Below are 131,089 nucleotides of genomic sequence, written 5' to 3'. Positions count from 1 at the left end.
GTTTCAAGTAAATTTGATCATAAAAATATTATTTTCCCTACTATCTTTGTCACTCTCTTATATCCCTCTGGGTGTTAAATTTCTAAAAACAGCTTATCTTAAACGATGTATAATGTATATAATATAAAATCGACATCCTCATTCCTCTCTACTCTTTAAATTTCAAAAGTCTATCAACAGTATTAACTTTATTTAGTTTCACCTTTTTAGATATTGATTTTGTTTTTATTTTAAGTAGCCATTGACGCCCATTGTTCTTTTTCAGGGTTCAAGCTATCTTCATACTAAATTTTTATAATAATTTGTTAATAATACTTTTGCGTTCATAAAATTATATAGTATGAATTAATTATACGTTTTAACTATTTAGCTTTAAGACTTTAAATAATTTAATTTAATCTTCAAAGAAATATAAATAAAAAGGTCTTTTCAACATAATAATATAATTCACTTTCGGGTCGATAGATTCAGATGAATTTTGTATGGCTCAATAGATAACTGATAAATTTAACCGAAATGTTATTTTTATACTATTAATTTGTAGTATTCACGATGATAGTATTAAGTAGAATGCCGCGATAATATCTTATGTAAGCAATTATTATGTTATTATCCATTTTTTTTTTTTTTTTTTTAGTTTTTTTTGATATTTATCAAGCACTATTACAGTATTACCACTAGTAAAGTAGTACCTAAATTTTATTAATCAAGAGTTAGATGTATAATCTAGATTTTTGTGAGTATGATTATGTATATTTGACGAATAACCAAGAAATCCCTTTAAATATTAAACATACTTATGTATACAGTTATACGTTGTAAAATTTATATTGTTATAAGTTTTTGAAAATAATACGATCATTTAAAATGTTTTTGTTGACTCAAAAATCTATAATGTTTTAAAGGTAGAAATTAATCAATTTTTATCTTACTCAATGATCAATCTCATAAAATACTATGGTTAAGCATATTAATAATATATTATTAGCAATATTACTAAAAAAATATGTTTAATAAAAAATGAAAAATTGTTAAGTATACTACATATGTCAGATATACAACTTCTTCATATTTTTCTATTAAAATATGTTTAACCGATTAAAAATAAATATATAAAATATTCTTAAGAGTTTTATATATTTAATTATATTTGAAATCGGATAGGGCAATTTGTTTTATGGATAAATTATATCTTGAGATTTAACTATTTTACATTCTATAGCTTAATTTCTACGATTTGGTATTTGGCAACACCGCACAAAAATAAAATTAATACAACGTACAGAATCATGTTATGAAAAAGGTACCGTCGATAAGCACCGTATGCAATCTTGTTCTACCCATGTCATGTCGAATTATGTAATTATTTTTGATACACCAATTATTAATTCGTGTTGCATTTCAAAAATATATCCATAATCCATTAAATCGTAAAGTGTGGAAATTAATATATTATCTTTCTTTCATAATAATCTATTATTTATTGTAAATTGTAATTCAAATTCTAGTCATCAACTATACAGTATGTGTATGTATATCTATATTGTATAACCTACTGACTACATTAATTATTATTTATGATTTATGAAGTGAAAAAAAAGACTGTTAAATTTGATATCATATTGTGATAATTACTATATTATATTTTAGTATACATCGTATTGAAAATCCAATTAAAAATATATCATAACGCCTAATATTTAATTTATTAAATATCAACGTTTACCAATATATATATTATATTAATTGTACAATAACACATTGTCTAATGTCTACAATAATGAATGAAATAAAGAGTAATTAAAACTCGTAACATTCAATATTTTACGATAAATCATTTATGTTTAACTATTTAAATCTATAACCGAGAGCGTAATGTACCTTAATATATATTGTATTAAATATGTGAGATTATGATTATGATTCTGCTGTTGGAATTTCATTTAATTGTATATTATTCTGCTGCAGTTAGGATTAATTTCCGTGGGAATGACAGAATGGCGGCATAGATCACTTTGGGGTGTTGCCTTTTGAAGTAATAGAATTATAAATTTAGTATATATTTTTAGTAAATCTTCACGTTGTGCTCGTATGCTTAATTTTTTATTCTGTTCAAATCCAATATCTAATCATCTAATCATTGGATAATTATAGTGACGTTGTTAATAACTTAACTACTTTTGGTTTCATAATATTATATTCTGATGGTCTGAGTAGAGCGATTAATTTATTGATTTAACAATGATGTGTGTTTTTTATTTATTATTTTATATTTTTTAATTTTTGCATACGTCATCACCTTTCAGCGAAGAAACTTTCACGGTCCAGTAAATGTATCAATATGTTGTACAGTTAAGTACCTGAGCTTAAAAAGTTTTATTCTTCAAAACCATTTTCTGCTACATGAGTTTTGAAGAGGAATCTAAAATTGTATATAATGGTTTTTTTTTTTAATTATGGTTTTGTGGTAATTTTTATACTAAAATCTATTACTCATAATTATCATAAAGTATAAAATAATAGTAGGTATAAATTTATAAAATTAAAAACACCATGTTTAAAAATAATTATGTATTTACCGGGTCCTTTTTAATGTTTTAAAAATAATATAAGTAATATTATTTATTAGTAATATTAATACGAGTATTGAACTTATTGAAGTATATTATCGTTGTAAAATCTGTAGTTTTTATAATTTACCTATATCAATACAATTTTATTTTTGCTAAAACACAATAAATTCGCTCTATTATTTATTATAGCCTCTATTCATTAAATGCGAGTTTAAAATTTTAATATTTTTACAAATTTAACTTATTAGATGTATTGTGTGTGTCTTTTTAATTGAAAATTTTCAATTGAAAGTATGAAAGTATGAAAGTATGAAAAACATTCCATGTGCCATGATATTACCAAAATTTTAAATTTATTTTTATAAATAAAAATAATGGGTTTACAATTTAAATTTATTTCTACTATAGTAACCTATAGTGGTTACCGTTTAACATTAGCACATAGTTATATATACCTACTATTGATATTATTTTGTGTTATGTAGCCAATAATTGACTTGTTGATTTTGAATAATTGCAATAACTGATAAGGTTTATACAGAAGAGCAAAAAACAAAAGTATAAGCATCATAATTCTTAGGAATACGAATACGTTTTAGGTCAACTATTAAAAAATGTCGGTATCAAAAAGGTATAGTAAAATTATATAAAATGATAAATATACAGGGTGATTCACCATTCATGTCTATTGTCCAACCCTATTCTATCATTTTATAATATATTTATTTAGATTCTGATGTTTAGAAATTTTAATTTTACTCAAGGATCGTATTGAAGTAATATAGTAAGTAAGTATTTTCAAAAAAAAATTTATATCTTTAAGAAGTGTTGTTAAATTATACTAATTTATTTTTTCAAATGATAATCACTTTTTTTTTTATTATTAATTATCAAGCAGATTAATTTTTTTTAAATGTTTATGTATCAATGTCTAAATTTGGACGAGTTCTTGAGTTATTCAATTTTGTATAATAACTAAGGATACTAGATCCTTGATGTTGATGATATGTTTGGATATGGATGATAATTGATAATATATGGGTTATTGTGATTTTTAAATCATATTAATATTGATATGATATTAATCTATATTAACATTTTGTAATTTTTAAAAATTACCAGAATATGATAAATACTAGATCCAACTATACATTTATTTTATACTTTTGTAAAACTATTTTAAGGATTATTATAATGTATGTTTTTAAATACCTCAGAAGCTACTCGTTAAAATTTGATTAGGATTCAACAATATTTTTAAAAAATATATCCACTAATTTACAGTTATGCTGAATCGTTATTCAATTTAATTATTTGCTTTAGGTGAAGAAATATGCTTGGCGAATCTCTCTGTATATAAGTTATGTGCATATATTTGATAATTGCTATAGAGATTTATTTTCTTTTAATTGTACGGTATGTTGAATTATGTTTTGTTAAAAACATCATCTATTTTACATTAGTAATAATTAGAGCTAACTGACTAAAATAGTAAAATTTATAAGTATTGGCATGTTTTTTTTTAGTGTCCTTTTATAAATGTGACCAATTATTATAACCACGAATTGGTTCATAGTAATACATATGACCTATTTTTACTTTGCATATTTTTGAATATGCTTGTTTGATGATATTTTTTAAGTTTAAATTTTCACGGAATTTAATATTACCTAATATGTGAAATAACGATTTCTGCTCTATCGATTTACATTATCTTGCTGTAATTCGAAAAATATTAATCTTGAGGACTTATAACTTTTATTACTACGTATATAATTATTTAATGTACACAACGCAATTTAATTTAAGAATAACTAGTAAGGTGGTAATAAATGTGATTTTTGTTACTTGGCAAAAATTAATTCTACCATCCCCAAACACCAAATACTGCCTATTAATAGTATAAAAAATAAATTTGCAATAGTTACATCTTAAATATAATAAAATATCTTTAGATATAGACGAGTAAACCGCCTCCACTTAGTATCGTCATAGTATACAATGATTTATCATTGCATTCATATTTAACACATCCATTACAATGACCCATTCAATTACGAGCTACATTTGTCATTTTTTCTGATGACTGGTGAGTATAAATTGTGGGTTGTAAGCTAATAATTAAATGCTTAAATGATCTATACCAATTATGTTTATTGTTAAAATAAAAAATGTTTAATAGTGGAGAAACTCGACAATAAAACATTTACCTATTACAATGTCTGCGCTCGCCGTGTGATTCAAAAATCAAGTCATTGGGTTACGAACACTACCGATATTGCAACATAGTATTTTTGAGATATTTTGATCATTTTAAATATATTATGATAAATAACCAGAGTCTATTTTAAATGAAAAAAATGCAACAAAGGGGAGCTAATTGAACCTTTAGATACAGTGATCGGAAACTGGCAAGGCCGCGTCAGTAACTTTGCTCTGTATATAAATGTTGATTACCTACCTAATATTATTTATTAATTTAGAATATGTATAGGTACAATATAGGTTCAGTGTAAATTATAATATGTATATAATGAATGGGCGCATGTAAGCTCTGTCACAAGTACCTTTTTTTAGTGTAAACTCCGCCAGAAAAGGAAATCAGGTATAACAGCAGTATCAAATTAATAACTGTAATATATTATTATTTATTATTAAATATATAATATATTATATTTAATTATTAGTTAGGTATACGTAATATGCCAAAAAATATACAAAAATTAATAATCAAAATAAGTAATCGTAATAATTATAAAATATGTAGGCGTAAGTGGTATGACTTATGTTACATAATTTAAACTTTAAACTAATATCAATTTTAGCAATTTTGACGTGTATGTCATTGCAACGGATGTCAACGAATAATATGTAGGAAGGTCTTAACACTGACGGAATTTCCATGTACCCATTAAAGGCAAGAAAATAAAATTGGTAGAGTTTTCATTATACATCTTTTCATAGCCTTTTTATTTAACTGGTATATTCTGGCGGGGACATCGACAATTTGCGCAAAAAAAATGTATTCGTTTTGCGTACAATCGTCCATTTACGTAAAAATAAAAAAGGTATGTTTTTCCCGACAATCTATTTGAGCTAAATTTGCCTGATATTATTATAATAAAGCAATAAATTTTTTTCTGAAATAATAATCATCAATACAATTCTATTTAAATCATAGAATCATGGTCAGTTGTACGAATTTTTTTTAAATAATAACCATTAATATTATAATACACATTTTTTGAAACAATAATCAGAATTGTTATAAATTGTTTTTAAAAACTATATAGACTATATAGGTAATAATAGTTAATAATACACAAAGCTTTAAAATTTATAGACTTATAAAAATAGCTTTATTATATGTTATAGACATGGCGTTTTCTAAATACATGAATTAACCAAGCCATAATGTGCAAATGGGCTGTCAGAAAAACTAGTGGAGTACGATTTCGCGTAGTGCCAAAATAAGAAAAGACATAATATTTTATTATATTTTAAAATATTTTATTCTATTTTATTTTTTTTTTTGTCAAAAACGTACGATTGCGCGTGAAATTGAGTGCGACGTTACCAAATTATGATATAACAAATATTATAAGCTATATCATCATTATTTTTAATATTTTAATACAGATACAAATACATCCATTCAAAAAATATCGTTAAATTTACGTAAATAACACAAAATAAATAGTAAATAATAATTCAAGAAAGTAGACAAATTACACATTTAATGTATATAATATTTAAATTAAATTTTAAAGCCCCGATATCTATTTCCAATTATTTTCAAATACTTAAGTATATTATCTGGTGTTTTATTTTTTACATTGGTACATTTTGTGTTGCTCACAGATAAATTCAATTTTCTTTAATTTTTCCTTCGATTTTGGCTTGATTATTCTTTTGGAATAATCTTTTAATAATGGGAAGTTTGTCTGGTATCAGTAATAATAAATAATAAATAATCTATTATAGTATCATACGGATTTATCATGAACCTATATATTTGGCAACGTTGCTTAGAAGTAAAAATAATATAGTACGCACAATCGTATGCCTAAAAAGGTACCTCCGATAAGGACCGCGTGCAATCGTATCGTGCCCGAAAAAACATACCGTTTTTATTTTGGCGCAAATGGGTAACTCCCTCTGGCGGAGTTTACAATCGCCTATAAATGAACATAAAATATATAATGTATTTCACTAAATAATTAATTCTTAAACAATTTAAATTTCATTAACATACTTAGGTGCATACGTATAATTTCATTAATTGCAAGTACACGTTAAATGCGATACTGTATAATAAAAATAGATTCGTTTATTTAAAAAAAAAAAAAAATAAATTATTGAAATCCACAAGGTAATTACAAACAAATTAAAATCGAGTTTAAAGTTAAATATTTTATTAGACATAATTAAGAATAAATTAAAGAATTATATATAATGTATCTAACAGAAATAAAAGTAGCAGCATGAGAACATTTTGCAGTTGTATAATTATATCATTATCACAAATCACAATATTAATGTAAACGTGAGAAAATATTTTATATTGAAATAACTAATTAAATTTAACAAAAATGTATTAATAGGTATGTTTAAGGATACTAATATAATAATGGAATAATTTCTAACAAAAAAGTATAAGAAGCTGAAAACTATTTACCACATCACTTCCTATATACGAAGTCATACCAGTATACCATATGTCTAAGTAAAAGGATCATAAAACAAAATTACTCACTTAAATCACAAACACGTCACGCTGTATTATAACTATTTCATCCAATATTTATCTCAGTGTCCATCCTTCTTGGGTCCGAAATTATTATGCGTGCTTTTTATTTAAACTATATAGTCGCATCCTTAAATCTATCGATATAATAATTTATAACAAACAGAATAATATTATTCATAGTTTATAGATTTTTTATTGCTGTAATTTCATAACAAGCACTTAAAAATAATCATAATAACTATAATTAAATAAATTGTCAGAAAAAAATATTTTTCATGCGAGACGTCCTCCTAACGCGCATACATAATACAGTTACAGAACACATGTACCATATATATGACGTGTGTGTATGTATACTCTCGCTATATGCGACAGTTGGACGCAAGTTGATTATTATACATTTACTATACATGCTTAGTTTAATTTTTTGGGGGACGCGAGTAATATGCAGCAGTCATTTATTTATTATATTTACACGCATCGTGTTTATAATATTTATAAATTAATTTTTTTTCAAAGTTTTCCGTGGCCCACGGGTCACGACTACACTTTTACCGACGCGACGTGAGTACCTACCTATATATTGATATCCGCAGAGTTCCGTTCATTATGATTTATGATATTCTTGGTCTTATGTAATAATTGTACAGTTGCAGTACGATAGTAGAATCCAGCGTGTATATTTGTTACGATCGTTAAACTATTAGTAATTTCGTTTCTTGTTATAGAATCTCACGAACGAGACACCTCCACGTGTTTTGTGTAAATTATTAGATCAATTATCAGCCCAACATGTGTGTATATTATAAACCATAAAGTAATATTATAGTATTGTTCGTACAAAACGGTAATTAGTTATACGGTAGGTACACCGATGTACACACTGCACGTTATTATTTTAAACTAATGACTATACCTAACCTATCTGCCTCCATAATATACAATAATAATAATAATAAAAGCTATATGCCTATATTATACTCGACGTAATACAGTCTCGTCGGCCGATGGCACGACGTTTTACGTTATCGTAAATGTTAACAACGGCAATTAAACTTACTACTGTTGTACGCCTGTATCCACAATATTCCATGCAGAATAATAAAGTGCATTCAGTTAATACCAATATATATATATATACCGTACAACAACTATACGTCTAAACGCGTAGAACGGTACCGATGAGTGTATTGTACTTTTTATTTTGCTTATCATCAATTTATCGATAATAGGTTTTTTCGCATCGGAAATGTCGGTTAATGCGGGTTAAAAAATAAATACGTGTTTTCGAATGATAAGACTATATATATATATATATATTATAAGTATGGTAATAATGATTAAACAACTAATGTTATTCAACATAAGACATCATGCAATTTATAAACAGTTTTTTTCTTTATGTACTCGATCTCCAATATACTTCACGCCTCACGTTTGTACAAATCATTTTGGTTAATTAAAAGCCGCCAATAGCTAGAATAAAAATATCTGTTTCCATAAGATCAAAGCGGAACATAAAAAAAAATTAAGAACACCAACACTCGTGTTATGTGTGTATAAAGAGAGTTTAAAGAGGTTAATTTGTTTGGGCCAAAACAATAATATTAAATTTAAATACATAATATAATCGTTCGAAAAGCGTTTGGTAATTCTTTATTATGTATAAATATGTGATATATATGAATTAATTTTTACATCATTTGTTTTTCAAGATAATAACAAGATTCGTTTGCCAGCAACAAACTGGCGTTGATAAGTGAATTACATAAGTACATAAGGCACGTTATCATGTCATATTACTTAATATTACTTCACCATGTTACAGTTACATTAATAGTAATTTTAATCTCAAATTCATAACAATTGAGTACCCATAAATCAGCGTACATGTGGTTACAGAAACTGAACTTTTATGTTTCTATGAATTGAATAATTTGTAATAAATAATTCCAATTTTTAATATTTTTAATAATTATAACTATCGACAATTTTATTTTTCACAATATCAGTAATTCCGAAAATTACAGTTGAGTACAAAATGATTTTAACATTTTTAATAAATCCTAAAATTTTTGTTTTTTGTTAGTACTTATAACGGATAGAATAATATTTATAATAATTCGATATTTTGCTTATATGAAAGATATTAATAAATCTGGACAGGATACAAACACCACAGCTGTCGACCGTTTAAGTACAATTTTTTGGAAAGATCATAGCATGACGTTAGTACATATACATTAAAAATATTGAACAAAGCACTTCTGAACTTTTATAAAAAACGTTAACCTATGTAAACTTTCAGCATTCACAATTATCGGCATATAATTTTGACAATGATGCTAAAGAAATTTCTAAAAATGACTTACACGAATTTATCCTAGTAGTATTTTCATAATAAAAATAATGTATTTACTTGACATTTAACTATTTAAGTATCCTAAATTTTAACTTTTATATGAACACAATGCAAAAAATATAAAGATTCTGTTAAACATAATAACGTAATTATGTTTAAACATTTAAGACTTTATTAAAATTAGATGTTTGTTGGAGAAACTATGAAATATTAATCAACAAATATATTATTATTTATTATTATTGAAGTCTCTTATTATTTTAAATTATGAAAAAGACATTGTAAATTAAATCATCAGTATTAATTAAAATAAAAATATTAAATATACACGGTTTTAAAAAAAAACATAGGAGGATCATTATTTAAAACAATTTAAAAACCTTTATCAGTATTTCAAGAAGAAAAAATATATTAATTAATAAAAGTGTTCATAAATGTTATAAGTAATAGTATTGTTTTCTGTTAGTGTTATTTATTGGTTAACTGGTTGTTATAAAAGTATAATAATATGTTATTTATAAAAATAAAATTTAACGATTAACAAACTAGTAAGTAGTAAGGTAATAGTTGTCTATGATAATCTGCATCTAAATATATTAATATTTAATAAACCTAATTAATATTATTTTAAAATATGCTCGCGGTACTTATCACGCTAGTTTTAATTAACAATAATTGTTAAGTTAACATCGAAATTTCTCCAGTAGGGGGGATTCTTCATTCTGGGAATCATATATATATATTTTTTTTTTCATTATATATAGCAGGGGTGGCCAACATGACTATGTACGCGAGCCACATGTATTAATAAAATTATATCAAGAGCCAAATTATCATCACAAATAAAGCGGATCTCGAAATAGAACTCTTGGAGTTATTAGAAGATGAAGGTCTTAAGCAGTTTATAAACAATTGTCCCTCTATATTGGAATTTTGGAAGCATATTTCTATATTAAAATATCCAAATATTAAAAACTGTGCGGTAAAATTGATATCAATTTTTGGAACGACGTATTCATGTGAATCACTTTATTCAACAATGAAAATAATTAAGTCAAAATATCGTTCAAATTTGACTGATGATCATCTTACAGAATTACTAAGAACTGCTTTTACATCAATTTAACCAGATCTTAAGAAGCTTACTAAAAAAGTAGACACAAAAAAAATACCACGCAAACAAAATTAGCTTAATGTTTAATTTTTTAATTTATTATTCATATTAATTAATTTTTTTTTTGTTTGATTTAATCTATATTCTATCCACTATAATACTAAAGCCTTAAATAAATACAATAAAAACATTTTTTTATAAATGTATACAAAAAAAATTAAAATATTTTGGTTTTTATAAATAAGACCGCGAGCCGCATACGACTGTGACGAGAGCCGCATGCGGCTCGCGAGCCGTGATTTGGCCACCCCTGATATATAGTTACATTCACATATTGTTTTGATTTACAGTATATTATATTTGTATTATATGTATAGGTATAAATTGTGTAAAATAAACATTTAAAATTTAAAAAAATAAATTATACACTTATAACACTTATATTCATATATCATATAATATATTAATTGTATAATGAATATAGGTAAATTCTAGGTACACTACCTTTTTTATATTAACAGTCTATACTTTTAAATTATATACATTTTATATATAGAGCAGAAAATTAAAATTTAAAAAGTAATTAGTAATTAGGTATATTTATTATTTATACACAGTTTTTATTATAAAGAAAAGTTTCCATAACTTCTGTGAACAATTACAATTTGTAGAAATTACAATATTTCCGTTTGTTGGAGATTGTATTTATGTTCTTGCATCGAACAGGTTTCAATAATTTTAATATTGATATAATTTTTAAAGTACTATTTCAAGGACGCATAACTAAACATCTAAGTGGAAAAAATATAAATATAGGTGGTGAATAAACTTAAAAAAGAAGTCAGGATTCAAAAATAATTGAACCTGTGCCATTGTCCATATTTCCATAAAGGAGCAAATACCATCTATCATTTGCCATTGCCCCTTCCAAAAAACTAGTCGTTTTTTTCACAACATAATATAATAATATTACAAATACAATTTAAAATCACTGTTGGTCTACTGTAAAAGTATAAAACTCTTAAAAACATCATAATAAAATCAATAACAATTAAAACAATTTATTTTAACTACTAAAATATGCAAAACGAGTATTAGCGCGTATTTAAATCCAATTTCGAGGGGGGGAGGTTAAAATGTTTATAATACATGAATTAAAAATAAATTATAAAGTTAATAGTTTGTTTACTTCTACTTTAGAAATTTCTGGGAGGATTTGAATCCCTAACCCCTCCCCCCGCGTATACGGACTTAATATTTAGTTATATACTCTAAATAGTTTATTGTTATTATTATATCAAAATATTATCATACATTTTACTCTTTTATGGTTGTAATTTTGTAAAACTACTTGTTCATTATTCGTAGTAGTGATATGGGGAATGAGGATGTTATGTTCATTAAAAAAATACTTTATAAATTACATTTTTTATCACAACAATTAAAACTATAAAATATGATTTTGTTTAATGTATTTTATTTTTAATCTATTTGTTTTAACTGTTTTAAGACAAGTGTACATAACTGATAATGATTGACGAGTTCACATTTATCTTTTTTATCTTTGTAGTTATTATTTGTGGTTCGGGAAGTGTTTTTAAAATGAGAGTCATTCAAATCCGTTTATATTTTTAAAAATATATAACTATTAACTTTACTGCACAATTATTTCTAAGTACATAATTGTATAGATGATGTTTTTGCGGTATCTAAAATCTATATCAATCTATTGCCTATACATGGAGTATTTTCCACAGTCAATATTTATTACACTCTCAAATAATATATTACCACGAATTAATAAATATTTTATAACATATGAAGTTTCGATATTATTAGAACATTAACTTTCAAAGTAAATATTATAAGTTCTGTTATAAATTATAATTATAATAACAAGAAACATAATATAAAGACTAGGCTATAGCCTATAACAACGCAGAACACACATAACCTTTTTTTAAAAGAATTAACAAAATACATTAACATTGCAATCGAACTTTTTTTTAAATTTCGTATAGTTCTATAGTAATAACTGAATAACAATTTTTTTAAATATCATATTAAGTAAAATAAATAGTTATTATAATATTTATAATTTAAGAGTTTAAAAACAATTAGGCTAGTCTGAGAAATATTATGTTAGAATTTAAATAATAACTTTAGGTCAGCTAATCCGAGTGTATGCGAACATATACATTATTTTAGAATTTTAGATAAAAGGAACATTCGATATTAAGAATTAATAAAATATTAATATTTTATTCTTATTTTTATTAATAAAATATTTTATTATTATTATTTATTATACGGTAAGTAAAGTATATGTCATAACTCAATCATTAAACAACTATCCGTTTCAAACATTGGCGATGAAAAATCTGTTGTCACTCATCAGTTTATAGGGTTTGTGTTTTTTATTAACTAGTAGTTTCAATACTATCAGATATACTGCATAGGTTATGTAATTATGTACTTATCATTTAAACCTGCTGTTTTTATACAGATTTCTACGTGTTTAATCATGTCGATAATTTTTTATATCAAATTAATATTTTTGAATTTTTTACTAAATTGGAACTGTTATTGTATAAAAGTGCTACAATGGTTATAGTTAAAACTTTAAAATCTCTAGTTTATTTTTAATTTTTTTTTTTTCTAATATGGCGTGAAATTAATAGTGAATTACAATGACTTGCGAAATATACATATATTTGAAATGTATACCTTATATTTTCAAGTATCGAGTAGTTAGTAAGTTAAACGTTTGTAAGCGTTTAAAACTGTTCAATATAGGTACGTCAACTGGCGTGTGTATAAATAAGTTTTCATTTATTATGAAAAATAAATAAAATTAAAATTCAGTCATGATACGATAGGTAGGTGACCAGCCAGTGAAGGACGAAGAAACGGGGGAGTGAAGAGCAAGAAGGAAAACTCATTGAGTTGGAGAGTCTTTTCCAGAAACAAAACATAGTGAACATAATCCGGAACACAAAATTACAGTAGGAAATTCATGTATGGTGAAACTAGGATTAACTACACGCACGATTATGGTCTATGGATAATAATTGCAGACTATTGATAATCCAGTAAGTAAAAGACGGCCATTTGAGAGGCCGTTTTTGAGACAAAAAACGTAGAAACACTACTGACTAGAGGACCCGGAGACTGGAAAACACGAATGGCTAATAGGAAATGTTAGACTTGTTAGAGGATTGGGTATCCGACAAGATGGTCTGAATGACCGATAGACTCTAAGAAAAATAAAAAGTAATAAAAATGTTTTTGTTATGTTCAAAATGGTTGAGGGGGGCAGTAATGATGTTCTATATCAGTCTCTATCGCCTGAAAAGTACAAGATTATAAACGTAGTAATTGTTATATTATACTTATAGACATAATTATACATACACGTTTTTGCTGTTTATTTATATAAAAACAGTAAAATATTATTTAGATACTTGATTATCGTTATTAGTTATTTGAAATTTGAATTCACTTTTAAATTAACAATTTTTCGTTGATATGTATTTTATATTTTTATACTAATTACTAATTAGAATATAAATTTAAATAAAAACATTGTTATAAAATAATTTATTTATATAATATTATACCTATAGATTCATGTTCTTGTATAGTATAATACTTACAAACAACATGTAAATATATTATATATTTTGTAATATAATTAGTAGAATGTTACAAACTACCTATTTAATCATAGTATATGTACGTAAATGTACAGATAACTATTGCCAAACTTAACATATTTTTTTGGCTATTAGTTCTTACTAACAACTAATATTAGGTACATTAAATTATACGAATTATTTTAAGTTGTTAATGGGTGTACTTTCGTAGAAAACGTAACGTCAGAGCATCAATAATTGTTATTTGCATTTTATCGACAGCTAAATTTACATACATTTAAAATTTAATTTTAACCAAATATTAAATATACCTATTATAGTTACGTCCTGTAATATAAAATATATATATGTAATTACTATTTATATTTATATACCTATACTATACACATACAAAAGTCAAATATGTTTAAAACCAACGAATCTGTTTAAAGAAAATTTTGATAAATGTTTACATATGAAACGATTTAGATGACATTTTTTCTATCACTAAAGTCAGATTTATAACTACGTTGTCATTCGTGTCGTGTTCAAAAGTTGAGTTCAACCCAACTCACGGTATAGTTCATGGTGTTTAGTGGATTATACTATACTATGATTATAATTTATAACGATCAATCGGAGTACGATACAAGAAACACGACATGGCAGATGACATAGCTGTAAATTGCTTAATGCATTATTCAAATATAAATAGTATTAAAAAATAATATCGTTGTATAACAAGTATTTTAGTTGTCATTACTGTTAAACCGAAAACATCGAGTAAATTTTTAACCGTAATAACATTGTTGGATCTTCTTTAAAATTAAACAAATTTCGTGTATTTTAAAACGAAACGAATATTTGAAAAACATAATATTGCTGCATGTAATATCTAATATACGGGCATTATTTCCCGAAGAGATAGGGACTTCGTTTTTTTGAATTGTATTCTTGAAAACCGGTTTTATAAACAAGCTATTGTTTAGAAGAATGTCACATGTAGATTAATTTCATATATTAAAGTAATGTATGAAAGTATATAAACAATTATATTTTACATTTCCTGGAGAAATATATTCTTTATTCAATATAGGCAATATTATAAAATATGCAGATAACGTAGGTATTGAACATTTTATATAAACGTTTATACTTTTATAGTTGTAATTATGTAATTGTAATTTACCACTTTACCAGTGTCTATTATATACAATAATATGCTAAATAAAAATTAGCTACATTCTTCAATTTTTATCAATGTTTTATCAACACTTTAAAAAAAAAACAAAACAAAGAGTAATTTAAATTTTCAAATGCCTATAAATAACTTAAAATTAGTCCAAATATTTTGAAACTTTCATTTTAAATAATTTATTAATATTGACTATAGAAGAATGTTTTAAATTTCTTCGATTAATAATTTTTGAAAAATAACACAATTTTTTATTATATATACATATATTAATATCTTATCAAAATTTAAACTTCGATCACTCATTTTACTTTTGACTAAAGTTACAACTAGATGCAATTTTTTACTAGTGATCTCCTTCATAATTTAAAATAAAAGTATTTCTATTGCTCCAAAAAAGAACAAAACAAAAATGAATACAAAAAAAATAAACAATATATTATTTTTATTCCAAATCGTTTTATTATATAAAACAAATAAAATTTTGTTTTCAATCTAACAAGTTAGAAAATAAGATTTAAAAAAAACAAATAAGTATAAATATTAAACATAGTTTTCGTAACTAATCAATAATAAAAGTAAATAAGCTATAAGTCAATATTTATATTTTTGTAACTGAACAATTCAATTTATAATATACAGTTAAATGAATAATACCGAATTGCTTGCGTTTATGAGCAAAGGAGTCTTGAAATGGAACTCTGTTAAGGATATCACTGACGTCGTAGAACAAGTAATACATATACTCGTATATAATCCTTAAAGCAGGGTTCATACATTCATAATTTTTGAAACCCAATTTTGCTTTCTTGAAATTAAAAATAATATTAAATTTATGACCAAACACACAGAGAATAATGTCATTTAATTAATGAAAAACGCATGTTAAATCAATGAAAAACGAGTATGATTTTGATTCAATGAAGTCAACTCAGTATATTCAGGTTATTGATTTAATTAAATTAATAAAACTGACAATTCTTGAAAAATAGTAAATTTTTGTATGTAGTACATCGTATAATACATTCAATAACTTAAATACGCGTTTATATTGTAATAATTTGTACAATTTTGTACTTACATACATAAAATATTACATGTGAGGAATAGAAAATAAAATATTTTACAACTGTGAACATGGCATATTACTTTTAGAAAATTAAACAAATTTTATATTTTCCACAAATTATAAATAAATAAATATACAAAATATATAGTATATATATATAAATTACATTTATTATATTATTTTCGGTGCCAACAAAAAATGACCTTATCTGTTGTAAGATACAAATTTGAACTTAAAATAGAAACCAAAACAATTTACAAATTGCGTATAATAATGTATTTCAAAATAACGGTATTTCCATTTGTTGTTAACTTGTAGTAAATATGTAATAATATCGATATAAATATGAAAAAAAAACTTTCCAAATACTAAAAAAAAAAAAATTAAATATGATATAATAATACAGGTACTAATTTATATTATACATATAAAATTTGTGGTTGAACTTTTTCAAACATTTCTTTACAACGAAATTATTCAAATAAAACAAAAATGTGTGGTTAAATAAATTTTTAACGAATTGAAACATTTATAGAACAATGACACAAAAAAAGATAAGGTTAAAAATTCTATATTAGAAGAAGTATTTCCTCCCAGAGTATGGACTCACATTGATAATGATAACAAAGTGATAACTTTGAGACAGACAATTTCTAGAGAACCTTCAAATAGAGACGAGGTGACAAAAATGATTATCGTATTGAACCAACTAGAACAGTTTTATGGATTTAAGAAAACAGGGATATGCGAGAAAAGAAACTATATATACAATTTATTTTTCGGTAATATAAAGTTTTTATCCCTAGGGATATATATACGTATATATATATACATGTATTATGTTTTTATGTGTGGTTTTACTAAACGTTATTATATATTACGAAAAAGATGAAGTTTTAAGACAAATCATAATTTTGGATGAAGATCTTGGAGCAATTTTATTTAGGATTCACAACGAGTACAAAAATACGATTTTCATCTTAAAATGTATGTTCGATAAAGCAGTGTTCTCTCAAGATATGTATCCGGATTCATTGGTATAATTGGTTTAAAATATATTATCTATTTATCTATATATTTATTTAAGTACTTAATAATTTATCATAATAAATATAGTTATTATAATATTATTATATTATTTACCCTATCGGCCTAATCGTCTGACGACTGTCGATAGCAGTCACTTTAATTAAGGTAGATTTTTTTTTAATTATTATTTCTATATACACCTTAACTACCTCAATTGCTGAGGTTATTGGCATTAAAAAAAATGACAGTGTTACAGGATGCTTTAAATATGTACACTAATGGAGCAATACAAGACTTAGAATATTTACAAATTATATCGCATCATTTTAGTTTACATACATGACATAACTATTAACTATATATTTTTGGATTATTAGATACAGAGCCCCCACATACAATATCGGGCCCCTGTACTAAATGTTTGCCCGGGCCCTTAAAATAGCCGGGCTCCTGTACTCAAGGTCCATCAGCTCCTCCCTTTTGAGGGCCCTGATTAGGTATAACGATTATTTAGTATGATTTAAATATTTAATATGAACGATATGATAATAGGTACATTAAATTATAATTTTTTTTTAATAATATATTTTATTCATTTTATACTACTACTTGATTTTCTTCACTGGCAGAGTTTACATGAACCCAATTTTACCTGTTTTTTTTCTGGCGGTGTTTATATGCGACCTTTCTAAAATATATTACATTTTAAAAATGTATTCAAAATATTTTAAGTATGAAACATGAAAAGCTTATGTTATATTTAAATTACATGTAATATAATCTGTATGTGTATATGTCATAATTTTCTAGATTAGGTTCGTCTCTTTGAGAAATTGAAATAGAGTCGATATCGTCTTTGGGTTGGGTCTTAGTATTTCACATAGGTTGTAGAGGAGCATCATCAGTCTATCCTTGGAGTCCTTCATCAATATTAGATGGATTTTATTTTTGGTTTTACGATACATTGTGCTTTATTAAAATAGTTGACAATCAATTTTTAGCAAATTTCCATTAGTTGTCAGGAATTAACCTGTCAATAATTTTACTACGAACATAACATGTACAATTTGTACATCATAGGATGTACTAACGACATAAATATATGCGTGCCATATCGAATGCAAGATAATTAGATGTTGAAAAGTTTATTTCCAGCAGCGGTCCTCATGTATCCTGCAATTAACTACAATAATAGTTAATGTCAACCGGGAAATGAAATATATTAATTTATCAGTTATTGTGTCTACTACAGTTTGTAGGTAGCGGACGCTAAATAAAAATTCAATGATTATTATAATCATAATGACTGTTAATCTTAGTGTACGAATACTGAATAGTACCATTAACCCTCGCTATTGAGTTTTTATTCATGAATAATGAATAAACATTTAAAAATATAATAGCCAATAGCCCTAGCTATTAACTGCAAATTCCAAATGTGTTTAGTTACAATGACACGGAGTAGGTATTTTAAGTAAGCAGTATAGAATGATTCATTAAAATAAGTAGTATATAATTACAGCTCAACTACACAAGTATAACTGCCAATAAGTATGAACCATACATTTCAAAAGGCCATTTATGTATATATACTCATGTACAGAAATATTTACCTATATTAGGACGTATTATAAAACAGTCAGTTTGAAAACATGTCTCATCTAGAATTATATTTATATTATCATATTATTATAAGGTCGATTTATTCTAGACTTCACACATAATAATATTATACTTAATAGATTTTACGAGAATATAAATACTATTATCGGCAGTGTCGTCCACCAGCAAGTTGCGATAATTTATTTTTAAACTAAATTAACAGCATACGTATTTGAGGAAAACATTGAGCAAGTCTATTCCTATTTACCATGGGTCAAAATAAAACATGTATATGAAGTATAAAATGTTAATACAATCATATATTATAATATACACATGCATTATGCATAGATTCTTTAATATATACTTGTTTTATAACTTATAATTGTAAATTATTTAAATAAGAATAAAATACTTATAATATAAATTTTATAATTTTAACTATAATCATTATTATTAGTCCAAAACTAATGAGAATATTCATAAAATATTAATGGAATAGTAAACAATTCCAAGTTTCTAATTAAATAGCCAAATTTTTTTTTTATGGGTATTACTCTCATTTCACTATTTTCTTTTTCACTTGTTTCATCAATATTTTTTTAAATTTATATACATATCTTAACTAAGTCTGATATGAATTATATGGCCTGTGTTCTAATTTCTATCTATAAATTCGAATATGTATATAATACAATTTAAAGAATTGTATTTCAGCTTAGAAATATGTACTCCAATTAATAATAAATTCAAAACTATACAATCAATTTATTTATTCTAATTTATAATATTAAGCTCTGTATTTTCACCCCATTCAGAGTTAAAAATAAAAACTTTGTTTTTAAAATATTTTGTTCTCAATTCATAGCTAGTTTTAATTTTAAAATAAATATATTAAAATTAAAATAATAAACCGAAGAGAATTTTAAATTTTAATAAATTATATTTCATTATCGGAATTTACGATATTTATTAAATTATTACATTTTTAGTGTATTTTATGTATATTATGTTAAATTATTTTTTTTTGTCTATGTACCTACTATATTACTGTGTTTTTAAGCCTCAGCTGACTGCTGATATTGAAGAAAGCTTCGTTAGAATTATTTCCAGGCTTATCAGTAGGCCTAGGTCTAATATAGCTAAAATATAAAATAAAATAATTGAACTCATTATCATTTTACATTTTAGAACGTCAATGCAGAATATGACAAGGAAGTCGAAGACTTGAAAACAATAAATGATGATTTAAAAATAAAATGTAGACAGTCAAAACAGAAATATTTAGATAAGTTGAGGAAAAAAGAGTCGGGTGAGAATTATAAATTAATAATTGCGTTGAAATTTAAATACAAAATGCTGATGACCTACGTTAAACGATCAACAGAACAACTCAAAGTAAGATTCAATGAATTTTTTGACTAAAGAGAGTGGAAATTATTAGATTATAAAATGTTTACTTTAGTAACAAATTTTTTCTTATTTGTTGGTTTTATTCCAACAGCTATCTTACTATCTTAGTCAGAAATTATATTAATTTCTAATATTATAATTAAAATAAATTGATGATCGTAATATTGAATGTAACAACGAAAAATACAAAAACAAATTAAAATCACATAAATTAAATCGATCTGGTGCATATATATATATATATTAAGTGGCAAATAATATGAAAATCAATAATTTAGCAAATAACTATGATTTATAATATAATGATAATAATAGTAAACATAAATTAAGCGTTAGAAAAAAATTAAAACAACAAAAGTATACTTTTGTATGATTGTTTAAATATCTAAAATATTAATATTTATTGTTTATATATAGTATATAGTAAAAGTATAATGAATATAGCTTAGGCATTTATTAAAATGCTTGATTTGAGTATGTGTCTACGAAATATACATTATACCTTGTATACTTATTATAGTCATCAGATGAATTAATACAACTGCGATGGCTTTTTTTAAGTGATTGTATCCCAGACTTGTGTATCTGTTTTAAATTTTTTTGTTACAATCATAAATAAATATTAATATAAATTACGGAGAACCACTGATTTTGCATGTTTGCGTCGACACCGTTGTGCCAGTTTGATCTAACAACGACTTTACGAGACTATGAGTAAGGTACCAATATTATTTTATTGATAAATATTTGCTTGTTACAGGAACAGATGAACATGATAACGCCATCAACAAAGACTTCTTATCTGATCCAAAGTAAAGTCAATCCCACCTAGTTGTGATGGGCGGTGGCTAATTATAAGGTTTCTATTTTCTAACCTTTTATTGTTGAATTTAATTAAAATGTTACAAATTTGAACTGTTCAGTTCGATTATTCGATATTCAAAACAAAGTTATAATAAATAATTTTTTTTTTTAAGTATTTTTTCTTTGTACATAACGACAAATCGGTGTAACGATGTTTCAAACGTAAATACATTTGGTATAATGTATAATCGTTGAACATATTATAACTATATAATATTGTATATAATATATTATTGATATTCGATTAATAACACCTGTAAGTACTTATGAATATTGAGTTTAAGGCTTGCACGGTTGTTATGCTCTTGTTGTTTCCAAAGGGAATAACAAAAAAAATGGCCGTCAAAATTTTTAGTATTATTTGAATAGCGAGTCTATAAAGAATATCGATATTAATTTAATAAACATTATGTAGGTATACCAAATTTACAATTATTGTTAACTGTGACTTTTTTTGTATTTGTTTTATTTTTTTGTAATTTCCAAATTCCAAACTATTTTCTCTTTAAAAATATACTACAGGCGTGCGTATATATATATATATATGAAAAAATACGAGGCATGTCTTGTTCTATATTATATTTAATAAGTGAAATCGACGTGAAAGAATAGTTTAGTGTATGGGGACCGCGTTTCCCAATAAAAAAATAATAAGTCATTGTCGACGTATATATTATTACGTACAGCACAGGTGTCTACACTATACTCGACATGATTATTAAATATGAAACTACATAATATTATTGTGTTAACAGCGCTAATTTAAAAGAATAACAATCATAATACATTATTATATTATTATATATTCTGTACGACATAAAACAGCACGCGTACAAAAATATTAAAATAGTAAATACCACCAACCAAACACTATGTATACCGAAGGAATTATAATGGGTTGCTGAGGTGTTAAATCGTACGGCGCGTTGTTTTTTCAACAATACAAACACGCCGTGTTTGTTGATATTTCAAAAGCAAGTGGGAAGAAAGGTATATTCATAATATTATTTTACTTCATTGCTGTAAACAGTATAACCTCTTTAGTAACTACATAAAAGATTTATGGATTTAATTTGGTTACAATATTATATGTTAAAATAATAAAATGTATAAATAGTAATTATAAAACCTATACATTTTCGTGTGCATATATAAAAACTAAATATTTTACAGATTTCATAATACCTGGCTTTCAAAGTTTCAAACGATTGTTATAATTTTCAATTTATTTTTATGTTTTGTTGTAGTACAGTTACCCACAGCTTTTTATAGCTTTCAGTTACCTAGTCTTAGTCTTCCGTTGTCGACAACCATTTCCACCACCGTGTACACTATTTTTTGTTAGTCATTTCGTTATTTAAAGTTTATAAGTTTTCATTTTACTACTGCTTCCAAGGTTGAAATGTGTAAAATTCGGATCGTTGTCTGACAGTTATTGGGTATTCTAAGAACGTAGTTAACTGCAGTGTTCACATCACGCATATTTCATTTCCATTTACTGCAGTGCTTAGTGTACATTATTTAAGTGTCTTTTAAAATACTTATTCGTTTTACTCTAAATGATATTGAATAAAATAAATGTCTATGATTATTTTCAAATTACTTATTAGTTTGGGTAATGGGTATATAATAATAATGTATAATAATTATAATCTATTTACTAGTAAGTATTTATACTTTATAATAGGTACTGAATCATTACTTCTATTAGTTCTATTCTCTATTGCTTTTCATTTAGAGTCAAATTATTTTACTGCAAAACTTCAAATTGGTTTTTTTTTTGAAATTTGAGTGTTTAAATGGGTCTATTGTACAAAAGTTAATTATTTAAATAACTTTTGTTAAGTTGATATTTTAAAATATAAGTCAGGCTGATACATTTCCGTTGTATTTATACATACTAATTTATTCTTAAAAACATATAGGTACGATTATACAAAATAACAAATATATAATTTTAATAACCATAAGTATTCCAACGGTTTCTAATATATTACTACATATACAAACGCCTGTGAATGTTTCATAATATAGATACATGGAAACAATATAATATGTTAAACGAATTTGTATGAATCGGACACCCATATATAGTCAGACGTCACGAATGGTCAGCGTTAAATATATAATATAAAATATATCATAAATCTTTATCAAAACAAATTATTCCGTTGACATAACGATATTAGGTATACGTATACACATTGTGTAAGAATTGTTAGATGATCTATTTAGTGTCAACGAAATCATTATTTTGAAAATATATTTTTACAAAATTTGATGTTATGGATCTCAAAAGAGTATTTTAGGAATTTTTAAAATTTTTATCGTAATTTTTTAAGTTTTATTACGGTTTTGAATAGCAAAATACATTTTTAATTTCACATTCTTAGACAGAATATTTTTTAGGAATATTTTTATTTATATACAATGTTCGAATTTTAAACGATTATCTATTTATTTAGTTATAACTTATAAGTACTTAACGTTTAGAAGAGCGAATTAAACTGGCACAGCTAGAGGTACGCCGAAAAATGTGGGCCTACTACCTAATTTATCTAAACTTAAATAATTGTAAGTTATAACTAACTAACTAACTAATAACCTATAGTCGTTTAAAATACAAATTTGTAAGTACATCAATGAATTAAGAAAATTATTTTGAGTATGAAATCAAAAATGTATTTTATCATTAAATAAGTAAAAAAACTTAAAAAAGACGATAACTATAAAAAATATAATGTTACTTTGCAGTTATATTGAATTATGTAAAAAAAAATTGTTTTTACAAAAAGTAATAGAACTTTAAAATAATAAATGTACACTTAAATGGATCGCCTTGTATAGCAATACATATCGTGTTTATATAAAACAATAAAAGTAGTACGTACATAGGTAGGTATACAGCCAATACGATATGTCTTTGATTTCACTTGTGTAATTACAACTTACTTTTTTTTAGTAAATCTATAGTAGGTACCCGAGGAATAATTTCAATTGAATGTGCTCGAGTGTCGAATTATCGTAGTTTTTTTTGTGGTTTTTTATAGTATTCGTATAGCCTTCGGACGCGAACGCAATGACGGTTGAATAATAATTAAGTGGTTTACTGCATAGGAATGTCTCTTTTTCTATATACACATATAGGATATTATATATACATATTATGTACCCGGTATATAATAATACATCTATATATACCTAGACATGCATGTTCTAGACTTCTATTATAAAATAGCATATCATACATTACATGATACATCATATACATATTTTAATATATACATTATACATATATTTGTTAGACACACGTCACGTGGAATCACGGGAATTGAAAGAATTGTCCATCGGCACGTTCAGTTAGTACGTATAGTCTGTATAGCAGTATAATCAGTATATGTATACCGTATACACATAAAGGTTTACGAAAGTAAGTACACGTAACGACCATACAAGTCCAGTGAGGGGCAATGGCTGCATTACAAAGATCCGCATCAGAATTAATCGAATTTTCGCTGTCAATAAAAAAAAAACGTTATTGGCATTCTTCTTCTAAAAAAAAAAACCAAATGACACGCAGTGACGCCATTGAAGACAACATTCAATTTGTTTTCCTATGTCTTGTAAGCCGAAAAGTTCAACTTACCTAAGCTATACTTGAGGTTACTTAACTAACCTATACCTAAGGAGTAAGGACTAAGTAATATAATAATATTATGCATATTAGGCACTACCCTCATTTTTGCAGTTGTAATAATTAACTTATTCAAATTCTGAATTTTAGAATATTTAAATATACTTTAAGACAATATTTTTAAATTCTTGAAATTTAGTGAAGATTTTTTTAGGAAGTAAATTGTGACAATGTAAGTTTCTGTTTTTCAAATGAGAATACTATCCTTTTTACTGTAAGTTATTAAGTGGATAAATTTTTTTGAAAATGTTGATATTCCTAAATTAAAATTTGAACGAGTATTTGCTTTGTTATTATACTAAAGATAATAGTCTTTAAAAACGATTTTAAAAATGTATAAAATAGACGAAATTATATTTACTATATCAGAAAATTTTTACAAATTATAAATATTAATAAATTAATATAAATTGCTAACTAAATTGTTCAAATCTCTATAGCTCTAATATCTTCCAAACCCATAATATTATGGAGATATATAATACAGTAGATTCTTATTATATCAAACGTCGCTATCTCTGTCATTATCTTGAACTACATTGAAATCCCCTTGAAACTACCATTACACTTAATAGCATATTGCTCTCGATAATTCGAAATAAAATTAATCGTTTTTTTTTATCTCGATTACACAAAATATACTTTTTTTTTTATTAAAATTAAAATGTTCCGGCATATTATGCTATTACAAGTATGATTACCTAAAATATTTAAATAAGAAAAAAAATAAGCTGTACATTCAGTAGTAATTGTGATTTCACGAATTTGGTAGTCAATATTTGTAGTCATTCGTATGCATACAATATAGTGAAATGGAAAATAAGCGTAAATTAAATGCCTTAAAATTAATTTTTACATGCTTACAAAAACAAAAGTAATATTAAACCACCTTTAACGACAGATTTAAAAAAAAAATGTATTTATTCATTATTTTAGTTTATTGATATGTATATATTATAGGTATATAGTACCTATTAGTACTTAGTATTCAAATTATCCATTTTAAGCATTAGAATTATTTACCAATATTTCAATTTTTTTAAGAATTTTAATGAAATTCGACATCTCGAAGTTTTTGATATCTCTAACTTTGTATTGTTCCCCTTGATATTCGACATAACGAAAATCGTATTATCGCGTATTATCCTTAATACACAAAGTTAAATAACTCAAAAATTACTAGTTAGAATTTTAATTTTTATACAACAACATTTTCAGGAATATTATCCGCTAAATAATTTACAGTAAAGAGTGGGGTTCTAATTTAGAAAACAGAATTTTGTATCTCCACAGAATATTTTTTTAAGTAATAAAAAAATCTCAAAAAATTGAAAATGTGATCTTTAAGTAATTTAAAATTTCCAAAAATCTGAATTTGAATAACTGCATTATCGAAGAAAAAGGGGAGATGAGCATGTTATGGTGATTGGTGAATCATTCCGTATCATAAATAGTTGTGGCTCTTATACTATAATAGTTGAGTAACGATATTATGGTTTTACGAAGTTTACACGTTTCACAGTTCTTTTTTTCCGTCCAACGATAATCCTATCGGAAATTCACCTGGTCCGTTTATAACTTACAAAATGTACTATTCAAATAATTAGCTAATTATAATATTTAGTACCTATAAAAATGATTGATGCGTAGGTAGGTATTTACAGAACTACCACACGCCTGTTTATAGTGTTTATCATCATTCATCATTTACACGACGATTTGCAGATTATAGCCGTGCCGTATACCTACTTATTATAGGGGAAGTACGCAATAAATTACTTCGCGGTTAGTATTTATATATTTATTTATTTATTTTGTAAACTGTTATCATTATCATTGGTGTGAGATTTTATACACAGAAATCTGACCGGGAGTCTTCCAAATTACGGTGCTCGGTCGTGACTAGGCGTTTTCGTCATGCATTCACGATAATAGTTAGAATAATTCAATTTTAACTTTCTAACAACCTATTACATGTATCATATGCCATCATTACATTAAATAGGTACTCACTACTCAATTATATTGTAATGAATGAAGAAATTGAAACATTGCAGTTTACGTAATTACTTACAGCGTGTACTATGTATTTATAATATGCACAGATGCACTGTTATATTTTTGTTATATACTAATTATTAATAATTATGACACAGATATACTATAAAACCAATCAAATATGCACTAAATATATGCATATATATATATATATATATAAATAAATATAAATAATATGTACTAAACAGTTCAAGTTTTTATTCAAAAATTATTAAAAAAAAGCACATTTATTTATCAATAAATCAAAATCATAAACATTTAATATATAAATAATATCAACGGTCCTAATTCTAAATTGATATGTGACATATCCAGGACACCTATATTCACATTGAACTATTTATTTCAATCTTATTCAAAAAACATAAATCCAAAATTCAAATGATAATTTATTTTATGTTAATAATAATTTTATTTCTTCAAAAACTGCTAGAGTACACCTAAATTTGCATTAAATTATCAAATATACTCGTACAGTTAAAATCGTAAAATAAATCCTTAAAACATCAAAAGATTGAATTATATAAAAATATGCACCAAAAAAAATTTATACTTTCAATCTTTATGCCGGAAAATAAATATTGTGTTTAAGTAGGTACTTATAACTTATTAGCATACTATACGACCAATTAATATATATATGTTACGGGCAAAGTGGGGTAGTTGGGCATTGTGCACAGTGCCCGTCAGTTTCGGGTAAAGTAATCAGTTACTAATAATTGTTTACTATGACCGGTCATTCTATAACAATGTCTGGACAATTTGGATTGCCCGACATTATTTTGGCCAATGTAAAAATGTACTGTAGGATGTATGTACGAGGTACACTCGACACCTGTTATACAGCTATATGCTGTAGACTCCCTCTATATATTATCATTTATTATAGGTACAAAGTTTTTTTTTTTTGTGCAAAAATAGTGTTGTGTTCACATTACCTACTATGAAATTGATATGGAAGTAAGGAGTTTTAATATAATTCTCCTATAGTTATCTAATCTATCAATATTATCTTTATTACTTTGATATGATTTGGAAAGCTTTGGTTATGATGTGGATACTTATCTAAAATTATTATTTGAGCAATACTCCAGTACTGTAGATTTTAATACTGTGTAAGTGTGTTCTCTGTGTTCAGACTGTTTATTGATATTTGTAATATTTTATTAATTTTTTTTCGAAATTTTAACCACGAAAAACGAATTTAATAGACGTTTAAAGTTACTATACAGTGAAAAAAATTCTAAGTGCCACAGTAGCAATCCGTGCTCAAATAAATAAATATAGTTTTTTTTTAATGTTATATATAAATTACGATTACTATGTAACTATTCAAAATAATAATAAATAAATTAATGTAATATTTATTTTACAATAGGTATAGTTTTATACATGGTAGAATACATTACCCTTTACGCATTGGTCATTGTACACAATGTCCGAGCAATGTGTTTTATTTTCACTTTAACCACTAAAATTGGGCATTGTGCACAATGCCCAACTACCCCACTTTGCCCCTAACATATATATATATATGCCATTGCCCATTGCATACAAATTTACGTTTTAATTATTATAAAATATGTACAATAATACGGTGACCACAAACCTACGAATATTTTTCTATTAATGTTGAATAATTATAATATATTTATCATTTTATCATTTTTACAAAAAACAATATAAGATTTGATTTTTTGTGGAAGATAATAACTTAAATTTTTCAATTATTTATAAACGAGCAATATAATTTGTGATTCTCATTATATGATCATTGCTACATAGGTCTGTGGAGTTAATATTGCATTAAACATTTTTATATACATAATTGATAAAATACTCTGTTGGTAAAAATCGGTCAATTTTAGACAGTTCATACGTTATACCCATTGAACGTAATGTTTTGTTGTAGGTCAATTTAATAATTTTATTAAAATGTATTTAAGAATTATAATGTGTATAAAACTATAAAAATATTATTATATGCACGAATAGAAAATCATTTAATTTTCTTCAAAGTAAAATCCTTTTTGTTTGTTTGTTTTAAATCAACAGTCAACACATAAGCGTCTCACAAAGGTTTTTAGGTTTACTAATTTGAAACGATTATGTGTAGTAACTACTGATGCAACACATATAGATGCCATCACCATTCAAAGATAGTAAATACTTGTGGAGTACTCACACTCGCAGTACTCTCTACATTTGTGAATGTATAGCAACACTACTTACTGTCGTATATTCTGGCACTAGGTTTTTCTTCGTGGTTACCACTTACCCGCCTTCTACGGTGGTTCAATCCAACACCAGTCATACATTAATATTTATATTTCATGAACAAATATTAATCTAACGGAGTTGCTTGGAGAAGCCAAACCCAAATTTTAGAGTTCTTCTTCGGTTGTTTTTTTTACCTTTATAATGTGCGGCGGTAAGTCGTCTGAGAGTTTGCTGGTACCTACTAACTAAATAGAGTCATAAATATACGTATAACCAGAATTGGGGCTTGGCTTTTTAGAAATTTCAGAGTTTTTAAAAATGGGCGATAATTTTATCTGATAACTCGATATTTAAGACTGGTATTGAATATACGTACACAATATAGTCGGACATCGAAATCGAAGTATTTTTGTTCTTAATTTTGATATTTCATTATGGCTTAATAATGTTGTCATTGCATAAGTACTTAAACTTTTATTGCCTGAAATCATATATCTTAACTATCTTGATAAATAATCAAAAATCATTTTTGATACTTATAATTATACATTATTACTCATTAACGGAATAAGAGCTCTGAATAAATTCGGCTCGAGAAAACTATTTTACTGGCCCTCAAATTTGTTTCATTTGTTGTTTTTTAAAGATATTAATGCATGCTTATTTTTAGTTTTATAGAACATGTTTAATTAATTAATATTTTGCACTTAATAAAAATATAATATAATATTAAATTAGTACAAAATGTACATAGCTTTTGATCTGATGAATTACTTTTATTTTTAATAATGTAAATATTATGTCTTCGACGTCAATATCATTCAAACATTGAATATATTTTTCTCTAAAGCTATTAGAAAAAATGAGTTACCGGGGGCATGTCCGCCCACTATTTTAGTTAATATCAAATATTAATTATTTTATTACCTACTTGCATGGTTTAAGTATTTATACTTTTGAATTTGCCCCCCTCCCCCGATTTATATTGCTGCAGGTGCCCTTGAAGAGAATATTATGCTCAGCATAATATAATGTTAAAATAATACGTCATCAAGAAATTGATTCTCGGCACTGTTAAATGTCAAAATTTCTTTTAATAATTTAGTATAACAAAACAATTTAAAACGTTACATTTTTTGTTAGTACATTTTAATGACCAAACGTACAAAATGTTAAATTGTTCTTTTATTCATGCTGTACTGTTATAGTACTCTTGTTAAACAAAATTTGTTTACACTAACCTTTTCCTATTTTTTATTTCATGTAAATATTAAAAAGAATAGAAATATATACAGACGTGCGCTTATATGCTTTGAAATTGACTGCGTGTTTTGTATTTTTTTTCATATGAAATTTAAATGTTATCGTTTGCCATTTGAATATTATAATAACTATTTTGATAGTGATCATATATTTACCATTTTTTTCTAACAAAAACAATAAATATTATGATTTGAAAACAAAAATGTAATTTAAATATTTATACTCATTATTAAAACAAATACTACAAGAGACACATTTACTGCTATCAGTATCTGTTAGAATGTTAGATAATAAATATATAGAAAATAAAATTATAAATTGGAAAATTATACACAAGTATTGAAAATATATTGATCCGTATAATTTATAAGTGACATTTACGAAAAAAACATAAAAAAAAAACAAAGATTTCCAATATGTCGTAAAATCCTAGAATTTATTACAAGCTGAATATTTAATTTTAAATACCTATCTACCTATAAAATTGAATATTTGGAGAGAGGAATCGATCAGTTTGAAAAAAATTATATATTCGAAAAGGGTTATAGTCAGTAGTATTTAACGATATTATTTTCATCTTTATAATTTTCATTAGAAATAGTAATATAGTTTAAATAGAATTTAACAAACGTCAAACCCTCAAATTATTTAATGATAATTAATAATATAATAGTATATTACTATATTAGTAATTATTATTAATCAATAATAGCTCAATAATAGCTATAGATGTTTGCCGTATCATGAAACTTACCGAATGATTATTTTTTTTTCTCAACATTAAAAATGAAAAATAAATTTTGTCTTTTTCTTTCCTATTTTGTACAAATAACATTTTCTACATTAGGTAGTATTTTATTTAATATTATAACAAGCTATTTCATGTAACTACAGGTTTTCAGTAAGGCAGTATAATGTAAATAATCAGAAAATCTACTCATGAGAAGAAAGAAATAAAACCATAATATTTTTATGTTGTATATGTTGATACTTGACGAATAGTAGTACGTTATCAAATTTAAAATTCATTATTTACCATTAATCATCATTACTAGATAAGAATATACAGTTGACTATTACTATCACTGTTAGTCCGTAGATACTACATAATTTAATATAATATATATTATAAATATTATAATATATTATATTAAAAGTTAATTAATATCTATGGGTTACTATCATTGACTTTGTACAATAAAATAAATAAAGTATAAAGTCAATGGTTACTATATATATTTTGTACTCCATCTCAGTATTTAACATGAACACATTATAATCACAGAACATACGATAACATAACGATGTTTAATATATTATTATTTATCTGTGTAAATTTATTATTTACGTTTATTTAATTGTGGTTTACGCATATCGCATATGTAATAGGCCGTTATTCGCCAATACTTAGTCATAAAATACTAAATAGTTTAAACACAAAAACACAGCTCATTGTGGGTGGACTAAAGCCCTCTCAGCCCCCTTTCCTTGGCTACGCTACTGTTATACCTATATGTTATATTATAAGTACTAAGTAGGATGTTTTATGAGAAGACATCTGAGCATAAATGCGTGATTAATACAACGATTTTACGCATTTAAGTGTCATTTAATTATAAAAACCCACATCAAACGACTGATCGGTTGTGGCATACTTTACCTTTAACAATTATTTAACATGCTCACAGAGAATTAGAAATGTTTCGATAACTAAAAAAAAATCAGTCTATGATTACAAAAAATATATAGGTAATTTATAAAGTATTCCTATAATCTGAGCCGTGCCGTTAAGATTTGGCGCCCAGGATAAAATTAAAAATATTCGCCCCCCTATTTTATTTATCATTATGCATTTCATTCCTTTTTAATTGAATTTTTTTTAAGTATTTTGAACATTGATTTGATAAAAAAACTAAAGCTAATTGCAATAGTAATCATTAAACAAAATAGTTAAAAATTAATACAAATTATATTATACTATACATATTATATTTATAAACGTATCATAAGAGTGTATCATATACGTATATCATATAGGTACTTAGTTTAAAACTTAATTTTTCTGAACTTTTTTGAAGCAAAATCTTCAATGACGTCTTCAAAATCGATGTTTTTCGTTATTTCATTCTCTATTGACAATATTGCTGAATTGGTTAATATTTCTTGCGACATGGTTGATCGTAAATACGTCTTAGTTAATTTCAATTTACTAGAAGAGTGTTCCTCGGAAGCGATGGTAACTTGTTAGATTGGTAATTTGTTCATAAAAAATTTGTAATGGTCCAAAATAATTGTAAAACAATAATCTTTCTCATATATTTTATTTATGTATAGTTTAAAATATTATTTAAACAATTTAAATCATGCGCCCAGGGCGTGTGCCCCCTTGGCTCCTCACGACACGGCTCTAATTCCTAATTCCTATCATGTTTCTCTAGAATTATAAGAACTTCTAACATTTGCAATTTGCGAAGCCAAATCTATTGTTTTATATTGCATTATTGCATGTAATATTTACTTTTTGAGACATATTTTCCGTGTTTAGCTATTTTTATACATTTGCTTTGAAATAAAGTTTATGAAAATTAAATTAAGTTTTTGTACCATTTGATTATTTGAAACCACTTTTACGTTCTGTCGTATAGTGCAGGTGGCGGATCGATTGGGAATTTGAGTGTTCGCACGTAATGTCCGTGACTTATTTTAGCGTCGTTCCTATTTCAGATGCTTTTTTGTATTTATTAATTGAGCATTTGAGCCGCTATAAAACAATTTCTTTGTGCATATTTTAAGGTTTTAAACTGCACAACTGCACAAGTGCTTGCATATTTTTACGCCGTTATAGACCTATATTATATTATTATTACGTCCTCACCCCAAACTTATCACGTATTAAATTACCAGAGATAGAGAGAGTGAGAAACTCTCGGGTGATGGAGAATAATGATCGTGTTCCGTGAGTCGTCACACAAAAATTAATAATATTAGGTACGATGCGCTACGATAGTTGTACAAACGCATCGCAATAATAATAATAATACGGTGTTTCGTGTTTCGTCGTCGGGCAATTCTAGTGGTTTCGGTGTTCACCCCGGGCGACGACGACGAGTGAACGCCGCCGACGCGCACACCGGTTCGTGATCGCATACCAGCCTGGCCCCGCCACCCCCGACCGCCCGGTAACCAACTACCGCGCTACCATGTGACAATCACTTGCCCGACTCGCGCAGTACCAGCCAATCTCGACTCTCGATCACGGCGGTCGTACGGTAAACAAGAACACGTGGACCAACAACAACAACAACAACAATAAAAACTATAATAATTTACGGTGGCGGGGGCGGCGAGCAGCTGTTTCAGTGCCGGAGAAGAAGACTACAGCGCAGAGCCGGTTGGGTGTTATTATTATTATTATCATTATTTATTATTATTATTATTATTATTATTATTATTATTATTAACAATATTGCAGTGGTACGACATTGTACGATTGGCGGTCGACGGTGCGCGGACAAAAACGAAAACGTCGTCGTCGTCATTGCCGCCGTACGACGACGGACGAGACCCAAACCGAAAACGAAGACGGTGCGCGTTTTTAATCGTATTAAAAAATTAAACACATTACACATTAATACATTATCGTGCGGCGCACGCACCGCGCGCATGTGTAACCATGTACGCCGAAGATAAGCCGTCCTAACGTTATATATTCCATTGCCGACCGTTACGCCACCGCCGTATTAATATCGGTTAAACCGTCGTGGCTCGACTGCGATAACGAGCGCACAACGCCGCGTGTAACGAGCGTTTCGAACAGCCACGTTCCGGACAGTATTGCGCACGGTCGTGACGATGAGCGTACACGAGGTCGGCCGGCCGTCCGTCCGATGACGACGACGACCGAATCGAATGATATAATAATAATAATTGTTTCGTAAAAGCCGTCGCCGCCTCCGCCGCCGCCGAAAACTTTACCGACCGACCGACCGGCCAACCAGCCAGCCAGCCAGCAGCAACCATGGTCCTGTGTTTTGGTAAGCATGTATTTTATACCCATAGTTCGTTACAATAATAATAATAATAACTACAATATATGTAAATAATCTGTGACGCGTTATTATAATATAATAATATATTGTGCGGACGACGACGCGAGCGTGTCGTTATTGTGTTATGCAAGCCTCCGGCGGCAGCAGAGATTTCATGCGAAAGATGTACTGTTATTTTTATTTTTTTTACTATTTTTACTATATATAGTAATACGCACACGTCATTATCGATGACGATTAATTTGAATTTGTCGCTCGGAAGTCGATCTGCACTCGTCAGATCGGATCGAGTCCGTCGTCCGATATCGGTTTTTTTTCGACATCATATTATAGTTGGGTACCGATTTAATGGGTATTACGTAATGTTTGAATGATTTATGTGTTTCGTTTTCGTACAATCGTATCGTATAGATTACCAACATTAAAGCAGTACATTAAATGTTTTTAAATTATTTGTATGTAAATTATTTATCATAATATTATAGCTTCTAAAGTTTTTCTATAATATTATGTTTTGTATGGCTACTAATATAGTAATATATATATCTTTACGAAATACGAACAATATTCCTAACCGTTCAGTAATCCGACAGTTTAACGGAATAATTGTTCTCGATCTTTTCTATTCTGTAGGTCATTATACGTTTTATTTATTACATTATAAGCTCTCAATAGACCACCTCAACTGTTGAGTTATACATAGTCTATTAGTCTAAGTGTTGTACAGGCGCATGGGCGGGTATATTGTATTCGTATAATACGTAGTTATGACTTGTGAGTAGTTACGACTTGGTATTTAATTAACTTATCAATATTGTAACCTGCACCAATTACACATAATTTGATAAATGTGATAGTTATTTTTTTATTAGCTGTTTGCTGTTACCGTAGACACTGTTGACATTGTTGACAAAATAAAAACGAAATTTATAATGCGCAAAAGTAAACAAATCATAAATATTTTAATACATTTATGGAAAGTTGTCTTGGGTATAAACAAATGTTTAATAATGTACATAAATATACATTTTATTGACTTATAAAATGTTTTTAAGTCTTTTTATAGATTTATTGTTGTACATTAACTATAGGTACTATTAAGGTACTTATATACAAAAATGTAGTTGACATGAAAAAATTTCAAATCATAATAATAATGTTTATCATCTTAAAAATATTATATAATTGTGTCTAAAACACAACATAATAAACTTCTAAAACAAAATGTATACTATGTATTATGAAATATTAGATAGTTAACTTTAAAGTTTTAACTGTTTAATTGAATTATTTTTTTTCAATTTCGATATTATTATTATCATTAATAATTTTGTAATTTTTAAATGTACTAAAATGTATGCCAATACTATTTATTTAGGATCCTATGTTAGTTTATAATGAGTTACACGTTGGCTGCTTCTAAATACTAATATCATCAAGTGGTTAACACGTGTGATGAGGCTTAAATTACCTAAATTAATGATGTGGGATTACAAAGTATACAACATTAATATTTAATACTTAGTACTCATGTGCCTCCATAGTGATTAAGAATTATGATAATAATTTATTGGAATCGAGTTTAAACAAAAGTTTTGGAAAATTTAAGACGAAACGAAATGTAATCAGATAATAGCTATATAGATCATATAAACAGTAAAAAATATATAACTCATATAGTATAATGGATACAATATATGATTGCAATAATAAGTTAATTACTAAAAATGAATTAATTGTATTGATGCTCCCACATAAATTGTATTGTCTTAAGACTAAAAAAAACGGAAGTTATCAAATAATATTTTCGTGCACAATATTTATATTATAGAGTTAAACATATCTACCTAATTCGTTCACCATTGATTCGAAGTATAGTAGTTTTTAATATTTTAAGCAAATTATCTAATTTTTATATTACCTATACGCTATACCTATACGCCATACTACAATATATTTTGTAATGTTTAGACATTTGTTTTTCATACATATTATGTAAGGTCTTGCCCATTTTTGATAAAATTAATTTATATTAAGATGTACCTAATTTATGTATAATGTGTATAGAATAAAGATTATTGATATAACGATACTTGGTGATTTAAAATAAAATTTATTTTTCTTTGTTATATGCTTTTCTTTATATTATTCAAATCACTGATTATTTTCGGACTTCTTTCTAAATAATCAACGAGCGTTTGATTAAACAATATTATAATTTCAACTGTAATACATTTAAATACAACAAACAGATTTTTATGGCTCACCCATAGATCAAAGTCTGTTTACACATTTTATCATTACTACATAATAGTTTAAAGTAGAAGGCTAATTTGATTTATTGCTTTTATCTCAATTTTATATAATATATATAATATATTGGTATACTATAATAGCATGTTGACAGAATATACGAAATACGAATGCGTAGACTTTATATTTAATTAATCAATAACATTAGTAAATATTGGCCATAAAACTATTGTGAACGATTATGAATAATAAAAACCACGTGTTCGATGGGGCATTTATTATTCATTTTAATAGTTGTATTAATGTTATAATCGTGGCTTGTTAGAACAATTAAAAAATAAATCATCGTATTTTAGATTTTAAACTTATCGATACATATAATGATCTTACAATGATATGTGATTTTTTTTTTGTCTGACATAATCTCTAAGACTAGTAAAAATGGTTCAATCTTCAACTTTGATTGTAATTTCTATTAGCAAATTGTATAAATGAGTTTTCATTGAATTCAAATTTACGACATCTATTACACTTATTACAGTAACATACTCAATCGACGAGACACATTCTACAGCCTTAATATTAAGCATAGTGACTTTCCCGGGTTACTTTTAGTTAAATTTTAAGCGAATTAAATTTATATACTTAGATGAATGAATAAACATCAGGCATTACAGTTAATCGAATTAACAATACTATTAGTATATTCTATTGGACACGTCTCAATTGTCATAACTCATAAGTGAGTATGTGAAATATTAAATGAATACATAATAGTATGTTTGTCGGTAATTTGAATTATTCTCATTTATTGGTTAGCTGATGTTTTAAATATAAGTGTATAATATGACACCGAATCCGGCACCCCAAAAAGAGGAGATACTTTGAGTCACAACAATGAGTTGTGGTTGTATCTACCCAATGATAAACAAAGAACTCTGTGAATGTGCTTCGTTCAGTTACTATAAATTCCATCATTATATGCACAAAACATTATATTTCACCTCGAACCGGCACGGTCGTAACAAATACACAATGGGAATTTGCGAGCTTGTAAAATGAAACGTGTTTTGGAGGAGAACTACTTTTCGAATTTCAATTATTATTATATGTGTATATACTGTATATAATATCATAACATAACACTGTAACATATATAATACTATGTAGTATACTTGAATATGTATAAATATTGTTAAATACGTTGGTGGCACACTGAAATTGTATATAGGACATGGGTTAGTGAAACTTGGGTTTGTTAATAGGTGATGTTTTGAGAAAATGAAACAGTCTGGAGCAAGTGGTCTTGGAATTGACAAAAATAAATTTCGACACATCATTACACAAAAATATATTTTTTTTATTATTATCGAAACTTCATATAAACGATTCATAATTTATAGCTATAAAAAAGAAATCATTATTTTTTAGTAACTAATGAATCATGAAATTGTAATTTATATTTACCGGAAATAATAAAAATAATTACTATATACATTTATCAAGGTCGTATAAATGTATAATTTAAATTTCGAGAGTCCAAAATAAGTTTGTCGCTTAGGCGGCTATAGGAGATTTTTTTCAAAAATTATTAATATTTTAAATTTTATTCAAATTTTTTCTTTTATTTTTCCTAATTTAATTAAATTTACTTTGAAAAATAATTATAGAGTTTTCATTAAATTAAAGTACGAACGGGTTGAAGTGCCAATCCTACTCGAGACCCCGTAAACCATTCACTGGACATGACCTAATTATATTTATTTTTTTGTCTCATTTATAGATTTATCGTTAGAGACTTTTTATTTATAGTCATTGCGTGTCAATCGTTACACTATAATAATAATTAGTTATCATAGCCGTGTACACTTTAGACTCTTTGGAGTATCTACGTATTTATACTTAGCGTTAGCTCATTGTATTTGAAAAAATAATAACATAATAACGTATTGCACGGTTTATTACATTCACTTTCGTCAAGTATGTTTATTGTTTATATACATACTTATGTACAATTTATACATTATATATACTATATAGGTACGTATTCCGGTATTCGTGTGTATAACCATTAGAGGAAATCTGTATACCTATAAATAAATATGTTAGACTCTATTATGTTATAAAAAAAAAATCGAGTTTGTTAATATTGACTATTGGTCGTTTAATGTAAATTGCGTTTACGAGTATAATATACTTGTACTACTGTCTACTTATAGTCTACAGGTAATAGCATTTATTTTAAATCTCAATATTTATAATAAATGGTAGGTGGTAGGTAATATATATGATTGCATGAGTATCAAATATCGCAATTATAAAGACTAAAAACGAGACTAAGTAGTTTAAAAAGGTTATACTTGTCACTCGTGATTGTGTGGACGTGTGGTACAGCAAATATGATTGGGAAACATCTATAGTTATTATTTTATTAATTAGTAGTTACGAATCTGTGTCAACGTGTTAGTGTATATAGTTTATACTGTTTATAGGACCTATTTGATTGAATATTGTTGATGAAAACGTAAATGATTTTTATATATACCTAGTGCTGTGGAATAATAATACTATAATAATAAAAATTATTATATATAATTATGTGTAATAATTAAATGATTGGTACTACGAAGTACAAATGACTTCATAGTCATATAATGTTTAATTGAACTTGTTAAGATTTTTTAATAATTGAACAAATTAATAAATTCTACGAATCACTGAATTAATTTTAGCGTCAAGTTTATCTAATAGATAACCGAGACCAAAAGCCAATAAGCCGCTGCTCATGAAGATGGGGGCATTAATCAAGGAAGTGAAAATTTTCAAAAAATATTTATATAATATATTTATGACTTTATGAGTGATTTTTACTATTCGAAATTCTATTAATCGGCAGACATATCAAGTTTTAATAAATATTGTAACTATAAGGATCTCAACGCACTGTTTGTTTTTCTCTCTGACTAGGATAACATAGACAAAACTCATTCTTGCAAAGCTATAATTTTTTTATGGTTTAAATAATGTTAAAGTAAAATCACCTATTATAAAAATGATAAAGAATAATATTTTTGATTGTATGACATTGATTTGTTTAAATATTATCTCAAAACAATTTTATATTCATTTAAATATACATATTTTTAAAGTCAAATAATCAAAAATATTATAAATACCCTCAAAAACATTATCTTTTATTATTGTTGTATAGGTGATTTTACCGAAAACCAATTTTTAATGATTTTATGTGGATGCGTTTTATTTTTATCCATGTTATACATCAGTCTGAGAGAAAACAACTATTGCGCTAAATAATAAAATAAAATATTCTCTATATTATATTCGATTTAAGTTATATTATTGATATAGTTATATAGTTTAAATATTGTAATTTTTTCTAAATTTGTACTTAAAATGTCCATAAAAATTAAAAATTATGCTTACATATTTTTTAGATTTTTTGGTTGCAGTATGAACTACTTATCAGAAATTTTTTGTTAAGTTTTTAAGCCTTACCTATAAAAATTGCATATTTCATACATTTGAACTGCAATTTGCAAATTTTCGTGATATATAAATACGAATTCTGTCAAAATTTGAAGTTCAAATGCTTATAAAAAATTGTGTACTAAAGTATTTTAAATATTTTTACATATATCTTTTATATTCTATATTAACTACTTATGTGGGATCTTGTATTAAATTTCCATTATTTTAATCCGAGTGACAAACATCTAAAAATATTATCTACTATATTACTATAATATACTAATCCAATAAATTTAAAAATATATAATACATATTATATAAATATGGATCACAACTCACAACATAATATTAATCATATAACTTAGTCTATACTTTTCAAAGGATCTATGTAAAATTTTATTTACATATTTATGCTGAAATAATAGTTTGCAATATTAAAATGAATTTATTAAATTTTACTGCAAATACCAAACCATACCTAAAATTAATTAAATTAACTTAGGCACGTAGCAATTAAAATGTTATTATTTTTTTTTCTATAAATAATAGATAATTATAATATAATCTATATTTAACGAATATAATTCTAATTTTATGTAAACTATTTATTTTCATTTTGTAATAGAAATTGTAGATAGTTTAAGAGTTTAAAACGTGTTTTTAAACATGTTTTTACACCAAGTAAGAATAATTATTTATTCATCTGCAAATCATATATTTCATTAACTATAATTACATTTTGTTGTTTATTTCAGGTTGCTGTTCTCGTACAGACTATTCACCAATAGATGATGGATTGCCATCTCATCACATTAACAATTTAGATGTAGAATACATTGACATAAAATGTGGATATTCTTATAACCTAACGAAAAAAATAATATTTAATATAATTGCAATATGCATGGTCGGTGTGCCATACTTGGTCATTCATTGGTCAGTCAAATTAAAATTGTATCTACTTATGACTCCTAGTCCATTATCAACTTCTGATACTGTTCTCGTTACTGTAAGTATTTAAAAATAAAAAATAATTTATACTAACATACTTTAGAGTCAATTATCAATAATAATACAATAATATACATATTATAGTCTTTTATGTCTTCAGTATTCTATTATTTTATTTAATATATTATGACATTTTTTTATAGATCAATATTATGTATCATACTTTATAATTAAATTTACTTAAAAACAACGTTTAATTAATTAATTTTTACAATTAAAATGTAGTTTAGTTACTATTTCTAGAAACTATTTTTTTTTTATTAATATTGTAAAAATAAAAATAAAATATAATTAAATGGAAATTATTGGAAATTATCTTGTTAAAAAGATTTTCAATTATCAAAAATAGCATGTTTGCATATTATAAGACTCTTAAATTTTGTTACATTATTATCTAAATTATTATTAAAAATGTAAATATAAATAATATTATTAGCATACTTGTTTATTTTAATGAATTTATAGTTATAATTTAAAGGTTATACATTTAAACCGTATTTCAGTAAAAACACTAATCAATAGTCCTACGTCATTTAAATGAAAAAAAAGTTTCCATTTGAAATATATATGTAATAGTTATGATTAAATATATCGTACATTGGTATTTTTAAATTTAGAATAAAATCATAAAAATATGGTTAGATAAGTTAAAAGTTCTATTTATTTATTATTATAATGCTATGAAAAGAAAATTGGACTTAAAATACCTACCGAATATGCATATTATTATGTATTTAGAAACTATTAGAAATTCGGCCATGTGCAGGCTTTAGGGGAAAAACTTTAGTTAAATCTGTTGTTTACACATTATTATATAATGATTATTTTATTCTTCAATGAATAACCGGTCGGTTAGTTTAATATTATCCGGTTTTCCTCCACCGATCAACGCCCTTTTTATTCCTTTTACCCACTTGTCGGGGTTTCTTTAAAGACACCCGTGGAATGTCTAAATGAGCTACTTGAGTCTTCTCACCGAGTTTAATGGACGCCATGAAAGAGACGTGTTCTTTCAAAAAACCTGTACCTATATACATAGTAATGCATTGTATGTAGGTACCTACCTATAATACTAAACATAATATAATAGATAGATCATTATTTTTTAACATTACTGCCGTTATGGTTATACATATCGAATCTTATACCAATATCAGTTATTACTTGCATGGGCAATGTATTTTTAATTTTTAAATGAATTCAATTCAATTTCATTATCTATATTATATTAAATGCATATTAAGCTTGGTTTGTGTAAGGAGGTCCCGTTTTTTAATAATTAAAATTAAATAATTAGTTGATAACAATTAATTTTAAAGTTTACCACAAGTAGTCATTATTCATTTTTAATTTTTATAGTATATTTCATTTTAAGATAAACTAAAATAAATAAATATAGAGCTATTTTATATAATTGTGAAAATAGCATATTGTACCACCTATAACTAGTAATCATCATATCTTTACTGTGTCGTTATTCATCGTTACCACCGCTGCAGTGCTTTTGACTATTATCTACTTTTTAGAATATTTTTTTTTTACCCCGGAAGACGGAAGATGATGAACGATGAAGATACCATTAATAATAATTTTTATTATATCGAATATAATTTTTTGTTATTGGTTCGACCATTTGGTAAAATTTTGTTGAAGCAGATGTACTAGAATTTATTTTTTTTTGTCTTTTTCTGTATTTTAGTACATTACTTAAACATGTATGGTACTTTGCTCTTTTTATTTATATAACAATAACCATATACATGTGTTATAAGTTATATGTATATAAGATTGCTTAAATTTTAATTAATTTAAATATAATAATATAAACAATAGAATATGCTCGTTACCCGCATTTTCACGCCGATGAAAGCTTCAATCAATCGATTCCGCGACATTTCCGAAAAATTACTTAATGCAAATCTTTGAATTAATTATTCAACTGATTTTATTGCGTATTTTGGTATAATATGTAAAAATATTGAAGTGATAACGAGTTACCATAGGCCTATTATGCTAATTTCCAATTTTTTCAAATAAATTTCTATGCTTATTCGGTATATGGACATATGGTGTATCTTAAAATAGCATTCAGGGTTGAGTAAAATAATATAAAAAGTTTTATACGGTACCTATGTATAATACGTGTTATACTGTAAAAAACCAATTATTTATGTCTATTATTATAAGTTAATAATACAACAAAATAAAACAAGATATATTAATTTATAGTATACTCCATATCTCATAATATTTCATTTTTTAGTAATCTATTGTAATTTCTACCAATAATTACCACTTATAATCTGCAAAACTACTTTAATTACAGTGAAAAAAAAGCAAAACAAATTTCTCTGTGTTAGTTATTTATTTATATTATTATATTATTCATTAAATTTTAAAATTATTATCCTTTTACAGTTTTTATAATGTTAAGTATAATTAATAATTTTTATTTATTAACTATAATTAATATTTAGTAATTAGTATTCATCTGTAAGTTAACATATATGCATATATTTATATATAAGTTACTATGTGCTATAAAATCAGTTTTTGAATTTTATACAATATTTTAGTATAATACATCCCAACCCTTATGTCATTACGCGGTGGAGGTGCTACAAAAAAAGTTTCCTTTGTGTATAGTAAAGATTATAATTAACAATATACTTGAATTTTTCGGCTTTGTATAAAATTGTATTTTATAATTTAATTTATTTAAACGCTAAGCTAGTGAGGTTCGTAATAATTAATATTTATTTTGTACTTACCTATAATACTGTTTATACTATTCGTTTAATTAAATAATATAATTTAATGAATTATTTCGATACTATAAACTTGTGATTTTTATAATATAATATTGAGACAATATTAAGTGAGGTAAGATGAGATTAGTATATCTTAATTCTTAATCATTAATATTTGATGGATTTAAGTTCAGTAGTTCTCAAAAAATATCTAAAATAATATATATATTTTTTTTGGCAAAAACGGTTACACCCATTACAATTTTAAATGCTTATTAAAAATTATATCTATCGAAATATTTACTATGTTTTAATGATATAATATGAAAAATAAATATAACACATATAGCATAGTTACATAATTGTGTTCAAATTTCAAAACTGTTATGGGGCTACCAGTAGGTGAAAACAAGGAAAAGAATTAGTGTGAATAAATGCAATTTATCAAATAATAATTATTATCGTGCCAAAAATAGTATTGGTGCTATAAATACTATTAATACTTTGTTCCTACTATTAACTATTAAGCATCATCACTATTCTTTATTGAAAGCTGTGTATAGGTATATAATTATTAAATTATATGCGTTTTTACTTTTTGATACGTCAAAATTTAATTTATTTATTATACTTTAGTAGATACCTACCTCGTATATTGATATCGTGATATCGTGAAATAAATACATCATATTACACCCACTTCTTTTATTTTTTTTTTCAAATTTTAATTGAAATTATTATTTATTAATAATAATCTTATTTATTTTTCAAAAAAATCAAATATCGTTGTAAATATTAATAATTAATATGTAATATCAAATAACATAAAATCATATGATAATCTATTTTTTGAACTTTTAAGTTATTAAATCACTTAAATCTTGTTTATCGCTTTGTTTAGGATTCTGATTAAAAAATAAAAAAAAATAAATTAGAGACAGACTGTGTTACAACAAAGTTAACATAATTTAGTTTATGAAATTACACCAAAAAAAAAAATATATATATGCATAATTAGGTATATAAAAATACCCAGGATAAATTATATTTATTAATTATTAAATGTATTAAATGTATTAAATAAATAATAATAATGAATAGGACAATATGAATAACAATAAAATATAATTTTAAACATTTTCTTAATGTCTTGCTTTACAACATTCCATTTAAATTCAAAATCGTTCGTGTAAACTAAGTTAGATTATAATTTATAAATATTTAAATATAAATTATTTATGATTTAAAATAGGTAGATATATAAAATATTATATAGACTATGATATTACTTAATTGTTTAATCACGGGAATTTAATTTGTCACGGTCAACGCCGTGTAGGATCAGCTAGTATTTAAATAATATAATATCTATATTATTAAAAATTATGTAATTTATAAATAAAATAACTCACTATTTACCGAACTGCTTAACAATTTATTTATTTTCGTGAACCTATATTTATAAATTGTCTATATTATGTAAAAAATCAAAGAATATTTTAAATACATTTGTTCCCGAAAAGTTTATGTTAGTGTTAAAGTTAATATAAACAATTATTATTTAAAAAATAAAAATTGTTATTTATTACCAATTATTATTCAAAACCAATTATTAGTATTCTGACTTCTGAGTTAAAATGATGGTATTAGAATATGTCATTGTGTCAATATAGCATTCTAATATATAATGATTTCAGATTTTATATTATATATACCGCAGAATTCATTTCACAGCGAAACAGTGGTTTTTCTGAAAATATTATTACTACCTATATAAATGTAAACATTTTCAAAATTTTATTAATCTCAAAATTGAATAGGCTTTTGCTTCAATATCATTATATTATTTATGTTGATATATTTTTATTATTTATAGGATGCGAATAATAGCGATGCCATATACGATGTTAACATTTCAATAATAAAAGACTCAAACGGAGAAAGGAAAACTGTAAGATATTTTAAACATCAATTATTAAAATATATATGGGATGAAAATGAAAATGTATTCAAATTTCTACAAGGTCTTGATAATGGAACAACTACACTATCAAATTTGTTAGAAAAGTGTCATGGTCTCACATCTGATGAATATATAAGCCAGTACGTATAACACCGATTTTTCATAATAATAATTTAATATAAGAACATTAAGAACTATTCGGCTTCAACAATTTTTGACATAGTTCAAAATTTTAATTTAATAACATTTTTTTTTATGAATACATCGAACTATAAATAAATATACGCACAATATAAATTAGTTACGATTACACTACCACATCCAACTACATTTTACATAGATAAACGTAATTTTAATTCTAAAATCTTTTGATTTATCATTAATTGTCTTATGATTAATCATTATTCATTTGTAGAATAGTACTAATAGTAGAACACATTATACTCGCATTTACATTTGTCCTATCGGGACCAGGGGCGTATTTAAGGGAGGGGCACATCGCACATGGGGCCCGTGCCTCCCCCATTCATCTATTTTATACTTATTTTTATTATATGAAAAATTTTACAACTCTATACCCCATGTTCGCAAATTTGAACTTTTTGTTTGTGCCCCCCCCCTTAAGACATTTCTAAATACGCCCCTGATCGGGACTATAACATTTATTCTATTATATACGTGTTTTGTGTTTATTTTAAACGGAAATCTGACTATAGATTTTAAAAAATTGATTAATTAATCGATGTACATATTTGTTGGTGTATACAACGACAATTTGGCACATCAACCAAAATTATTAACGTCAAAATTATCGGCATTAATTACAATACTATTTGTAATAAAAAAAAAATAATACATAATTTGATAGTAAATAGTATATTATATTATGCATATTTATTATAAGAAAATTCAGTACTTATCATCGATAATACCTAAATAAACTTCGACGGAGGCCAAATAAATGCATATATAAATATAATCTTATAACAGGCATTAAAATTGTAAAATACCAAATATTAGGCCTAAGGATAATATATAAAATTGGATAACTACAATTGGATATCAACTTGAACCAAATTACTAATATTAACCAGGTTAATACATTATAATATATACATTCTAATTACAGTAAGGGAATGAAAAAAAATATTAATCACTTATACAAGTGACTCCTAAATCATTGAACAATTTTTTTTATTCAATTTTATTGAGTTAATCAATTTTGATTTATATGATTTTAAATACATGATTTAATATAATTTTTTTTATAACCATTTTAAAGTATAAATATAATATTTATATATTTAAAATTTAATTTTTATTTAGATTAGAACTTTTTGGTAAGAATGAAGTGATTGTGGAAGTATATTCTTACTGGAAATTATTTTTTGCTGAAGTGTTGAATCCATTCTACGTCTTTCAAATATTTAGCATATGTCTATGGTTTTTTGATGACTACGAATACTATGGTTTATGTGTATTAGTTAGTTCAGCATTTTCTATTGGGACTTCATTATATCAACTAAAAGCGGTTTGGATATTTTGTATTTCCTTGTAGAAAATTTGTTGAATTTTGTGTGATCCAAACTATAATAAAATAATGAGTAATTATATTGGAATAAAATGTATTCAGCATTTACACAACTGTTTGTCAAATGTAGGACAGCATAATATTGATAAACAGTCACTAAACTGAATATAATTAATGTAGATTTTATAAAATAATATTGTACTATGTATTTCTTTTACATTCAACATTTACCTGAAAACATACAATTTATATAGATAAAACTTACCACAAGTAAATAATATATAAATTTATTTTTTTTATACATTACATTTTTCAGATACTTTTTCTTGAGTATTATTTTTATTCAGATGCTATATAATATACATATAATACCTATATATTCAACTAAATTGCTATCATAATATCTCACATCGTTTCATACCAATGTAATACTACTAATACTATATTATATATCAGTGTATTTTAATTATCATTACAATTATAATTATTTTAAATGTTTAAACCGGTTTTACATTTCTTCTCAACTAAGACTTCTATGATTTAAACATACATAAATGCCAACTTATATAAAAAAATATGATTTTTTATACAAGCTATGATTTATTAACTACCTATTAATTAAATTTATTAAATATATTTAAAATCTAGTTTCTCCAAATTTGATTATTAAATATTAATTTTGCTTTCAGTTTTAAATTGATAATATAAATCTTATATCCTAATGTTTTAGTCTCTACCTGTCTTTAATATTTTATTCCAAATAATAAACTACTTTGAAATGTATAATATATCGGTTAATAGTTTGGATTCCACAAATTTACAATGATAAATTAAAATTAATACTAAATATCAAATGAATTTATTACAGCAAAGTCGATCACTTAAAGAAACTGTAGATACTTATAATAATGACATTTACACTGTCCTAAGAAGAAATGAGGGTGAGTTTGAATCTAATAATTAAGTATATATATATTAGTATATAGGTTATATTTTGTATGTATAAATTCTAATTCTAACTGTTACCAACCACTATAACATACAGTACAATATAATTTATGAAAGATATAACATAATTCGTTTATGCTGTATTGATAATGATCAATAAATAAAAAAAAAAATTAAAATAAATTTATAATATAGTAAATTCCAGAATTGTAGACTTTTACTGATTAATTTTAGTAAATTCTAAGATCTACAAATTAATTTATTCTAGTAGTAATAATCGCATATAAGATAAAATTAAAAACAAAGATAAGTACATGATTGAAAATGTAGTTAATTGTATGTTATACCACAATAATGTAATATTTGTCTTGAAATTTATGTATATACGTATATAAAATATAAAGAATCAGTTTAATTACATATACTAATTTAAATTTCCTTGTACTTTGATTTTGATATTTTTTTTTGCCAATTTTTTTTATACTTTGGAATTTTATTAATTAAGTTGTTTCTCATACAATTTACTATTATTGATATTTAAAAGCTTCAACTACAACTATCAATAATGAATTAGAGTTTAACCGAATTATTTTGTATACATTTGAGTTTACCAAGATAAATCAATAAAAGCCTGAAATTCCAATATTTATCAACATTAAATCAAAATATAAGTTTATATATTATATTTTTAGTAATATGTAGAGTAAAAAGTTTATATAGTCCTTACCGCTCTCAAAGGTGCAATCAATTTTGTTATAATCATATACAATTATAACTTTCAATAACCATTGTTATTCACCTAATTACCATCATATCATTAATATTTTCACAATAACTAATAAATAATAATTAATATATTTAACTATTTTCTGTTTGTACTTAGTAAATTTAATGATTAATATATTACAATATGTTTTTTATTTTGTTGTGTGAATATAGGAAATGTTCAAGTTAAAGCTCAATACTTAGTTCCTGGAGATGTAATTATAATACCACCAGGTGGTTGCAATATTGCTTGTGATGCTTTATTGTTATCTGGTAATTGTATTGTCGACGAAAGTCTTTTAACAGGTTTGTATTCCCATTAGAATAAAATTATAAATACTACTTAAATTTTGTATTAGGCTTAACAATTACCATAAATGCTTTTACCTAAATTTAATAACACATTATTGCATGGGATGAGTATCACTTAATAGGTTTTTATTTTTAATTTATACAAATTTTATTGAAATATATATTATTCTAATAGTCATAACATCTAAACTGATAAAATTGTTAATTCAGGAGAAAGTGAGCCAATAACAAAAAGTCCTCCTTCATCTATTGAAGAATTTTGCTATAGTAGTTCTTCACATAAACATCACACATTGTACTGCGGAACCAGGATTTTACAATCAAGATTTTATGCTGGAGCTCAAGTATAAGAATTAATATGAATTATTTAATATTTGTTTACTTAACATGTACAATGAAAATGTATTAAAATTAATTGAATTTATAGGTGTTGGCTCTAGTGGTTAGGACTGGAAGTTCTACAGCTAAAGGAAATTTAATACGTTCAATTATGTTTCCAAAAGATATGGATTTTGAATTCTATTTGGACTCCATAAAATTTGTTATAATCATGTTTATTGTTGCTACAGTTGGAATGCTTTACTGTGCCTACTTGTATGTTATAAGAGATGTACGTATTGATATTTCTAAGTAACTTTAATGAGATAAATCATTAAATTAAATTAATACAATTAATATTAAATTAGTTGTTAAATTTATTTTTGTTTCATTAATATAATTACAAATATAAATTTTTGTTACTTTTTAATAGATATGAGTACAGTACATAAAATATAATTATAATATCAGTATCTATTTTATTTTATTTATTTATTTATTTTTAATAGGCGTCTGTAGAGTACATTATCATAAGAAGTTTGGACATTTACACTGTGGTCGTTCCCCCTGCATTACCAGCTGCTATGACAATTGGTATTGTGCATTCTATGAAACGTCTAAAACGCCTTAAAATCTATTGCACATGTCAGAGCCGTATTAATGTTGCTGGTAAAATAAAGCTGGTTTGTTTTGATAAGGTATGTTTTCTATATAAACAATTACAATTTATCCAATTGTGGTTCATTAATTTTGGTCATACCTATAAATTAATTTTGTTGCTAAACTAATATATATTAGATTTAAACAAATTATACTTAAAAAAAAAATTAGGTTGAATTTCAATAAGATTTAATAAAAATTTGGTAAATACAAAAATATTAAAATATTATATTGTTTGTAAAAATCTATCATATACCTGAAAAACTTAATTTTTCTTTTACAATTAAATGAAAAATAAATACAATGTTTTTTACCAAATCTTATATCATAAGTAACTTTTTTAGTTAAAATAGGTATATTATGTTTATGCAATATAACTTGATACAACAAGGCCGTCTTGGAAAATGTATTAAAATTAAAGTAAATGCAATTGTTTTTGATAAATATTATCAATATATTATCATTGTTAAGTTTAAAAACATTTTTTTGAATACAATTATTAATTTTATGATTTGTTTTATTTAAATAAACAATTTTTATAAAACTTATTACTTTTGTATTATACAAATTGAATCATAGCTTTGATAACCAATAAATGTTTGATGTTTTAGACTGGCACATTAACTGAAGACGGATTGCACTTTTTTGGTCTATTACCTTATGATGGTCTACAATTTGTTACAAATATATATGAAAATTTAGTGAAAGACTTATCTCAAATAGACGTCATGTCACCAATAATTGCTACAATGGCATCTTGTCATTCATTAACTCACATAAACGGATCACTGGCCGGAGATCCATTAGATTTGAGCATGTTTAATGCAACTGATTGGGTAAAAACAATTTGCTTTTGTATAATTAAATAATATTGCTCAATAAAATACTAATTCATAATCTATACATAACAAATATTTTTATGTTTTAGGAATTAGAAGAGTCCGGAGCAGATAATTCAAGATTTGATAACTTATTACCTTCCATAGTAAGGCCGTCTAAAAAATTATACTCTGGTGAAGTAAGAAAATGTCAAAGTACTAATTTTTTATAACTATTTGTAATTATAACATAAATATTTTAATTTAATAGCCACCAATTGAAATTGGTATTGTACATCAATTTCCCTTTAATTCAAAAACACAAAGTATGTGTGTTATTGGTCAAGTATTTGGTACTCGGCGTTACACGGCATACTGTAAAGGTGCTCCAGAAAAAATTATTCAAAGCTGTTTAAAAGAAACAAGTAATTTAAAGAGAATTAATTTTTTTATTGTATTATAATATGTTTATATGTATTATTTTCTTTTTTTAGTTCCCACAAATATTTTGTCTGTCTTGGAAGAATTTGGTTCATCTGGGTATCGAGTATTAGCATTGGCATACAAAGATTTGCCAAAAAAAGTTAATTGGAAATCATTATATCATCTTAAATTAGAAAATGTAAATCATTGTTTATCTCTGCTGTATTTTTCATACAAAATATGTGTAATAATAATACATTTTAAAATATTTTTAAAGGTTCAAAGTAATTTAATTTTTTTGGGATTTCTTGTTATGCAAAATAAACTTAAACCACAATCTTCTAATGTAATTCAACAATTGAGAACAGCAAACATAAAATGTGTTATGGTTACCGGTAAGCATGAATTTATAGTTAGGTAGATATATTTTTTTTTATTAAAATTGTACTGAATTGGATTAATTTATTATTTTCTAGAGCATTAGTTTTAATACTTGAGAACAATGTAATATTATATAATCTAACCTACATTTGATAAATAGTGTTGAGTTACACAAAAATAGTCAAAATTTACTTAAGATTTTACATACAATTTCAATAACTTATCATTTTTTTATAGATACCAAAAATATGACAAACACTGTAAACACAAATGCTTTATATGAATATGATTTTTTTTAAATTTATTTATTCGTATAGGTTATTAATATTCAATTGATTATTTATAAGTTATTAAGAATATGATTTTCTAGGGGATAATTTATATACTGGATTAAGTGTAGCAAGAGAGTGTTCTATGATCCCAACTAATATCAATATTGCAGTACTAACAGCAATGCCTAGTACTGAACTGAATAAAGCAGAAATCAAACTTGAGCCTACTTTAGGACATTGCTTGGATGTAATTATTCAAAATACTGAAAACTTTATTTATTTATTGATTTTTTTTAAAAATATTTAATTTGTTCATTTATAGATACAAGACGAAAAGGTATATTATGCAATTGATGGGAGATCATGGTCTGTTTTGGAATCAGATTTTCCAAATTGGTTACCTTATATTGTCTCTAAAGGTCTTGTGTTTGGACGAATGTTGCCAGAGCAAAAAGTGAAACTGGTAGAGTACTTTCAAAGTATGGGCTACGTGACAGCTATGTGTGGGGATGGAGCAAATGATGCTGGGGTATGTTTTAATATTTTATTATTAAATAAATATGAAAAATATTAGTATCAAATATCAATCACTACTTATATTTTATAGGCATTAAAAGTTGCTCATGTTGGCATATCACTTTCACAAGCTGAAGCTTCTATAGCAGCACCATTTACTTCTCAAATAACAAATGTCTCATGCGTTACTAAAGTAATACGAGAAGGACGATGTGCTCTGGTGACTAGTTTTGGAATATTTAAATATATGACATGCTACAGTTTAATACAATTTATTACATTAGTTTTACTTTACAGCGTAGGTACCCATTATTTACAAAATATTAAGCTGACATTTAATTATACAAAGATAATTTTTTTTTTTTTCAGAAAGGTATTATGTTGGGAAATTTCCAATTTTTATACTTTGATTTTATTCTTACTACATCTTTGGCTATTGTAATGGGTGATATCGAACCTACTGACACGGTTCATCCTCACCGTCCTCTGTCTAAAATTCTGACTCCAAAAAACTTAATACCACTTTTTTTACAATTGTTGGTTTGTGCTTTGATACAAATAGGGTCATTATATTATCTAGAAATACAAGATTGGCAAGTATTTTTATATTGTATTTTATTTTATAAAATCATTTACATACTTAAACCGAATCATTTTAATGAAAATGTATTGAAAACTTAAAATAAAACATAATGTTAATCATTATACGATTGGTTTTAACCTTAAACATTTTTCCATGATACCTAAAGTCAGTGTCAACTTTTCACTAATTAGTATAGGTAATTAATTCAAATAATATAAATCAATAACAATAATATTTCTAGGACTTGGGTATTGTGTATAATATATATATAATGTATATATTTATTTATATTGAAAAATTTACTATTTATTTATTTTGTGTACAAGGAAATTAAATTGGTAGCTAAGAATATTAATGACTTATTAGTCACTATTAGGAATCAATATTAATACATCTTGTTTCATAAACTTCCATACTAAACAATGTAGATGATATGAAAGTAGTTAAATGGTTTAAAACAATTTTTTATTAAATATGATTTTGAAAAATAATTTTTATGTATGTTTGAAAATAATATTGAAATAAAAATATGTATGTCACGGGCAAAGTGGGGTAGTCGGGCATTGTGCACAGTGTCCGGGTATTGATGGGCACTGTGCACAATGCCCGACTACCCCATTTTGTCCGTAACATATATCTCATATACGTTAAAAATTATATGTAACTTATTTTATAACCTATGCCCAGTGGTTGATAGTATCTTCCAATTCTGTGACATAATATAATATATATAGAAGACAAAAATAAATTTTTAAAAAGGGTTGCCTTGTTCTGACTTACCAAAGTAAAATTTTCAATGTTGTATCCAAAGATACAACCATAATTATTATATTTAATGAAAAAAAAATTCTATTTTATGTAATATAATTTTGATCTTTTTTCATAGGTTTGTGCCTACAAGCCCTGCATGGTCTGACAATGACGTCATTTCATGTTGGGAAAATACTACATTGTTTTTAACCAGTTCATACCAGTACATTATTTTAGCATTTGTATTGAACAAGGGGTATCCTCATCGAAAACCGTTTTACAAAAATTGTAAGCATATACTAAACGTTTTATTCTTTTCTCATTCAAACTATTAAATTGTATAATACATTTTTATAGTATCTTTTACAATTGTCATTGTATTATTGACATTATTTACGCTGATGTTGCAAACCACTAGATACTCTACGTTCACAGACATTTTCGACATGGTCAGTCTAAAAAATTCCCGCTATGAAAAAGAACAGCGGCTTTTTCTAATTACTCTACTTGCTTTTCCTATTTTAAATCTTTACTTGGCAATCAATATTGAGGTAAATATTTATTGTTTATAATACTATTAACCCTATTCTAAAAATATAGTCATACGATAGTTTTAATTGTATTATTTTATTTTATTTTTCAAGGTGTTTGCTGAGTCAGCTTTAATGAAAAAAATATTAAGCACCATCAGAGGGAAAAAACAGCCTAAAAATCCATATAACCAGCTGATTGCTAGTCAGCCTAACATACTAATATGAATTTTATAATAATATTAGCAGTAAATGCATTATTTTTAGAATGTTATTCTGTTTGATTATAGGCAATCTCGAGTTAAATTGTCACCTATGTCCTACTTACATCCTACTGATTTATTTTTATTTTATTTTTATAAGAAATGTTTAATTATTAATTATTGGATTATAAGTATTTTGAGAGTAAGACAATAAAGTTTTTGTAATTTTAATTATTATTAATGATATAGGTACATCAAATACATTTGTACAGAATACATATTATATAGTTATATATTATAAGTTTGTAAAGTAAATTATAAATATCAATTTTATGTATGTATGACGTCATATATACATGATGTTGTATACAATATAGTTGAATATAATCTGTACACCACAGATAAAATTATGCTAGTCACAAAAATTGTATTTTTCAGGAGAAGCATATATTTTTTCATTTTTGTTTTAGAAGATAATTGTTAAAAATAATAATTATTACTAATTAAATAATATTTTATATTAAGACCATGGTTATTTATCATGTGAGAAGTGTTAGTAGTAATTACACCATTTATATTATATTTTGTATATACTATATTTCAAATAAAATAACAAAACTTTTTTGTAACAAATAATAATAAATAATATTGATGTTGTCTGTAGATTTTATCTACATCGTGCTTTTGACTAATACTTATATTTTAAAAAATACAATTAACTTTCATAAATAATCATACAAAGATGCAACATTATATACAGAATAAGACAAGTGTGTTTTTCGTACATACATACTTACGACTTAAAATATAAAATCATAACTTCAAAAAAGTATAAAAACGTAAAATAATAATCACTTTCGTAATACTGATGATGATGATGATAATAATAATAATAATACTATCACAATATTCAAAATATTATATATATATAAATGTATAAAAAGATGAATATTTTTCAAAGAAATTAAGATAAAACCTTTTTATAACAAATAATAATTATAATAATATTAATGATGTATATAAATACTAATATTTATATGTATCTGAAAAATAGTGATATACAAATTAATATTCTTTAAACAAGTTAACTAAACTAAAAACAAAACAAATAACTAAGGACTTTTATTTTTTAAAATAAAAAATCAATTTAAACTCAATATATACAAAAGCTGTCTATTATGACTACAATTATTTTGATATGTGGCTATTGTATAGTCTTCTAGACAATTTGCAATATTGTATATACATTTTAAGTATTTTTAGTAATCTTGGAACATAAATACTTACATTTATTCATTGGCTTAACTTCACATCTAGATTACTAGTGTAATGATTGTTGGTCAAATTGTTCTTTTGGTTGGTTATTCTGTTTAATGATACAGTTTAAAATCATCTTCAAAGTTAGTTCAATACATTATCCTTCTTTTCTTTTTCCACACAAATATGAACAATTTCAAATATTTTTACCTGGTTTCTTCTATATATTTATGGAAACCTTTTGAGTTGTATACCTACACTTAGTAGACTTTGAAAATCCAAACATAATGCATTCAATGGATGTTTTTTCAATTTCTTCTAAATTACTGCCAGTCCAAAGTGTTGTTACTAGTGGTGGCTATCCTATAGTAGAGGTACGTATTTTGAACATTTATTTGACAAAAAACTAAAAATGATTGCGATAGGTACTAATTATTAAACAAAATAGGTGTACCTATACAATATTTAAAAATTAATACAAATCACAAATTATATTATATTTACAAACATAATATCATAAGAGCATATTATATACATATCAATCCGCAATCGTATCATATATATGTACTTAGTTTAAGACTTAATTTTCCTGGACTTTTTTGAAGCAAAATCTTCAATAACGTACGACAATTTATTATAAAGCCAAATAATGAAAGAATAAAACGTTGCGGTTCACTAATTATTGTTATTACTCGACCATAGTCGGAAATTTGTTTTGAAAAAAATTGTAATGTTCCAAAATAATTATAAAACAATAATCTTTCTCATATATTTTACTTATGTATAGTTTAAAATATTATAAAAAAAATTTTTGGTGCTCTTTTTAAACCATGCGCCCAATTTAATATAAAGTTCATCATGAGTACTGAAATCAAAAAACCTAAATAATATTTAAACATACTTTTAATAGGCATTTTAAGTTCAAATCTGTACGAAATTACATATGTCATATTTAGAGACTATATGAATAACGATATTTGATCATTATTTTGTTAAAGTTTAAACGGATTTCTTATGAGGACATAAAACTTTTACGTAGGTATATGTTATATCATTATATTTTATTTTTTTATACACACCATTATAATATTTTTAAATGCAATGTTTTTGCCATTTTTGTAAACAATTTTTCAACCTACTGTATTACTAATAATAAAATTAGTTACTTTGCCTGATATAGCTATATCAAAAAATGTAATTTAAAATATATACTTAGTAAAACAAGCTTTGTTCAGGATCGTTTTTTGTATAAATACAAATTATACAATGTACATCAAAATTCAAATTTAATACAAATAATACAATACACGTCATCCATTATATTATATAATGGCTGTGACAATCGACATCTACCGACCTACCGTACAGCAGAGCTATCCCTTTGCTCGCCTTTTTAATTTTTATTTTCTCTTAAAAATTTTGTTTTTTTTTTGGTATGTCGAGTTTTGCTGTAAAAATTGACTTATAAAAAATATTAATTTAATTTTTAGTACATCTTAACACTTAACATCCATATACCTATGATAATTATACATATTATTATAATAATATTGGTCTAATTATACAATATACACGAATACACGCATTATAAACTAATTTAATTAATATACGTTTTAACCACTTTTGTTTTCCCTTTTTATTATTAATTTATAACTTTACGAGTACAACAATTTTTTCTTTAACTTTTAATCCGAGGAGTTAACTGTATTTAAAATTATATTCATCGATACAATATCATTAAGTATAGCTCAACTATTTGAAAACATCAAACATGGTATTATTTTCTTATAGGTATACTAGATAGTAGATAGGAATATTCATTTTATAGCTCTATTACATTTAAATCTTTCAGAGTTTGAGATATGTAATCATTATACAAGTGTATAACACAATTTTTGTTTTTGATTTTTTAAATATAGGTACCTATTCTAATGACATGAACCATGATGTATAGAGTTACTGAAACGCTATGATTGCAGTTTAGGTATACACACTGATATTTTAATGTTTATTAGTTAATTACACTAAAATATTATTTCAGGTGCCTATATGATGATACTCGAATAGTCGAATATAATTAAAATAATATAATAATATATAATCAATAATAATCATACTAACGACCCGGCGAAAACTAGACCGTTGATATCTTACTACCTACGATATTTTAACACCGCGTTTTGACGGGGATCCATTTTCTTAATTTATATAGCTAACAAATAAATTCGTAACATATTATATGATGATATGTATCTAAAATTAATATAAAACATGAAATATAACACGCAGATTCTGTATTATTATCATAAAATAATATTCTAAACAATTATTAAATTATTATAAACAAATTAAAGAAACTTTTGATACATATATTAAATTATAAAAAATCATATCCACAATATATAAGTACCACGCTGTAAAGGTAAGTGTTTTGTTGAATAAATAAACATTTCGAATATGGCGAATTATAATTCTGATATTATACAATCAATAAAAAATCGCTCGTGGTCGTTTTAACTCTTTAGCGTAATATAAAACATCGTAGAGGAGGAGGCGGGTGGTACGTATATATTATATTATTATTAGCCATGATGGTCACAATGGTCATATTTACATCGTCCTTTGCGGTCATCGGTGGTTCGAAACTCCTTGCGGAGTATACAAATCTGTCAATACTCGCCAATGTGCAACTCCGTGGCTCTCCTGAGTCTCCATTCCTTCGTCATCGTTACCGTTGTAAAGACCGTATTCGCATTTTCGGTATTTTCATAACGTTCGTTTTGTCTCTTCGTCGAATTCGGGATGGAAGAAAATTCGGAAGTTGAACTCTTTATGATATCTTACTGGGCCGATCATTTGGCGCATATAATTATATGTCTTTTAGCTTTACCCGGTAAGAATACAATATTATTACAGACCATATTGTTATTTTTATACACAATACCCATTATGGGTGACTGTAAGTTACGTTCTAATGTATACCTTTTTGATATAAACTGCGTCCCGGGTATTTCTTATATTAAAATTTTAAATGTATGTTAGTATGATAAAAATGTACTGACAATATTTTCTTTACCATTTCATTACTTTATCAGACTTAGAGGACTGTCAACATTACTGTTATAATATTGGTATGGTTAAAAATTATAATAACTTATAATCAAGGCTTGGAACTTTATGCATTTGCATGTTTCTTAGGAAGCTATATATTAAAAATTGGATCTCGAATCGACTTCGTTTAATAGTACCTACACACAATTTAATTACAAAAATTTATGTTGCATATTTTTGCATATTTAGCCAATTTTGCATATTTAAAAATTATAAGCATATTAATGTATATCATATTACTATATTAGTAAATCATTGATTTAAACAATTATAAAATAAAGAACCGCCACACATTGTCGCATTGTCTATATTTTGAATAATACGAGTATTATATCGATAATTGATTGCAATTTATCAAACAGGTAAAAAGGTTTATTCTTATATAATAAATATGGATTTGTCGTATATACCTACACAGTTTTTGGTAAATAAACCTTTTTACCGGTTCGATAAATTGCAATCAATTATCGGTATACCTAGTATAATCCAAAATATAGATGATGCGATAGATGATGTGGTGGCTCTTTATTTTAAAACTGCAGTGTACACGACAAACGGTTGTTTTGTTGTAGGACTGTGAATAATCGATAAATGTTTCAAGATCTACAAACCAAAAATAAAAAATTATACTTAAAATTATTTAATTAAAAAAAATAAATAAAAAGTCATTTTAGATTCTGAACGAAGTGATGAATGTATTGATTTTACAATGATGTATGGTTTTTTTTTATTTTTGTGTCATCACGTTTTGGAGTAGTGATAATGCTTTGATTTTTGACTTCAGCCCCTCTTTGTAAAAGAAAACTCATCTCGTTGGTACTTTTAGGGGGGGGGGTCAAAAGTAAAAATCCAGTAGTTTTCAAAAGCGTCAGGAAAAACCCTAAAAAAGTAACGGAAAACGGTATTTTTTATACGCATAACCAGTTTTTGATAAAATTGATTTTTTTATTTTGGTGTAACTCAAAAACGAATTATTTTAAATACTTGAAATTTTCACTAAATGTTTATATTAGAGTTATCTTATTAACGATTAGATTTTCAAAATATATTTTTTTTATTATTTTTTTATATTCAAATTTAACACATTTATTAAAGTGACTTACTCTCCACCTCTACTATACAGCAGAGCGATACCCACTTGCCCACCCTTTTTTAAAAGTATATTATCTCTATAAAATACATATTATTTTTCAAAAAAATGAACTGCATATTGCATATTTAAGCTTTTTTTGAATGCATTAAGTTTCGAGCCCTGATTGACTGCTTATAACTTATAAGAACTTTATTAAATCAGGTACAAATTTGAATGACAAATGCTTCATAAATTCAATTTGAATAAATCTTAGTTTCTGTTTTCAATTTTTTTTTTAATATATCCTTTTTTTTAATTGTTAATTTATTTTGTGAGCCCAGATTTTGTAACTTTTCTATAGAATGGTTCGCAATTGATTGTAGTGCGTTATGTCAATGATAAATACTCTGCCCATAGTTTTGGTAGAAAGATGTGGTGGAGTTTCAATATCCCAGCGACCCAGCATCTTGTGATTATAACTAGTTCTACACAGTTGTAGTAAAATTATAGTAAAAATAGTAACGGATTTTCGATTGGACGCAATAACAACATTTTGCTACATATACGATATAGTCGATGTACCTATGTATGTTACATTAAAGTTTAACTAATAACCTTCAGTTAAAGTAAAAAAAAATATTTCTAAGCAAAGTACATATAAAAATTAAGTATTGGATGCAATTTAGAGTTTATTAATGAGGGGAATTTCTAATAGGAACTTTTGCTTGAACTTGAAGTCGTTGTTGGGTTCAAGGTTGAGTATAGGTGATTAGATAGTTGAAATTGTCTTCTCTCCTTGTCATATATTTTGTATTCAGTAAGAATATGTTTGACTGTAGTCTGTAATGGGACCCCACAACATGCACAAATAGGGCATCTTCTTTCTCCATTAAATAGGAGTGAGTAAGACGGGGGTGTCTTATCCTGAGACGGTTAATGGAGGTCTCGTGTTTTCTTGTGGTGTTGGCGGGAAATAGAAAAGGTTAGACAGATTTTTTAACTTTGTTTAGTTTGGTGGAACTTTCATTCTGTTAAATTGTTCAATATCATTATAAATTTGTGTTTTATCAAAAGTGAGTAGGTACAATTATTACCCTCATGTTATATTATGAATAATATTACATTATAAACTAGCTATTTATTCTTGTTTTAGGATTATCAGTGATCAGTGTTATGAATGTTATGACGAATATGTGTATAAAATAATAAATATATATGCTTTCATATACCTAATTTAATTGTTGTGTAAAATTTTAAATACCATTAAGATATTATATTAATTTGTTATCGAACAGTAGGTATTAAATTTTATTGTAAAACTCTAAAACATCACACCATTGAGTAAAATGCCTGTATCAAAATTCTACATATTTTTGACAAGTTGTTTGGGGTATATTTTATTCTATTTTCAACTAAATATTGATCTTATTAATATTATCAAGTGATTGAAAAATGTAATTAAAATAATTAGAAAAAGTGTTTACATTAATTTATATTTATTCTATTATATTTTTCAGTATTGACAGTAATTTACTTTTCCATAAAACGTAGATATACGAGTACACAAACTTCGGTTATTGAACAAAATTCTACAGAAGAAAGTGAAATTTATACAAGTAGTGAAAATAATGTGTTTAATGAATCTTCATTCGAGAGCTTGAATTTAGAACTCGAAAAAAAAAATGTAAATATAACCAAGTATTATTATTTTGTATAATAATTTTACACAATTAAACTTAGGTACCTTTTCAAAATTATAAATGAAATACTTACTTATTTATAAATTGTTTTATATGTAAAAAGTATTCAAATTAAAAAAATAATACATTTATTCGTATTAAAGTTGTCCTATCAAATAGCTAATATAACAAATGTAGGTACCTTATACATTTTTATTGAATTATTTTTTCGTAAGAATTATTGTGTCAACTGGATAAAAGAAACGAATCATCGGAAGTATTACGCCCTGTAATGAAATAAGATCAATTGTCATTTATAAATATTGATATTATTGATAATAAACCGTGGTCACAAAAATGAAAAAAGAAATATTAAACGGAAAATAATATGATATATTCATTCCTAACTAATTATATTTTTTTTACGCTTTTGTGGTACTTACGGCCTAGTATCAATACAATATTAATATCAATATTTTTTTCATATTTCTCAGTTATCGAAATACATTGGCACAGAAGATAAACAGGATCATGTACTCCAAGACTCATTAAACTATAATGAACTTTTCAATACAACTTCTAAGTTTGATGTTGAGGTTATTTTCGATTTTTTTATTATATTAATATGTAATAATATATAGAACTTCCTAACTATTAAATCGGAATTTTAATTATGAGTTCATATAAGTAACTACCTATTTTATATATAGGTAGGTACTTATTAATAACAAATTAAAGTCTTAAACAGTCATTATTATTTTTATTTATGTATTTACAGTATTTACACATTATTCAAAATTTAGGTGTGGATATAAATTTTAAACTCGTGATAACAATATAGTACCTATATTATATTCTTTGATTTGTTAATAGAAAACTATGGATACAGTTTATAGTAATTATGGTTATAGTGAAGATGAAATGCAAGAAAGTAACAATTTTACAAAATTTCAAGATGTTTTGGACAGTAGTAAACTAAATTCTGATTCACATTCAACAATTAATTCATGGAAGTCTTGTAATAAAGATATCAGTCACTCTGAATCGGACTATTTAAATAGTTTGAGCTCAGAAAATCTAGAAATAAATCAACCGCTTAATCTATGTACGAAAGACAATAAAAATGAAGTATGTTCAAGTTTTTAATATACCTATTATATAATGTCTACTTATTTAAGTGTTTTGTTTTAGTTGACAATTTATGTTTAAATAATATGTGAATAAAACAAGTACCTAAACTTTTATTTATTATTTATTTTAGACAGAAATAATTGAAAAAAAAACATTTTTCACGGATAGAAGACATAAAAAATCAAAAGATATACTAATGGTATATCCTGAACATTTTTTTTGTTCTGACACGATTAAAGATGAACATGTAAGTTAAAAATATTGTATACTATATAGGTAATTCATAAAATGATAAAACACAACTGTATGAATAACTGATTAAGTTTTAAATGTATATAAACTATTAACTTGAATTTCTTAAATGCTTCAGAATATTTTAAAATTATGGAATAGACTGAAGAATGAGTATATTTTGAAGAACACTAAAATAGTACATACATATTAATATTTAATATGCTGTATTTTTAAGACAGTACTATAATTATTACTATTTTTTGTTTTTGTAGCACTTATCCTTACTTCATGACAAAATGAAAAATTCAAACTATTTTTATAATAAAGAAGTATACATACCTATTTACAAGCATCATTAAATTAAATTAATTAATTTTGTTAATTTTTGGTTTTTATAGTACTCCCTAAATACTGGCAAACAGGAACACAGCTTAGAAAACACGGAAGTATTTAATATTATTTATTTATAAATATCAATAAATTTAGTCATTAATTTTATTTTTATTATTATTATATAGAATGGGATGAAGCATGAAAACCATTTGGAGATTTCAAAAGTATACATATATATATACATTAATAAATAATTATATAATTAATTTTTTTTCATAACTATTGTAGGTCTCTACTATAAATCAAAAAATCGAAGAATCGAAGAATGAAGACAATTTGAATAACACAGAAGTATACATTTATAAATATTTTAATATTACACTAATAAATAAGTAAAAAATTAATTTTTTTTTATAACTATTTTAGCTTTTTTCTATAAATCACAATGAGTTGGGAGATGAATACAATTTGGAGAATATAGAAGTATGTAATATTATATAATTTTTAATAAATGAAATACATTACTTTTATTTATTTTCTGTTATTTTAGCACTCTTTAAATGAGGATGAACTGATGCTTGAAAACAATTTGGAGACAACTGAAGTATACTTATACAAATTAAATATAAATCTATTAAATGTGTAAAAATAAATTTTTATTTTTTTTTACAACAATTGTAGGTCTCTACTATAAATCAAAAAATCGAAAAATCGAAGAATGAAGACAATTTGAATAACACAGAAGTATACATTTATAAATATTTTAATATTAAACTAATAAATAAGTAAAAAATTAATTTTTTTTTATAACTATTTTAGCTTTTTTCTATAAATCACAATGAGTTGGGAGATGAATACAATTTGGAGAATATAGAAGTATGTGATATTATATAATTTTTAATAAATGAAATACATTACTTTTATTTATTTTCTGTTATTTTAGCACTCTTTAAATGAGGATGAACTGATGCTTGAAAACAATTTGGAGACAACTGAAGTATACTTATACAAATTAAATAAAAATATATTAAATGTGTAAAAATAAATTTTTATTTTTTTTTACAACAATTGTAGATCTCTGCTATAAATCGGGATGAATCACTGTATGAATACTATTTGAAGAGTCCAGAAGTAAATACCATATTTATATATAAATATTAATTCATTTAATTTAACAATCTTTATTGTTTTATTTTTATTATTGTAGCTTTCCTTAAATAATGATAAAAGCATTTCTGGTACCGATAGCCATGTAAGTATACTCTAAATTATAAAGTGTTATAATTGTTATAAGTATATAAAAGAAATGTTAATGATTTTTGTATTGTATAAAATATCTTCATATTTTTAAATTGAAATATTAAAGCTCTTCCAATTCTAAATTAAGCATTTATAAAAATAAAACTAATGTTACCACACATATTTTGTAGAATATCAATTGTATTCGTGATTATGAGACTCAAGGTATCACAGATTTGAACAGTTCTACGTCTGAATCTACAGAATCATTACCAAGTCCCATTTACCAAAACAATGATTCAATTGATGATATTCGTGTAAGCATAACTTAATTAAATTATAAATGTTTTATGTTGTTATTTAATAATAGTTATCCAACTACAAATATTGAAATGGATAGATTTTTTTTTTATTTTTACAACAGTATTTTTTTATTGTTTAGACCACTGCTTCTCAATGGGAGCGATATTGCTTTCCATTAGAGTACTGAGGGATGGTAAACTATTTTTGGTGGTAGGGCTGTATGATGGTAATAAGTGTGTATTTGTATTAAAACGTAAAAAACTGAATTTTTAAGAATGATGATCACCTCACAGAACTTTGACTCCAGTCTATCATCAGTCGAATCTAACCTGGACTGTGGACTGTCGTACAAAAATTATTAATTACCTTCTTTTCCTCTTACCTCAGTGTGGTGACGGATCTAATAACGAAAAAAGAAATCAACTCGACATTGTCGTCAAAAGAGGAGATTTATGTGTCCTCTTCACAAACTTTGAACCAAATATAAAAAAATTGACTTTGAATCACTAATCACAATCATTTCACTGATCAATACATTTCAGATTATCCACTTTAATTATATTTAACTATAATATTTACATTTTATATTTATTATTCAATTATAAAAATTTTATGTATACTATTTTCATTTTAATTTTAATTAAGGGGGGGGGGGGCGTTGAAAAATATTTTGCTTTTCAGGAGGGGGGGGTGATAGTTTTAAATAGGTTGAGAACCACTGGTTTAGACTTTTGTATGCTAGGGAAGTTAACTTTAAAATGGTTTCCAATTACCTTTTGACAGAAAAATAAAATTATGCAACTACAGTATTTTAATAAAAATAAAAACATCATCCATTCTCATAGATGTTAAGATTATAATTTATAAGTAATGAGTTATGAGTGTTATTTTTTTTTTTTTTTTTTTTTTTTCAATCCGAAGATTGGTTAAATGATTATTGATGTTTCTTTCCACTTGTCTCTGTCACTTATAATCCTCTTCATCTCCCAGTATGTTCCTATTCCGGTATCTTCCATCAATTGCTTCAGAAATGGGGTTCTGGGCCTTCCTCTTCCAGGTTTTCCTTCAATTTTTCCCTCTATTATTGTGGTTATCCAAGGACTATTCCTTATTACGTGTCCCATCCATGCTTTCCTCCTTAGTCTTAGCGTATTCCATATTGATTTTTGAGTTATGTTATGAGTGTTATGGCACATAGTAATATTGTGGAATAAGAAATTTAAATTTATCGAAGGTGGCTTTCATTTCCTCTATTCTACTAATTGTCTTAGTAGCGTAGTACTTGTTATATTCATAATTATTAACTAATTTATATTATAATTTTCAGTATGTAGAAGACTACAATGATGTAAGCTTTTTTGATCCGTCATTATCAGAAGATGCCATGAATCAAGCTTTTGTAGAAGATTAAAAAATATTGTATCAAAAAACTTAAACTATCTTAACTTTTATGTACAAGATGAATAATTTTATAAAATTAACTATCTTGTTAAACAAATGGCATTATTATAAAAATATACAAATTCTGAATATATTTTTATTAACTGTATTCTACAATACATGTTGAGTAATATATTATGTTCTAATTTTTCATCTTTAAATGTATTGAAATTAATTCAATTAATTTAACACACCATTAACAATGTAGTAAAAGATACTTCAAATATAATCAATTTATGAATAATAATAAAACAAAAATTAAAAAAAAAAAAAACAATAATTGAAGATTAAGTAATATCTGTTATTAGGGTTAAAAAAATAATGATTTTCAATCGTGAAAACAATTAGAATAATGTAATATATAAAGAAAGAATAATTGTTTTTACTAAAATTTTAATTCTTATTAAATCATATTTAACCAACAATTAGTTCTTTAATCCTCATCTTCACTGTTCGAAGTTTTTTTCATTTTTCTAATTTTATCTCGTTTACACTTAGGACATGCATTTTCCTTTTTGTAACAATTACGATGAAATAATGATTTGCAATGACGACACTAGAAAATAATTGTATTAATATTTTATGGGTATCGATATGTGTACAATATGTTTAATAAAACATTTAAAAGGTTGCCTCAGACAAAAATGTGTTATCCCAGTCTTGCAAAATATAAAACAAGCCAAACTTGTGTTCAGCAGTTCAAATTTTGTGCAATAACCTTTAATAATGAAGTGAATTTAGAAATTTACCAATTGTTAAATTCAAAAGTAAGAAAATAATAATTTGTTATTTCTCATGGTTGTTTATTTTGCTAGTTTTTTATAACATTTTAATTTTTAAACGGTAATTTTTTACATATTCATGACTTGCAAGGTTACTACAACACTGCACAAATTTGCTTTGTCATACAATTTGTTAGACGGAGAAAACAATTGCGAGTGTGGCATCTTCGTAACATTATTCTTACCCGATAATTATCTCCTAAGTCAAATGGATAGATAATTTTGGGATTACGGCAGAGTTCACAAATAAAACCTTTTTGACTGCACACTAAACAATTGAGAACGTGGTTTCGGCTAGTTTCAATTTTACGCTCAAGAAACTCTAATAGAGTACCAGAATATATCTCTAGAAGGTCCTGAAAGGTACCAAATATATTAAAATTATGAACTCTCCATCTAATTGATTTTAAAGAACTTACGGCAAATGAATACAGATGAATGTTATTAAAGAAATACACACGAGGCCATATATCTTTGGATAGTTCGTCGATGTTATAAAACTTGCACGTAGATAAATAATGGTACAGATAGTAAATTTGCCACCGTAATTTCTATAGTATAACATTTAAAAGAAAAAGTGAATACCGAGAAAAAATGTCATTTTGTTAGTTATCACTTATAATTGTACCCTTACTTTAGACTTGCTCATTTCCTTGTTGGCTTTATACAATTTATGATGGATACTCCTCATGTTAAATAATGGATGGTATTGTATTTCACTTAAAAATGTCGCGCTACTGTTAGACACTGGATACCGGTTGAAATCCCAATTGAACAATGTTTTTACAGGTATTGCCCATGTCTCTGATCCAAAACAGTGAACACAATAATAACATGCCGTGAAATTGCATTTACTAAAAGTTTAAATTAAAGCAAACATTATAAAACGCTTGTTACATAGTATATATGAGTGAAACATTAAGTTCTCAATTTTACTTACAAATATTCTCCAAAATCGATGCCAATTGTTTCATTGCAACTTTTACACATAAAATCCTGAGAGTTTAAGCCAAGTTCCTTTGGAGGTGTAAATAAATATTCCAAATATTGTTTTAAAAGCTAACAAATAAAATCATATTATAAAAAAGCCTAGTTAAAAAAAATACAAATAATAAGTAATAATAATTACATCTAAACTCAAACGTTCGGGATGCATTGACACATCAACAAAAGATTCGTCATCCTGTAAATAAGATTTAAATTATTAGTAAGTGTTAAGATAATTATTTCAATAATACGAGTATTTATAAAGCAGTTATTTACAATTTTTTTATATTTACATCATCTAAAATTTCAGGCTCGGTGAAATGCTTTTCTTCGATAATTCGTGGGACAGTCAATTGTTTGTATAAATCCTCCATTTTAGGGCTGTCAGACGAACTTTTCACTCTTAAGTTATAAGATTCTAATAATTCATTGAAACTTTGGACATCATATTTGGCTTCTTCATTTGGTAAGCTTTCAGCTTTTTGTTCAGTAGTTGGTATCTCTGATGAATTTTCCACTTCTTTCGTCGTTTCTATCTCCTTAGGTTTCGTTGCTGAAATTTCACTACTAGAACAGTTTTCTTTCAATACATCAACAGAATGTGTATCTTTAGTAAGACTTGACGTTACATAAGAAGTAGAAGGTTGCTTCATTATCAATTGCCATCCAATTTCTTCATCCATCATGATGGGAGGTTTACGCAAAAAATCTGAATCAACAAATGACGAAGACAAAGATGACGTATAACTTTCTTCTGATCTATTATGATCATTTATCAGTATTGCTTCATCAGTTTCATTAACATCTACTGCTTCAGCTATTTGAGGATTATTGTTGTGTAATGGGTTATTTTTGAGAGCTGGGGTCCAGTAACCTGCCAACATTAATGTACTATTGGGCCATGTATTGAGAAGACTCGAGTTCAAAGTGAGTTCAAAATGATACTGATCAATGCTTTCTAATAAAGCAATTATCTTTTCAAAACTTTCATGGTCCCGTATAATTGCTGTCTTGTTATAAAACTTAACAATATATCGACGATATTTAACAACAGACATTAAGTAGCTGCGAAAAACGCAGTCATTGAGGGTACAGCGAATCCAAGCTCTGCATTTTCCCACATCTGTTGTAACATGTTTTAACGAGTTAATCTGAAAATAATTGAATAACAGTTAAAATATTATATAATTAATAGTTAGTTATACACATTTACTTGATCGACAACACCACTTGGAGAGAGTACAAGAAGACAGTGCCAAAAATTGATATCCATAGTTTTGTCTACATCATTACCAATCACTGTTGATAATTGACTGATAAACGTTTCTTTAAGGCCATGTAAGAACAATGCTTCTAGGTTAGCCAATAATCTATCAGCAACAAAGTTGGAACTAGTAACTTTTACTTTACTATCTGAGAATTCTGAATGGAATTCATTTAACCTTTCTTCAAAATAATGTATAATAGATGCCTTGTTACACTCATCTTTAAGTTCTTTATTACTTATAATTTTTCTTAAAAATTTATTCATTATAATTCCTTTAAACCAAATTTATGCAGTTTCTGTAGTGTATTTAAAAGTGCAGATCCTGTTCTAATTACTCTAAAGTGGTTATTAATTGTCAAGTCAATTATAGTAGAACCTTGGCGTGATTCTAATGAGGAGCCAATAGTACCACCATCAAAAATGGCATCTAATTTAGGCCATAAAATTAAAAATTCTATTGGTCTTAACGTACTAGGTTTGTTACTCTCATTAGCGCTAGTTAGAGCAATTGGTTTCTTCAGATCACTTACAATATTACAAACAAATCCACTGTTTGGTACTCGTATTGCAATATTTGACTCTTCAGGATTTAATGCAATATTTAAGGATGGTGTTCTTTGTAATACGACTGTTACAGGCCCAGGTAATAGTGCATCTAAAAGACCAAAAGGTAAGTGACCAATTTCACCCCAATTCCCAATATCATTTACATGATGAGTGCATATAGCTATTGGTTTTTGAAGATTACGCCCTTTGATATTGTATAGTTTGCCTATAGCACTTGGATTTTGTGCATCAGTTGCTAGACCATAAACAGTGTCAGTTGGAAGTGCAACAACACTACCCTCATTAATTAATTTAACAGCCAAAGAGACAGCTTGTTGTTCATATTTTTTTATGTCAATTAATTTATTCATTAATATTTGTTTGGGATATTTAAATCTATTAAATAAGAACTCAATTTTATAAATCCAGAATTTAAAATGTTTCAGATTTAAATAAAGCATTGGATATAATTAAAATATTTTCGAAACAAACATTTTTGTTATTAGTATTGGCATTCATTAGAAAATCTGAAACAGAAAAAGTACATTAGATTAATATAGTAAATTATATCGTATTGATTTAAAATTTAGGTAATTCTGAACATATTTTAGTCAGTAAGAATTTAGTAACAACATATTTCATGGATAAATTATAATAGTCATTTAGATATTTAAATATAATAAATGTATGTTTTTAATATATTATATTAATTTATTAAGAGATTTTTGAATAGCTGTTTTGTATAATCAAGCTGTACTAACACCAACACTTAAAATAACTACTTAGAATTTTAAAATGTAAAATAAATTTTTTAATTTGATCATCCTTTATAAAAAGTCTATGAATCACAAAAATACGAGTTCATTTAATATTAAATAATAAGTATAATAATTTAGACAATTTCAAAAATTCTTTTAAAGTTTTCAGCATGGTTTTCATAAAATCAAAACCATTAAAACCCCATTATTCCTTGAAAAGTAAAGACTAGTAAAATTTATATTAAAACCAAGTTTAATATACCTAACATTTGTATTGACATGACATTCAATACACTCAACCTTTGACTGTAATCTTTGACAGCTATAGGTATGACAACACACTCTACTATATTGTTAGTCACTGTCAGCTATAGCAGTTGATAAAGTTAGCTAAATTACCTTTGACCTTATAATCCTAATACCTAATATTTTTTATTTTACATAATAACTTATTTTAATTAGATTAGAATTTCGATTATATTTTTATTATAATATATGCACAAAAGTTATATATCTTAAATGTTATATGTAAAACCATACACGCAATAAGCAACTTCTGTCAGAAGAACTATCATTAACCCTTCGTTAGTCGCACAATATTTTGTTACATTAGTGGCTGTGTGAAGTATAACGTTACTTTTGCACTTAAAAATAATTTATTGTAGTAAACTGTTCAAATTCTAGTTAATTTTTTTATAATTATTAATATATTTTTTGAAACACCATACATAATTTACTGTAACTATTTAGATATAATTAATCAAGGTAAGAAAAAAAAAGTTACTGTTTACTAAATTTCTTCATGAAAAAATGTTTCTGGTTGGTACAAAAAGTTACATAGTCTCCCAGGGTATATAAATATGTATAAATCAGTTGACTTTAGCACAAGTATATTAGGACATAAAAATATCTAAACCTATAGCTGGGTCTACAAAGAGACGACAAGATTAATAAAACAATGTTTATATCTTTAGAAACAATTTAAATAGTCTTGTCTATGATGGGAAAACACAGTTTTTGTAAACTATGTGCAGACTGCAGATAAAATGAAAACAAATAACGTTGAAAATACCTATCTATGAGGGTTACACAAAAGTCAAGCTACCATTAGTAGATATTAGTAACAAAAAAAAAAGGTTAAATAAACTTAATAAATGGTATATTTAAATGTTGAAACCAATTGTTTGCACTGGTTCCTCCGATATTAATATATCGATAAAATTTACATATTATCCACAACGACGAGAGATCAAACAAGAATCAAGATACCTATTTAGCAGTATTTACAACGATTTACTTTTTAGTAGGATTCAACGACATGGCTACGAGATTATCGGGAATATTTTTAATCCGTGTCAAAATCCAAATCGACAAATTCTTAATGATAACAGAAACCTCCTAAATTCGATTTGGAATAATTCGTGTGATTTACCTATTTCCATGACTTACCTTAGCAGTACACCACCAATACGGTTCGCTGTACACCAAGTCACCGCGACAACTACTAACAAGGATGTCGTTTAGACATTGACAAGTGCTTACGGTCGAGACAAGTGTCAAGTAGAGCGAAACACTCGAATGAGAGTTGTTTTTTACCTGCCAACCTCGGTTTGACGACTACAGTGTTATTAGATTGGAATTATTGATAACGGCGTATTGTTATTACGACTCGACGCTCATGCAGTCATGCGATGGTTTCGGCCACATTTTATTGCAAATAGTCACAATACCTATGACGGTATGACGACGTGTACGTACCGTTGTTAAAGGATTTCGAGTCGATTGTCCGCGTCAAAAATCAAATATTCTGGGCGGAAAATATATCGTTATTTTTACGGTGTTTCGTCGGGACTTACGCACAAGCATTGAGTAACAAGTACTGTGCAAGGTGATAAGAGAAAAAAAACACTGACACGAGAGACGGCAGCTGCAGCTGCGGCCATATATTATGATAATAACGCGGACGACTTCTTACGAAAAATATGTTTTCGTTTATCATCAGGAGCACGACGGCAGTCGGTTGTAGATAAGATGGTGGACAAACGCAAAACAGTTTTCCTACGTTTATCATTCGCCGGTAGATGGCAGTCGACGTATCGTAGAAATGATGAAATACTGTAGCGTCGGCGATAGTGGAATATTACATTTTTACGAACGAGACAGCGAGTACAGAGTCGCAAACGCGGACGTATAAGTTGATGAATTTACACGAGTCGTGTTAAGTGAACATAAGTCCGTTGAGTCAGAAGTAAGTAGTTAACAAACAACACATTTAGTTCTCTGAGTTTCAAGTCAAAATGGTAAAAAAATTAACTTGACTAGGTTTAAAAAAATTATCTACTTTTTTAATATTATCAGTACGAATAATACGTGAACCATGTAATGAGTATTTTTATACCTATCGACTATCTATTTGACTATGTAATATAAGTAATATAACAATAATATTTTATCAAGAAACTTAATAGAAATAGTAGTACTATTAGATCATTTTTTTTAATCTAAAACTGTGTAGGCATACAATAGTTAATGCATGTTGCATATTACGACGATTAAAAGCAAAAATTTCAATAAGTTATCAAGTTATTCAGTTAATTAAAAAATTATAACTAGTTAAGTTAAAAATTAAAAAAATAAATAAATTACTTTTTAACTATAGTTATTGCTTACATTTGCGAGTAGATAGGTACTCGGTATACAACATATTACATAACATAGGTCCATCTTCGAAAATCCAAGGGACACACTATATTTGTTCAATAATATTGACCTGTCTGTTAACCTGTTAACTACTGTGTGTACGTTTACATAGCATAATAATACATGACTGTATTCATACAATATTATTTATAAATCTATCATAACAACATAATTGTTTATAAAATATAGACGTAAGTAGGTAGTTCATAAACTTCTAATAAAATGTAAAATATATAACATAAATAATGCGTTTTATTATTGAATTAATACAATTTCTAGGTACTTAATTAAAAATGTAAAAAACATTTTATTAGGTGGGGTACTAAGAATAATTAAATGTTAAAACAAGAACTGTAATATACGTTTATTTTTGGAAAATTTGTCAAAACAATTTTGAACAAAATTTAAATCTTGATGTCTGCATATTATACTAAGCACACATAATCCAGATAGTCTTTGCTCCGTCGTTGTAGACCTTAACCACGTTTTTATACACGACGAAGTGTACTAAATGATCTTTCAATCTTACATGTTGTAGGACGTAATTTACATAATGATATATTTTTTATTTTATGGAAAATATTCGCAATCCTTAAAGAAAGTGTGAAATATTATATTCTTCATTAATTTTAGTCAAGTTTTCGGTAAGTATAATATAAGTTGGTAACCAACACTATGATCATCAAGTTTTTTTATTCAATGTATTATTTATAAATGTGTATTAGACACAGAAAATCCAGGGGGAAATGTCGTTGATTACGACATAACAGTTGTCTACGAGATAGCTTCATATGTTTCTTACAACCGTACTTGGTACCTATAGCCATTAAAATGTGTGATTAATATTTAGAATTTAGACGGGGAACTGGCGCTTTGAATTCGAAAAATTATGCAATGTGTACATATTAAATTATTATATTGTAGTGATTATATTACATTATGGTGTTAACAAAAAGCATACGCCATCTACGTATGGATACATTATAATATTATAATATTGAAATACCGAAATAAGTTAAGCATAATACAACAAAAAATAATCATATTTAAATTAAATTAAAAAAAAAAAACATTACATTACATTATTTGGTTATGAGTCATAACTTATGACTTAAAGTTAACAAAAAAAAAAATTAAGACTACAAAATAATTTTCCATAGGACACGCTTTTTATAAAAAAAAACTTTATCATATTTAAATTTATTACTACTGTTTATTGAATAGACGAATGACGACAGCAGAAATAATAATAAGAAGGTCTGGTTATAATTATTTAAAAATAATTGGTGGTTTTTTTTGCTAAATTTCAAACACATAATGTTAATAATAATCTTTGGAACTCTCTAGTAACTATTTTAGTCGTGACAGTAATGAAAAAGTTTATATAAGTAAAAAGAAAATATTATAGGCAAAAACAGTCAAATTAGGTAGTAAATACCTGTATATTATATTATATTATAAAATTATAGTGTACAGTCGATGTGGTTTGTTAAAAACAAATAGGTAACCACGATGAACATAATTAGTAGGCATTTCAAACTATTTTAAGGTGTAAGTGATAATTTATTGATTGAGTCGTTTTGTAATAAATTTATGTATGAGATCGTACAAGACTTCTGGTCTGTCGCAGGATACCAAATGGCCCGCGTTTCTCACCATCACTTCTGTGAGGTTTCCGACCGTTTTTATGTAACCGGCCAATTTTTTATCTACATACCATGGTTTTCTGATCGCTTTCTTGTAATCAGCGCCGTACGGGCTCTTCATGTTCGAATACAAATTGACGGACAGCGGATACGCCACGACCAGGTCCATCTGACCATTATACACCAGAATGGGATAACTGGTTACTAGCTGTTCCAGGTGTTCCTTAACCGAGGTCATAAAGTCGGGTATCATTTTGTAATAGATCACGCCCAAACTGGTATACTCAATATCGCCGATGTGTAGAGCTCTCCGGCTATCGACCGTCTGCAACAAGTCAATGTAGCTGACGTCCCCTATGGTGTTTGTGGAATTCCACGGAATCGTGTCGCCGTCAATGATATTGTACAAGCTTGGGAATTGAGTCTGCTCAATAAACGTACTCATTATACCACTCCAAGCCTGAAAAATATAATTTTTTTTTTTATAATAATATAATCATTTTACTATCCATATTCTTATTATCATAATAATATGCACCATCTCTTATATACAGGTGGATTATTTTGAGGCGGAGGGGTGCTGATGAGGGATCACCATCAAATAGGATTATATATTATAAGCTATAAATGTAGAGCTATTTTTGAATATGTGGTTTTATACCTATTTGTGTGTGTATCTTAAATATTGTTTTAAATTTAATTTTTTTTATAGGCATACAAGAAAATAAAAATATAAATAAATACTTCTTCAATTATTTATCGTTTTATAGATATATTTTAAAGTAAAATAAGTAGTAAGAAATGTAATACTTATATTATTCATATATTGAATTTAAACATCATCCAAATCCAGGACATATTTATTTACAAAGAAGGTCGTCATTCGAATAAAATTTTATTTAGATGGTTATAATTTATAATTATTATTTTATTCGAATAAAAAAATATTCGAATGATTATTTCAAAATTATGCAAATAAAAATTTTTCGACTAATTTTCAGTCATTTTATCTTATACTTAACATATGGTTAGTATTGTGGTAATTAAAACATTTACGTATTAAAAAACAATAATTAGTATCATATTTTAAGTTCACGATTGTAAATCTTTTTTTATTTGGAATTAGAATAAATAGATAAATACTATAAATGAAACAAATATAGAACTACCTATTTAAAGAAGAAACTAGAAAGTAAAGAATTTGAATATATTTGTATTTTGTATTTGCACTATGTTTGAAAATTATTCGAATAATAATATTTTCAAATTATTTGAATACATACTTTGGTTATATATAATTTATATGTCTATACTCTATTGTCTATAATCTATATTGATAGGTTTTGCGATTATAATTTAGCTGATCGTTACAAGAATAAATAAATATTGTAGTAATGGTTAGTGAATAAAAATAAAACAAATTAATATTTATGAATATTTTATAAGTTACAAAAAATATAAAAGAATTATTAATTTTATTACGGTCATTAGGTAGATTAATTTATGATAGATAATACTCACATAAAATGCATCGACAAAGTGTTTATCGTGTATTGCTTTTCTGCCTTGGGATTCTAATTTATTAATTTCTTGTTTTGTATTGTTATCAACTAAACCAATTTGGTATAGAAAATCTCCATAACACAATAATGTTTCAGGATCTAAAAATCCATTGCCAATTGCGATTCCATCTATTTTTATGTCAGCTAATGTTTTGTCATTGTGGATTAATGACGCCAAAGAAAGTGCAAACTTGCCTAATTTCGAAATTATTTTTAAGTAAAATAAAATAATTGACCGTATACGTAAATTATGGGTACATTAATTTTATTATCAATCGAGTGTTTTATGTACGTACCACCGTATGATTCAGCAACAATATAGAACGGATTTGGTCGCTGTTCGGGAAACATAGTGTAGAATTGTGTTAGAGCTTCGAAGAGTTGTTCTCCAACGGTCGTGAAGTTTGTTGCATAACCGTCAATGTGTTCAGTGAAACTGAATCCTAGAATAAAAATAATATATATTAACAAAGTTTCAAAAGTTACTTGTGTAAAGCTATCGATATGTGCGCACATGACACACCTGCAAAAATTAAATTAAATTGTCTAAAAATCAATTAAACCGATTGAAACACAATAATTGAAAAGGAAAACAAGAATATAATATATATCAAATATTCGTTCTCTCTCATGTAAAGTATCTTCAAACCATCCCGTTACCATAATACATCGATAGTTAATTTAATTTTTACTACTTAAAATACACATTGTTGGTAAGTGTGTACCTACTGCATTAAATTAGTCATAAATAGTTAAACATGTTAAAAATTAATAAATATAATATTTGGTTATGGGTATTATAATTCGTTTTACCTGTGCCCACAGGACTGTCGATGAATAGTAATGAATTGTTATTGTGCCAAGATAATGGATTTTCGTCAATTGTGTAAGTTTTTCCGTCAAATGAGGAATTGAACGGGCCGATTTCTTTAAACACGCTGAACGCTGTACTGGCACCAGGGCCACCTTCCAGCCATAAAATTAACGGTGCTTCTGTTTCGTGGTAAAGACACTATAATAATAACATAAAGCGTATGAATTAAACTTTTGGTAGAATAGGAAAACTTTCCGTTCATGACATTTATTTCTCACTACAGTTATTATTATTGCAGGTATATGACCGTAATGACATACAATAGACACTTTGATAAGTTGTATAATGAACTACATAATATATAGTCATATAGGTATATTCGTAGTATAATTTTATAAGGCTTTATTTTTACGTGAGACTTCTAAAAAGAAGATTCACCGTGCTACAATATTATAGCCATAGTAAAATAATTTAAGCATTTTTAAGATTTTTAGTCCCGGAGATACAATAATTCCCGCTTATATAGGTGGTTTATATATTCCCCCACATTTTTCCCTACTATATAATTCAGAAATTAATTGAACTTAATATTTCTCATATTATATTGAATATAAGCTCAACGATACAAAAAATAGACAATTAATAAAATTAAAATCAAGAAAACATCTATTGCAGTATTATTTATTATTTAACTCGTCGATGGACACTACAAAAAATAATATTTCATCAAAACCTACCTTAATTTGTCATTTTTTTTTACTCTGCTACAATAAAAATGACTATACATATTACATTTTTGATATACGTTATACGTATGTCAACAGACATACAAAGTATACAAAGTATTAAACTTCTGTCTACTGCTATAGTCTTTTGGAATCTATAGGGTCAGAAGAATTACCTCTTTCATATGGCTGCGTCTAAAATTTAAAACGTGTCTAAAAATTTTTTAAGCACTTATTTAAAAAATGTCTTAGGTATATAGTAAATTGCATACTGAACAAATTAAAACGTTTTTATTTTTTTAACTTAATTAAATTAGTGTTATTCTGCATTTAATAAGTAGATATTTTTGACGTTTTGTAAATAAAAATAAAATAAATCTGAAACAGAATGCGTTAGTTGCGTAGTTGACCGTTTAGAGTAACATCGAATAGGTGTACTGAATGTGAAATGTGAATAAATCAGAGACACTATTTTGATCATATTTTGTGCCGTGAACCATTACCTAAAGTTATCTAGAAATAAAATTAATAAATGAAAAATTTATCTACTCGTCGATCCTCTAGCGCTTTTAGGTAAACCATACGAGTTTGTGAACAAACAACATCCATATTAAACGATAAAAATTTAAAATAAATTTAAATCCAACAACTTAGTTGTATGTTAAATGAAATAGAAACGTCGACAGAGAAAATATTAATAAAATTATTAATGAATTATGTATCAAAAAGTATAAAATGGAAGAAATATGCCCTAAAATAAAACAAACCTCAAAATATGTATTTACGTATATGCAAAATAAAATAACAAAACTATAGTATACCTATAGCTTTATCTTAGTATACAACGATAAAACGTATTTGTTTTTCACGCTTAGCTATTTTTGTGATCGTGTAAAACAAATATGCAAGTGCTGCAAGTCCTCTGCCCTAGCATAATATAGCAGGGGTGGTCAATTTTTTTTGATCACGATCTACTAAAAATATACTTCCATAGAAAATGTATATAATATATAAAAATTATACAGATAGAACTTATCGACAATTTGTTCACTACAACCTCGATTAATTTTAGTGCGCGTGGCCCTAAAAATAAATTCTAAAATGATCGACTTTGAAATTGTGCGCGATCGACTGTTTGGCCGCCCCTGTAATATAGGGTAATAAGTTATTTACTAATAAGTAATAAGTAAATCATTTTCTTCGCCATTTTTTCCGACCTTTTTCGAAGTATGTAATATATTTATGGACCGCTGCATCCGTGACACGATCCTTCATCGTTATTGTATTACACAATATTATTATTCGTTTCATAACTTAAAAAAATATTGATATTTTAGTATACGGTTACCGTGGCGGGGAAGAACCAGAAGAACAGATTGGAGTTGTGTTGGTCGTCGACCGTGAAGTAACCGGAGTAGCTGACCACGTGTTGCGGCCGGTACACTTCGGTCACCCGGGCCAGTTGCTTGGCCCTGAGTATGTTGCCGTTGCGCAGGTACGGCGTGAGCAGCAGCGGCTCGGCGGCCGAATGGGACGGCGTGGACTTGGGGTCCCACAGCGGATACGCGCTCCGCAGGTACAGCGGCGTCGACTCGGACGACAGGCATGCGGCCCGCCGCCACACGCAACACCCGGCGGCGCAACACGCGAGTATTACACGGAACGCGGCGAGCATCGTTGTGCCACGGCCAGGACAGTGCGCGTCCTCTCGGCCCCGTCCCGCTCCGGACGCGGTTCGTCCGTCAACATCCCCTCCATCCTGCGACGACGTCGCAACGCTGCGAATTTTTTCCGACAGACGGAAGACACGGACGATACCGACGGTAGTAATAATAATAATAATTATTATTATTATTTATTTACGGAAATAAATCCAGTTTACAATAAAAATTCATTGTATATAATATACGTTTACACATTATATACGCACGGTTGGATGGAGGTACCTATTATATTATATGATGCTGCAGTTGCGCCCTGATTCGAAATTTTGCTCTCGAAGACAAGAATTTTTGACCGGCCCACCAATAATAATCGAACAAAAAGCGGTATAATTTTTCTTGTTACATTTTTACCCCGATACATAAAAACAGTTTTAGAAATAAAATTATACGAAATTACGATAAAATTATTGTTGTACAACGAGTTCGCACCACACACATCATATATTCATATAATGTATGCATACTTACATAGGTCACACTAACACATCTTAATGTATATATATATAGACGTCTAAGTTTCTATAAAATACACTTATATAACTTATATTATAGTCGTATAGGCTTGAAGTTTAACGTAACGAATTTTGATAGTGACGCATTACGGCGACGTGTGTCTTATTCTGTTAAAAATGAAATATTTCTATGTTAATAATATGTGCAGCTAACAGAATTTAAGACCAAGCAAAACCACTGGTATTATATTTAGTATTTACTTTGTCACACACAATGCTGCGTAGGATCCTGTGCATATCCACAAAAAACAAAAAACGAATGATTGTCTATAACATTAGTCAATAATTATTACGCAATTTAAACCTTAGAATTTTATAAATAAACGAATAAATAATACTAACACCTCCCTTAGAAACCCTTATATATATAGGGTTATATATGCATGTATTATATTTTATTTAGATTCGATGATTAACAGATAAACCTCAATAGTTGGCCCAGCATTTCAGCCTCTGTGTCAGTGTATTCCGTGTACACATAACACAATAAATATAAATATTTATGTAAGACACAACAACCGTAACGTCTTTATATCGTGTTCGGTGTCCTAACAGGAAATTATACTTACTCGGTGCGTAATAATTCATTTGCATATAGGAAATACCACGCATGTTTTTGAATTATATATTAGCACCGTTTAATCTCCGAGCACGTGCACCGTGGATATATATTAGCATCGATTGTATATTATAATATTATATAATATTGTATATTATAGTAGTGTTATAGGTAACACGGTACACCGTATAATGTATAATCTATTATTGTGGCCGGAAAAAGTGTTTGTTAATGTATTGGTATAAAAAAGGTACCGGATGAAAAGTACATAATTTGAGTAGAAACTTTTTACGTATTTATTGCATACTTTTAAATAAATTAAAAAAAAATATTTTTACTAAAATAAAATAAATTAATGTGTTTAAATTTTAAATAGAAACGTTAACAATTCACTACTATTTTATAGTAACTGTTTAATAATTATAAGTATAACATAATTTTTATATACTTAGTTATCAAAATTTCATCTTATGTAATCAATTTGTAAAATATTGTTTTTATAAGACACATATGAGTTATAAATGTTCACCAGTCATTATTGATAAGTTGTAATAGTTAAAGTTTTCAATATTGTGAAACTTGAAAATCATGTTAAAAGATTTAAAATTGTTTAACCGCATATTATAAACAATTACATATATTTTATGAATTTTGTTAAGTATAGGCTATTGCCTATATAGTCTATTATATTGTTATTATATAAATTAAACATAGTTAAATATATTAATCGTTAATAGTTTTACAATATCGTTTATAGTTATTACAGTATTTATGTTATACGTTTTATTATTGTTTTTCATACTTGTATTAAAACACAAACATATGCATAATTTTATTTTATTTTAGTAAATACTTTTAAACATTTATTTGGAAATATGCCTATAATGCAAAATGTGTCTATACATTTTTAAAAGTAAATAAGTATTTTTACTTTTTAACGATAACCTTTTTTCAGGATTTGAATAATTTTTTTTTTTTGCGAATTATATGCCTCTTTTAAACCATTTCATATGCATTTTCAACGTTTCAATCACATTTTAGATAATAATTAATATTATACACTATGATTATTATCTATTGATTTGAATAACATTTTTAAAGATTTTTTTGATTTTTTTTTACTCTAATAATATTTAAATTGTAAAGGACAAATATCAAATTAAATTAACTCTCCGATCCTCAACACGTATCTAACTGTTGGTCAAGTTGCACTCTTGCATAAATTCAGAAGAGCAATCATAGTAATACAACTATGTATTTGGGTATTGAGTATACAATAAACGTGTATTTTTTAAGAAAAAAATTAATGAGAACCATTTACAATTTTTGAGTTTTGGTGGACATTTAAGTGTGATTTTTGGATCATTAACAAATAATAATCATAGGTATAGCTTTAATAAGAACCATACTCGAAAGCAATAACGACATTTTAATGAACATTAAAGTGTACACTAATCCGTCACTGTGTTGATGAATCCTAACATTTTATATGGTATTATATTTCATATTGTATAATGTATTGTACTATTCGAATCACGTACAAGTTGATTGAAATCTGAAGTTTTCCAAAACGTTAACAACACTAAGTGATTGAGTCATTTGGTATTTCCCTATATTTAATGAATGATAAAAAATGTTTTTTCATATATATATATAATTTTATTGTAATACTTTGACGAGACACATCCGCAGGAAATCCAATAGCGACATACTAATTAATATTATATTTTTTCTCGAACACATTAAACGTACCCACAATTATTTTGTTATTCATTCTATTGTTTGTATTTCATATGCCATTATTTATTCATATTATATAAGTTAATCAATCTAGAAACATCTTTATACATATTGGAAATAGGTACCTATAGATATAAATACTAAATTACCTAATAAACTATATACCCAGTTCATATGTATTATTTATAAATTAAACGTTTCACGTTTGCCAAGGACATAAATTTAAATTTTAAATTAAATCAAAATAGTCAAAATGATATCATTGATTATAATATATAGTATAATAGATATGTCACGCAATAGAAAAATACGAAACGAAAGTTTATCGTTAGAAAATGTTGACATAACCTCTAGTATAATAAATGTCGAAGAATCAAGAGAAATTGGAGAACGGTTAATTCCAAATTCATGTTCTACATCTACAATATCAACCGTCACTAAACTAACAGTTAAACCTTTAAACGACCTCTCTAATCTGCAATCGGAAACAGTGACATTAGAATCTTGTTTAGTTTTTCTTTTATTGGATACTTAGCAAAAAAATGTGTAAATCATTTTAATTGTTCAATCTGTAAATTTAATTTAATTACACAAGATTCATTAAATAATCCAAATAGTTTACTTTTATTGCTTTATTTACAAAAGTGCTGTAATAAATGCTTAAATATTTATAACGAACAGTGGAATTTTATTTAAAGTCAGCAAGGCATTTTAAAAACATTTTTACATTTTACAATAAAAAAAATAATGAAAAATATCCAAATTTTATTAACAACGATTGCAACCAACATTTTATGTATATATTAAATTTATTATTTATAACAAAAATATGTAAAGATTGTAAAGAAGGAAATAATCAACCTGCAGGATATCATCATGTACTATACTAACATTATAAAACCACCAACCACCACTTAAATTAAGAATACTCCAAAATAAATAGTACCTTAATATAATAGTACCTTACAGAACCGTTTGTTACATAATTTAATTATATTACTAAAGTAATTTTATATATTTATTATTATTTATTATGATTATCTATTATTATAATTACTATAATACTGTTCAATTATTAAAAATAATAACTTTTGATTAAATTTATATATTAAAATACATTTTTTTTTCATATTGATTTACTTATTTTTTAGATTAGCTGTTTATTTACTAAAATAAATTGTATTACTTATACAAATATTGAAATATGTACCTATTTTCTACCTGGGAATTATAAGCCTAAAGTAGTGTGTAAAATTACATAAAGTGTGTATCCTGTAAATTAACATACCTACCTATGCAGTCTGAATGATAATTAATGTTAAAAGTATTTGCACTGAACCCTACTAAAATATTATAGTTTTTAATTATTAGTTTATTATTATTATTATAATTATCAACTAAATAATTTAAAATAAATACTAAATAGTGATGGTATTCGTCTGATATTTTATTAGAAATTGTATGTCCCGATTTTATATGATTTTTTTAAAATATATTTAAATATGAAAAGAAATCAGTTTGAAAAAAAAAAATAAAAAAAAGTAAATATTCAATTGAAATGTTTCTTATTTTGAAACTTGTTATTATTTTTATTTAACCACCTTATTTACCATTTTCTTTAGGTAAAAAAAATAGTAGCTCTTATATCATTTGCTACGGAAAACAATATGTATTTTATAAATGTATTGCTTTTATTTTAAATTAGAATGTCAATAAAAAAAAAAAAAATGTTATTTTTACTTAAGTATAAAGTAAGCAGTTCAAATCAAAAATTATTATAAATAATATGTAGTCTCACTAGATATGTCATATTTAATAGGACTGAAGCCCGAATAGTGGCAATCCTGGGAATGTGTGTGGTGTATGGAAAATCAGAAACATCAATAGTGTCACGCATCAGAGAAAACCGTATATTAGTCATTAGATGATATAATCGGCATGTTGATTATATCACGGTATATCTTGTCTATCGGCGACGGACGACAACTAACTACATAACTACAAGCCTGTCAAGTCGTTCGTCGTCCCGGCGTACATTATCGCAACAATACAAATATATATATATATATATATACATAATTATTTACAATAGCATAGTATGACTCGTCGTTCGTCAATAACGATTGTACGGGAAAACCATCTACGTGCGAAGCAATCAACGTACACACATGAATATAATTACAGTATAATATAGGTATAACATCCTATAATAATATTAGATTAAGAGGTCGTTCTGGTAGCGAAATTCGACCGTAAAATCATGCTTTCGTACTTCCCATTTTCCTCAGCTCTCGTTAGTCGTAGAAAAATGATTTATACATCAAAATAAATTTTAAAAGTTCTACTAGATGACTGCGTGCCAATTTTTTTTTTAAATTGGAAATATTTGCATTTGAAATTTTCAAAATGTTTAAAAAAAATCATAAAAAAATAGAAAAAAAAATTATCAAAAAACGAGTATGTAGTCGTCTTGTAGAACTTCTCAAGTTTATTTTGGTGTACAAATCATATTTCTATAACTAACGAGAGCTGAGGAAAACGGGAAGAACGAAGCATGTTTTTGGTTAGAAAAATCATAAATTTACAGTCGTTATGTGCAACGTGCTGCACTGCTAAGTATAGCGACAAATATTTAAAATATAATTATATACATAAATACATAATAAATTGATTATCAGGCTAATTTTGTTATACCTATATTGTAAAATTTTTAATCGTGGTCGCGAGTCACGTCACGTGACACTACGTGAGAGATGACGAGAAAACTTGTTGTTATCACGTGCGTGCGTGAGCCAGATTGGTTACGAATCTTATGCAAACAGTGTACGTATCCATTACTACTTCGCCAACGCCGAAGACACGTCATAACGGCCGTATCCATTATTTGGAGCGTTTTGTATTTTTCTGTTTCGTGGCGTGTCTATACTATATATAATATTATCAATGTTATGTTAGATTATGAGTGCAGGAGCAATGTATTATGGTTAGGACTGGGATTTTAACGTGTAAAATTAAAATAAAATTCTAAATAATTTTTGAATAACAATATACAACTAATTGCTTTTAATTTATAATGAATATATTAATGAATTTAATTTAAAAAATAAAAAATATAAAAATATTTTCACAACCACAGGAACTCAAATACTGACACTGTTGAAAATTCGTAAATTTATTTTGTCTAATAATTGTTGAATATAATGTATAATCTAAGATCATTAATGTATAGTTATCGAACAGAAACAAATAAAATAAACTATAATCAAGTTATTAATATTTAATTAATACTTTCATATACTAATTTCCCATATGCATATTATACAATTACAATTTTTACGATTAGTACTATCGAAGTATAAATGTATAATACTACTAAACCGCCGAAATTGTCAAAATTTACGAAATATATAAAAAAAAAGCAGACATTTTACAAATAATGTTAAAATATGAATTTATGATGAAATATGTAAAAACATGTAAAATAAAATATGTTTTATTTTATTGCAAATCACGTAAAATGAATTTATCATTTTTTAGCAAAAATATGTATTTACATACAAATCCCAGCCCTAATTATGCTACTTGGTTTTACAATGATTTGTTTTATTCTCATCAGTTATCACGTCATTATTATACACGGAGAGGGCATTGAAATATAAAAATATAACACGACGAGTCGACGAATAATTTTGTTTAAAACCGTGCCGGACGCACGCAGTTTAGTACGATTCTTACAGGCTACAGCCGACTCTCGTCATTCATTAAAACATTACAATTAACTAAATTAATATATTTTGTATCAGTTTGTTTTCATGAATAAATGTTATAAAATAAAATCTATTAACTACAGAAATAAATAAAATACATTTTAAAAATATTTTGAGCAATTAATCTAAAATTAAATATTTGTCATTTAATGCCATATCATAATTTATTATGAATATTATTCTTTTGAGTACTTTTCAACAATATTTTTGCTTGTTATAATTACTTCTAAAATGTAGCATGTATACCTAAACACAAATTGAATGCATTTATATTTAATGGTTAATACTTTCATACAAATAATTCAACCTAATCATTAGTATATTATTTGTTTTAATGCAACTAACAACAAAAGTTATAAAATAAAATTGAATATACCAACTCTGACAATTGGATAAGTTTCACGAGATTTCATTTGACTTTTGTTTATAATTAATTTAATTTCAACTTATGTACGTAGTTATGTAGAACCTTGTAATAAAATTTCAAACCTTAGGTATGAGTATTAACATTTTTATGAATTTTTAACTACAAAATAACTTACAAATTTCGTAAAAATATGATCTTGAAACGCTTCTAAAAAAAAATCGTGACTAACAAATTTTGATTTTTTTCAACAATTAAAATATATTTTATAAATTATATATTTTAGTTAGTTGTTATATGTAATTTATTCTAATTATTAATTGTTATGTATATTTTACATTATTTACAAACGACCTCGTTTTTTAAATTTAAAAAATAAAATAATAGTATATAGTGTAATATATTAATCTTATAATAATAATTTTTTTTTTGTACTTTTTATAGACATTTGAAATTGTTTAGCTTATACTAGTTTTTTTGATTTATAAAAACGTTGTTTCTTGATTACAATTATTAATAGTTTTACATTGTTATTTGATCAATTTAATATGAACCTAATAAGATTTTTTTTACTGAAGCTTTAAAATAGTCTCAATTTTAATACCATGTTCTTTTCTAAATTTTACTCTAAAAAAAAAAAAAATAGTCTTAAACCTTGACACTAAGACAGAAATATCTTCACAACAAGATAACAACATTTTTTAATTGTACTAACTCCAATAAATACATCAGTTATAATATTAATCAGTGGTTTATGATTCTTAAAGATTCATTTATGTGTTAAAATATCTTCTTCCTGATTTCGGTCACGTTGTAATAGTGACAACCACATTTTCCCATTAAAAAGTACGCGTGCCCTCTAAATATTTAATATTCACGTAATAGTCTCGGTGTCAAACAAAAAAAAAAAAAAATAGTTTGTCTCGTGCAGGAAATCATAATGGGTCGGTCATCGCACTTCCCGTTGATTGTAACGAAAAACCTCACGTTCCATTACTTTTAATAATTAAAACAAGAATTACAACACAAAACAAAATGTTATTTCAATTTTGTAGGCCCCCCTCAAGAAAAAAATTCAGCAAAGATAGGAATTTATTATTAATTCTATAATTTTTATTATTAATATTATATTGGCGTATGTTAGTTGTAAACTTCAATAAATTAATTCTTAATAATTATTAATTATTTGAAAAGTATGAAGTAAAAATCAAAATTTCTCTGTAAGCTAGACAATTTCGCTACCTATTCTGTGTTTTGTATTTGCTCTCTTAACAATATTATTCTCAAATTTTCATCTGTGACAATAAATAGTTTTTTTTTGTATACTTTAATACATAATAAAATTTGTATACATAATTTATAATTTTATCTAATAGATTTAGAAGTTTATAAATATATTGCTAAAAAATCATGAAAACTAGGACGTAAGTCCCTTATTCAGAATTATTTAATCCAAAAGTTTATGTGATGCACCGCACTTAATATACTCCACTGTATCTTCACTAGTTTCTTTTATACATTTTTGTGTTATGAATGTATAACTTAAATAATTTTTTAATACATACATAAATTATGCATAAAATACGCATTGTTGTTATTTGTTTATATATAACTTTAAAACATAAGTTATAACTATATATGGTAACTTCAAGATGACAAGATATCTTTATTTGACTAGTAGTATATACAGTTTTAATAAATGTATTTATTTTCATATTTAATGTGAATTTATTTCTCGTGGTTAACCTTGACCAATTTCAAAACACACCAAACAATTTTAAAAGAGAAGTATTACTTTCCCATACGGCAATACTCGTGAAGAATAATAACAAACTAAAATCTATACTCTAAATTTAATTTAAAATTCACATCTATTTTTATGAATTGAACTTTCAGGGTTTTACCTACTATTTTAAACTTTAAAACTACATATTTACATTTTTATTAATTTTTATAATATTCCAGATATTTTTTTTAGCATTTCAATTGATAAATTAGCAACAACTTGTTATATAATATTCTTAATAAAATATTCTTCACATTTTTTTCTGTTAAACTACCAATTTATATAATAATCATATTATATTATTAATTTACTATTTATATATTAAGTTTAGTAATAAAAAATATAAAAAATTAAAAGTTACCTTATATTATTATCTGCAATTTTCACTAAAATAAAATAAAATTATAGGGTAATCGTATTCGTATTTTTACAAACATTTTGTTTGAATTTAATTTATAGTATTCAACCAATACACATAAGTAAAGTCTGCAAAAATATTGGTTAAAATATGAATGGTAAGACTAAATTGGTGACCAAAATAGCGTACTTTCCGAAAACGGACATTCCATAATGACCAAAAAGTGAACTGGCCGAAAAGTATCTTGCCCCATTCTACACCTAAAAATCAACGTGTTCAAGCCTGCTTGTTATGTAGAACTACTTTATTTATTTATTTTAAATAGATCATATAACATGAGACTAAAAAACAGCAGGCTGTATGAAAAAATATTGAGTAGTTCTTAAAAGGCCTAACTTCTGTTAGTCTGTATGCAATGAGCTTGAAAAATAGTAGACTGTTTGGAAAAATAATAAGTAGTTCGCAAACGGGCTACCCCATTGCAAAGAGCCTAGTCTTTTTGAAAAAAAACTAATTTTCCATATGGCCTATGACATATATAAATAATAAATATAATTATGTTGTACGGATACTACCGGTAAAATGTATTTTAAGTAGTACTGGTATTGTTGAATACTAGTTATTTACGTAATTAGTTATAACTAATAGATAACAGATATACACAATGAACGAAAATTTTTTCTTTTGAGTTAAATATTTTCAATAGTTTTAAAATTTAGTATTTTCTTTTTATTTTATATATAAATTTTATTTTGTTATTAATTTACTATTATAATAGTTTATTAATATAGTTCTTCTTATATCAAAATATCAAATATCGGTAAATGTATTAATCATTTTCTTAATGGAATTATAATTATAATGATGATCATGCATTGATAAAATATATAAAAGGTGTTTTGTATAGGCAATTTCTGTACGTGTATGTAAATGTTCGCTTTCCTAGCTAAATTCGATGCCTGGGCGGCTGAGTACCTGCGACATTTGGATTAATATCACTCAATAACACAAAATATATATTTAAAATACTAAGTAATAAATGATATAAATATAATTTATCCGATAATTTGTAGTCGGATTAATAATATAACTGTCGATCTCAAAATGTCAAGTATTACTAAAGTTTGAAAGAAACAATTTTATATTTTCTTAGTTATTGACATAATTGATAATATATCAGAAAGTTATAAATTTATAATAATATTATTTTAAAAATTTTTTCATTGTTATTTATTACCTATTATCAACATTATTTTTACTAGCGGATGGATTTAAATGCAAATTGCATTCCAAGCACAAAATTCATTTTATACACCAAGAAATTAAAAAATGGAACTTTTATTATATTGTATTTTTCTATATTTTTAAGACTTGAGTTTTAGAGAATTTCGGACATTTTTAATGCATTTTTTTTTTAAGTCATTTTTTTAATATAAATTGATAAAATTCGATAAAAATTAAGCAGCACCTGATTATACAGTGTTATTATGAAACACAAGGTAAAAGTATAACGAATGTATCAATTTAAATTGTATATTTATTTTTTGGTAATAATTTTCAGAGTAAAAAGAAGTTAAGATAACTAGAATATGATGAAAATGATACGAATAATCAATGCCTAAGAATAAAAATAAAAATGTATATAATAAACACATTTTTTCAATGTTAAAAATAATTTTAAAAGCATTTTTTCTTAAAATAGAAATTTAGAAAATTATTAAGCTTTGTATGTATAGAATTTGCCTTGCAAACTTACTTATATAAATATATTATATTTGTAAATTGAGATGATTACTAATTACCTATAATTATTAATTTATATTTGTTTTATAAAAAAACTAAAATGAAAAATTAAGAATTGTGATAAATAACATTATTTAACAACGAGAGTTTTGTACTTTAAATTTTTATCAGTTTTAAATGTACCAATATATATAGGACACTATAGATAATTTTGTCTTTTACAATATATTATTTTTATCTTATTACTGAAATTTGACAGACCTCTCGTTAATTACTTTACGTTAAAATACTATTAGAATACTTTTTGTAATTTGCATTTTTGTAAAATGTTATAAAAGTTGCCTATATTAAACCCCTTGTATATGTACTGTGTGATATTTGTATTAAATAATATATTCCGATAGTTAATAAATTTGAAGATGGTATATACGACATAGCTACTATACAACTTTAATCTCTCTATTGAAACTATCGATGAAAATCTATTCAATAAGGAAACATAAATTTAAAAATAAACAATGTGATAACTTTTGATAGTAAAATTACAAATATTGCAGTGACTCCCGAGATACGTTACAAACTTAGCTTGATTATAGAAAAAGAAATTGCTGACCAACTTAAATATGATGATATCACAGACATATTTGTTGATTTAAAAAGTTCGTAGGTCATTAATAATATATTTGTATATTCTATATTGTGTTAGGTATACTAGTTGATTTAACAGACGTTGTACTGTAAAAATTTCAATAAATATGTTTGCGATTGTTTGAAATTTGTAAACAAAGTAAATTTAACCTCTTTTAACAACAAAAATAATGCATTTCCATGGCAAATATACAATATACGTAATCTATAAACAGCCAGAGTGTTCAAGTGTAATAAGTAGGTATTTAGGTATGATTAAATATAATGTAACATAAGTGTTGTCATCAGAACTCTCTATACATGTATGAACAATTTTAGCAAGTCCACGCATATGTTCGCGTATTCATATAACGACAAAAATTTCATAGAAAAATGCACATTCAGTTTTTTCCAAATTTTTTAATTTTCCAGAAAACTTTTCCAAGTTTTATTTTCGGAAAAACTTATTCCGAATATTAAAAATAAAAATAAAAATTGGCCAAATTGTTCCAGCCGTGATGCGATTTCCAACGAATAGCACTTCAGCATCATTTTTATAAGTAGATTATATTTAAAACGTATATGACTTGTTCTGTTATTAATTAATTTATAGTATTGTAGAGGTACTAATTATAATATTAATTATAATTCACAATACTGTAGGTATTTATAAAGTCAACTTGCAATACTGCATTAGTATAGGTATTAGGTCTAATCGTATCTTAATATAATATACTATTGCATTACAATGTATTTAAATAATTATTATACTTTTGACCTTCAGTCCACAACACTTACGTATTAACTAAAACAAAGTGTATTTGATCAAAACACTTTTTGTTTATAGTCATTCTAGTTATAGTATTGTTCTGATAATGCGATAATAGTGGCACTAGGACATTATGACCACCACACTCCGTGTGTGTTGTCAATAGACACAGCTAGACTGATTGCAGCACGTTGGAAATTCATTTTATGGTAGTTTTTTTATTAGTTTTTTTTTTTATATCTATACAGGCACCTAGTTAGAATTAAGCATAAGTTTACTAGGACGTTGGAATATTTTTATAGCATAAAACAAATGTCTTTATTTTTGAATTAGGGACGTTTTACAATCTATGATTTTGCCCCTGTACGCCACTGATGATAACGCAGTTTTAATCCTCATAAATCGTCCAGGACGGCCCTGTTTCCGGGCCACCGCCTACACGATAATTATTCAGGTTACAACTGCTTTATTTTGGGTCAGCATGACTGATGATTAATATAACAACAGTATTGGCATTTTAGTTTTAAATTTCGTTCGATATGAGTGATACATAAATATATAGTTGACAAAAAAAAAAAACGACTTCATAGTCACAGTTGTAAAATTTCAATATAATATAATAAACGCTTATGTAAAACAAAAAAAAAATTTAAATAAATTATATATTTATAAACATATGTGTACATGATGTGCTTAACCTATGGAAGTATATTATGTATAATGCATGTAATACAATGGGCGAGACAAGAGTGATGGCGGACAATTGGATTTATATTTTGTCGGTCGAACTACAATTATTTGTTTCTACCACTTTCAATGTTTAAGTTGTACATAATATACAAAATATCATATTATGATCGTTTTTAATGAATATTAAATCATGTCGACATCCAATTAGATCAGTTAAAAAAAAAAATAATAATAATAAAATATTTATAGTTTAAATCGTATACGAATCGTGAAAAAATATAATAAAATGAACACGATTTTATTACACAGACGCCGTACCTATATTATATTATACTAATATGTTTAATAAAATAATTGTACATAATTCGTTTTTTTAGTCTTTACGTTCTATAGCGGACACGCGACGTCCAACGCACACCAGCGGAGTGACCATCGAAATACCTTAAGTATTTTTCTATATATAAAAACCGCACAACGATAATATTTATATTATAATTTTATGATTTCTGTCTTCCGTCCGTCGGTGTAATGCATTCTGAGAATTCACCACCGCGGTAATGGTCACGCGGTGGTCGACGCCGCGGCCGATGTCGGCGGTGACGGCGTCGGCGACTGTGCGGGCGGCGGCAGCGGCGGCGGCGGCGGTCCTATCGAGTGTGGCCACACGGCCGCTGCCGTGCACGGCGGCGTCGTGCTCAGGTGGTGCGACGGATGGCGGCCGGCCGCCGCAATACTGCCCGCCGCCGTGGCCGCGTACACCATCGCGTGATGGTAGTAACTGCTGCAGTACGTGTTGTACGCCGCGGCGGCCGCGGCTGCGGCGGCGCTACCGCCGGCCGTCGTGTCGTAATTGGCCGCCGCGGCCGCGGCTGCTGCTGCGGCGGCTGCTGCGGCGGCAGCCGTCGTGGCGGCCGCTGATTCGCTGCCCCCGCCACCGCCGCTTCCGCCGCCGACGCCGTAATGGCCGTTCGGGTGGTGTTGCGACGCATGCAGGTGGTGCGGGTGCGACGGGTGTAAGTGTTGGTGGTGCTGATGCTGTTGCTGAGCAGCGGCCGCGGCCGCGAGTATGTCGGTGACGGCGTGCGGACTCGGCCAACAGTGCTGCGGCGGCGGCGGCGCCGGCGGTTGTAGCTGTGTGGCCAGCGACGGCGACGTCAGAGACCTGGACGCCGCGGCCGGCACGGTCGGAGAACAACACGCCGAGCCACCCGTGGCCGGCGGCACGGCGGGCGACAGACCCGACGAGGGCGGCGGCGGCGGTGGCGGCGAACACAGGTGTTGGTGCTGTTGGTAGTGATGGTTGTGGTAGAGCTGGTGGTGTTGGTGGTGGTATTGGCCGTGTTGGTGGTGGAGCTGATAGCCCGCGGCCACGGACGGCGGCGGCGGCGACGCGGACGGGTGGTGATGGTGGTGGTGGTGGTGGTACGGCCCGTACATGTGGTGCGCCGCCGCGGCGGTGGTCGGCGACAGGCCGCCCGCACCGGTCATGACGGCCGTCGGCTGCTGCGACGCCGCGTTCTGCTGCGTCGGTCCCGACGATCCGATCTTGTTGCGCAATATCCGGCTGATGCTGGACACGCTGGGCACGTTGAACTTGTCGCACACGCCGTCGGCGAGCAGCCGGTCGCGGATCTCCCACGCGAACACGCCCGGATCTTTGCGCTTCAACCGGCCGATGTACGCCACCACCCGGGGCGTGGTCACCCGTGGCTTGCTGCCGCCGATGGCCCCGGGTAGCACGCTTCCGGTCTCGTGGTACCGGGCGAGGATTTTGGACACGCACCCGTGCGAGACGCGCAGCTGCCGGCTGATGTCGCACGGCCGGATGCCGACGCGGGCCAGTTCGACGATGCGCACGCGGACCGCGTTGGGCAACGGCCGGCCGTTGACGAACACCCCGCCCAGCTGGTTCACCTCGCCGTACTGCTGCTGCTGTTGCTGCTGCTGCTGCTGTTGGAGGCTCTGCTGGTGCTGTTGTAGGTTTTGCTGGTGCTGTAGGTTTTGGTGGTGGAGATCGTGCAGCTGTTGCTCGTGATGCAGTTGGTGGTGTTGGTGATGGTGACCGTCCAACGGTTCGTGTTGGCGTTGCTGCTGCATCTGTTGGTGCTGTTGTAGTTCATTGTCTTGGTGCTGCTGCTGCTGCTGCTGCTGTTGCTGATGTTGCGGCAACTGTTGAAGTAACTGATGGCCTTGCTGGTGCGGGTGATGCTGTTGGTGCTGCAAGTGTTGCTGGTTCAGGTGGTGTTGGTGTAGTAACAGCATTTGCTGCTGTTGTTCGTTGCCACCGCCGTCACTCATGTGCTCGTCGTGATGGTGCCGTCCATGGCGACGATGCCGTTCGTCGCCTCTCTCTTCGCCACCACCGTGCTGCTGCTGCGGTTCCAATAACATTTGAGAAAGCCGATTATGTAATTCTGTAAACACAATCGTTTATTATTATTAATAATATAATATTATCGTTAGAACAATTATAAATGACATATCACTATAATAGGGGTCTAGGGTGTTGAATTGATTGCAAATTCCATTTATTCTGAATTTCCGAAAACATTGTTTTTCAAGCTCAAAGTTCATTTTTATACATCAAGAAATTATAAAAAATAGAATTTTTATTTTGCGGTTTTTTTCACATTTTTAATACATCTTTATATTTCTAAGGCAGTTTTATATAGCAATGGATACAATTTTATAAAAATTTAGTTAAAATTCATTCTAAAAAAATAAAATAAAATATTATATTTATTTTGCCTTGTCGTACTTCTATTTTCATTATTTCTTATGTTTTTACCGATCGAATAAATATAACACCATCGACACCTAAAATACGGTTTGTCATACGAAATTATTTTGTTGACACGAACATACACTTGGGTATTTATATACATAAATGCAATTAAACGAATAATTAATAAGAAAAAGAATTTATTCAATGTAAAAAATATTTTTAAGAACATTTATAGTTATGAGTGCATTCAATGTTTTTTTTAAATTATTTTTCTTGTTTTTTAGAGAATTTAAGTCCGTTCTCTATATACTACTAATTACATAATAAAGATTCATTAATGGTGTTATACCAATTATATACTTATGTTTAGATTTATTATAGTATAAAATAGTATAGTATAAAAATATGATTAAAACTCTTTATTAAAATATTGAATTATTTTAATTAAAACGCGTAGGACAATATAATAAAGAAAAGTCGTTTTATTGAGAATTTTACATTAACTAATTATTTATTTTCTTTGAGATAATATTCGAAATTAGGTTTTTATATGTCACATAAAAATATATATTATTATTAACTATACTTTACCAACTCCTATATGAGATGTAAATATACTGAAAGATACTACATGCAGACACAGTATTTTTGTATATACTTCATTTATTTTAATTTTAAATCCAAAGTTAAATACAATACAGATTTTGAGTGGAGTGATGAATGTATTGATTTTACAAAGATGCGCATGTGTATTTTTTTTATGTCTGTTTAAACGAGAAGTAGAAGAAAAAAGCTTCGATTTTAAACTTTAAGAGGAGTTTTGGATAGAAAATAGGTCAAAATGGCAAATTCCAAGTAATTTTTTTATAATAGGAAAAAATAAGAAAATAAGTATGGAAAAACGTACATCCAATAGTGTATTATTAAAATAATGGTATTTTAACCATGGCTATTTAAAAAAAAAAATCGTATAAACTATAGTGTGACCATATTTAAAAAATAAAAAATATAACAAAAATAATAACCATAATATTTTTAAACTAATATATTTTATCATATTTTTTTTTCGATTTTTAATTGTGAAAAAATATAATTGTTAAACTATTAAAATCAAACATATAAAAACTTTATTTTGAAAAACATAAAGTAATATTAATACTTTTTAAAATTTTATCAAATCCTTTATTCATTTACTTTACTTTTTTAAAAAAACTTGTTAATTCATTTTAGGTCAGTACACCGATTGCGCCGCTTAAATTTTAGATCAGTACACCAATTGCACTACTTATATTTTAGGTTCCTTATTTTTACATGGACATATGTAATTTACTGCACGGCGGAAAAAGTTACATATGTATATACACAATTAAATATAGCTAACTAATATACATTCAAATATACTTAATTTAAAGCAAAACGTAAGAAATTACGGGAAATACGACAAGCTACAAGTTGATAATAGTACCTATAAATCTATTTAAAATACATATTTTTATAAAAGTATTTTTATATACTAGGTGTAATGTAGAATAATATTAAAAACCCTGAAAACAACTGAGCGCAATTGGTCTATCTATCCAAAAAAGACAGAGCGCAATTGGTATATTAAAAGGTCATTTTAAGCATAATTGGTAAACTCCCAAAGCGTTTGAAAGAAGTTTGCCAGGACAACAGGATACACAGCTTAAACAAAGGACAATCCTCTTACAAAACCACTAGAATGTATGCTTACCCTAATATATTATTAATTTATTATATGTACTAAATTAAATTTAAAAAATATGTTGATTAGGTATAAGACATTATCTACCTATATAAAAATATATATATATTATATTCTTTTAGCTACATCTAAAAAACATATCATAAATTTATAAAATAGTTAGTATCTAATATAAGCAGACCGTTTCCGCTCATGGTAATTTTTCGTATACAATGATATATTATTTAATTAAAATTTAATGTACCCATAACAGTGACCCACTCGACACCTAACTTGCCTACCTTTTTATATTATTAGCAAGTACATTTTAAAATTTATAACAGATCTTTAGATTATTATTATAAATGTTGAAAATATTATGATAAATTGAGATGAAGTTACCAACATAATTTATGTGGATCAAATTTATTTAAAATAATATTAAAAGTAACAAATAATCACTATTGCTATTGCATCAACTTAAACTTTAAAATTGTAATACAATATACCTATAAGAATGTGTGTTCCTCTATTATTATTCAATATCCTTACTATGTAGATTACTAAATATCTATATAGTTATTTAGGTATGAATACTATATTATAAATACTGAATAAAATTCAGTTAAACGTTTTAATTATTTTATAAGTACTTATAATTTATTATATTGAATTAAAAATAAATATCTATAGTAAAATGTTTTACACGTTTTTCCCCTTCATAATCTATAATAATTGAATTGCAAGTTTAAGTAAGAATGTTAAGTCACCGTGTAAATATATAGGAGTATATATTTTATAAATACATAAATATAAATTAATTTAGATGAGATATGTATTGGTATATTTACCTATCTATATTCTATATCTATATATAGTATTGCCAGTATAGGTAATCGATATATACGTATTTTAAACTGTGGGTTTTTTTATTAAATAGAACATTTTCAAAACATAAAATCCATCGAAAAGAATTCAGATAAAAATATCTATTAGTTGTATATATGTTTGCATAATAAACTGCGTTTTATATCTCATTTTATTTTTTAGATATATATAATATTATATGTTTTTACTATACCCACATCGCATAAAAATAATTTCTGTATATCTACTGATATTTAACCGGTATTATATGGGCGGAGTCTATAAGTATAAAAGTATACTATAGATAACTATACTAGCTAGGTAGTCAGTCAGTAGGTGTACGCATTTAGCAGTAGTATTATACAATTCTTAATATCACGATAACTAAATATTATCTACATTCCATAAAAGTGTATATTAATATATATTTTTTTAATATCTTTTTATAAATCGTTAAACGTCCCTGTACGTTATAAGTTTATAACTATATAATAATATGTTTGAAACCGCGGTCGTGTTGTTGTATAATTATTTATTATATAAAAGTGGGCATTTATCACTGAATTTCGCAAGACATTTTACAAATTACTCGGCAGTCGGTGGTATACATTCCGCGAGTTTAAACAAATGACGATGGTATTCGTTCATTGTTTAATCCATCGGCTACAGATAATATTACATACAACCGTGAAGAACGATTCGATGGGTTCAAGTGCGTTTTTGTATATTTGTATGTATATACCTACCTATAAATATATAATAATATGCGTTATACATTTCCGGTGACATATAACCTATAATGTAATTTGTATATACTAATGTTGTATTGCCACATATTATATAAGAATAAATGTACACTCGTAGTGTGCATACACATTACACACGCCATATCGTTTTAGTGTGCGCGCGTATTTAATATTGTTTTGACTACCGTCGCCGCCGCCGCCCGAGAGTCGGGTTACACGAACGGCTCAAATTTCTCATTAAAAAAACCGCGCAGCTATATTACATTAAAATGTATAGGTGTATTCCATATAATTTACGCGCAAAACCATTATTGTTTAGCGTATTATAATATACGTTATGGCTTTGCGGCACGCGAATATTCGCACGTACATCGCGCGGTCGTATATTACACCCGGGACAGAATGCTGCGACGGCGGCGGTATACGCGTTATCCGCCATCGTTTTTCTATTCTCATCGCAACAGTTATTCTTTAGACTGTAACTTATAGTTATATACAAACATACAATACACGTGATCAAAGGCATTGCAGACTAGAGTTAATTTAAAAAGTTTTTTTAAAGACTCAATACAATTATTAGCTATATAGTATATAATATATATATAGTTAGTTAATAATTTAGCTAACTTAAGAACTTGACTATAGTTTTTTTATAGTTTAATTCACCATTAAATTTAATTAAATTTTTTTCAGTTCATTTAAAAATAATCCATAAAATTAAAAATTGAAATATTTTTGCCATTATTGATTTTATTAGCTTCATACATAATTATACTGTATACCTACTTAATCGTTTTAAATAAAATTAATAATAATAATATGACGATTAGCAAAAAAAATGCTTTTAAATGATTCATATATTAATTTAAAAAGTATAGTTAAGTTAGATTTTAATAAATTTAACATAATAATTTAAATAATTTATTTTCATTATCTTTTTCTAAGAATTTCGATGTATACTAAATGAATTTCAAACCTTTGACATGAAACTATTGGTACCTACTGGCTTCTATCTATACCAATCTACCTCTATGCCACTCCATTTCGATCATTTAAACTTTAAAATATAGGTACATCATTTACCTTGCGACAACAAAAACATTTTTATGTGACATATTAAAACTTAGAGTACCATAATTTAAAACGCATCGATTTTAGCCGAACTTAAAAAAATATATATCCTCGTGTAGCGAGACAACACTGATTAACAGTTCGAAATTCAATTTAAATATATTGAGATGACTTCAAAATAAAAAATATTTTAAAAACGTTAATAAGTAATTATACCATAAATTAAGATTCTATTATTTCTATTTTTGACTGATGTAACAATTAACAAATTATGACAAAACAATAATAAAACCAGTATCATAAATTCATAACTAATCAAATACATATTTATCATTGTCAACAAAAATTCATAACCATAGCTATGCTTATTTTTAATTTGATAGTAATGTCTTATTATTTTCATTCTGGATAAAGTTTATAGATACCTGATACATTTATTTGTCATATATTAATTCAATCTATCATCGTATGTTTATCATATTATTATTAGTCTAATCAATGTATGTAACCACAAACCATATACACGCTAAATAATAAATAGATACATATTTGATAAGAATTTAACACTAAATTTAAATACAGCAATAACTTTTCTATTCATTAAACATTTAAAAATTTGAATTCAATAACTATATATATGGTTGTATTTATAACCTACATATATTTCAATTTAATAACGAAATTTCTAAAATACGATAATATTTAAGTATCTATATTATTTTCGATAGACAAATAATCGAAGATCGAATTTACATATAATACATATAATAGTAGAGAAGTCACGTGTAATAACCTAGGTATAAATTGATTAAGTTAAAACAGTTCGATATAACTAGACATATAACATGTATATATAAACTATAAAGTACTATAATATAGTAAAGTAATCTGCTAGGTATTGCTTTTATCGGTTAATTTAAAAATATAAGTTATTAGTAAGCTAGACTTTTTATAACTCATCATATATTTTTTCTTTTAGTTTTGCACATTTTAGACCAAATTATAAATCTATTTGGGATGACGTAGAAGCATTTTTTTTAGAAAATTATAGATCCTATTTTGAAAATAATATACGTTGTAGATATAATTTTCTAAAATTTTAAATATCAAAAATTTTTATAAGCTACCAAGAATAAAAAGTGTTAAAATATTATTAAAATAAGTTATTGAAATTGTATAACATGTATTTTCAATGAGTGTTAATTTTTTTTACATATTTTATAATATCATGCTTGATTTTCTTTAAAAGAATACTTTGATATTTTTATGTCATAAACATTTTTTCCTATATATTCTTTTTTATGGTTTTTAAGGTCATAAAAATCAAATTCTGCTTATTTTTAATACAAGGAGATTTTGAGAGTATACGGGAGATAGTACCTATTTTAAAAGTGTTTTAAATTTTTTAACATTTTTTATTTTATAATTTAATTATTATCTGGTACATAATAATAGTCAGTAAAAATTAATATTACTCTGTATAATATACCTATTAGGAATTATTCATTGAAAGCGAGTGATTATGTGACAAATTCTTTTGATTATCGTATTAGTTTATCACGTATAGTTAAACAAACAGTTGCCTAGTTGACCAGTTAGAACAACTACCATTTAAATAAATTACATGTTTTTCTATTATGTGCATTTGATTAATCTATAATATTATATTAACCTGTTTATCATATCGAGTGTTTTCATTTATTTGTAAAATATTGGATCAGTTGTTTTGTTACTTTAAAAAAAAATAATCAAAATAATAAAATACGAATTAAAAGTGCCATCATTTAAAGAGGAGGCGATATTATATTGATATAATAAATACACTCAATCATATGGATCATATTATACTCAATACGTGGATTTTCAATAACTTAATAAATTTAATGGTCAGTAAAACTCGGGAATTGAATATAATAAATATATAATATATATATATATATTTGTTTGGGTTAAAACAAAAATGTTTTATTCAAAATATTATGATGCAGTAACTGAGTAACGTATGAATAAGAAGATATATATCATCATTTGATAAAAATAAAATATTGACATTTTTAGATCGTTCTACAAACATAAAACCAATCAATGATGGCTGTATACAAAACTTGCAAGTATAATAGTAAATTGAAATGTCAGTCTTTGAAAAAAAAGTTTAACCATCAAGGCATCAAGTGACGTGTACCTACAAGTTCATGGAATAATTTATGAAGAAAATAAATGTTCAGTTTGGTTGAAAAATATAATGTTATTTGAGTAATATATAATATTAGTTATAAAAGCCGTAAATAATTTGAAACTTATAAGTAATTTGATAATAAAATTGTGTTCTTCTATGCTAATGTAGAGGGATAAAGATAGGTACATAAAAACTATTAAGGATTTTTAAAATATAGAAACAATAACATTCGTAAACTTCGATGTATTTTATATGAATTACAACATTTACAACTAACATATAAATAAGTGCTGAATTAAAAAGGTTAAAAATGTGTTATCATATTTTGACTTAGAAGAGTTGATAACAGACTTTTGTATTTTTGTAAGTCATTAAAATGAAATTTATTGAATTTAGATATTTTTGTAGATCAACTCATAGCATTAGTACAAATGGCAACCAGGTTATTAACTTTAATAACTGATATTAAATATATAAAGGATAAGTTAAAAATAAAATAAAGATATTCTTGATCTTTTCCAACTGGGTAATTGAAGTTTACCTGCAGCAGTCTGATAGTTGCATATTCATGCATCAGAAATTTTAGGTACTTTAACTGTTTTCTATTTAAGTTCAATATGAAATATGTTAACGTCGTACTTATTTCTACAAATATTCAATGTATCAATATATATCATTTTATCAACCACAGAGACGGAATAGGTACATAACTCTAAGTCAATACCATATCACTTATTAATTTATAAATGTTACTAATAATAAGTGATTTTCTAGAGAAACTGGGAGATAAAACTATTATATTATATACGTATAAAAATAAACAAAGTACAATTCGATTTATATAACGAATCTATTTTATCCATAAAATAACCAAACATATTTGCATAAGATGTTATTATGATATTATACTAAAGAGAACAGTATGATTATGTAAAAGTACAGTTTGCATTGGAATATTTGAGAAGTGAAGTTCAACTTTTTTATAATTGAAGCGACGCATTCTTATAATGGGGGTAGTTACTGCCTTACTGGTTAGGTGTGATTAGATATTATGCTTGAATATTATTTTTTATGTGTGCGTTATATATATTTAATACGTACATAATTACTATTATTAGTAATCAAATTATATTCATTTTGTATAGGAATACTTAATCAAATCAATATTAATAATATGGATATCATTGGAATTTTTATAATTTATTTATTTATTTTTTTTTTTATGAGGGGGGCAAGACATACAAGGAATTATGGTATAAGTCTTTATAAAAATGCTGAATAAAGGTCAGAAATTTTGATAAAAATAATTCTTTCGTGAATCTAAATAATACCTTTGTATAAGTTACAACACTATAGATTTGTATTTATATCAAAAGGCGTATAAAAACTTAATTTCTCAGTTATATTTCATGGTTATTGGTTACGCTACTGCCTAGTGCCTATATAGTTTATAGCTATTATTTCGAGATATAAAAGCAACTGTAGAGATTGGTTTTGAAAAACTGGTATGCCGTGCCAATAAAAATTATGTAAACGTGCACACCAGTTTTTAATGAAATCCGGAAATTTATGTAGAATTTAGAAAAATTAGACAACGTGCCAGTGGGGACTGGGTAGGTGTATCTATTATATAATATTATTTTATGATTGTTATAAATTAATAAAAAGCGTTTATTATTTATCTAACCTACTGCGATTAAAAAAAAAACACGCGTGTGATATGGTTGAGCTATAATATATAATAATATATAGTTCGTATATACATGAATATATAGAGACGTTATAACAACACAATACTTACTATTAATTAGTTGTTATATTCAGTGTTGCGTGATGGTTATAATATCATAATAATAAGAGGTTCGGCGAGAGGACGCGGTAAACTTATGACGGCGGTACGAGCGCGAAAACTATTGAGGGACACGCGATGGAATGTGATCAATTATATATTGTGTGGTATATTATTTTATAACGCGTTCGATGGACTTCGCGAACTCCGTCGTCGATACTATTATAATAATATATTATTATAACATATATTATTATTAGTCGTACATACATAATATATCGTATGCGATAAATTATACGAAACGGAGTTTATAATAATAATAATAATAATAGTAATACAGTCGGTGCATTTAGGTCGATTTTTTCTTCTTTTTTTTTTCCGTTTTCACGTTTCACGCGAGCGTATAAATAACTGTATACAGTAGGCGCATCCTCCGCGAGCGGGTGGGCGGACGGACGGGCGAGCCAAGAAAATAATTACAATCGCCCGGCTCTATCTATCCGTCGCGCGCGCACGCGTGTGTGTGTGTGCGCGCGCGTTTACTGCATGTAATATGTACGCGTATAGTGTTCGTGTATTATTTGTGTATTAGCCAGTGCCGCCGCCGAGGGGCGGTACGCGTCATTTACGAATCCATTACACGGCGGCGGCGCGGTGCGACGGTGGTATGGGCCGCGCTGGGCGGGGTTGGGGAACATGCTTCTCGGGGGTGACGTGCGGCGGAGCGGCGGGCGTCGGACCCGGATGGCTGCCGTCGAGTCTATAATAGAGACGCGCTCGCAATTCGACCGTACCGACATCGTAATGACGCGTACGAAGATTAATAATCGTCACCGTAAAAATAAAACTTCGCCGTTGTCACTGCGTTATAATATGTCGTATATACTGCGCGGTGTGTATAATATTATAATACGCGGCCATAATAATAATAATCTATAGTGCGTTTATACACACACACGCACATACAATATATATATATATTATGCTCGGTTTCCGCGCGCGTGCGTGTGTGTGTGTGTGTGTATTATGTACTGTGTTATGCATATGTGCCGCCTAATATATTATTATGTACGGCAGTATATATGTGAAATTAATCGTCGACGGCGCAAAGAAGGCGCGCCGGTTAGCCGGAGAAAAGAACACTGAAACGAAAAAAAAAAATAAAATATTTTTTACGATACGAAAAAAAGAGCAGAACGAAGCGACGACGCGTGCACGCCGCTGTTGCTACTGAAGAAAAATTTGACGAAATCGCGTTATTGCGAAATAATATGAATATATTACATGATGTGTGTACTGGTGGGATCATTGCTGGGGTAGGTACATTGATAATAGGTACGTACGATACGAACACTCGCGAATGAACTCTATTTGCTTATTATTGATGTCTAACTAGTAAAACGCGATGGACAAATAGTACACACATTATATAGTACCTATATACCTGTGGTGAAGATTCAATACCAGGTAAAAGGCGTATACATACAAACTACAAAATTTTTATGAATGATTTAATAATATAAATAACAATTTGACCGCGCGTTTGTCAAAATCTTCATATAATGCATGCATATAATACATTTATTAATCGATTTTAAAAGCCTAAATGTATAGATAAGATTCGTTTATAGCTTTTAAGCGCAATTTACTGCATACATTAAAATATAGATATCTATATAATATATATTATATTTATATAATTATGTATCTGCTTACAACAAAATATATAAAAATCATCGTAATTGGAAATTAGATGAACTATAAAATATATGAGGCAAACACTCAAAGTTATCGAAATACCTGTGCAAAATTATTTGTATATATTTATTTGGATCATTTAAATACCTACTTTAAACTTTGAACTTCGAGGAAGTAGTGGGATTATAATTAAACTATTGAGAACTATAAATAGATTTAAATAAAAATTTTTATTTAAACATTAATAATTACCTAACTCGAATAATGTAAAAGTTATACTTTAAAAATTTGAAAGGCAAAAATTTAAAGTTACTTGTAGAAACATATTGTAATGAGGTTGACAATGTGTACAATAAATTTGATATAGATCTAACGATTTGAAGATATTCAACAATTACAGCTGATTATCATATTTATGTATTTTTCTTACTCTAAAGTCTGCAGAGAATAACATATATTATTATACTTCATGTATTGAAAATATTTCTACGCAAATAAACAATTTGTTTGACATGTATCTTATAAGAATAAAATCAGATACATTCCTTAAAGCTTGAGGTTCTAAAAATAATTTTTGGAACCAACTGAAGGAAAAAAATATTCTTGTTTGAGGAATGTACAGCTTTGTAGTTACATACATAACTTGGATCTATACATATTACAAATACATTATGTAAATCAAAATTTTCTCACATGAAAATTAAAAGATTTGAATATACCATTTATCTACACTTTTTAATTTATAAAGCCGAATCTTTATTCAGCAATCAGTAAATATTTTCCAGATTATGATAAACTGGCCAACAATGTACAATGTCTTACTTTCATATCAACAAAATAATAATATTACTTATTTAATTTGTATTTAGATTTTAGAAATTAGTTGTGAAATACTAATTATACATAATAATGAGTACTTTACACAGCATTTTCAACTATATATAAATTTTAATTTTATTTTATATAAATAAAGTACTATTTAATAATAATAAAAAAAAATCTATATAGAATAGTTTATCCTCAAAGGAAAAATAAATTCTTAATAGATCTTTACAAAAAAAATGTAATTATTAAAGTAATTATTATGGAATAATATAACTTAAGCAATAAATTAACATACATAAAATAAAATGTTTAAAATATTTAATTAATAATAAATCCTGGTAATAAAATGATTTTATATCAATACATAAAAGTAACTTAAACACATATTTAATTGTCTATGTAAAAATAATGTATAAATTATTGTTTTTATTAATTGACAATATTGTCCTTAGCCTTTATATATACATTATAGACTTTATAATATACCTGATATGGCATTAAATAACTTATCAATATTGCTAATCAATTTATGTATACCTTTATAAAATGTGAATTATTTAATATTTATAAATATGTAGGTACTACTCAAAAATATAGGGAAAAGCTATCAAAAAATTAACTTGATATGATTATAATTTTCATGTATCACGATTAAGTATAATTTTGTTGTATTATGTATGCTTTAAATTTGAATAGTTTGATGAAAATACATATAGCAACTTATAATTTATAAGTAAAATTTCATAATAATAGGTTGAAATAGAATTTTACTCAATAGTAACAGACAAGTTATGTTTATAAGATCTATATTATTTGGACAACTATTATTGAAAAGTTAATAATTGGCCACAGAGCTGCTAGCAATGTGGGCAAGTATAAATCTATAATCGATTTGATGGATTTTACTTACCAAACGTACAAAACTTAAAACTAATCATAAAACTATATAACTATAAAATCTACACCGAGAAAATTTAAAAATGATCTCTTTAAATTACTGGTAAAAACTGTAGTTAAATAAATAAAAACTACTGTCACTGTAGAAATACTAGAAGTATAATATTAAAAATATCAATAAGACATTTCTATAAATAAAACATTATTATAAAAAACCATTATAAATTATAGTAATTATAAATTTCAATAAGATTACTTGTTTGCTCGACTCTGTATATGATTCTAATAAACTATTCAAATATATTTTCTCTTCCACAAAAAACAACTATAATCAAATATCCACCCTTGTTTATTATGATAAAAATAGTTTGGGGCATAAATGGGTTGTACCGTAACAAATGATAATGACAACGAGGGGGAATTATAGGGAAGTGACTAATATTTTTACACCCACAAAATTGGCCACTACGCCTCCACTGATTTCACCAACCGCCAACGATGACAACATTCCGGTATACAAAAGTATAAAAAAAAATATATAGATGCAGTAGTACGCACAAATATATGCATAAATAGGCGACAATTTCAAAAAAATTTAATAGTTTACAGTTTAAACTTAATAAACTACAATATATATTCATATAATACTGGTACCATAAAACAAACAAAATCACATCTGCGTTGCATATCGCTACAATATATTTTATAAAATTAATTTTTTGGAATCATATTAACCAGTAGTTATAAGAAACAATAAAAGAAAATTCGAAAGCACATAATAAGATTAAGCTAATTTGCTATATTAAAAATAAGAAAATATTTATAAGTTTATAACCATTTAATTTTACTACTTATACTTTTAAATATAAGTACATTTTTTTTAATTTTTAGTAGGTATAAGGTACTAAATATCCTATGGATAAGTAGAATTAACTATATAATAAATTACCTATATAGAAAATCAAAATTCCAACCACACATGGACTAGAAGTTTTTATTTGAAAAGTAATGTAATTATATATTTATATGACTTACAAATAATATTTGTAATTTTTATTATTATATATATGCAATAAGAATAATATACATATTTTATAAATTGTTATTATTTATTTTAAAACTGAAATGTATTAATTACAGGAACGTGGAACTATATTCAATACAACAATTTAATAAACATTATAATTATTATTGATACATAATATATAATACGATTTATCAGTAACTTAACTTAAATAGATAAATAATATGTAAAACCGGAAATTGAATTATTACTTTACTGATTATTCTCTGATTTAAAGAGTAGTTTATAAAAATTAAAATAATTATAATCTTATATCTTTAAATAAAAATAATTATATTTATGTGTGTAAATTATCTGTATATACACGATCAATCTTACGAGTATATGAAATTTCATAGTATTTCAAAATATTGTTTAAAATACGGAAATACGGAATTATACAGAATGAATAATATAATTATTATTAGATGTCAGCTCAACGAAAAAATTGCAAGCTATAATAACTATTAGAGCCCTGCAAACACGGAACACGATATTTAGACGTACATCAGTATAAGTATACATATGTATAATATTCGTCGGGGGCAGCTGCAGCAGAATGTTCTTGGCCGAATGTGTCATTTAGATGGTTAACCCTTATTACAACATATATATATATAGGTACGGCAAATGAACGGAGACTATATACGACGCGAGATAATGAGAATCAGATTGAGATAATGAGCGGCGGTGGACTACGAACTCCGAGTCAATATATATATATATATATATATATATATATATATATAATGGATACTAATATAACCTTAAGTCTATTGCTGGATCCTAATTATTGATCTTCAGAGCAAAAGAAGAAGCTATGCTCATCTGCTTATTACTATATATATACACAAAGTATAAACGCAATGCGCTACAGCTGCCGCCAAAAACATACGCACACAATTATGTATTATTAACCTATGTCCTATGTTGCACTGTATGCTTATATACGAACGAGTGTCAAGCCCTTGCTTATGGTGACACGTTGCAAATAATATTATGGTCATGTATAGGTATTATAGGTACATATTGTCTGCAACGCACGAGCTCTCTTTTTCTGCGTCAAGACGATGGACTACAGGAATAGACCCTTTTCACCCGCGACTTTCGTGGCTCCGGAAATATTCTCGCACGCGTGCAGTTCAGCGTTCACCCCCCGAAACACGCCTCACGTATACCTATATACATCATGTCATCGTATGCAATGCACCTGACTATTTTATTTTGGATCTAGTTGGCCAGTATCATATATTTAAAAAATTGCATGATACCTATGAATAATTTAAAAAATATTAAAGTTAAAATCAAATAAAAATATGAGTGCTCAATAATTATTAATTGTTGATCAAATAAAATATTTTTCAAACTATTAATTGTCAATCAATGTGAGAAGTCAGTTATATGATTTACAATGATAAGTATGATAATATTTACATGCGATAACCACGGTTCAATCAGGACATTATACGCTATGACACAAGATTACACGATAAACAGTCAACAGACGCATCCATACTTTGGCAACGTATTCTATTCATGATTTGTCTAAGTATAGTGTCTTTTTGATGGATTACCATAATACGCATAGCCCGTTTATACAATTTAATTCATTTTAGTATTTGATTCTATAGTACTTTATATATTCGAATGATATGGTAATACAAGTGAATATTTTTTACTTCGCACAAGCATATCCTTTTACGGTTTTTGCTTATGTATAATCATGTCATCGTAATCAGAGATAAAATGTGCAATTATGCGAGCTACTATTATTGTTCTACTGGCTACTGGGTCAGTTAAAAATGTGTACAGCACCGGGTGTAAAATCCTGTACACGCCTGTGTGATGACGATCGTCAACATATACGGTGGGTTGAAGTCAAATTCCACTCTTATTTCTGATCATTAAATAATAGTATACATGAAATATCAGTACTAATTGTTTTTATTAGCTATATGTTGTAAAAATTATAAAATTAATTACTTTTTAAAAAAATTAATAAATATTTACGATTTAAACAACTACATAATATTATAGCTACAATCTCAAAATAATCATATATTTATTAGAGTTACGTCGTGTAGTAACTATGGCGGCTTCGATCGGAACGAGTCGCTCGGATATTGTTATCGAACATTATTATACTTTTTTATGGGTAGCAATAAGTGCAACAATTCAAACATTTTGGTAGGTACCCTACAATTAAGAGCAGAGCGCTGTTCGGCAATCACACATCGGCGCGCGGGTGGTTCGCCGGAAAAACCACCGGAACCGGAACCGCCGGTTGAGTTATAGGGTGCGTGGGGACGCGTATAGAGACAACGCCGACGGAAACGGGCCGCAAAGCGCATAATATGTAATAATGGAAGAAGGCACCGCCGCCGGATAAATAAAAATATACAATAGTCAGAGGCGGCGGCGGCGGCGGCGGTTTTTTAAAGTCGCGGAGATGATTATAATTAATTGGCGTCGGCGGCAAACGCGACAAAACGACGTCCACACACACACACACACACACACCACGAGACACGATATTAGACGCGCGCGGCGGCGGCGCTGCGACCGATGTGATCTACTGCTGTTGTCATCTATCCGCCGCCGGTTCTTGTGTTTCTCGGCGTACGATACTGTTATTATAGACACAGGCGCAGCAGTAGCAAACTAATTTGACGACAACCTCGGTGTGTGTGTGTGTGTGTGTGTGTGTGTGTGTGTGTGTGTGTGTGTGTGTGTGTGTGTGTGTGGACAGACGACGACGAGGAAGACGTGGGGGTGGCGGGCGGCATTAGAACAAAGACGGTGGCGGTGGCGGTGGCGGCGGTGGCGGCGGCGGGGACCGTGTATAATATTATAATATGTTATGTTATTTTCTTCGCGATCTCGCGCGTGGGCCGGTCGGGGCGGCGGGGGAGACTCACGTATACCGCTGCAGTCGTGTAATATAATTGTGGTCGTTGCCGCCGTCGTCCCTTTGACGGCAGTCGCTCATTTTCACATTTACATTATAATTAGCCGGTTTGTTTCTTTGCAGCGACCGCCACCACCACCGCCGCCTCCCTATAACCTCTTCGCCGTCGTCTCCGGAGCTGCAGCACTCGGTGTGGTGCGCCGCGCGTCTTATTTATTGCCACCGCCACCGTCACCGCCGCCACCGGTGCCCCGTGTTTTACACGTGTTTTCACGCACGACCGCTGGTCGGCGGTGAGTGGTGGGGGGTGATGGTGCAGAGGAGCGGTTACAGTACGTATAATATATATATATATATATACACCACACGACAACGCACAGGGATCCTCGTTACGATTATAATTACGAATATTATTAGTATAGTGGAAACGACTGCGTTCTTATATATATATATATATTATATTATATTGTGTTGTACAAGACTATTATACAGCACGAAATACAAACGGCGCAGCTATACATTTAATACTGCAGGCGGCGGTGTCTAGGGTTTACACAAACGACATCCACTGGATATCTCGTGTGTGTCTTTCCGCCGGCTCGTCGATCGTCTTCACCGTTGTGTCTGCTGCACCACTCCCGCGGCCGTCCCTTCGCACTATATATATATATATATTATACGATACGTACGATAATATGTTTTACACGACTTGGACGCGACAATGTGTGTTTTTAAACACGACGGAACAACCGACTTCCGGCGCCGGTGTCGACGGCGGCTCCGTAAAATATTCTTTGTGTTATTCGTTCCGCGGAAATCACCACGCGACGAAGAGAGAGAGAAACGCTATACAGTCGAGGACGACTCGGCGGCGGATGAGTCTCGATCGCGACCCTTACCGACTACTTACTATATAATATTTAAGCCACCGCGGGTATAACACACGATCTGCCACAATATTATGTCTTCCGCAGGTATATAATATTATACCGCCGCTGCGGCCCCGTGTTTGCATTGTCGTATACGACGTCGTCACACATCAGACCGAATTAAAAGGTTTATATCCGCGACGGCGCTACGTCGTATGATAACTGCAATAATAATATGATATTGTGTTTCTGTGTGTGCTGCAGCTAATACGCGGCCGCAGTGCTAATAGCTACCGCCGGTACCGGTGCTACCGTCGTCGTCGTGACGCCGACGATGTTTACTACATCGGCGGCGCGGCGACGACGACGATATTTGCGAGTATTACACAAACAAATCGACAAACAAACGAGCGCAAACACGACTACTGCAGGCCGCTTTCGTTTACCGCGCGGCTAAGTGGTGCGTAGGATAAAACATATCTTATATATTATATACAGGTAAACGTGTATAGCCAGTATGGATTGGTATTTATTAAATACATTATTATATTAAATATTATAGTAAATTTTATATCATGATGTATACAGTGTGATTCACTATAAGATATTCGTCTTTGTATTTCCTTATAACATACGAATTTATATTAAAATCCTGATTTTTAGAACTTTTAATTCTAATAGTAGGTTAATACCAAAGGCTACATTTTTAAATAAATATATATATACTCACTTTTTATACGTCATTTATAAAGAATGTCTTGTGGCGATACAACTTATTTTTGTCTATCGGGAAAAAACACTTATCAATTAACTGCTAATCAAATTAATTTTTTGAAGAATTCTATGTCTCTTAATCATCGAATTTTGAATGAATATAGATTTTGAACTGTTGAATTTTGTACACTAATGATCATATGTCCATTATGTTAATGTATATCAATTACTTAGGAAGATACTAAAATAGTAACTATAATCTATATATATTATATAGGTGCTATAATGATTTTTAAATAAGTAAGAAATATGCCAATACTAATTTATCAACAATTTATAATTTGTAAATACCTACATGAACGATCTGATGTTACACATCATATTATATTTTAATTTTTGAAAAATCATTAAAAATTAATTTACTAACGAATAAAATGCCATTACTAACATGTTTTACTAACGGATAAAATACCATTACTAACATGTTTTATTAACGAATAAAATTCCATTACTAATATGTTTTACTTACGAATAAAATGCCATTATATTAACATCTTTAACTAACTCAGAAATACTCATTCAAATTGTGATTTAAAGATATCAACATTTACAAAATAAATCACCGGCTTAATCATTTTCAATAAAAACGGTTAGTTCTTATTAGGAAAAAGATATTCATATCAACTCAGAATACCCCTTAAATGGTATAAAACTTAAACAATTGAAAAATGCTATTATGATCTTTATAAGTAGCTACTCGTATACTTAAAAATTCCAAAAATGAAAAATCAGAATTTAAATTAATTTATTTCTTAAGATATATTATATACCTATACATTGGGGTAAACAATGGGCACTCTTGTTGAATCATACTGTATACATATACACTCGTCGTACCTATATACCTATATACCTATATATATATAGTTTCATGGACGGAGCATAACATAACATAGTACCGCAAACTCAGATTATTTTCTAAATCAATAATTTCTCTATCTTATAAATTTAAAATGATAAACGCCATAATATAATAAAATAAATTAAAATAGAAGCAAAAAGTATAATTTGTAATAATATTTATTGCTTCCTTTGAACAATATGCTTATGGTAATGGCGGTAGTATGTTACAATTTTATAACTTTTATGATATTCGAAATTAATTATGATATGCATAGTGAAAATCCGACACCCACCGGAAAAACAATGGCGTAAAGCACTAAAAATCTGATATATTAATTTAGTTTTATGATTTAAATCAAACATTTTATTATATAAGTAGACGGGTGCGCGCGTATTCAAAAAAAATAATATGCCGTTGCTGCTCTGTCGGTGTTGTATTATTTATATCGCCTCGCACGTATAATATTATAATAGAGGGCCAAAAAAAAAAAAAAAAATTAAAAAACGTATATCAAGAGAAAAAACACTTATATCATACGCGACAGGGCGTCGAGCCAACATCCACGACGACAAATCTGTGACGGCCAGAGCTATAATTATAAATGATTACACACGCGATTATGATTATTACGGTTATGCGTTTGTTTCCCGTGCGCGTACGCCCACGCCGCCCACGCGTAATTATGAAACGTAAACACGCGCTAATACCACGACGACAGCGACAATCCCTTTGAAACGGATTCGTTATTATTTATTTTCCGCTCTCGCGCTCGAAGAATTTTGAAAGAAAAACACTAGTAATGTCATATACTTTGCATGTTATTATACAACACATAATTCATTTTATCATATTATATTTTTCAACACGTAACCATATACATACTATATGCGTTGAAAAATAACAATTTAAAACAAATCACTATATTGATAAAATAATAATAATAATAATATATGTACCATTATACGATGTATAATAAAAACATTATTGATATTAATTAACTGTATTCGTACAAACCCGTCGAAAAATGTACATACGCGAAGCTGCTTAGCGTATATATTATTTACATAGAATCTACATCACTATGACGTGTAATCGATTATTGATATGTAATAATTATATTGTACTGATTGATATTATATTTTTCCCCGCACATATAGGTATATTATACACGATAAAAATTATAATAATATGTATGTGCAGATTAATCGGTCGCCCCCGGTGCATTTCCGTTCGTCGTATACATTATTATAAGTTATAACTGTTGTAGGGGTGGTGGGGATAGATAAGATGACGCTGCTGCGCGATTAATTAATTAATTCTTGAACTGATGAACTGCAAATAATGAAGTAATATATTAATGTATATATTATATTACTTATTAAGTTATTAACAACAACTGTAGCCAGTCAGCTCCGACCTTTTTTTTTTTTACATAATATTACTGTCGCGGTTTTTTTCTTAGCTCTACAGACGTACCGCCGCCGATTTTTACAGACGCGTTTTCCGGCCGCCGGTGCAAACTACAGTGGGTCGATGACGGTCCCGTCGGCTCTCTTATCGAGTGCATATTTATTTATCAAAGCGAGTCGTATTCGGTCGAGCATTGAATCTGCTTGCCGCCAAAGGTGTACGCGTTATTAATTATTAATAATTATATTAATTAAACCTATAATAACCTATATTTATACATATTTAATATAAGCTGCAACGATCACGTGAAAATAATTGTGGCTGCGCTGCAGCTACAGTATACAGCACCCAAGTGAAGAAAACCGCGTTAGGCCAAAAAATTTCGTGAGTATGATTATATATATACCCAAAAGTCATCATATATATATATTTAAATTGATACGGAGTGACCGATTACATTACATAAGGCTTCATTCGTATAGCTAATGAAACTCGAATAATGATGAATGTCGTATAATATATTATACGTTAAATCAATCGTCCACGTCCAAATAAATTATGTTATATATACCTACATTTCATTTTAACACGTTTAAACACATTATTCTGTATATGTATATACAGTGTGTTCCAAAAGAACCACAAACCACTTTAATTGCTTTGACGGCAAATCGCGATGTATCCAAATGGGTTATTTTCAACGGTATATGATTAATGATTATATAAATCGGAAATATATTATCTAATTTTATTAGAATTTGAATTGATTATATAAATTATGTATATACTGTTTATTTTTAAATATGTATTTATTTATACGTAATCTCGCTGCAAAGGCACTTAAAGGGGGCGATATAATAATATTGAAACGTACCTGCAGGACGGTCAGACGACGGTGACGGACGGTGTCGCGGTTGTCGGTGCTGCTGCAAGTCCATGCGCCGCCCGCGGTGTGGTCAGCTCTGTTATCGGTCGTCGGCCAACGGCATCGTCTTCGTCGTCGGCAGCGACGGCGCCGCGGCTGCGGGCGATAAGCCGGAGCGGCTGCAGCAACACCAACTGCAGCAACGGCAACAGCACACACGCACTTTTCGTCGCTTTTATATACGCGACGCGCGTCGACCGCGACCGCGGCGAGACTGTCGCGGGTACGCCGGTAACGCCGGGCGATAACTTACTACAGATATTTTTCTCGGATTTTACCGGTGCCGTGCGCGCCGCCGTCACGGTGTACGGCTTATTAAGACGCGACGACACGGGTGCGCGCTCGCGTGCGTTTAAACGTTTATCGCGCGCGCCGCCGCGAGTAGCAACGTACCGTATCCGTAACCGTAGCGTGCCGATCGACTGCCCCGCGATGTCGTGCACGGTAATGCGCGATGATGGCTGCGACGTAACGCCGCAGAATATATATATATATATATATACTGTGACGATGTGTTACGCGCCGATATCGTTACGCGACGATAACGCGCAGCGAGTATTATGTGTATGACGACGGCTGTCGTGGACGCGCGCGTGACGAGTGTAGTAAATACGAAAATAATATATTATAATAACATAATATAATACGGGTAACGGTCACAGGTCGAAATGCACGCGTATACCGTGTACAGCTGCCGCCGCCGCCGTCGTCGTCGCTACACTGCTATGCACTGCGCCGCGCCAATACGACTACCGCCGTAGCGTTAACGCTAAATAACATTATCGTATATTGTTGTGCGGTCGGTTGCTAATCCGTGTGTGAGTACGACGCGGTGTGGGGTGGGGCGGGGGGGTCCTCCGCGCCGCGGCGACGGTTCAACGGGAGCGCGAGGAGGCTGGAACACGACGCGAAGCCGTGACCCCGCCCATCCCGGCGGCGGCCGGCGACGAAAACTCTGTTGCCACGGCCAATCGTCTTCGTCGACGTAGTCGTCGTCACCGCCGACACCGTCACCACCACCACCGCCGCCGCCGTCCGTGCGAGCGCACCACTCTGCACGAAATCCACCCGACGCCGGCAGACCCCCGCCCCTTCCCACTACGTATATATCGTAGGTAGGTATATATACGCAAAGTGGAGGGCGGGTTTTTTTTTTTTAGATTTTTATTGTACGCCTACAGTATATATATATATATACGTAAAAATACATATTATTATTATTTTATAAATATTCGCGTAGAAAGATGTGTATAAGAGTATATTATATAGTATATATAGTCATCGGTTTATATTTCTTTCGACCGGAGTCAAAACGTTCATAAATCCGGTCCATTGCCGAACATTGCGGTACAATATCTATTAGTTATATGTAGATACTGCAGGAACTAGAGTTCACGATCTCAGCGGACATTTTCATGTTAACGAACCATATACCTATAATAATCTATATGATTATATATTCTTGGATAAAAACTATGCGATCACGCGAACATCACATAATAGACACACACGAAAACAATCTCGAGAACATTGCAGCAGCAGTGACAGTGATGCGCAGCATTATAACTGCAGTTCTCAAAGTACTTAAATGAGGTTCTTATATATAACTGACATATGCTAATACTTATACGCACACGGACCGAATCGCACTTAAACTCGGTATTATATTCAACGGTACGGCATCGTGTTCAACTGTGCATAGATTTTCACTGAAAACGCTCGTATAGTTTAAAATAGTAACACTATATAGACAATGAATCTCAGCGTCCGCAGCTCATACAAAAAAATACCAAACAATAAGCGCCAAGGGACAGTTTCCGTTCGTCTTATATGGTTTGAATTATACACCGGTATACGATGACTTCTATAATTACGCGTCAACACATTCAAATTGTTCAGCTTTTTATACGACTTTTCTACGTTCAAACAATTTCGAAACATTACAAAACTAAACTATATCCGTTTAGAAGACTTTCGAGTTTCAATTATAGACTCTCTCAAATCTCAATTTATAGATATTATAACATGGATATCTGGACGTGTGCATATGCGTTTCCAAACACGGGAACTCGCACTTATTGCATCACGATGATCTAACAACAGTTAGTGATCTAGCTAGTATATACTATCTCATATAAAAACATATATACGACGCAATATCCCGAGTGCACAGACACATCATATACGAAAATAACCTCGAGAACAATATAAAGCAGTAGCTTCAGCGGTGTGCAGCATTATAACGATTCCCGAAATACGCACGACAAGTCTGCACTGTGCGCGTGTCACTCACACAACACACACACACACACACACATAGTCTTATATGTATTTAATATAAATAGCGGCGATAAATCACTGGTGGCGATGGACGGACGAGTATAATATATTATATTATGGCGTATACGCGGAGTATCATAATAATATCACGTATGTAATAGGTAGGTATAGAGAGACGTACAGGCGATGCGGTCCATGTACGCGCGCGCCATATATCGGCCGCGGTTTTACACGGCCCGTTTACCGCACGCCCGCGTTCGATGGACGATTGCACTCGCGTGTAAATACCGTCTCTGACGGGTTTAACGCCCCCACCGCGGTGTTGTCGTCGCACGAAGCTGCAGTAGTCCCCGACCGTGTGTGTACGATTGTATATGTCTGCAAAATAGATGTACGGATGACTTAATAAAGTGCCATAATCCGATAATCGGCAATGTTTATGTGTGTGTATGTAAGCGATCCACGATCACACTCATATAATGGATCTAAAATTCGGTACACGGATAATAGTGATAGCACGACTATATACGCAAGGAATGAGGATGAGCACCCCGAAACCGATTTTTAAATTTTGAATTTTAAAGAGAGGCTCACTGGGTTGCTGTGGCTCACGAAAAACGAATATTCTATTGTCCGTAAAGCGTTGCCATTTGCAGATTATACAAACAATAAAATAATCATTATGATTAATCAAATAAATTATCCAATTGGATATGATTTTAGACCTGCGTATATTTTATATCTACTTGATCGAAACAACGCAAACAAGTACGTATACCTATTGAAAATTTGTGTGGTTTCCCGAGTGTATTAAAGTATATACTATAGAGTATATAGGTATAATCATATGTGGGTGTAGTGTATATTATATATACTCAAGGAACGAATAACTACTGTTTTGTTTTAGTCGTTTAAGGGAAAGTGTTTAAAAGCTGCACACATGAAAGTTATTTACATAAATCGCACACAAAGCTGTTCGTGAACGTCACGAACCCGAACAATGATATAACACGTTTTTTTTTAATTTTACCATATCTACTTACATTTCAATAATACTTAGGTCACTTTCAAGAAACATTTCGATTACTTACATGTTTAAAAATATTTATAATAACAAACAATTTAGTATCAGCTTCTATTTTTAATAATATAAATTTAGTAAATTTACATGCAAGTATAAAAATGTATATATATATATATAATATATATGCATTTTTTAATAACATTTTAAAAATAACGTTATGCTTTTCCTTGGGGTTACTAATAATTAAAGTAGGTACCTATCCGCGTCTGGGTATATTTTATACTATATAACAATTTTTATCTATGTAAAAGGTTGTGGTTCAGTATTTAAATAATAAATAATAAAAAATATTTAACACAGTCGACGTATTAAAAATAAATAAAACTAAACAATATTTCATTCATAATTTTATCAATATCAAAATACTGCAACGTATTATAATAATTAACGTTTAAAAAATAAAATTATTTTAAAGTATAATATTATATTATTATTTTCAATAATTCAATTATTGTTATTTTTTTTCCTCTATTCATGTTAATTAATTGTCTCTATTTAACCAAAAACCAACCTACAGGTATGTTGTGTATTAATTCATACCTGTATGAAATGGCCGTCATGGCGCAAGATTAATGTTATATATTATTATAAATAAGTTCATCGCAGTTGGCCGTAATAATAAATAATAAAATAATAGCACACCAGAATGTATGTTTATCACTTTATACTCGTTTCGCTCACTAAGAATGTTTTGTATTCTTTTATTTATAATATGACACATTGACCGCAGAATATAAATGATATAATATAGTAGTGGTATCTACATCATATTATTCAAACATACATCGTAAATTATAATATTATGTTTGGGTATCTGCATCGCCGTTACTCTACCAATTGAGAACCATGTACGATATTTAAAATTGAGACTTATGTTATATTCAATATATAATAGTACAATATTATATTAGGTGTATTCAATTAATTGAAATTTGTACAACAGTGCAATGTATGAAGTACACTTCAATTATAATATATTTTACTTATTATAATTTTAAAGAGCGAATGTAAAAGATTTAAAGATTTTAATTTTAAAGATTTTATACTTCTATAGTCATTCGTATAATTTATAAATAAATAAAAATAGTTAAAAAAAAAGATTTCAAATTATCTGATGGTAACTGGTGAGCAAATAACTTAAAAATTAGGTGATAGAATATTTTTATTTTTATTTTTTTTTGCTTTTACTTTTACTTTTGAGTTACATACTGTAGTACTATGTCATTATTACACTACTATCAATACAAATTTCTTGATATACATGGAGTTTTCAATATGTTATAAGTCAAGGATGGCAAATCCATGGTACGTGTGCCCGAAGTGGCATAAAAAAAGATTTTGAGGTTCGTGAAAAATTAAAATATTTTTATAAACCAAATATTAACTAATAATTGGCATCAAGTATTAAACAAAAGAAAATTACATTAAATCACATTAAGAAAATAAATAATTAACAAAGTACTGTTATTATATTTCCCTAAACTAACTTATTGTATTATAGTAATACCTACATTAATTATACAATAAAATGACAATCATTTTTTTCTTATATTATTGAATATAATATTTTTCAGGCACTCTCGAAAAAAAAGGTAATTTTTGGCACGTAGCGTTCAAATAATTTGCCACCCCTGTTATAATTATTATGGTTGATAGTTGATCCAATGAAGTTGGGACATTTGTATTACTTATATATAATACTATTAGCTATTAGAGGTTATTTCATAGGAATACACAGATTATAAAAATATCAGTGGTAAGCATGATACATTTTTGTCTTAAGATTTATTTCTCTAAATTTTTTATAGATATATATATATATAGTTATGTTTTAAAAAATCACATTTTAAATGTGTCAATAAAAAACATCTTAAGGAAAAAATGTAGTCTTCAAATTGTTATCATTGTATATTATGTTATTAATAGATTTTATATCTACAAATTTCTCTTTGAGCTTTAGTAATGACTAATGTTGTATCTATAGACTATTATAATATTATAAAACTATAAAATTAGTTACTTTATTATTATTTTTAGTATAGTAACTGTGAACCGACTAACACTAACAACAACATCAAAGAGCTTGAAAATCGTTTTAAAGAAACATAAATGATACTTGCCACATTTTACATACGTACATTATATATTTGGCATTATCCATAAATATTAAATACCTAAATCACACATTTACCACAGATTTAAATTTATATAAATCAGTTATGTGAGCAGATTATGTGCTATAAAAATGATTAGAAACTAACATTCTTGAAAATAAATATAAAACCTATAAAAACAATTTCCGAATAAATCGAGACATTATGGTTAAATTAAAAGTTTCCCAAAATAATAATTGGGTTTCCTGAAAAAAAATGAAAAATGTTCAATTTAAATAACGCAGGAAAATAATTAAGAATTATGAATTATGATGCATACAGAATTAATACAAAATACATAAGTAGTCCCCTTCTGGAGAAAACATAAGATTATTAATATGTGTCTTATAGCAAGCTAAAACTTCTTAGCTACAAAAGTACAAACAAACAATTGTATTTATTTTTAATAAATATATTTTTCATTTGTGTTGAAACTTACTACTTAGCAATCTTGAAAAATAGAAGTTTACATCTACTAAAAGGGATAAAATAGGATAAATTTCACCTCCTAAATTATAATTTAGACTATTATGGGGAAGCTACGATTCAAATTTCAAATTTCTAGTACCACTAGAAAATAGAAATGAACCAAAAACTGCTAAGGAATAAAGTATTTTATGTTAGCATACAATTTTTAAAATTAAATTTAAAAAAACTATAAGTAGAATAAAATCCGTTTTATTTCTCAATAATCTATTTTATTATAAGGTAAGTTATAACAACAGTCAACACATGTAGGTAGTACTTGAAGCTTTCAAGTTCAACAAATAAAAATAACTTGCAGACATCTTGACTTTTCAAATTACAAATTTAAATATTAAATCTTATACGAACACAATATAACAAACATCTCGACAAATAATCGATTAACTATAAGTTATCGTGTTGATGTTGAATAAACCGACAACTGGAAACTGTATAGTGTATACCTACTGTAAATCACTTATAGTTAGAGAGATAAAATATAGGTAATTATCTTTTTGAAGATGGTTCATAAAACCACTAACTAGTCATTATAATTCTAAATTTAATTATTTTTAGAATAATAAAATTAATTTTGTATTAAAAATTAGAATATCGTTAAACGAATAAATATTGAATTAATTCTAAGCCAATTAAAATATATTGTACTTTTTAAGAGAAATTATTTGTATTATACGTCTTATGGTGGTAGTAAGACTAAGCATGTATACGCAGTAATTGTTTACTTATAATATCCATTCTAATAAATACTTTTTATTGTTGCATGTTATAAGAATGATATAAATATTTGAATTATCTTTAATTTATATTTTCTCCCTACAATGTTCAATTATATATATTATTTGAATACTAGTTATTATACTTTTATATTCAAAATTTTCAAGTTATAATATTTTCATTCCATATCAACTACAGAAATGTATGAACAGTTAAAGTGTAATACTGGAACGAACATTAGGCGAATATGACTACAAAACTTGTAGGTAATCATAGTAAATGGTATGGGAGTAAAATATTAATGTATATTACTTGACAGGAGGTTAACAGTTTAATCGTTTAATAAGTTGTAATTTTTCACTGCAAAATGATAATATGAAGAAAGTGTATAAATCTTTATATTTATATTTATATTATATATATTATATATATACGTGTATAATCTACGGATAATGGTCAATGAATACACCTATGTACATACATTAGGTATATAATTAATGAATCTTTTGTGATTTGTTAAGTAATAAATTATTAATTAACTATATTAACTTTAGTATTACACTAATTGGACTTTATACTTAATACAAATGTTGAATTCAGTAATATTCAAATTATAAATAGGTTCAGCCATCGACATGTGATAATTATTGTTGTGATAGCAACATCATAATGTTTAAATAATTAATTAATCATTTTAGATTAACCTTCTGAATTTTCATGAATAAATATTTACATTTATTATGGGTCAATATTTAGTTTTAAAAGCATAGTTACAGTATATGTAACTTATATATCTTTAAGCACCAATAATATTACAATAAGGATTTCCATTGGAAAATTAATACTTTTAAGTTCCAGAAATATCTGTAGAATCATTTCATTTTAATGAAAACAATTACAGAAATATTAATTTTGTAATATTTTAGATTTTAAGCGGAGCGATTAATATATTGATTTTACTGTAATGTATGTTTTTATTTCTTTTCCTGGCTTTCTATAAGTCATTATCTTTTAGGGCTTGGATTGTCAACTTTGGGAGTAGTTTTTGGTAAAAAATTGAATATATAGTTAGTACTATACGGGGTTAAAATAAAAAACTTCTAGTACATTACTAAATAATCAGAAAAGAAAAATGAGAATATTTATGTTAAACTAATCTTCAACATAATTGATTTCTTTAATTTATGATTGAAAAATGAATTACCCAAATTTGAAATTTTCACCAAATGTTTATATTATATTTTTTTCAACACATAGTATAATTTTCTAAATAGTTTGACTCATTTTGAGATATTGAAGATATTTAAGATTTAAAATTTCTGTTTAATTCTTTTTTTTCTAATGATAAGAAATTTGAAATATTTAACACAAGATTTCGCATAAGTTTTTTATATTTATATAAAAATTAAATAAATTCAGTAGTGTAAATATAAGTACAAATTTTTTTTATATGCCTTTAAAAATGTTTACAACATTTGTCAAATTCACGAACACTTATTGTAATCAACTAGAACTATTTTAGTAAACATTTAATAAAATCTTCATTTTTTATAACTTAAGTTTGAAAATTTAATATAATATAATGTTAGTAATTCAGACTAGAAAATACTGCAATTTTAAATAAATACAAAAAAAATTATTTTTTTATAGACATTTGTAGTTTAAATTTTCACGAAATTACGTATTTTAACGATGAATAACTGATGAATGTCTATTATTTTGTTATAATTCAAAAACATTATTCGTGAAACTTAGAACTTTTACGTATACTATGAATTTTACCGTACGTAATTTAATTTTAAAAATGGTAATTATATAAATTAATTGTATATTGTTAATTGTTATTATTATATATTTTTATTACGAACCTAATTACACTATTTTACGATGTTTACAGTAAGTAAGGCGTAGTATTAGTTCAAAAGTTAAGAATAACAATGGAATATGGTACAGTCCGACAGTGGAAGCTATTAAATTTATCCGGAACACGAATAATTGATACAATCGCGTTATTGAAACAAAATGTCTAGCCCTCTATATAGGAACAGTCCACGCGTATATAACATTGAAAATCAATCATATTATTGGAACAACACATTGGTTTTTTAAAACAATATGATTCAAGGTATACTAATATAATACAAGATAGAAAATTATACTTCTATACAACTGTATAATACTTAATTTCACTTGTCCAATCATTTTTTATTTATTTTTACTGTTCTCAATCGCAGGTACAGTACAGATGAACAAAGGCCTTGAGCAATATTATTTTTTATGAAAGCATATATGGTTATTAAGTTACTCGACGCAGAAAAACAGACATAGATAGATACATATCTTACATAACATATAAAATAATTAATTTTCTTTTCATAATAAATAAAACCAATCGTTTATTTGAACAATATCGGATAATTAACGCATTTCATCTTGATCCAAAAGTGTTCTTAATAAGCAGATTCTACTTTTTTAATAAATAATTAAATAATAAATACAATGCATTTAGAAAAAATTAAATCAACCTGCCGTAATACTAAAATAAAAATAAATAGTTATATAACAATTTTTTAAATATGTTTGTATTATCATCATACTTAGTGATATAAATTACGACTGTCTGCACTCAAAACAAATTTTCTCTTACAGTGCTATCTATCATTAAATTAAAACTGAATACATCCATTACACGTAACTACTCGACACCTACCGTACTGCAGTGTGCTACTCACTAATCTAACCTAAGTAACCTTTTTAAAAAAGTAATAATTTTAAAAATGATTGAAATAATGAGTAATGAAATTACAGTGTTGGTTTTAAAGTTTATAATTCTCTTAAAATGTATAATATTATCAACTATAGATATATACGTAATTCGATTACAACAAAAACAATTTTATACAGACCATACAGTTTGCTAAAAATGTCTACCTATTTCTTAGTAGAAATTCAAGGAAAAATTACAAATTAATCAAAATTAAAACAGTTACTTCATAAAATTTAATTAACTCCTGTGATTAACAAAAATTATGACTTAGTAAAATAAAGATGGAGCGAATTTTAAACACTTGTGAAAATAAAAATTAAATCATAATTAAGTTGAAAAAAGATGATATTAAAATTATATATTTGTTATTTTTAATTGTAAAACATCGTAATAACCCAATCCATATATTTTGTTGTACAACTCTTTCATGTACCCAAAATAGACATCGAATACGTGTAATATTAACATTTTATTGGAGAATGATTGAAAACTGTGTATCGTGTATCTGACTGTGCTTTTTCTGTAATTTATGGTAAGTTAAAAAGGTTTGGAAAAAACTATTTTTGAAATTATCAAAAAATGTTAAAAGAAAATTAGCACTCCACATTATGAATCAACTGCAGATTTATATATTGGGAGTAATTTATTTTAAATATACTTCAATAATGAGATTTTTAATTCATACATATTTGAATATCTACACAAAATATAAAAAATAATGAAATAGATAGGTATTAAAGTTTAAATTATTTTATTCAATATTATATTTTATCATAGTTGAAAAAAAATATATTATTGTAAAACTATACCAACGAAAGACATTAATTATTAATACTATGCAATTAGATAAACCATATTACTTATAATTATAATTAATTAACATAATCCTTGGCATAGTAAAGGTCATAAACGCACGTCATTATTTCAACTTGTAACTAATGATTACATTAAATCTTCATCAGTCGACACTATTCACTAGGGCTAACATTTTACAGTAACTATTATAAGATGTTTTTAATAAATCATAATTATATAAATTAGTGCTGCAACTAAAAGTCTTGTTTTAAAACTGATGATCTCAGATTCTCACAATGTTTGTAATTTTTTTACTTAAGAACAAAATAATATGAAAAATTGTAATGCATTTAATCATAATAACAATTTTTGTTCTTTACCTTTTTGTCCCAGACATTACTCAAATAGTCATTTATTTAGTGTAATGTTTTTATATTTTTTCATCGGATATTTTATAAAACTGGATAATTATTATTTTTACGTAGATTCCATACACTTAGACTAAAGTCTAGCTGCCACTCCAGCTGGTTATGATTTTTACAAGTAGATTGTATTGTCGAGTCACCAGATTAATCATAACTCATAATATATAATAATAAGAACTAAACTTAAATGAAAATAAAAATAAAATAACTAACAGTATAATTTATTATTATAATAAAATGTCGAAATGAAACCGACGAAATACGTATATAAACAAAACTATCAAAAATAATTGAAAATAATTATCGTTGTTCATTTCGACTGTTGGCATATCTAAGGGAGGGAAAAATTATACCATTGCCCCCTCCAAAAATCTAACCTTACCTCCTACAATAATATTACTGAAAACATATGATATAACTCAAATGATATATAATTGTTTATAATTTATGAATAAAAATTATACTATATTCCTACGAGTATTATACAACATTTTGTGACTGTGATTAATTTTAGATTTTTACTTGAAGATTCTCGCCAACAATTTAATTGAAATCGTTATTATTTTAGCAGGTCACAAGAGGTAGAAATAAATGTATTTTATAATTAAACAACTATAATTGTATAGCCAAAAGTATAAATTTAAAATGTATATTTATATATAATGTTGACAACTTGATTAAATAATAAGAATAGAATGCCTGTATAATGTTATATTTGTGTTATAAGATACGATATATGTCATTTATGTTTAAAACATATATTACTTTATACAACTATAATTTATATAAAATAAACTAAAACTAAAGAAAATAATTCAAATTAGTAAAAATAATATTATGTTTATATATTATATAAATATATTTATATCTGGTAATTTTATAATGAACAAATTATGATAAACCGAACAAAAGTTATTTAGCTAGTTTTTAAATTTTTAAATGTATACAATTTGTTTATTCATTTAATGGAAAACTATTTTATCATTACTTATTAGTAATTTTTAAATTATTTTCAGATTTATTATTTTTCATAAATTACTATTATCTACTCAATAACGTGTTACATTTGACAACTATACGTTTAGCAAAACAGTTAGAAATTTTCCATTTTTTTTTTTATATAATATAAATTACACAGTTTATAGTAGTTAATAAATACTTTGATTTTTAATTTGAATATATTTTCTGGTAAGAACATGAATCTAATAAGTGTTTTTAGAGATAAAACTTAAAAGTTCCCGGTGTTTTTCAAAAATTCAAAATAATGAGGAAAAGAAAAAATCGAATTTTGGGCAAAATTTCATTGTAATTAAAAAAACAAATAACCGAATATATTTTAAATGTTCACTAAAGGTTTATATTAATATTTTGTATACATGGTATAATTTTCAATATATTTTAACTATTTAAGTAATTTGACATTTTTTTTTTTCTATAAATTAATCTTGATAAAAAAATTTCGCTAGTTCATAAAATTTGAAAATTCAATAAAACTTCGCCTCATAAGTCAAATACACATATTAAAAAATTCAGTACATAATATTTCAATTATTCAATCTCGACTAATTAATTTTAATTAGTTTTACAATTCCGAGGAAAGATTGGTTAAGTTAAATATTTACTGATAATTTTGTATGACATGTTAATATTATCAATAAGAATTTTACTATTTATAATATCTATTGTATTAGTATATTTAATAAGTATGAATTGCTTTTTTTGCCTTCCAGAAATGTGTTTTTAGTACACGTAAATATATTCATCTATGGGTACCATACTGGCATACTACCATGCCTTTATAGATAAATATTATTAAAAAATGTATTTATGACGGCGTAGTGTATAGGCAATCAAAGTACAATACATAAAATGTAAATATTCTATAGGAAACGAATTACAATAAATTAATACAGTCGTTGTTTGTTGTTATCTGATCTAAACTAGTGTTATTTAAGAGGCAATGGACACCAAATTCAAAGTTGAATGAGTATGAATGTACAATGTTTATTTTACTTTTCTTAAAACGAAATACTAATATGAATAATTATACTTTGTCACTAGGAATGTTTGGTGGCTAATCTTGATTCTTGGCAGGCCGTCACGCGGTAGTCTTCGACGTCACGGAAACAGTTGTTGTCATAGAACGTCACCAATGTAAATCGCAGACTCTGCAGCTATCACGTCGTATATCTAGCCTGCTGAGTCGTTCGTCCCTCATCCTTGCTTAATCGGGTAAGGCGGAGAATTAATGGAATCGTACTGTTTGTACTGCTTATAGCTTGAGGTTGCGGTTAATAGGAACAAACATCAGTGTTATGCTACAATAATGCTTGTACTTTGTACTTACGAATGTCGTGAACTATGTCAACATAAACAAAATTATAAAATAAGATAAGTATAAAAGTATAAGTTTTTACATCTAACATAATTGTTATTTTGAACCGGGAACTAGCAACGGAGCCACTCGTTTAACTTAAAAACAGACTGGTTCGTCCACTTCGTTATGCCCCAAAAATCAAGTTAGAAACTAAAATATCTATTTATATAAAAATATAGTGTTTATGTAATTTCAATATACTTAAAATTATTCCGAATATTTTAAAATTTGTGTTATATACAAAAAACGATAATAAGTTACTATAGAATATTTCAAGTGTCAACAATCAATATATTTGTAATTATAATAAATAGGGCAGAGAAGTTATGGGAGGTAAAATTGGAAAAATATGCACATAAAAAATTGAAAATATGCATTCAAATCATTTAATATGCAAGATAATATGCACAAAAAAATTAAATTATATTTTAGTAAAATAGAAAAATTAGATATAAAAGAAATATAAAAATCATTGCATTGTGCAAAATGTTAGCAGAAATGTTAAAAGAAAAATGTAAGCATGGAAAACACAACAAACGGCACGCAGTTTCGTATCGAACGACACTTAACATCATACTAACAAGATTACTGACGAACAGTGGACTCTGGACACATAATAATGTTAATATAAAATTTAATATAGATACTTAAATGCCAATCTGTCAAATCTTATCTTCGATAACATTATCCGAATGTCCACCTAAAATATGTGGGTACCTATAATATAGTACATAGTCTACACGGGCATCGGGAGGTGTACAATGTATATATACTATATGGTATGTAATAATACCATAAAGTTTTTATGTAGAATATGCATGAAATATGCACAAAATAACGAAATATGCAATAATATAACAAAAATTCTTTGATAAAATTAAATTAAACACTTCTATAATTCTAAACAAATTTAAAATGGAGTTAACTCTTTATAGTTTATAAATCTAAACAATAAAATCCCGATCATTTATTAATGACAAACAATATTTTAACCAATTGTAAATAACATAAGACCTCATGAAAATGTATTTCCAAACCAGCTTGTATGAATCTTAGAACAATCGTTATTATCACGTAAAGGTAAAGCCTTTAGTTGCCGAATAAATACAATTTTTTAATTTTTACAGA

At 27.3% G+C, this 131,089-nt stretch overlaps 6 protein-coding genes and 1 pseudogene across 9 annotated transcripts; 3 read left to right on the top strand and 4 right to left on the bottom strand.

The window, feature by feature from the left end:
* Nucleotides 1-16,302: 16,302 nt before the first annotated feature.
* On the top strand, nt 16,303-21,574 carry LOC132924818 (putative inner dynein arm light chain, axonemal). Its single transcript, XM_060989260.1, has 5 exons — nt 16,303-16,362; nt 17,234-17,480; nt 17,587-17,735; nt 20,521-20,727; nt 21,503-21,574. Exons 1-5 carry the CDS (start codon nt 16,303-16,305, stop codon nt 21,572-21,574), a joined length of 735 nt encoding a protein of 244 aa, XP_060845243.1.
* Nucleotides 21,575-34,072: 12,498 nt separating this feature from the next.
* Nucleotides 34,073-55,890, top strand: LOC132924591 (polyamine-transporting ATPase 13A3-like). 2 transcript variants are annotated; one of them, XM_060988993.1, is made up of 22 exons: nt 34,077-34,232; nt 34,314-34,875; nt 41,388-41,641; nt 46,270-46,496; nt 47,683-47,887; nt 48,756-48,828; nt 49,775-49,906; nt 50,123-50,256; nt 50,340-50,522; nt 50,740-50,928; nt 51,502-51,726; nt 51,819-51,908; nt 51,980-52,133; nt 52,203-52,330; nt 52,409-52,526; nt 52,883-53,031; nt 53,107-53,313; nt 53,392-53,598; nt 53,670-53,893; nt 54,770-54,921; nt 54,991-55,184; nt 55,278-55,890. In XM_060988993.1, the coding sequence occupies exons 2-22, from the start codon at nt 34,860-34,862 to the stop codon at nt 55,389-55,391; spliced, it is 3,375 nt and encodes a 1,124-aa protein (XP_060844976.1). In that variant the 5' UTR covers nt 34,077-34,232; nt 34,314-34,859; the 3' UTR covers nt 55,392-55,890. The 2 variants fall into 2 exon arrangements, with proteins under 2 accessions (XP_060844977.1, XP_060844976.1); XM_060988994.1 differs by lacking the exons at nt 54,770-54,921; nt 54,991-55,184; nt 55,278-55,890 and having other exon boundaries at nt 34,073-34,232; nt 53,392-53,602; nt 53,670-53,843.
* A 3,535-nt stretch (nt 55,891-59,425) lies between these two features.
* LOC132924817 (metacaspase-2-like) lies at nt 59,426-67,218 on the top strand (annotated as a pseudogene).
* A 24-nt stretch (nt 67,219-67,242) lies between these two features.
* On the bottom strand, nt 67,243-70,465 carry LOC132924592 (pleckstrin homology domain-containing family M member 1). The gene is made up of 8 exons (XM_060988995.1): nt 70,148-70,465; nt 69,228-70,085; nt 69,077-69,130; nt 68,888-69,006; nt 68,582-68,801; nt 68,367-68,498; nt 68,133-68,303; nt 67,243-67,721 (listed from the first exon to the last, which is right to left on the bottom strand). The coding sequence occupies exons 1-8, from the start codon at nt 70,463-70,465 to the stop codon at nt 67,599-67,601; spliced, it is 1,995 nt and encodes a 664-aa protein (XP_060844978.1). The 3' UTR covers nt 67,243-67,598.
* Nucleotides 70,457-73,496, bottom strand: LOC132924593 (threonylcarbamoyl-AMP synthase). 3 transcript variants are annotated; one of them, XM_060988998.1, is made up of 2 exons: nt 73,102-73,496; nt 70,457-71,274 (listed from the first exon to the last, which is right to left on the bottom strand). In XM_060988998.1, the coding sequence occupies exon 2, from the start codon at nt 71,206-71,208 to the stop codon at nt 70,465-70,467; it is 744 nt and encodes a 247-aa protein (XP_060844981.1). In that variant the 5' UTR covers nt 71,209-71,274; nt 73,102-73,496; the 3' UTR covers nt 70,457-70,464. The 3 variants fall into 3 exon arrangements, with proteins under 3 accessions (XP_060844981.1, XP_060844979.1, XP_060844980.1); XM_060988996.1 differs by having other exon boundaries at nt 72,955-73,495; XM_060988997.1 differs by having other exon boundaries at nt 73,264-73,495.
* Nucleotides 73,497-75,104: 1,608 nt separating this feature from the next.
* Nucleotides 75,105-80,737, bottom strand: LOC132927487 (venom serine carboxypeptidase-like). The gene is made up of 5 exons (XM_060992028.1): nt 80,301-80,737; nt 78,227-78,425; nt 77,710-77,856; nt 77,373-77,608; nt 75,105-76,311 (listed from the first exon to the last, which is right to left on the bottom strand). The coding sequence occupies exons 1-5, from the start codon at nt 80,625-80,627 to the stop codon at nt 75,769-75,771; spliced, it is 1,452 nt and encodes a 483-aa protein (XP_060848011.1). The 5' UTR covers nt 80,628-80,737; the 3' UTR covers nt 75,105-75,768.
* A 12,751-nt stretch (nt 80,738-93,488) lies between these two features.
* LOC132927358 (paired box pox-meso protein-like) lies at nt 93,489-117,631 on the bottom strand. The gene is made up of 2 exons (XM_060991868.1): nt 116,830-117,631; nt 93,489-96,005 (listed from the first exon to the last, which is right to left on the bottom strand). Exons 1-2 carry the CDS (start codon nt 116,891-116,893, stop codon nt 94,153-94,155), a joined length of 1,917 nt encoding a protein of 638 aa, XP_060847851.1. The 5' UTR covers nt 116,894-117,631; the 3' UTR covers nt 93,489-94,152.
* Nucleotides 117,632-131,089: the final 13,458 nt, after the last annotated feature.

Source organism: Rhopalosiphum padi, chromosome 3 (genome assembly GCF_020882245.1).
Source record: "Rhopalosiphum padi isolate XX-2018 chromosome 3, ASM2088224v1, whole genome shotgun sequence".
Classification (NCBI taxonomy): Eukaryota; Metazoa; Arthropoda; class Insecta; order Hemiptera; family Aphididae; genus Rhopalosiphum; species Rhopalosiphum padi.
This window is presented reverse-complemented; position numbering and strand designations above follow the sequence as displayed.

What these genes read in the sequence shown, in the direction of transcription:
- LOC132924818 (XM_060989260.1), top strand. Translation starts at nt 16,303, where the DNA reads ATGAGCAAAGGAGTCTTGAAATGGAACTCTGTTAAGGATATCACTGAC. An exon ending in TATATACAATTTATTTTTCG is followed by an intron (nt 17,481 to 17,586) that starts GTAATATAAAGT and finishes ATTACGAAAAAG; the next exon opens with ATGAAGTTTTAAGACAAATC. An exon ending in ATATGTATCCGGATTCATTG is followed by an intron (nt 17,736 to 20,520) that starts GTATAATTGGTT and finishes TTTACATTTTAG; the next exon opens with AACGTCAATGCAGAATATGA.
- LOC132924591 (XM_060988993.1), top strand. An exon ending in TGTCCTAAGAAGAAATGAGG is followed by an intron (nt 48,829 to 49,774) that starts GTGAGTTTGAAT and finishes GTGTGAATATAG; the next exon opens with GAAATGTTCAAGTTAAAGCT. An exon ending in AAAAATTATACTCTGGTGAA is followed by an intron (nt 51,909 to 51,979) that starts GTAAGAAAATGT and finishes TTAATTTAATAG; the next exon opens with CCACCAATTGAAATTGGTAT.
- LOC132924592 (XM_060988995.1), bottom strand. Translation starts at nt 70,465, where the DNA reads ATGAATAAATTTTTAAGAAAAATTATAAGTAATAAAGAACTTAAAGAT. An exon ending in AGCCTGAAATTTTAGATGAT is followed by an intron (nt 69,131 to 69,227) that starts GTAAATATAAAA and finishes TCTTATTTACAG; the next exon opens with GATGACGAATCTTTTGTTGA. An exon ending in CCGAACGTTTGAGTTTAGAT is followed by an intron (nt 69,007 to 69,076) that starts GTAATTATTATT and finishes TTTATTTGTTAG; the next exon opens with CTTTTAAAACAATATTTGGA.
- LOC132924593 (XM_060988998.1), bottom strand. Translation starts at nt 71,208, where the DNA reads ATGCTTTATTTAAATCTGAAACATTTTAAATTCTGGATTTATAAAATT.
- LOC132927487 (XM_060992028.1), bottom strand. Translation starts at nt 80,627, where the DNA reads ATGCTCGCCGCGTTCCGTGTAATACTCGCGTGTTGCGCCGCCGGGTGT. An exon ending in CGACAGTCCTGTGGGCACAG is followed by an intron (nt 77,857 to 78,226) that starts GTAAAACGAATT and finishes TTTTTATTCTAG; the next exon opens with GATTCAGTTTCACTGAACAC. An exon ending in TGTTGCTGAATCATACGGTG is followed by an intron (nt 77,609 to 77,709) that starts GTACGTACATAA and finishes TTTCGAAATTAG; the next exon opens with GCAAGTTTGCACTTTCTTTG.
- LOC132927358 (XM_060991868.1), bottom strand. Translation starts at nt 116,893, where the DNA reads ATGGACTTGCAGCAGCACCGACAACCGCGACACCGTCCGTCACCGTCG. An exon ending in GTCGTCTGACCGTCCTGCAG is followed by an intron (nt 96,006 to 116,829) that starts GTACGTTTCAAT and finishes TTGTGTTTACAG; the next exon opens with AATTACATAATCGGCTTTCT.